General features: G+C 40.1%; 1 protein-coding gene across 2 annotated transcripts; it reads right to left on the bottom strand.

Moving 5' to 3' along the window:
- Nucleotides 1–22598: 22598 nt before the first annotated feature.
- arid3a (AT-rich interactive domain 3A) lies at nucleotides 22599–115802 on the bottom strand. Of its 2 annotated transcripts, none has more exons than XM_060846097.1 (7): nucleotides 114971–115802; nucleotides 57044–57116; nucleotides 44961–45144; nucleotides 43330–43574; nucleotides 41298–41579; nucleotides 28139–28228; nucleotides 22599–22949 (listed from the first exon to the last, which is right to left on the bottom strand). In XM_060846097.1, exons 1-7 carry the CDS (start codon nucleotides 115670–115672, stop codon nucleotides 22798–22800), a joined length of 1728 nt encoding a protein of 575 aa, XP_060702080.1. In that variant the 5' UTR covers nucleotides 115673–115802; the 3' UTR covers nucleotides 22599–22797. The 2 variants fall into 2 exon arrangements, with proteins under 2 accessions (XP_060702080.1, XP_060702081.1); XM_060846098.1 differs by having other exon boundaries at nucleotides 28139–28225.
- Nucleotides 115803–144179: the final 28377 nt, after the last annotated feature.

The following is a 144179-nucleotide window of genomic DNA, read 5'->3' as shown; positions in this document are numbered from 1 at the left end:
TAAAGAAGTTTTGAAAAAAAAGGCTAAACACCCCACCCATCCTTTAGTATAACTTAACTTAGAAATTGAAAGTACACATCTCAACCAATGCCGAACATTGGTTTAAACCAGATGATTACCAATAAAAAAAAAGGTAAAGAAAGCCCCAACCGGACTTCCTCTGTTTTTTAAACAAAAAAGAAAAAGGCATACCTAAACTACACTACTACTTATACATACTAAATTGTCCAGATTAAGTTAATTTGTCCACAAAGTCTCTTGCCTTTTCCAACATGTCAAAGAGATGTACGGATCTAAGGTGAACTAAAGTACTGCCGGATACTCAAAGAGTACTGGTTCCCAAGCTCCCTCAGTCTTCTTTTGACACAGTCATAGAATCTTCTTTTCTGGATCACTGCCACTGAGAAGTCCTGGAAGAACACGATCTTAGAGCCCTCATAAATCAGGGCCTTCGGATCCTTCCTCTGGATTCTGGAAGATTCCACGATTCTTTCCTTATCTCCGCACCAAGAGAAAACAAGGGCGTTGACTCAGACCTGAACTCCGCACTGTGACCCGGTGAGCCCTCTCGATCTTCAAAGCTCTCACTTCAGCCTCCAAGTTAAGGAATTTCAGCAACCAGTCATCAATAAATTCTGTTGGCCGTTCACCTTCCTTAACCTCTGGCAAACCGACGACCCGAATATTTTTTCTCCTGCCCCAGTTCTCGAGGTTATCAACTTGGTCACACAAATTACAGATCTGCGTCTCCAGGACTTGGATTCTATCCTTGGAAGAACTGGTATCAGCTTCCACCACTGCGACTCTGTGTTCAACCTCATCCATCCTTTTTTTTCCCAGGTCTCCCAGCTGCTGTTCATGCTTCTGCAGCATGATAGAGATCAGGGCCAGCTTCTCCTCTATCTGCTTACCCAACATCTCGCGAGATTTTATGAGCTCCTTCACCCACTTCTGGTAGGTAATCGAGTCAGAGACTCCTGCGGGCTGGGCCGCGGGCCCGGCCTTGAACGCTCCTCCTCCTTTCTTCAGCATCCCTGGATGGCGAAAACCCAGGTAAGTTGATTTTCTACACTTTCCTGGGACTCCACCACCATTCCAGAGTCCCAGGATAACGCGATGGTCCGGGTTGGGCAGGTTAACAGTTTGTCCCGCTTATGCTGCGGTGCGGAGCTCTGCAACGCAATCCTCCTAGATCGCTGCTATCTTGAATCCCCCACAACATCCTTATTGGTTGAGCCCAGGAAAACAAACTCAAAGGGAAACAGAGATTCAATGTATGTTGGAAAATCACTGAATTGAACCCAATTACGTAGCTGCAGTTCACCAATCATGTTTGTTTCTAAGCTGAATCAATCAACTGCATTCTTTGTTATGCATAGATGCAGTAAAGTATGGAAAATGGATTTCTAACTAATTCCTCAGTTTGAAGATTGTATCAAAAGTTCTGGTAACATCTCATTACTTTCTAAAATTTGTCTGTTGAAGAGGTACTGACTTGCACCAATAATATCAAAAGCTACAGAAATATCCATAGTTATATCAATATTCAGTGATGCAACCTACATTTCCAAAAACTTATGCATCAAATTATGTAGCTAAAGTCTATAGTTGTATAGTATATTTAGATTATATCCTAACAAACGGGAAGCACACATTAGGCAATTAGAGGATGTGTGAAAACAATTGCAGTTAGGTGACTTAGCAATAAATCTAGCCAAAAGTGAATTTACTAAAGAAAGGGTAACGTATTATGATCATGGCATAGGACAATGGCAAATAGCACCAAGAATGGTAAGAGTCAAGTCTTTTATTAAATTCCCCTTACAAGAACTAGATATGAAATCATGAAATTTTTAACAATGTATAGATTTTATCAGAAATTTGTGGCTAATTTCAGCACAACATCTGTACCTTTCACAAGTTTGTTACAGAAAAAGGCAAATGCTCTTTCATCAGAATAACACCAAGGAGCCTTTGAGAAGCTGAACACAATTCTAATAAATGAACTGGCATTGGCCTCCTCTGACTTTGACAAATATTTTGAAATGTTAGGGAACTGGGGGTAGGTGAAGTATTATTGCAAGATAGTGAATTGGGAACAAGTAAGCCAGTGAGGTACTTTTCTAAGAAACTAAACAAATATCAGAGCAAATACTCCAGGAAAAGAAACTTTGGGATTATTTTGACTCCTTGAGAACTTGAAGTCAATGCCTGACCAGGTGATAATAAAATATTAATATATTCTGACCATAATGCAGAATAATGCACTTGATTTCTAGCATACTCTCCCAAGAGTCATTACACTCGTTCCAAATCAACACTGACAATTTACAATTGGCTCTGCAGGAGTTGCAAATTCTGAGTATTCTCCATTTACTAATCTATCAACTGGATAAGTACATGTGAAAGGGGTTGAACATTTTGGCTTTCTAAATCCCACAATCCTAACTCTCTGCACTCTGCCTTCTGCTAACAATGGAAACAGACTCACCTTCAGGAGAGGAGACAGTTTTCTATTCACATGCTCAATCAATCAATCCTCCAGTAACGTGGTAATCCTGAAATTACTGCACAGGGTCCTTAAATTTCCTTCCTAATTCCTTGAAATCTACTTTCAGGACCTCATCCCCCTTCACACCTGTTATCGATTCCATTTGTAGCATGACTTCTGACTGATTCTCATCCCAGAAGGGAAATCCTGCAGCGACTCCATGATGCATTTGACCCCTGCACCGGAAGGAAACACGGATTCTTGAGTTTCATTTATTGCTGCAGAAACACCTGTCTGATTCTTTGACTGTGAAATCCCTTATCACTAGTACTCTTCCATTCTTCTTCCTACACTCTGTACAACTGAGACAGCCTTGGTGCCACTTACTGCACTCTAGCTGCACAACGTGTTCACCAGTTTCTAAAATAGAATGGCAATTAGCAAGCAGGATAAGCTCAGGTATCTCCTGCACCAGCTGGCTGGGTCTCAAAATGCCTTGCAGTCATCCATTTCCACTGTACCTGCATGCTTCTGTATGTACTCCCTATGTATGCTATCTACATAATCCTCTACCTCACAGTGCACAACAGGCACTCCAGCAAATGCTCAAGTTCCAAACCTGGACCTCAAGCTTGTTCCACTCATGACATTTTCTGCAGGTGTGGTTAAATAGAACACATAGTACTGTTTTTAATTCACTCGTAGGCTGGGCCTTCTTGAATTGTTGCAGTCCATTTACTGTATGTACACAAACAATGTCATGAGGAAGGGACTTCCAGAATTTTAACTCAGTCATGCTGAAGGGACAGAGATCTAATTCCAAGTTAGGAGTGGAATGGGGGGCGCGGGGGGGGGGGGGTGGCTCTTGCAGGTGCTGGTGTTTGCACATATTTCCTGTCTTTGTCATTTAAGATATGATTGGTTAATCAGCATTGTCTGAACAGCTTTGGTGGCTTACTGCAGTGCATCTTATTATTGAATGTTGGAGGTGGAGAGAGTGAATGTTTGTAGATGTAGTACCAATTAAGTACGATGCTATGTCCTGGATGGTGTCAAGCTTCAGGAGTGTTGTTGGAGCTGCACTTGCCCAGACTAGTGTGAAGTAGTCCTACATTATGCCTTGTTGATGGAGAAGAGGCTTCGTGGAGTCAGGAGGTGAGTTACTTGCCACAGTGTTACTCACCTCTGACCTGCTCTTGTAGTGACACATTTATGTGCCAAGTCCAGTTGAGTTTCTGGTCAACACACCACCTTGTTCCCTGGCCAGCATCTCTGTCTCAGCCTTGCTGCAGTGCTCTAATAAAGTTCAGCACAAGTTGGAAGAACTGTACCACATTTTCCATTTGAGAATTCTACAGCTTTCTGGATTTTACATCAAGTTCAACAATATTAGAGCTTGAGGCATCTTCTCCCATGTCCTTACACCAAAACCTACACACCAGGTCTTGTTATCCATTGTCAGCCACTAATTGTCCCCATTAGTAGGTATTCATTTTCCCAAGCTGATCATTATCCACTCCTTTGTCCTTTTTTGTGTCACTTGAGCTCTATTTCTACCTATCATTTACTCCTTACACACCACGCCACTTGCACATTAAAAAATAACTTTTTCCTAGCTATCAATTATAAGGGTCACTAGACCTGAAATGTTAACTCTGATTTCTCTCAACAGATGCTGCCAGACCTGCTGAGCTTTTCCAAGAATTTATCTCAGCCTTAAATATACATAAGGATTTTGTCCCCACAGTCATTGGCAGAGTTTCAAACTGTCAACCTTCCGAGAGACAGAATTCCTCATCTCAGTCATAAATTTATTTTGAGACTATGCCCTCTGGTCCAAGACTCCCCCATGGCACTCCCCCGAGGAAACTTCCTTTCAACATTTATCCTGTCAAGTTCCTTAGGAATCCTGTGGTTCCATCAGATCATCTCTCATTCTTATTAGCTCCAGTGAGTAGAGGCCCAAGCTTTTGCTCATAAGTCATTCCCACCATACCAAGCATTGCTCCAGTAAACTTGTTCCGAATTGCCTTCAACGAAATGACATTTTGTCTTAAATAAGGGACTACAACTGCTCACCAGCACCTTATACAAAGGTAGTAAGACTTTCCTACTCCTATAATCCAATTCCCTTGAAATAAGAGCCAACATTCCATTAGCTTTTTTGAATATCTGCTGCACCTGTGTGCTAAATTTCTATTTTGTGCACAAGAATCTTCAAGATCCTTTACATTACAGCTTTCAGCAGTTTCGACATTTAACTAATATCCTGTTCTTTTGCTCTCTCTTCCAAAATGAACAAATTCACATATTCAGTTATTTTGTACAAGTTTCATCTAAGGCTGGAGAAAGGTCAGGAACTGAGTGCCAGTGAGCAAACAGCTAAGCAAGTATTTCTGCATACCACTGTTAATTATCAAGAAGTGATCCAAGGTGTTGAAAATAGGCTGATGGGACAGCTAGTGGCCATGTTGAATTTATCTTTTTTTTTGTATAATCGCGTATACTTGAGCAAGTTTCCATATAGTTGGGTAGACTAGGGGCTTGGCAAGGTAACAGAACCTTCAGGAGTACTATTAGAATATGTCAGGGACAATAGTCTTTGCAGTATCCAGTACCTCCAGCCATTTCTTTATATCACACAGATTGAATTCAATTGACAGAAGACTGGCATCTGTGATGAAGGGAACTTCTGGCGGTGGTTGAGATGGATTATCCACTTGGCATTTCTGGCCGAAGATTTTTGAGAATGCTTTTTCACTTACATGCTGGTTACCCTCACTATTGAGGATGTGGAACCTCCCACTCCAGTGAGTTAATTGTCCACCACCACCATTCATGACTGGATGTGGTAGCACTGCTAAGTTTAAATTTCATCCATTGTTTGTGGAATTGCTTAGCTCTAGCACCTGCTGTGGTATTTGACATGCATTTAAGCCTGGTTTGTAGCTTCATCAGGTTGACCTCATTTTTATGTATATCTGGTGCTGCTCCAAGCATGCCCTTCTGCAGCCTTCACTGGATCATGAATTCTCACATACTGCAGGATGGACACTTCACTTGACCCACCTGACCTGCCATTCAGTAACACTGAAAATAGGTTAGCCCTGGAATAAATAAAAACTTACTAGTTGCTTTACTTCACTTGGAATAATGAAATCTATAGTGTGGAATCAGGCCAATCAGCCCATCTAGTCACAGATGCTCCATAAAAGCATCCAACATCTCTCCTCTTCCCCCAAACCCCCCCCCCCCCCACTACTACCTCATCCCCGTAACCCTCCACCTCCCCCTCCCATAGCCAACCCATCTAGCCTGCATATCCCTAGACACTACAGGCAATTTAAGCATGGTCAATCCATCTAACTGGCACATATTTGGACTATGGGAGGAAACCAGAGCACCCGGAGGAAATCCACAGCCACAAGGAAAGTGTGCAAACTCCACACAGATAGTGGCCTGAGGCTGGGGTTGAACCTGGGTCCCTGACACTGTGCTAACACTGAGCCAAACTATTTTAATTCAGTTTATTTCATTTGACTTTTACTTGATTTAACTTTCACTACTTCTTTATAAATGGTATATTTTTCTAGGTTTAAGCTATTTAAACTTCTTTCTAACAGCAGCTTCTCACCAACCAAAGCACTTGGTTTTCCAATGTCACTCTTGGAATTTTGATCTCTCTCAACCTGGCTACCAAGTAGCTGAGTACAGGGGTCTCCTGTAGCTGTTTCTGTTCCCAAAGCCCTCAGCCTTGTCCTCTCTTTATCAACTGCTTGTATAAAAGTGCCTCCCCAAAAGGCATGGTTGTTTGCAGGAGAAGTTCCTGCACGAGTCTGCCAGTGTCCGAAGTAAGAATAAAAAAACTGGGAGAAGGCCACAGTCAATAGGTTAGGAATATATTTGGCCTAGATAAGTTGTAACATTCGCTCGCAAATCTCTAACAAAACAACAAGTTGTGGTTGTAGGATGATGAGACATTAAGATGAAGCAAAAAAAAGTGTGCTTTTTGGCAAATAAGTTGTAGATCATGCAATTGTAAATAAGGTTGAACTTGGGTTCATGTCACACTACAGGTGACCACCATTGCACTATATGTACACACACACACAGACATGCACAGACACACATGCACACACACACCCACATGCATCCTCTCACAGACTTGGACCACTCTACACTCACACACACACATATACACTCACTTTCACACACTCACAACCCACCACCCCAGACACACACACACGCATCCTCTCACAGACTTAGACCACTCTACACTCACGCACATATACACTCTCTCTCACAGACACTCAGACACACACCTACAGACATTCTCACACATGCACCCCCTCACAGACTTAAGACACTTTACACCAGGGGTGGGGAACCTCCGGCCTTCTAGGCCATTGTGTGTGGCCTTTTGAATGAATCCAAATTTTGCAGAACAAAATCTTTTATTAATGTTTTTTTCATCCTTTATTATTTTTATTTTGATCTTAAAATGAATGTATTTAAAATACCAGAGAGTAAAAGAAAATTCAACAAAATAATCCTCACAGACTGACCGCCACAATTAAAAAAATGTGAATTTTGAAGAATAGATTATTTAAGTTTTTGGATGTGGCCTTATTAGATTACAACTAACATAATATGGCCTTCCAACATGAAAAGGTTCCCCACCTCTGTCTACACTCACATACACACATGTATACACTCTGTCACACTTTCCCCAACCCAGACAGAGACACACACACACACAAAGACCCACATACACACATATACATACACATTTGTGGGGCGAATTTGTACTTGCAGAGTTACATTGTACTTTGCTCAAAAACTGCATGAATTCATGCAAGACTCTGTTCTCTCACTTTTTAGATTAGAATCAGTCTAAACATTATGGCACAGACAGAGAACTAACACCTTCAACATGTTGTCTAGCTAACAACAATTGTTACAGTTAACCTGAATATGCAACTTTTTAAAAAAAGTTTTGTGATTTACACATGAAAGAAGTGAAACTATCATGATATTTGAACAGATGAAAGACTCCACAAACCAAGGTATTTTTCAAATGTATAATGTCAGTTACATCACACTGTAAACTTTTGCTATAAATTCTGTTACTTATAATTGTCCTCCTGATGAAGGAACGGCGCTCCAAAAGCTAGTGCTTCCAATTATACCTGTTGGACTATAAACTGATTTTGTGTGATTTTTAACTTTTTTTTTTGAAGAGTGCAGTTTCCAAACTTCACTAGAAAATGAAGAAACTAATTACAAGATTTTATTTTTGAGGTAAAAGGTTTAAGCTATTTACTGAGAAAAACATAAGAACGCGCCAACCATGCACACAAACACCAACGATCAGTTTAAAAAAGGAACTTCTTTTGTGTACAGACAGGGAAAATAAAGATTAAGCTGCTAAATGGTCTTCACAGTCCTTGAGGCATTAAATTCTTAACCAGAGACCACAATTTTTTAATGGTTGACTTATATCTTCAACAGTAGTGAATCTATAGATATCTTTCACAACCGTGACATTGGCCATAATATGTAATCTTCCTTAAGTCTTCAGTGTCAGTTACAAACATTATATCCCTGTACCAAATGATTATAAAGCCCCGTTTAAAATCAGCTTAAGCTTCCCCACCACTGAGATTTAGAAATGGTAATTTGAAACAAAATTAACCACTTAAGCAAATGGAGTTTAATTAAGAAATCCATGCTGACTTTTCTTAAGGGCAAATTATGTTCACTAGCTTGCTACAAACAAGGTCGATATGGGCAATGGTATTGATATGTACATCATTTCAAACAAAAAAAATGCACTGCAAATTTATGAACAAAATTAGAGGTCAGGAATAAATGGCACTGGAACAGGGATAGGAAATTTGGTGAGTGGCAGCAAACTGTCTAGAGGAAGGTTGACAGTGAAATTTCCCAGGAATTGGTATTAAGACTATTGCTCTTTTTGATTTTCATTAACAACCTGTACCTGGCCCAATTTCAAAATTTGCCGATGATTTTAAGCTTGGAAGCATTGTGAACCATGACGTGGTTATTGCACAAGTCCAAAAGGACAGACAGGTTGGTAGGATGGGCAGATAAATGGCAAATGAAATTTGTTGCAGAGAAGTTTGAAGTTATTCATTTTAGTAGAAAAAGTACTGAATGACATAGAAACTAAAAAGAGTTGTCATGGAGAAATCAGAGAGATGTATTGAATTACTTCCTGGTCCTTCTATGAGTAAATACAATTTTTTTTACTAAACCTTGTTTTTCTGTTTTGAAATTGGAATTGATGTTTCCTGAAACCTAGTTTGTGAAATCCAAAGTAAAAGTAATTCATGGAAAACAGTTTAGGGTTAAAACAAAGCAGGGGAGAAAAATATTTTTCAACACATACACAATCATAAAAGGAAGAACAAGAAAAAAATGGAATACTATAATCATAAATAACTTTAAAAAGGCATTAAGTCATCTGAGTTAAATGATTTGGATATACATAAGAGGTATATTATAGTTAGTAAGTTTGCAGATGACGCCGAAATTGGAGATGTAGTGGACAGCAAAGAAGGTTACCTCAGAGTACAGCAGGATCTTTGATCAGAAGGGCGAATGGACCAAGGAGTGGAAGATGAATTTTAATTTAGATAAATGTGAGGTGCTGCATTTTGCAAAGGCAAATCAGGTCAGGACCTGTACACTTAATGGTAACGTCCTAGGGAGTGTTGCTGAACAAAGACACATTGGAGTGCAGATTCATAGTTCCTTGAACGTGGTGTCAAAAGTAGATAGGATAGTGAGGGAGGTGTTTGGTATGCTTGCCTCTATTCGTCAGAGTATTGATTAAAGAGGTTGGGAGGTCATGTTGCAGCTGTACAGGGCATTGGTTTGGCAAAATTTTGGAATATTGTGTGTAATTCTGGTCTCCCTCCTATTGAAGGGATGTTGTGAAACTTGAAAGGTTTCAGAAAAGATTTACAAGTATGTTGCCAGGGTGGGAGGGTTTGAACTATTGGGAGAGCATGAATAGGCTGGGTCTGTTTCCCTGGAGCATTGGAGGCTGAGGGGTGACCTTACAGGGGTTTATAAAATCATGAGGGTCATAGATCAGGTAAATAGACAAGATCTTTTCTTTGGGATTGGAGAATCCAGAATTGGAGGGCATTGGTTTAAAGTGAGAGGGGAAAAGATTTAAAATGGACCAAAGGAGCAATTTTTTCACACAGAGGGTGGTATGTGTATGGAATTAGCTGCCAGAGAAAATGGTGGCGGCTGGTACAATTACAATATTTAAATGGCATCTGGATAGGTATGTGAATAGGAAGGGTTTGGAGGAATATGGGCCAAGTACTGGCAAGTGGGACTAGATTAGGTTAGGATATCTGGTCAGCATGGACAAGTTGGACCAAAGGGTCTGTGTCCATGCTGTACATCTTTACGACTCTAATTAAGAGTCCAGTAAGTTAATGTCCAGTGCCTGATTGAGGAATTGCTTTCTGTAGGAATGTGGATACACAGTACTGTAGATAGATCATTGACAGCATTGTAATATGATCCATGTAGACTGGATTAGTTCACTTTTCAGGAAAATAATGTCCTTCATGGAGGTCAAGCTTGAAGAGGTTAAGACACAAAGGCAGTTTTAACTTGAGCCAGAAGCTGCTTGTTGACCTGTTTTGATGTTAAAAGCAGAGTAAGATAAGAACTTAGAATTGTATAATTAAAAAAGTTATTCAAAGAGAAGTAAACCTCCAGTCATGTGACAGGGTTTGTGGATGAGAGTTTCATAACCTGAAGAGGCAGCTTGGTTGTCTCTGGTTGAAGCCATCGTTTGTATGGGAGATAACGGCGAGGCCATTAGTACCTGAGGCCATCAGGCCTAACAGGGACAAATGATTCTCCTTTTGTTATCAATTCAAGTTTGGAAAGGGAATAACTGTGCTCTCATCATCCCACCATGTTTGTGGTGCTCCAGCAATTATAGATGTGAAACTCCACAAGAGAGTGTTAGATAAACTCTGTCCACTGGGAATTTCTAAACCTTATCCAACTTGCATATTATGAGACTGAGTCATTTTGAATTCATGCAAGAGTTCATTTGAAAATAAACAAGGAGAGAGTGAGAACTGCAGATGCTGGAGATAAGAGTGTGCTGGATAAGCACAGCCAGTCAGGCAGCATCAGAGGAGCAGGAGAGTTGATGTTTCAAGCTTCCTGATTAAGAGCTGCTTGAAACATCGACTCTCCTGCTCCTCGGATATTGCCTGACTAACTGTGCTTTGCCAACACCACAATCTTTGATTTAAAAGTAAACAAGCAAAATTTTTATTTCATGAGGACATCACTGGCTGGGCCAGCATTTATTGCCCATCCCTAGCTGCCCTTGAGAAAGTGGCAGTAAGCTTCCTTCTTGAACCAGTGCAGTCCGTTTAGTGTAGGTACACCAATGCTGTTAGGGAGAAAAGTTAAAGGATTTCTTTTAGCTTTGCGGGCATAACAGAGTCATATCGCACGTAAACAGATTCTTTGGTCTAACACATGTTTAAATCTAAATGTGGTGCAGGGACCTAAACATGTATGTGCATAGATAACTGAACAGATTAAGAGAGGCCTAGAGTGGTTAATAAAGGATATGTCATCCTATACTTTATCAAAAGGAGTATAAAGGAGAAAAGCAATGAAGTTATCTGCATATAACACTGATCCAATCACATATTGCAGAAAGGCACAAAAGGAATTTAAAATGGTGCAGAAAGGCTTCATGCAAACTGCTTCAGAAATTAGAAAAATTGGCACTTATCAAGATTGGATAAGTTAAGGCCATTTTCCTTGGAGGAAAGTTGAGAAGAAGTCTGATCGAGATACTCAAAATCACGAACGATCTAAACAGTTGGATACGTGGAAACTGTTCACATTGATGGAAAGATATGAACTAGAAGACACAAATGTCAAGCTACTTGGCAAAAGAAGTTGGCTGAATGAAGAAATATGTGTTCACTTGAGTGGCTGGTATCTGTATTGGAAAGTGCTCAATAATGGGAGAGAGGCAGGATCAACTGAGACTTTTAAAGGGAATTCAATCAATATCTGAAAAAGGAAAGAATGTAGAGCTCCTGGAAACAGACAGGGAAATGATATAGGTGAACTGCACGTTTAATAATCCAGCCTTGTTCTGTAAACATTCTATGATTTTACTGCCAATCATTGAGAAGAAAAACAAATAAAATACATCACGTAAAATGGAGTTTCACATGTTGGTGTGTAACTGTTACAAAAGTGTATTGCCGTGTTTTTAACTGGAAAAGAGAAAAGCCACAGGAAGATATCTAATTGCATGGGAGATGTCAACGAACAGCCTCATGAAAAAAGTTATAATAATATTACTATATTCTATGCCCATTTCACCTCCATTAAAGAGTAACGGTTTTTAAAAAGCTGTGGTAAAATATACATGGGGTGCATGGTTTAGAACACATTAAAAGTTTAACATTGAGATCATCTACTTCAGATTGTCAACATCTACAATGTTTTGTTATGGTACACCACCACAATACATATATACAAATAGGCAAAAGGTGAAATTGGGGAAAGAGTCAGAACTTTTAGTTTATTATCAATATTGTCAAATCTTATGTTTTAATTTTTATTCCTTTAAATGTACAGATGGTTAAATACAAGTTGTTGTTATAAAAATGTAAACCATTAGTGACCAGTCACATGACACTAGTACAATTGAGAAAAGTGAACACAAAGAGAGATGGAGATAAGGGATAAGTCACATTTTTATAGTTGAAGCTTTGCATAAATTGAAGTGGTTTTCCTGAGTTGAGAAATATATTTTCCTGTTCTAACCCGTTATAATAAATGACATTTTAAAACATGTACACAAAATTCTATATTTGTCAACATATAAAATAAAAGCCAAATAAACTATCCTAGAACAAAGAAAACCTGGAAGCATTATTTGTGGGAGCTTATTTTCAACTCCTTTGTTCATGTCTTCATCACAGGGAATCAAAGATTGATATGAATATGTTTCCAATTTTTGTCAATTTTCATTTTACATTTTTAAGATAGAACTGACTTATCTTTTATTAAAGAAATCAGAAAATACTGGAATTATTCAGCAAATCTGGTATCATCTGTGGAGAAAAAAAAGTACTAAAGTTTTAGGTCAATGACTTTTTATCTGAACTCAACTAGAAATGTATTTACTCCAATTCTTCTTTTAAACCAATTGCAAAGCTGAGTGAATTTTATCTTGGCTACTGGCATTTCTCATTTTCCTAGTCAATTGGTCAAATAGGTTCCCACAAATAAGGTAAAATATGAAACAAGGGCACAAAGTACACAAAGATTTTCACAATAGTTAAGAGTAAATATTTGATTTCTACAATCACTGGAAGATACACAGTAGTTAATGTTTTCAAAACCCCTGAGAATCACAATCTAGCCTCGAATAGTACTAGATTGTAAACAGCATATTGAGACAAAAAGTACATATTTATTAGTCATTATTAATTCTAATTCTAACAGCACAGCATAATTATTAGCTTGTACATAGCAAAGACAAGTTGACAATATCAAAGCAGTAGGTTCCATAGTGCTTTTGCTTTCTTTAAAGTGTGTTTATTAAATCTTTGGTATACAGCAAACCTTTTTCTTAAAAGAACTTTATAGCAGATGATAGAATTTTTTTAACTGAATGCTTCAAATGTAGAAATTATTAAAATCAAAAACAATATTTCTAATATTTGATCCTAATGATTACAGTAATAAACTTCTAAGAAACCATTCAAATTCGATTAATGGCATTCCTTCACAGAGTGCAAGAAACCATGCAAGTTTTGGATTTATATTTTGATAGCAATTAAAACATTTCACACATGATTTGATTATACTTAAGATGTAAAATTGCTTAACAGTTTAGATAAATATTTCAAACATAGTTTGATGGAAGTCACATCAATAGACCTTGTTTAGATGTAGTCAGATCTCCAAAAAGCCTTTGGATATCCAAAGATGGGGATTAGCTAAAGATAATTTTTATGGACAACTGGGTATTTATGAATTTGTTGTTTAAAGTGGAATATACAATTATATGTGGACTTTTGTCAACTTATTATGCACAACCTTGATAGTATATCTAAAGTTTATACATATCCTACCTAAAGAAATGGATTTAAAAAACAAAATCTGAGAAAATACTGCCAATACAGAATCTGGAGGGAGAGAGAAAAACATACACATACACAGGTAGTTTGACTGAATCCAATACGTTGGCTGAAGAAGTGATACCCTTTCTCAAGTGTAAGGTCACCTTCTCTTCTGCTCGTCAGGCAGTTAAGAGTACAATGGTGTGTCTTTACTCAGAGTAAGGCCCTCAGGGGACAGAAGTCTTTGCTGACAGGAATTGCTGGCAACCCAATCACTCTGCACACCAACCAGAGAGCCATGGCTGCTGTTCAGAATGCAGCCCAAAGATCAGCAACTCAAAGAAAGGTCAAAGAAAGGGGATTTGTATGGGGTATCATGGGGAGAGGGTCATAGGAATTCCCTTCCCTCAATCCTGTGAGTTTTTAACTTTTTTTTAAACCATACAACCTCTCAACAGTGGCAGTAACAAGCAGCTTGCACTTTACACTCTGGGAAGGACACTTATAGGGAAAGCTATGTGCTGTTGTTTTAATCCCAGCAGTGGTAGGCAGAGGCTGTTAAGTGGTCCTCAATTGTCCACAAGGGTCTCAATTAATATCAAGACGGGAAGGTCAGCCATGGGGTTTCCCACCCAGCACTTAATGCAGTTGGAGGTGGAAAAATATTGGGAATTTTATGCATCTTTCTATTGCTTAATAAAACATGCTTTCCACTTCCTACCTCACCTCCTCTGGGACTGAAGAATTCCATCTTATGTTTCCACTTTAAACCCTTTCTTTGATTCCACCCTGACAGAAAGCACATAGTGAAAGTATCAGCTGGTCTTTGATCCACTTTTGCATTTCCAGCATTTTACGGTTTATTTCGGAATTATAGTACTTACAGTTTTAAAAAATCTTTATAGTTCTCATTAGTGGGTATTAGTCAAAGCTCATGAGTTTAAAATTTTAAAAAAGAATTCTTAGAATAGTTAAAACTTGGCTTTTACAAATATACTCAAGTCCACTTATAAGATTGGACACTAATCATTCCAAATCAGTTAACTAATTTTGCATCTAAGTAATTTGAAGCCAAAAGTCTAATGCAATTATTGTTACTCAAGTGTTGCATTTGTTATTAAATCTTCCACATCTAGTTCTTCTCTTTAGGTACCTGCTAATGTCAACTGAAACCGAAGTGATGCTTCTCTACTATCCCTTAAATACAATTAACTGCCAATATTTTAAGTGTTTAATAATCATCATTATAAGCACAACAAGTGCAGTAAAGTTGTAACAGAAAATAACTGCAACTTTTTGGCAAAATCTTACTTATTTTAATTGGTGAGGTATATTAAACAGCACTTGTAACTCAATATTAAAAATAGATTTCATACAGAAATAAATTAGGATTCATGTATATTCAGAGTCTTGTAACAACATTCAATATAGTATTATAAAGAAGCAAGAAAAAAACAAATTAGGCTGCCTATCACAGTGAGTCAAACTTTAAGAGGACATTTTCCATTTGCAATGTAACTCATATTGCCAATGTAATTCAGGTTACAATTTGTCTAAATGACGATGATGTTATTTGCTTCATGTCATTAAATTAGTATTGCATTTCAGGCAGTAGGTACCAAATTTACTGACAAAAACAAATTGACTACTGATTTCAAACTGAATTTTTGACCCATAGCAGATTGGTATTTTGCAGGTTAGAAATTTTAGGGAGACAAATGTTACATAGGTTTACTACCAAAAATTCATAAAAAGCTGGAAGTGCAAATTAATATTTAAGTTGTCCCAATAAAATATTCCTTTAAACAGATACCCTGACCAGAATAATCCCCTTTAATATTGTATGTGATTTGCAAGTAAATAGTATTTAATTCACCCATTACTGCACAATATCAATTGTAAACTTAATTCTGTAAGACTGATATTCATGATTCCATTCAAAAAATATGGATTATAAAATTGCCGTATCATTTTCTTTGTAAAAATTATGCCCATTTTAAAACAGCTTAAGTGCATGGGATATAATGTACCAACCGTAAAAGGAACTTTGATGCTTTAACCTCTATCAGTCTCTGTTCAACAATTTCCATTGATGCGCAAATCAACAATGTGCAAGATTCAGGATCCCAATGCACTGGGCATTAAGGTCACTTAAATAAAAAGACATAAATAAATAAGCTGTTCCTGTGCTGACTTTGGGGAGTAGAGATTCCTAATTACTGGTGCAAATTACTGTTTTGTTAAAAAAAACCATATACAAGACAATTATGCACCTAAACTCTGAGCAGATTTTTGAAACTGTAGATTACTTGCAATACAATTGATAATTTGCAGAGATTGTTGGCTTTGCTCAAATTTATCAAATGTAAAGGGAACTAATTTATAAATCAATTAAAATATTAAGTGGTTCATATTTTGAAAGCAGGAAAGGACTTTTAATAAAAGCAAAATACCTCCAATAAAAGTATATTTATTTCAAATGTGTTATGAAAACTATATTTAATCAATTATAATTCTTTGGTGCTGTTTGCGATACTCTTAAAAAAAAAGCTAAAAAAGAATACTTGGAGAACCCTAAAATCAATCATTCGACAATATAATTTTAAACTTGGAGCAATTATTCTGAAGGATTCTGTCCAAATGTGAAATGTGAAAAGGAGTCAATGTATATAGTTTACCAAAATGGCCAACGCTCATTCCATCTGACCATTCTGTATTCCAATAAACAATGGCGTATGATTGGTACATATAGTTCTCATAAATCACAGGGTTTAGAGCTGCAAACCAGTTAATTATCCTCAACCCTAAAGCAAGCAACTACACATTTTAAAATGCAAAGAAAAATAAATGCACCAGCTAACAAACTAATATTTCTTTCCTCCCAAACTTGATGGGATGTGATTCCACAAGCACTGGCAACTCTTCAGCAGCCACCCTCCCCCAATCATATCTTTAACTAACAAAAATACATCCAATAAGCATAAACTTTTGCTGTTTTATCTCCCTACCTCATGCTCATGAAATTGTTGTTTGCCCTCCCTGTGCCAATTGAGACCAGGCAACTTAATACAAACATGGATCTTTGGGTCTTCTTGGTCTAGTGCAATAACTGGGTGGTTTAAAAACTGGACTAATCCTTCAAATGGCATTTCTAACAATAGTTTTAAAAAAGTAAGATACTAGTAACTGAAAAAGTTCTGGTTTGAATTGCCGTGCAATGCCATTTACATTAGTCACCTAAATTGACCAAGTTTCTTGATGCACAGATTTGCATAATGTAGATTTTTAATGAGGTAGCTCAAAAAGACGACTAAGTCTTTATGTACAAGCAATACTCGCATTTCTTAAATCACAAGATTTAGTTTGATTACTGGGTCCATACTGCAAAGTAATTTATATGATGCAGCAATTTGCAATTTCCTTTAGTTCACCTGAAACTATGTATACTAATAATTCAAAAAACAATTTTCATTCCTCCTATTTTGGTGGTATTATCTTATGAATCTTTCTGATCCCAAGCCTAGGGTCAGCAAAAGCAAATTGTGCCCCAAATGCCACCCTGGCAAAATTAAGCTTCTGGTGTCAATGACATGGTACCACCTGATGCATACTTTTTCTTAAAGAAGTTGCAGTAGAACATCAGAACATAGCTCTATTCTCATACTGAATTCTTGAATGCTTAAACAAAATATAAATTTTGACCCATGAACATACAGAGCAGGACACATTTGAACATAGCAAAATATCAAAACCAAAGAAGAGTATAAATGAAAGTGCTTATAACACATTGTTATTAAAATAGTTGTAACCAATTGGAGTAACGACAATTTCACTACAAGGGACAACTTGAAATCTAACTTCATTTTGGGAAGGTCTATTATTCAGATGTCAAAACCTCATTTATAAGATTTAAGTGAACTTCCATTGCTATCAAGCTCAACTTAGCCAACTCACATCTTTAAGATTTCTTTTCCATTACTTGAATAGTAAATAATGTTAGCACAATACAGTGAATTAAACTGTGGGCTGTAATGTTTAAAGCTCTTAAAGTAGCAGCAATTACTTTTGGGTTTAAAATTAACAGCTGTTGGCTTTTAAAATAAACTTGAGGCTAAGGCTGACCCTATAATTTGTAAAAGCATCAAATCAAAAATCTGAAGCTTATGTTTCTCAACATTTAATTGGCAGTATACCTGTAGAAAAGGAAGAGATATCTTTTGTGTAAAGCATGGAGTCTGTTATGTCTCCTTCACTTTTTTCAGTCAAACAGTCCACAAGCAGCTAGTTACCAACAGCCAAAATTTCCTCTAATCACTGTTAATATTATGAATGAGTAATGTTCCCTCTAAATAAGTATTTCTCACGAAATTAAAAGAAAGAAATTTCATTAGATATAGCGATCAGAAAATTTTCTACTGTATTTACCATATCATTAACATACAGGAACCACAACAAACCTTCAAGATATGCAGATCAAATCTTTTTTTTTTAAAAACTTTCTGGGGAAGTTAAAATGGTAGAAGTAAATATAATCCAAAGAGATCAGAAAGATTACATCATTAAATAAAAGGTTGAGAGAAACATTAAAAATTGGCCACTAAACTAGAAATTGGATAGTTACTAAATTAAGCTCTGTTCTGGAATAATTGAACTAAACCAATATAACCCTGTTAAACCCAATAGCAGAATCATTTCTAAACATGTTACAGCTACAGTTCTCTAAACATACCAATAGGTGAAGACAGAGGTACGATTTATGCTGATATGTTCTATGTAATTTATTATACCTAATAGCAGAATTAGGTCAAAAATGTCAAAGTTTGTGAGAATGTCAAAATTAGGTCAAAAATGTCAAAAGTGCAGCTAACTGCAAATACAACTAGGCAAAGACTGAGATACAATTTAGTCTACTAATTTATCACTATTTCTGATATGCTGTACAACAAGAAGAAATCAATCTGGCACAGCTTGTCGCCATACAAAAGCAAGAACTACATTTGCCAGCAACAATTGAGTATCCATCATATCCCCAAAAGGCTTAGGTCACTGGGTCAACTACTACAACATATCGATTTTTAAAAAAGCCAATATAACCTCCTTGTGCTATTATCTCTGAACATAAATTATCATTTTATCCCAGTAATGAAAGCTAAGAGTAGCAAAGCTTTATTATGAGGGACAGGAAATTGCATATTTAATAGATTATTTCCGACTGTCATTTGTTATAATGTAAAAAGGTCAAGATCCCAAGGACAGGCAGGTCCTGGCCTCAATGCATTCAGTAAATTCTTTTTACTCACAAATAGAATCTGATCATCTTAGAAACATAATGAGGTAGTTTTCTGCAACTAATTTTAGTGCCAGTGTTAAAAGACAAAATTTATGAAGAAACATACCTTTATATCTCAGAATCATCAGCAATAGATTTGACTTCATTATTATTTTAATTAAGTAAATCTGGAGAAAATATTACAGAAAATGAACTATTCTAACATTTTATGTCCTGTTTTGTGTGATCATGGAGAATGCTGGAAACATTTATGATGAAAGAAAACTAGAGAACTACCCTAAAGAACACACCTATTTAAGCAATGCCATTGTACCCCAGTGTTCAGTGTCTCCTATTTTCGTAACACCTGACATTATCTAGTTACAGATTTGTTACCTGGAAGCAAACAAAATGTTGACTGAAATGCTGAATAGTTAAATAATGAGAGGAATCAGGTTTAAATCCCATTTTAGAAATTAAGCAAATAATTTAACTAACATTTCTGTGCCGTACTGAAGAGGTGCTGCAATGTTGGAAGTGCTGTATATTGGTGTGTTATTAAATGAAGGCTCTGGCCACTTAGCCAAATTGAAAATTCCATAACACTATTTCAACAGCAAGGAGTTCTACCAGTGTAGCAGCCAACATTCTTCCTTCAAGAATCACAACTAAGCAATCATAATTTAGAGCATATTGGAAAACATTAAATTAACAAAATTCCAGCAGTCAGAAGTAATAATCTGATGACATATGAAATTTACATTAAGTAATAAAACAAACTGGGGGATTAAAAAAACTACTGTTTTGTTATAAAAATTCATCTGGTTCAGTATGTCTTTTAGTGAAGTATATCTGCTCTCCTACTGTATGGTCTACCTGCAACTCCAGACCCATGACAATACAGTTGACTTTTAACTGTCCTCTGAAATTGTCCACCAAGTCATTTCATTTTAGTCAAAGAAAGTGGACTACCACCATTAATTTTTAAGGGTAATTAGACCTAGGAAATAAATGCTTGTTTTGTCAATAATGTCCACATCCATTTTATCTTCTCTGTTTGGAAGATCTTGTGTAAATTAGCTGTTGCATTTGACTGTACAATATAAATATGTTTCAAAAGAAGTTATTGACAATAAAGTGCTCTGGGATTACCTGAGGATGTCAAACTGCTATATCAATGCAAGTCCTTTCTTTACAAAACAGGTCTAGGTCTTGTAAACAGATGACTCTAGACATATCAGCTTTCTTAATAAAAGCCCAAGATAGTACAGTCACAATTCCTCAATTACAATGGCCTTTGGTGCTCTAAGTTAGGGTTGACCAGCACTTGCATTACTAATCACTAATCAGCAACTCCTGGAAAGTAGAAGTCCATGTGTACAGATTGTATTGAATCAAGTTTCACTATGATGCTTAGTACTATACAATAGCCTGCCAATACTGCATACATATTGGTGCCTCAGGCAATGGTCACCTATCAAATCATACTTAACCAGAGAGAAGGCCTTCGGAAAAGGAGAAAAAATGGGGAGAAAATCGACAAAGAAAAATTAAAATACATGCTCCATGTGGTTTTACTTGTACCTTAAATGCCACAGATGATATGATGGTTAAGTATTTTGACATTATGCAGCATCCTTAAAACAGCCAGCCTTATTATAAAGCCTTCATACTTCTTCTAATGCTTAAATTGATTTAAACCAAATTATGTGAAGTGTTGGCACAAAATAACCATCACCATAAGGACTTTCTTGCAGTGCATTTTAGAAAAATGAATTATATTTTGAATTCTAAAAATCAGAGGTAGGACAAGGTAATGGAATTCTACCTCCATACACTTTGGGAACTAAGTAATAAAGCACATTTTAATAGAGAATGCTGTCAATGCAATATGTTGCAACAAATTACTTAATTTTCTATTTGTTTCAATGGTAAATGCTTCTCAAGGAGTTGATGCCATTTTTCAATAATTCTACATTCTGACTTTACCCAAATCACCCCACTCACCAAACACGCCAACAAAACACAATAACATTTGCCAAATGTAAACATATTGTCTCTAGCAATATTTGCTTTTCATTCATTTCAATGCAATGTTACAAAATTAATTTTAACATGCTGTTACCTCTAGCACACTAAAGACATGATGATGGCAGTACATCATCACATTTGGTTACTGATAAACAATAGTGTAATTGTAAATGGAGGAAAAAAGGAAACCTTGCTGTTCATTGAACAATTTCTTTGAGGCAGTGGAGTAACAGCACTTAACTGAAAATCTACAAATTCAAAACCGAACCTGTTAATTACATCCTCTCAAAGATATATTTCCATTAGATAGGTTTTCACTCTCATAATAACAGCAACCTTAGAATCCTGTGATTGATAGATAGATAGATAGGTATGAGACGTAGACCTATATAACTTCAAGCAGAATAGTTTTTCCATAATACCTGTTTCAATGGTGATGCATCAGTTTACACTCTAAAATTGTGTATTTTCACAGTATGAACACAAAGTTGATTCTGTATAAAAATTTTACTTCAAATGTCACATTAAATACTATAATAAATGCAGTGGAGCTCAATGAAGATCAATGCCTAGCAAATCAAATACTATTCATGAACACTTAAGATCCAACTTATTAATCAATGTCTGCAAAAAGCTTGTGATGACAGATTTTATATATTTTTAATGTTATAATGTTTATTGACATCTAATGCTTTAATTGAGGTATGTTTCACAATTAAAGTTATACCCAGACTTTATTTAAGATGTCCTTAATACATTTTGAAAACAGTCATCACATTTATCTTTTTAAAAAACCACCTGTATTTAGTGGCAGACAGTAAATTATTTTGCTTTCACTTCCGTGGCAAAATGTAGGGAGATCAGCAAGCAGAATTCTATCCTGCCTTATCAAAATGCAATTTTAAAAATGAACACACTAATATTACAGCATGTCAAGCCAAAAATGAGAGCTAAAAATGTCAGATCAGTTATTTTGTCATTTTAAGGAAATTTAATGAATAATATATGAAGAACTTGTCATCTCAGCGCTGCTGAAGTAGTAGTCAAAATGATGCATTTGAGAGAGAAATGTGAGCACTTTGAATTTTTGTGCAAACATATGACATTAGAACTAAAGGAAACTGTAGAACAGCAGCATTTAAAATTCACTATTTCCTAAACCCTATGTACAATGGTCCAGATCTTCATTAGAATGGAATGCTCCTCAAGATCCAATTACATTTGCCAGAAAAAATGATCTCAGGATAGCTCCACTGTATTAGAGTCCTGTGTTGTGAAATTAAAATATATTAAAAAGTACTGTATATAATAAATATCTGAACTGTAAAAGTTTGTGTATTGCTACATGTATAAGAATGATCGATATAAATGGATAAACACTGAAATAGCTTATCCCTTTCTTGTTCTGCAGTAACTGAACATACCAAAATCTAAGAAGCAATATCATAGATGTAGTCAAATTTTCTTTTCCTTCAAAAAATATCAATATTCACTTATAAATCTCAATTAAAATAGCACATCATGGAAATACACATATATTCTTTAAATGCTGAATTTGGCTGAAAAGAAAAATGTAACCAATGATAAATCTTGATTAAAGATTAAGTAGATTTATGAGGTATTAGTAGTTTTTAGCTGCTTCTGGATCTCATTCAGTGACCCAAGAAAGTTTATAAGCAGAGTATGTATTATGTTTAACTGTTGGCCATTTTAGCCATTCAATTGAAACCTCTGGTCATCAAAAGTTACTTTCCTTGAGAGTTAAAAGCCTGAGAACTCCTTTTAAAGTGTTGGTGGTGATGCACTATGCTGAAGTTGGCATTATTACAGCTGCAGCCTCATGGTGAAGAGTTGTTTGAAGTATGTGATGAGGAGGAGGTAGGTGTGCGAGGTACAGGCAGGCTAGGTGTACCCTGAGAATTGTTATTCTTGTTATTTCCTTTGATGCTCGAAGCACCAGATATACCAGGTCCTTGACCAAACAGAACACCTATTTGAAACAAAATATCGTTTAATATATTTAATTTAGAATGCCATTTCAAAACACTGGAAATTGTCATTAAATTTGCAACTCAATTACAGCTAATACTTATTTGAGTAAACTAAATATAACAATCATTACCAAACCAACTACACATACAAACTCAAGCACAGAAGAGGCATCGTAATCAGATTAGTTTTCATCTAACAAGATCAGGAAAGGGGAAGAGTTCTCATATCATGAGAAACAAAGCATGAACTGCTGACAGCCTTTAGAGGATACTTAAAACAAAATGTTTGAAAAATTAAAAACCTTCAAATGACAAGTATTTAATGTATATGGGAATTATAGAACTTTTTTTTAAAAGGAGGATGTGATATAAATTAACATTCAAAAGGCTTTCAGAAGGTATTCTTCATAACCACAGTCAGCAACTATGTGGAGTCAGGGACAATTAACAAACTGACTACAAAACAGAAAAAAAACAGTGAGGGTAAAAGTGGTTTCACAGAATGGTAAAAATTGTGACAATGTTTGATGGGGATTGTTGCTGTGACCACTATTATTAACCATTAAGATAAATGATTTGGACTCTGGAATCAGGAGTACAATTTCAAAATTTATGGATGCCATTAAATTGGGGAAAGGAGTTAATAAGGAGATTATGACAAAATTGATATATTAACAGCAAAATAATCTCAATATAGACAGTATCAGGTGTGGATTTTCTTACTAGGAATAAGGAGGCCACCTGGGACTTGGATAATTAGACTTCAAGAGTGGAGGTACAAAGGGGTCTATGAGGTACAGATATACTAAGAGTAGCAATGCAAATTTTAAAAAAAAATGATGTGAAAAGCAAACAGACTTAAAATTATAAAGTGTACATTAAACTTATATACAGCCACAGTTAGACTATGCTTAAACAGACAATTCTGGGAAAAAATGGGTTTGGAACTATCTGAGAATGTACAATTGATACCAAAATTGAAGAGGTCCAAAATGTTTGGTGCATTTTAAGAAGTGATCTGGAAGAGGTGGTCTTCAATATTACAAAAAAGATTTGATGCAGAAAACGTAGAAATGTTTTGTGAGGGTGTCTAAATCCAAGTTCCATAAATACAGGATAGCAACATAAATCCAATGGGAAAATCCCCAAGAAATTTTACTCGTGTTCAGAATGTGACACTTGCTACCAAATGAAGTGGTTGACATGAAAGGCATGAATGAATTTAGGAAAAGGTGGATAAGTGGAAGAGAATAAATAGGAATAGAATAAAATGGCTAGGAGGTATGATGAAGTTAAGAGTGAAACATGTTTAATGCAGAGTCTAAAGACCATGCTATGCTACGAATGCGATGTACAGCCTTCACGAAACAAAAAACAAAATCATACTCTTAGGTGGACGAAGTAATAAGAATTTTATGATTCAGTTAATATGAATTCATGTGCTAACCTAAAATGAATGTTGCTGAAGTCAAGATAGAAAAATTCTTCCAAGTACAAGAACACATAGCAGCAAAGACTTGGGAATTCTTTCAATAGTTGAAATTGTGAAAATTACATCTGCTACAAATGACAGAGGACAACAGTACATCTGAAGGAAAGTCATCTCCAGCACTTCTAACTAAGGCTCCAAAACAGTCAGGATATGGCAAGAACATTGCTGCCTTGATTTTTACCTTTCATCATTTGAAAAGATACTTTGTTTCAAAGTAATCAAAATCTAAAGATCTTGGGAATGGAATTTTTTAACAATTGAATAATAAGGAAATTCAGCTACCTGTGCATCAACACTAACTAGATGAAAAACGGTAAGGGTGGTTAGAGAATGGTTTGTTACAATGCATAGAATTACTTTCTAACCAATCCATTAAAAAAAATCCAACAAGGGAAGACTTGTTTTTTTGATCTAGAAGTGAGATGAACCAGAACAGAAAAGGGTAGTAAAAGCAAAACGACATTTAAACAGTCCATGTGAAAAGGCATGGTTGATTAAAGATATAAGGCAACAAGTGAAAGAGGCATATAAATAGTAGAAGAATGGCAGGTAACAGGAGTAGAAGTAAAAAAAGTATATACATTTTTAAAGGAGAAACTATAATATCAACTTATTAAGGTACATAAACGAAATAGTGAAATGTTTTACATGCACATCAATAAAGAAGCTTAAATGAAAATAGGACCATTAAAGGTATAGACAAGGCAATACCACAGGAAATAATGAGAAAGTCTGCAGAATATTAAAAATTGTCTTTTGTAAATATCAGGAAAACTAGAACAGGTAGACATGAAATTGAAAGATAAGTGGACAGCAATGACATAAATGCACTTAAAATAATAGAAGGAAGATCTATTGGACAAATTAAACAGGCCAGGGCCCCACATTTCGATAGACTGCATTCATATATTTTAGAAGAATCCAGGGAAGAGATAGCAAAGGTATTATGACTCATATTTAATTATTTGCTAGAAAAGACTAGGTGTTAAAAGGACCAACAGATAGCTAGCATAAGTCCAATTTGTTTTTTTTTCGGTGGGCTGCAGAGAGGCAGACCTCATTCAGGAAGTTGTATGCCAGCCATCTTAACATCAGTTGTGGGAAGAATAATGGAATTCATACTAAAGGTGACAATAGAAGTACATCTACAAATGAGCATTAAGAGCAATAATCAGAATGGATTTCAAATGGGGAAAATCTTGTTTGGCCAACCTTCTTGAGTTTTTCGAGGATGTAACAGAGAGAACAGACAGTAGTTATACCTTAGTTATAACAGAGATTCTCAGAAGGTCCTCAGAACAGAGTAATAAGATTAGTCAATACCAAGTCAGACTACATATGGCAAAACTATTTGTTAGTTGACTTTGAATTAGAAAGCAGAGTGTAGGAATACAGAGTCGGTATTTCAAGTGCAGGGTGGAATGTAGTATTCCACTTCCACCTGTGCTTGGCCTATTGTTGTTCAAGATTTACATTAATAATTTGATCTATGAAATCAATCTATGACACCAAATTCAGATAGGGGTGGGCCAATGGGAGGTGGAAGATGCTGAATGTCTAGGACCTGAACAATTTACAGGGACACTTTATTAAACTTGTGAACAAGTGAATAATTGGCTTTTGAAATCTACCACAGATAAATGCGAGATTGTATATTTTGGTGGGAAGAACAGGGAATAGCTTATTACTGGAGAAGAACATAGAACATTACAGTGCAGTGCAGGCCTTTCGGCTCTCCATGCTGCGCCGACCTGTGAAACTAATCTGAAGTCCATCTAACCTACACTATTCCATTCTCGTTCATAGGTCTATGCAATGACCATTTAAATTACCTTAAAGTTGGCAAGTCTACTACTGTTGCAGGCAATGCATTCCATACCCCCACTACTCCCTGAATAAAGAAATTACCTCTGACATCTGTTCTATATCTATCACCCCTCAATTTGAAGCTATGTCCCCTCGTGCTAGCCATCGCCATCCGAGTAAAAAGGCTCTCACTGTCCACCCTAACTAACCCTCTGATTATCTTATATGTCTCAATTAAGTCACCTCTCAACCTTCTTCTCTCGAACAAAAACAGCCTCAAGTCCCTCAGCCTTTCCTCGTAAGGCCTTCCCTCCATAACCAAGCAACATCCTGGTAAATCTCCTCTGAACCTTTTTCAAAGCTTCCACATCCTTCCTATAATGTGGCCGCACCAGAGTTTTGTACGTCTGTAGCATGACTTCATGGTTCTGAAACTCAATCGCTCTGTCAATAAAACCCAACACACCGTATGCCAGCTTAACAACCCTATCAACCTGGGTGGCAACTTTCAAAGATCTATGTACATGGACACAGAGATCTCCCTGCTCAGCTACACTAACAAGAATCTTATCATTAGCCCAGTACTCTTTATTCCTGTTACGCTATCCAAGGTGAATCACCTCACACTTTCTGCATTAATCTCCATTTGCCAAATCTCAGCCCAACTCTGCAGCTTATCTATGTCCTTCTGTAACCTACAACATTCTTTGTCATTATCCACAATTCTACCGACCTTAGTGTCATCCGCAAATTTACTAACTTATCCTTCTATGCCCTCATCCAGGTCATTTATAAAAAGGACAAACAGCAACGGCCCCAAAACAGTACACCACTAGTAACTGAACTCCAAGACGAACATTTCCCATCAGCCACCACTCTCTGTCTTCTTTCAGCTAGCCAATTTCTGATCCAGACCACTAAATCACCCTCAATAGCATGCCTTCATATTTTGTGCAACAGCCTACCATAGGAAGCCTTATCAAACACCTTACTGAAATCCATATACACATCAACCACTTTACCCACATCCATCTGTTTGGTCACCTTCTCAAAGAAAAGGTGTAGATCTAGTAGACAGTAGAAAAACACCGATCTTGGAATTAAAATACACTGATCACTAAAAGACCTGCCATAGGTTAGCAAGATCACTAAAAAAAACTATAAGCTTCATGCTTATAAGCACAGAATTCAGAAGTAATAAAGTGATACCAAATCTAAAATGTACCTTGGTTAAAGAACATAATGCAGTTTTTGTCACGATATTATAAAAAAGATATATAGTAGCACTGAAGAAAACAAGGAGAAGATTTAAAAAGATGCATGTCAGAAAAGAATTGACAGGCTGGGTCTCTTTTCTCTTGAAAAACAGCTAATAAAGGTGTTTAAAATTATGAAGGGTAGTATAGAAAGAGAGAATATTTCCTTTTGTGGGGAACAGCATAACTAGAGACCATACATATAAGATGGTGACAAAAGTTCCAACAGAGAATTCAGAAGAAACATCTTCAGCCACAGTGATCAGAATTGGAACTTGTTGCCAAAGGGAGTGGTTGGTGCAAGTAATATAAATGCATTTAAGGGAGTAGACAGACAAGCATTTCAGAGAAGAAGCAAATCAATGGTTGCAGTAATAGATTTGGATAGGAGGTGGCTCAATTGAACCATGAAAACCCCAGCATGGAATGATTGTTTTGTACATTCCAGGTATTCTTAATTTGGAGCTCTTATTGGAATACCCTGAAATGTAATAAATTTTAGGATTTTGCATGAAGTAGAAAGGAAATCCAACTTTTCATTAAAGAATGCAGATCAAAAAGGTATTTTCTGTAGTCTATTTGACAAATTATATTTGAAATATCCCATTTGTTCAACATGAAACTTCAGATTTACCTGTGTAAACAACCCCATTGATCTCCACTGACATACTGATACTGCTCATGCCATTTGTTGTCAGGTTCAATGCTGATTCTTGGCGGTCTGCTGGGAAACAAACAAATCATGTTAACAATTCACCATGGAAAATGGTTGTAAGAAATGAAGTGTTAGAAGTCGGACCTGGGTCAAAATATATTAATGTCCCACTTCAGAACTTCAGTACAAAATCTAAGTGAATACTTTCACTGCAGTACAAAGTATTATTTAGATATCAATTGAGTGTTTTAATTGTATTCAGGTATTAACTGGACCAGCACCATTGCTCTTAAATATTTAAAGGCATTGTTGAATAGAGGTGTACACATGTCCCTGCAAATAACATCTTTTGCAAATAAATAAAGACCAGTTTTGTCTCCAGTTCTGTTCTGCACTGCCTGTTTATCATTGGTAGAAGTATCTAAGATTTAACTAATCAGAAGCATCACCAGCTTTGAGGTTTACATAAAGGATGTGAGGAGAAATTGAATATCTCTCACGGGTGACCTTACCGAAATTTATAAAATAATGAAGGGTATAGATAAGGTTAATGGTAATTGTCTTTTCCCCAGGATGGGGGATTTCAAGACTAGGGAGCACACTTTTAAAGGTGAGGAGAGAAATTTCAAAAAGACATAAGGGGCAAAGTTTTTACACCAAGGGTACTTCACATATGGAATGAGCTTCCTGAGGAAGTGATGGATGTCAGTACAAAGTTTAAAATACATTTGGATAAGTACACAACTAGGAAACATTTGGAGGGATATGGGCCAAGAGCAGGCAGGTGGGAGTTTAATTTGGGATTATATTTGGCATGGACTGGTCAGACCAAAAGGTCTTGTTTCCATGCTATATGACTCTTTGACAAATCACCCCTATCAAAATACAATGCCTACCATTTTCAGGACTATCCAATACAAGCTCAGAGATGCAAAACACTTGGCTGAATCAGAAAGCTGACCAATCTTCAGTTATATGCAGACCAAAAGACTAGAAGAAATTCTATGATACTCTGACAACTGCCTATTGACACTAGTCTACTGGCTCATCATCAATCTTTAGTGCTGAGGAGTAGAAAGTTCTGACAGAAAAAGTCCAATTAATAAAATGATGAGCAGAACACTTAATTACATCCTCAAATTATGAAGACACAATCAACAGGGTTAACATCAACTGCCCCTTTGAGGAATCTCCCATTGTTATGTGAAGAATGCAACCACACTTCTGCCTAATGATAAATTTACAAAAGCACATGCTGTCCCAGTGGAGGTCTAAAAATTAGAAATCAATGCAATAGTCACTGAACTCTCAGTTTACGAGGACTGTAAGAATACTTCTCCATACTCGAACTTATGAAGATGTGGGTGTACTGTACCTTTGAGAGTTAAAAGCTAGCAGAACTACCTGGCAGCACCAAGTGTTCTGAATAAGGTAACAATGTAACATTTGGTTGAAAGCTAGATTAACTGAGTTGCCTGGAAATGACAAATCAGATTTGATTTAGGCCAATCAGTTTAAATTATACTCCAAAAAATACCAAACTACAACCAAGTTTGAATTTGGTATACGGACAATCTTAAAAGCCAATGACACAATCTGATGTTCGTTGGTGGGGGGGCATAAGACCAGGGAAAATCGGACAATTGAGAGGAGAACTGCCAAGCCAATGACATCTGCAGACTGCCCAGAGAATAGCTCTCTTAAAAAGGTCCCTTTATCGATCAGTAACCTGTGATGCAGAAATCCCTAAGAAAAAGGAAAGAAGATCCGACGTTTGGCTGGTTTTTGAAAAGTTGAACTTTAGTAAATCTTAATCGGGGAGGGTTTTATACTACTGTAGAAGGGGAAAGTAAACAATAAGTTAGAGGAAGAGTTGTAAATAGTTGTTTGTTAATTATTCTCTGTTACACTTTAAGAAATACAGTTGTTACTTTCATTTTATCCAGTTCTTGGCCTTTTAAATTTTCATAGATTACTACATGGGATAAATCTTTTCTGTGTTGCTGGTTTAAATTAAGCAGGAGGGTTTACCCCTTATCGTAACAAATAGCATAGGCAGAAATAACACCAATTTTATGACAGTCATTAGAGGAATTCCACTCCTCCCCATTGCTGCCAGAATCTTCACAGGAATCCCTCTGATCTACTTAACACAACATCAATACTAGCATCTCCTTGAGACGATCAGTGCAATTTCAAAAAAGGTCAAGATTTAAAAAGGACTGATATAATGTTTGCAGTTCAACAGATCCAGGAAAAATGTGAAAAACAGAACACAGACCTCTAGACCATGTTAGTTGCCTTGACCAAGACATTTGACAGAATTAGCCATGAAGGCTTTTGGAAGGTAATGCAAAAGTTTGGCTACTCTTGGAAATTCATCATAATTGCCCAGCAGTTTAATGACAGCATATCAATGTATACCCTAAATGACCGTGAATCTTCTGATCGATTTCCAATTGCTAAAGAAGTTAAATATAACTGCATGCTAGCATACACCCTCTTCGATTTTCTTCTCTAATGCCTTCTAAGTTAGCAATACTAACATCAAAACCAGATATCATAAGAACCAGGATTTGCTTAATCTGACAAACTCTAGACAAAGACCAAAGGTTCCAAGGACATTGTGCACTGGGTTGCTGTTTCAGAGGTGTAAATGCAATGCAGCATGGATTTATTGCATGCATTGGAGAGAACAACAAGAGCCTTACAGTCAACAAAAAGTAAACCAAATGAATGTACCAAACTGTGCCAGAAAAGGCCTTCTTAGATCCAAGGTTTCCATCCACCACCAAACATGTTAGTAGTGGATGAGTTCATTGCTCTCACCAGCATATACTCAACTGCCCATATTGCCAATGAGACCATGCAGGAATCCAAGAAGCTCAACTACGTTCACTTGAGCTACAATCAAAACCTTTGAAGATGAGATGGCAGGGAAAAAAAGTACCAGTGAAATGTTCACCGAGCTGACATGTCAAGCATGCACAACATATAGTCAGTCACAACCGAGGTGAGCTGTTTATACGGCCGAAACACCCATCAGTTATTTACCAAAGCAAGTTTTCTTTGCAGAGTTTGACACTGGTGTACGTTCTCATGTTGACCAAAGAAAGCTCTAGAAGGTCTCTGAAAATTTCACAGAGTTTGATATAAACTTAAATCCTCAGAGAAGCTTGCCAGGATCGCTGTTACTAGTACAAACAAATTTTAAAAAATGAAACAGCTCTCTTTGGAAGCAAATGCATACAGAGAGAGAGACAAAAGAGAAGGAAAGGAAATCCAAGCCAGCAATTCATTCAAAAGTCAACTGTCCACAGTATCCACCATCATAGTGGATTCAGGTTTCTCAGACACTGAAGCACTCAAGTACCTAAATACAGCAAGACCTGGACAACATTCAGGCCTAGCCTGATAACTAGCAAGCAACTTTCACACACGTGCCAGGCAATAACCATGTCTAAGAATACAGAATCCAACCAGCGCCATTAAATCTCAATGGGCAATATCATCATTGAATCTCCCACTAACATCATCTTGGGGGATAGCACTGACCAGAAACTGAAGTGAACTAACCCATAGAAATACTGTGGCTGCCAGGGCACATGAAAGGCTGGGAATTCTGTGGTGGCTACACCACCTGTGACTCTTGAAAGCTTGTCCATGAGGTCCAAAAGCACAAATCAACAATGCACTAGAATACTCAGTAATTGTTTAGATGAATGCAGCTAAAACAACATCCAAGATGCTCAACACGATTCATGGTGAAACAGCCTGCTTGACTGGCAACTCACTATCATCTTCAACTTGCACTCACTTTACCAAAAATACGGGTATGATATGTAGGTAATGCATTCCAACAGCTCAGCAAAGCCCCTTCCAAACCTGCAATCTCTGCGATCCAAAAGGACAAGGTAGCAAAAGTACAAGAACATCACCACCTCCAAGTTCCCATCCAAGCCACATCCTATCCTAGCTTGGAACTACATGATTGTTTCTCCACTGGTGCTGGGTCAAATTCCTAGAACTTCCTCCCTACCAGCAGTGTTGGGTGTACTTGCTCCACATAGACTAACTGTTTAAGGAGATGGCTCAATTCCACCTTCTCATAGACAATTAAGGATGGGCAATTAATGGCCTTGAACAAGTTTAAAAAAAAGCAACTCCACAAATAAGAAACTGTGAGGCAGACCAATCCTGTTTTACAAAACTCTAGTAGGTAAATAACTGAGACTTTAATGAATTTAATCTGACAACATGTGAGCTATGGGCTTAAAATGCAGAGCACAATAGACCTTTAGTTTTTATTCTGCAAAGTAAGGAGACCTGTGCATTCTGCACCATAACACAATTATGGAACATTCAGAATTACGCAAACTTTCCATTATTTTGTAATTATTGGCTTTTGTAGTCACCCACATGCTCAAAACTTTATCAACCCCACAAATGATGGTTAAATTTGTCATGAAAAGTCGGAAAGAGAGAAAAGGCTGCCATTGTACTTTTCAAAGAGGGGTGGAGCTCTCCCAGTGTCCTAATATACATTTAAGCCTCAATCAACAGAGCCATAAATAGTTAATCCATAATTTGTTGTTTGGGGACTACACTTAAAAAGTAACACAGTTGTTGAAGCACTTTATAGAATGCCCTGACAACATGAAAGCTCCTATATAAATGTTCCTCCTTTCTTTTCATCGCTATCCTTCCATCTTCCTGGACAGCTCTTGTACGATCAACACAGTCAACAAGTCCAACCTTCTTTATGGTCTTCTGTATCAGGCATGGCTCAGTTATTCACACTCTTACCTCTGAGTTAAAAGTGTTGTGGGTTCAAGCCACCACCTAGGATTTGAAAACAAAAATTGGTGCTGGCACTCCAATGCCACCAACTTTTAAATAAGACATTGAAACAAGACCTCATCTACTATCTGAAGCTGATATGAAAACTTGAGCCCGTCTTTATACACTGTTATAAACTTTCATTTACAAAGATATACAAGACATACATGTTCGAACTGAACCATCTCCATTTCAATTGGTTCCCATCATGACAGCACAAGTGAATCTCTCGTTAAAGCCTACCCAACTGCATATAATTAAAAATTGAAACACAATTAACACTTATCCCACTGCACTGGCCAATAGTTATCACAATCATCACCACAAAAACAGCTACCATCTTTTAATCCATTCTTGTATACTTTTGAAAGGGGAAACACAAACATTTCTGCAGTTTGGTACGGTCTGTTGTGAGGGTGCAATACAGTGTTGTCAACCCCTTTTTCCTCTCTGTAGCCACAGGATATCACTGTCCAGTGGGTTGTTGGTTTGTTGTTTGAAGTTTTTCTGACATCTTCAGTTGTGACAGCGTGCTGCTCCAGAAAGAAACTAAAAATTTATATCCACAGTCATCGTTTGAACCTAAGCTCAACTTTCAAAAAAAAAGTTGGAATTAAAAGTTCAATTATCTATAAATATTTTAGGTTTCTGATCAGTTATCATGACATCTTACCTACAAGACTAGCTTCATTACAAAAGGAAGAAAAGTAATTTAAAAATGATCAACACACTCAGACATTCATTCTTTTAACTTCAACATTATCTTTTCAGTTCTAACCATAAGTCTACATCCTCGAGGGGACATAGCAATAACGCTGGATTTTCCAGCAACATGGCAGATTTTCAGGTGGTACAGGTGAAGGAACAAAATCTAATGAAATAAACTGGTACTCTGGGTCTTAAACATTTCCACAAAGGTTCACGTACTGTGGTCACAAATAGGGGAAAGTGAGGATTGCAGATGCTGGAGATCAGAGTCAAGATTAGAGTGATTTGGAGATGCCGGTGTTAGACTGGGGTGTACAAAGTTAAAAATCACACAACACCTTCTGATGAAGGGCTCCTGCCCAAAACGTCAATTTTCCTGCTCCTCGGATGCTGCCTGACCTGCTGTGCTTTTCCAGCACCACTCTGTGGTCACAATTAACCGTGATCTCAGAGTACCCATTTCAGAGAAATCTCAACATGCTTGAAGCCGATAATAAGTTTCCTTCCTCATGGAATACCATTCCAGATGCTGCTTTAGCTTTTTGGAGAGATAGCCAATTGGTCTCTATTCTGAATTTGTCTTTCTGTAGGAGGTCACTCTCTTCCCCCAATGGTTGCTTTAAATGCTTGGTTAAAGTTTGTACTTGCAAAGAAAAGCTTACATGTTGAAAGGCCTTCAGTCTTTTAGAAGCTGTTTGGCATTTCTCAGTTCATACTACCTTTGTTTTTCTCAAATATAGATCTGCTCGTGGCATAGCTACTGTGCTGAAATTTGGGACAAAGTTTTGATAAACCTCAAACATCTCCAAGAACCTATTAACTTCCCATTTCATTGTCGGAATGGAGAATATAATGCTACTTGTATTTTCACAGCCCTGGAGATCACTCATCTTTGCCCCACTATGCGACTACAGGTCACTTCTTGCTTCTTGTGAAATTGGCCATCAGATCAACTGACTATTTTTGGTTGAACTAATTGAACTTGGAATTTTTTCCATGTGTCACTGTCCACTAGAAAGTTGTCTAAGCATGCTGCACAATTAAATAAGCCTGACACTGTTTAGTCTTTGAAAAGGTCTCCTCTACATTGGGGAGACTGGGCACCTCCTAGCAGAGCGCTTTAGGGAACATCTCCGGAACACCCGCAACAATCAACCACACCACCCCGTGGCCCAACATTTCAACTCTCCCTCCCAATCTGCCGAGGACATGGAGGTCCTGGGCCTTCTTCACCGCCACTCCCTCACCACCAGATGCCTGGAGAACAACACTTCATCTTCCGCCTTGGAACACTTCAACCCCAGGGCATCAATGTGGACTTCAACAGTTTCCTCATTTCCCCTTCCCCCACCTCACCCTAGTTCCAAACTTCCAGCTCATCACTGTCCCCGTGACTTGTCCTACCTGCCTAGCTCCTTTTCCACCTATCCACTCAACCCTCTCCTCCCTGACCTTCATCCCCTCCCCCACTCACCCATTGTACTCTATGCTATTTTCTCCCCACCCCCACCCTCCTCTAGCTTATCTCTCCACGTTTCAGGCTCACTGCCTTTATTTCTGATGAAGGGCTTTTGCCCGAAACGTCGATTTCACTGCACTTTGAATGCTGCCTGAACTGCTGTGCTCATCCAGCACCACTGATCCAGAGTCTTTGAAAGATGGCTGGGGCATTTCAGAGATCAAGTGCGGGTTCAAATGGCATGACTTATACTAGTATAACCTAGTATTACAAAGACAGATTTCTTTGCAAGGGCAGTCAAAAGAACCTGCCGGTACTTGAGTAAATCTATCTTGGTAATGTCGGCTCAATTACCTACATTACTTATGCAATCCCCTACCCAAGGTATGGGGTAAGAGTCGCTATAGTCACTGCATTGACTTATCAGGCTGGTCCAAAATTTAGTTCTTATAAAACTATTTGTGACAAAAATTAGATCACAATCTAAATGGGGAACTACTTAATGGCAAACTCTGTTTCATCACGAACAATTCATCTACATTTTCAGCACTGCAGGCAATTTCACTTAAAAGAAACTTCAGCACTTAACGTGCAAAAAGGAGCACATGCAGATTTCAGAACATGTACTTTGTTACAATTGCTGTGGATGGAATCAAAGTGAACTGAACAACTATACTAATTGGCCCCCAAACAAACTTACCAAAAAAATTTCACTTTTCATCATCATAGAGTCCCTACAATGTGGCAACAGGCCATTTGGCCCAACAAGTTCACACAGATCCATCAAAGAGTAAGCCACCCAGAGCCATTCCCCTACCCCATTACTCCATATTTACCCCTGATTAATACACCTAACCCACATACCCCTGAACACTATGGGCAATTTAGCATGGCCAATTCATCTAACCTGTACAGCTTTGGATTGTGGGAGGAATTTAACACCACTAATTAAATATGAATTAACAGGCAAATGATATTTCAAAGAGAAAAAAAATTGACAAAGATACAGCATATTAACACTTTAAGCATCCCCATCAATTCCCACAATATTAAATCATGTGCAGTTCCAAAGTTCTCTAACTCAAGTCTCTGGTTTTTGGGAAATCACACATTCCCACTCAATAATTTTGCCCTCATTGAACTGAAGTGGCTGGAAACAGTTCTCACCTAAATGGCACACTACTTCAGAACCTTCTCTCATACAATCTTGATGGCACAGATCCCACACTGGCTCTTTTACCTAACCTCTTCAATAAATCCTGCTAAACAGTCTGGTTGGCCCTGGCAAAACTGAAATAGCAGCAGTAAAGTTGTCCAATTCACATTCCTGGCTGAAGCCCTACCTTTGACTTCCAGTCCTGTTTAAACTATATACATACAGACACGCGCATACATAACTCCTTGCAAATGTGCCTTCTCTGTTCCCTCTACAGCTGCAGCTATCCTTACTGTCTGACAGCTGACAGCTTCAGACCGCTGTTTATTACCCAATGAAATTGCAATTAGCAATTCATGCAAAATCTTAAAAGTACTTTACAAAATTTTTTAATAACATGAAAGACATTTTAAAGAATTTACAAACTTTCCTTGCTGTACTACTCCAAATCAAAGTCACAAAGTCATCACAATATTGACGAAAACACAAGATGAATTTACTTAACACTATAATGTAAACATTGTATACTAAAGGGCGGCACGGTGGCACAGTGGTTAGCACTGCTGCCTCACAGCGCCTGAGACCCGGGTTCAATTCCCGACTCAGGCGACTGACTGTGTGGAGTTTGCACGTTCTCCCCGTGTCTGCGTGGGTTTCCTCCGGGTGCTCCGGTTTCCTCCCACAGTCCAAAGATGTGCGGGTCAGGTGAATTGGCCATGCTAAATTGCCCGTAGTGTTAGGTAAGGGGTAAATGTAGGGGTATGGGTGGGTTGCGCTTTGGCGGGTCGGTGTGGACTTGTTGGGCCAAAGGGCCTGTTTCCACACTGTAAGTAATCTAATCTAATCTAAAATATTTTCTAATTATTTGAAACAACTCAAAGACTGTTAACTTGTACTGCGTCTTTCACCATGAACGAGGGGCCAATGTACTACTTTCATCCTGTCAAGTCGTGGGCTGTTATCTGTAAGCAAGAATGACAGCAGTTGTGTGTATAGCAAAGTCCACAAACAGAAAATAATATTTAGCATTTAAACACTTTTCAGTATTAAGAGGTGAACGTTGACCAAGAGATAGGAAATATCTCTGTCTTTCTTTCCTCCACCAAATTCTACAAATGTCTGATTCTGTTCTTTGTCTTGGAATTCTAACTTGTCTGTAAACCTGACACTAACTCACATGCAATGCAAGTATCAAACTTCACAGTATCATTGTTAATCGATTTTAATGTCTGAAAAGGATCAGCACACTTTAACACTTCCCCAGGAATGTGCTTTGCAAGAAGACAGCCCAACTTTCTTACAACATTCTAACTTTGTAGCAATTTTCTCAAATGACAAAATATATTTTAACTTCGCAAGGTTTGTAGCTCAGGTTGAGGTTAAGGATGTAGGTTTGATATCCAGACATTTCATTACCTGGCTAGGTAACATCATCAGTGGTGATCTCCAAGTGAAGCAAAGCTGTTGTCTCCTGCTTTCTATTTATATTTTTCGCCTGGATGGGGCTCCTGGGGTTTGTGATGATGTCATTTCCTGTTCATTTTCTGAGGGGTTGATAGATGGCATCTAGATCTATGTGCTTGTATATGGCATTGTGGTTGGAGTGCCAGGCCTCTAGGAATTCTCTGGCATGTCTTTGCTTAGCCTGTTCCAGGATAGATGCGTTGTCCCAATAGAAATGGTGTTTTTTTTTCATCCGTGTGTAGGGCCATAAACAAGCACATAGATCTAGATGCCATCTATCAAACCCTCAGAAAACTAACAGGAAATGACATAATCACAAACCCCAGGAACCTCATCCAGGAGAAAGATATAAATAGAAAGCAGGAGACAGCAGCTTCGCTTCACTTGGAGGTCGCCACTGATGATGTTACCTAGCCAGGTAATGAAACATCTGGATATCAAACCTACAGCTCAGCGAGCAAACCTACACCCTATATTTTAACTTGTTGAATGTTGGCACTATGTAATGTTCCTTTCCAAACCAAAACAAGTTAAATCTGATCTCATTCTTCATGTTAACACCTCTTTGTGTAATCTAAGCTTTCCTTCATATCGAGTTCAAGTTCACTAATTTCCTTTCTTTCCCTGGAGTCAAGATTTTCCCTTTCTCATGTCTTTCAAATTCAGATTTGTACTATTCAATTCCTTCTAGAAATGCGTAAGCAACAGATAGAGATAATCATTCTGCTCATTCAATGAATACAGCAAAAATAACTGCAATCTTTTGCACTCAATTCTGGCAAATTCCACTGTATTTGCTCCCAACTGTGGATTCATAGCCTTCAAGAGACCCCTATTTATAACAAACCCTGTAGAGACTTACAACTATTTGTAAAACAAAATCTGAATTTCTAAACTTCAAGGAAGCATTTGACAAGTCTAGAAGTTTTATGATTTTTATTGTCACCAAAAAAGCTTAAAAAACCAACTAAAAAGCAGAAAAGATAACGCTCATTGATGTCTTATTGCAACAAATAACCATGTACTGCTTATGTACTTGCTTTTTTGCATGTTTATGTGCATGCTCTCCACAACATGGGTTTCTCAGGAAATAGTCTACAGTCATGCGCAGCTTTCAACATGGTTCATGCCTCTCCAATCTGCCAAATCAATGTCCAGTGACAGAAGATCCCCTCCCTTATTTGTCCAAGAATTTCAAATCAACTTTTAACTGCAAGATTGACTCCAATGATTTGTTTCCAGGCCTCACCAGTGCAAATCTTCCAATATCCTTAAATTGCGATACATTCCTTCTCTTCAACCAATAGACAAGCTTTCCTCAGCATTTTGTCTGCCAACTAATTAATGTCTTCCTCTTTGCATACTGTAGCAACTACTGGTCTGGTCTCTCTTGCTCTCACTGTATTGAATTTTTCTAGACTGCCCAAGGGTTACAAATCAGTACAAGGCATGCCTCTCTTTGTGCATGAGTATGGAACATAGAATGCAGGGTCAGTAAGTCTTAACATGGGCCTCCTGTCCCTATTGAAATCATCAGCCTGTTGCCAGGTACACAACATATTTTCTTTTCAATTAATTCTACTTTCTCTTAAAAGAGACAAATTAAACTTAATCTTATGACCTTGCATTCATAACACACCAAACTGCAGGGTTGTAGTTTAATGATGTATAGCTGACAATCAGACCAATCAAGTCTCCCACCCAAAAGTCTTCTCAGAAAAATACCAACAAAATATTAATTTGTGCATTCTAGAATATTTCCACTTGTAACATAGAAACAGAGAAAATAGGACATAAAACCTGCTCCACCATCCAATATCATGATGGCCAATCATCCAATCAATATCCTGTTCCTGCTTTCTCCCCATACCATTTCATCTTTTTGGCCCTTAAACTATATCTAACTCCTTCTTGAAAACATTCAATGTTTTAGTCTCAACCACTTTCTGTGGTAGAAATGATTATTAAATAAAAAGGACTTTTTTTTTGTTAATCCAAGCCCTGACCCAGGGAGAGCTCAATCCAGAAATCAATGCTACCAGCTTGAGATGCACAGAATTCAGTGTTCAGCAGATCAACAGAGACAAATTGAAATAGTAACACCACTATTTCCAGCACAGTTTCTCTAAAATATCATTGGCATCAATGTCAAGATATAGGCTTACTAGAAAGGAGAGTAAAATGTGAGGTCTGCAGATGCTGGAGATCACAGCTGAAAATGTGTTGCTGTGATCTCCAGCATCCAAGGAACAGGAAATTCGACGTTTCGGGCCAGAGCCCTTCATCAGGAATGAGGAGAGTGTACCAGGCAGGCTAAGATAAAAGGTAGGGAGGAGGGACTTGGGGGAGGGGCGATGGAGATGTGATAGGTGGAAGGAGGTCAAGGTGAGGGTGATAGGCCGGAGTGGGGTGGGGGCGGAGAGGTCAGGAAGAAGATTGCAGGTTAGGAGGGCGGTGCTGAGTTGAGGGAACCGACTGAGACAAGGTGGGGGGAGGGGAAATGAGGAAACTGGAGAAATCTGAGTTCATTCCTTATGGTTGGAGGGTTCCCAGGCGGAAGATGAGGCGGTCCTCCTCCAGCCGTCGTGTTGTTATGTTCTGCCGATGGAGGGGTCCAAGGACTTGCATGTCCTTGGTGGAGTGGGAGGGAGTGTTAAAGTGTTGAGCCACGGGGTGGTTGGGTTGGTTGGTCCGGGCGTCCCAGAGGTATTCTCTGAAGCGTTCCACAAGTAAGCGGCCCGTCTCCCCAATATAGAGGAGGCCACATCGGGTGCAGCGGATGCAATAGATGATGTGTGGGGATCCTTCCATATCCGCCCCCTCCAAGGCCCCAAGGGATCCTTCCATATCCGCCCCCTCCAAGGCCCCAAGGGATCCTTCCATATCCGCCACAAGTTCACCTGCACCTCCACACACATCTATTGCATCCGCTGCACCCGATGTGGCCTCCTCTATATTGGGGAGACGGGCCGCTTACTTGCGGAACGCTTCAGAGAATACCTCTGTGACGCCCGGACTAACCAACCCAACCACCCCGTGGCTCAACACTTTAACTCTCCCTCCCACTCCACCAAGGACATGCAAGTCCTTGGACTCCTCCATCGGCAGAACATAACACGATGGCTGGAGGAGGACCGCCTCATCTTCCGCCTGGGAACCCTCCAACCATAAGGAATGAACTCAGATTTCTCCAGTTTCCTCATTTCCCCTCCCCCCACCTTGTCTCAGTCGGTTCCCTCAACTCAGCACCGCCCTCCTAACCTGCAATCTTCTTCCTGACCTCTCCGCCCCCACCCCACTCCGGCCTATCACCCTCACCTTGACCTCCTTCCACCTATCACAGCTCCATCGCCCCTCCCCCAAGTCCCTCCTCCCTACCTTTTATCTTAGCCTGCCTGGCACACTCTCCTCATTCCTGATGAAGGGCTCTGGCCCGAAACGTCGAATTTTCTGTTCCTTGGATACTAGAAAGGAGAGCCATTCTGATCTAGCAGTCCGGGACATTATTATACCTTGACTGTTGATTCTGATGTTCATTGGTATCTGAGCTGTCATGGCAAGTAGATTCTGTTGGATAGCACGTTGCATCAACCGTTGCTGCTCATCCACCCCAACTACCATCTTCTTCTCTGGAGGCTCTCCAGACTCCAATTTCTCTCTCAATTGATCTAATGCTGTAGCTTGTGCAGCAACTACAGCCTGTGCTGCAGCAGCCTGCGCTGCTGCTACCTGGTGACCAGTCAGTGACACAGGTAGACGACCTCCCAAAGACAGTGGAATAATTGAATCCTCCTCTGCAAAACAAAGTGAGACCAGAATATTCATAAATGTCAGTAAGTAGTATACTAGAAGGAATTACAAGGCCTATAACAAGAAAAAGCAATTCCAAATTTTTTTGCTGTGCCTGTTACTTTTTCTTAGCATAGTACCAATAGTCCACCATTTTTGTTACGGTACAAGTTCTGCACCATTTAAGAAGAATCGAAAGATGAAATTTCCATCATTTGTTAATCACTTACAATTTCGCCAAAATATTATTGTTCCTGGTGTCTAATAAATTCTGTGCAAACAGAAAAGTGCCAAATCGTAAAGCCATGGTTCCAAAACCTTTTATGATCAAATACTTCTCCTTAGGTGTTACCAAATTTTCATGTATCCTTACAGGCAGCTTTTGCCCCACTTTTTACTACATGTTTTGCAAATCAATATAATTACACATTACAGGTAACCATCTGTGCCCATGATAATTAATCTATTTTTACTATTCCTCTAATAAGCACTTTTGTAAATCCCACCAAAAAGACTCAATCATTAGCCCATCTTCACAAACTCACTTACTCAGCTACCCCATGCCAACTCCATCTTCTCCATCGAGACACCCCATCAGCAGCCTGTCTTTGCAACCTCCACTTCCCACTCACCCAGAGCCCTTCTTCACAACTCCTCCTCCTCATCAAACTCACTCCTTTGTACCTTTGATAGATGGATCAACTAAAGTTCCAGTCAGTTTAGTCTACTCCACAGTTTTCTTACCTATGATAAAGTAAGCACCTATCTCACTCAGAATTTAGGGCAGAAGTTCTCTTCTTGTTGCCCCAGTGCTCACTTTCTGCAGCTAGCTGCTCCTTCAGTCACAAGTTTCCTCTCTCCTATTCTTGCTGCTAGTATATCTAACTGCATACCATTAGTGTGCCTATTAGCAGTAAGTGTGGGAGGGAAATCACACCTGATTGGAGGAACAGTGAGTATTGGGAAAATGCATGATGATCCATAACCCAGAGCAGAGACACTTGTTTAGCAAATCTTTGACTACTCAAGAGGAGGTAGAGATTGGAAAGAAATTTCTAAATTCTGAAAATCCTCCATGACAAGAGCAATGTAATTCTTAGGCCCAGGAGCAAGTTACTCAGCTTCGGGAATAACCAACATTAAGAATTAGTTATTGGCAGTAGTGGGTATGACCATCAACTTCAATGCACTTGCGCTGAAGAAGGGAAAAATCTGCTCTCACACCAAACCTTTGTCACCGAAACTCTGATGGAAATTTGCGTTGGTCATGAGTGAAGTTATAATTTGTTCAAGAATAAATTTCCTCTAGGATTTTCCATTTACAAGGCAAATTTAACTTATTAAAATCTGATGAGTTGCCATGAATAAGATTAATAAAAAGAGAGGGTTGCAGAAAGACAAGTGAGACAATTTTTTAAAAAAGAGCCAGATTTTAAGACAGGAAAAATGTGAGAGATAAAAGAAGCTGAGATGTCAAGGACAAGGCAGAAGTGGAGCATTTAAAATCCAAGGTGTGCGAGAAGTCAGAATGAGCACAGCAGAAACCTTAAGACTTGCAGGGCTTTGGCAAACATTGGTCTAAGCCTGCTGAAGTCAGTAACCTACACACTCCATGAAATTCTATGTATGTAATAATTAGGAAGCTGAAATGCTTCAATATAAATAGTACTTTCCAAAAGAAAAGACAAGATTGCAATAGGTTCAACTTTAGCAGTTCTAATTCTTATAAATCGTACAACAAATTGAATGAAATACCTTTCTTTATTTTTACCAGCTGATTTATAGAGCTGCCATTAGTTGTTGTCAAATTTAGTGTAGGCACTTGCAATTTTGGGGAGGATAACACTGATGACGTTCCACTAGGAGAATAGCTATAAAGTGGTGATCCAAAGCCATGTCTTCGACCCTCTCGTCGATTGCTATCAATAGCAACCTGCAGTTCATTTGGAGAGCTCAGTCCTCTCTTCTCACATTCATATGGATAAAGGTATTTCATATATCTGCAAAAATGTAGGCACAAATTATGTTATATATGAACATGAGATTTAAAATTATGGGGAAATTAACAGTACAGGTACAATGGTCAATATCAGGAAAATCTTCAGAGCAGGACAACTATAATCAGCAACAGCTATACCAATTACAAACATATTTAAGTATGAAGCTCTGTTTCTTGCATAAGTGGTGGACAACAGATTACAGTAAAATGAAATTCTCAGATGGGCAAGTTATGGAAAGATGTAAATATTTTAAAATTTTCACCTGCATGCTGGAACGATAATATTATTACATTGACTTGTTTTTTGAAACTGTAGAGTAAAGCCAAGTGAACAACTTTGTAGTATATTTAATTCTAAAATATGATCTTCACTCAGAATAAGGTGATATTTGGTATGCCAGGCTGAAAGACGGAAAGAGCTCTCAATAAATAAATATTATAGTCAAATTGCACACAAGCGTACACAAAACTATATTATCCTGATTGTACTGCACGATCAGATTAATTTTTACAAACATAACGGGTGACTATAATCACAACACCTGTGCATGTCATTTTGAATGACAAAATTCAGAGCTGTAATGTCCATAAATACAGTAGAAACGTGACCTCTGGGGTTAATCAGAAACCACACTCACTCGATAGGTTTTCAGAGTCCAAACATTCCAAATCAGCTCTTGAACTAATTTATACAAGATGAATTGTGTTTTGACTGTATAGAACTTAATTAACAACAGCTTATATTTGTACAGCACAAAGACAAAATTAGGAACCACAAAAAATATTTTTCCTATTCTAGTTCATCATAATAGCATGTATCAACAAGAATGTAAAACAGAGCATAAATAAGTGGAAATATTAAAGCCCAATATTTTACAATGTTGCTTCAAATTCAGAAGATATAAATTTGTTAAGAATGAACAACGGTGCATTTATATAATGCTGTTGACAACTTTTGGTCAACCCAAAATAAACTGAATTACGTTTGATCATTCTATAATGTAAAGAAAGGCAATGGTATTGGACAAGAGTAATCTGTGTTAATAGTAACTGCTAAGAGATATTGACCAGGTCACGGGACATCTTCTGTTCTTGAAATTACATCGTGGAATTTTTATTTCCAATAGATGGAGAAAAAAAACAGGATCTCTGTTTAATATCTTATCTAGAAAATCATGGAGGACTTGGGTCAAGTCATCTGCAAGTTGTCACAATTGACAACTGACCATTATAGTAAAGATTACTGACGATTCAAGATTTGTGATGAAATATCAGACAGACATTTTCATTTATAAATAGACATAATCCAGTTGCTTGCTAAGTTTTAAAATAGCACTGAGCTGTTCCAGCAAACACAGACAGTTTAAAGTTTAATTTTTAAACTCACTGAGTTCTGAGTGTAAAGGCAGCACTTGTGATAGAGGTGGGTAGGTTGAGACCTTTGGTAATCTCCCTCCAAAGCTTCTTATTAATGACTTCCACTAGGCCTCCTTTCTCAGTGACCAGTGCGTAGAGCATATAGAGGTCCAAAACCTGCTTAGCCATAATGGGAATCCGATTAACTGGAGTTCCTAAAAACAAGATGCATATATAAAAATCAAATGATTCACATCACATGACTTCCAAACTCATCAAAATTTTTTTTTACATTAATTAACCTGCACCATTCTAAATCATGTACATTATTAAGCTACATGTAGTTTGGCAGATGCAGCTTGGAAAACTAGTTATAGAGTCAGAGAGATGTACAGCATGGAAACAGACCCTTCAGTCTAACTCGTCCATGCCGACCAGATATTCCAACCCAATCTAGTCTCACCTGCCAGTACCCGGCCCATATCCCTCCAAACCCTTCCTATTCATATACCCATCCAAATAGCTTCTAAATGTTGCAATTGAACCAGCCTCCACCACTTTCTCTGGCAGCTCAATCCATACACATATCACCCTGTGTTTGAAAACATTGCCTCTTAGGTCTCTTTTATATTTTTCCCCTCTCACCCTAAACCTATGCCCTCTAGTTCTGCACTCCCTGACCCCAGAGAAAAGACTTTGCCTATTTACCCTATCCATGCCCCTCATAATTTTATAGTGAGAGTTATTCAAGACATTTTCCAACTGTGCTATGTTCCAGAGCTAAAAAGGAGCAAACTATCCTAGAGGTCAATGTATAATGTGGAAGATTAATCAATAACCTCATGTGAAGGAGCATCTAGATGATAGCAATCAAACTGATTTTACATTTAGTTTGAAGAGAGAAGTGTAGGTCCAAGGTTAATTTTTTAAACATATCTAAATAAAGAGAACTTCAAGTCTATTAAGGTAGGAGTGGCTAACAGGAGCTGGGAAATTAGGCAGAAGAATTAGGTAAAAAGTTTTTAGGAAAATATTTAATAATCTCAGCAAACATTGAGAAAGAGGCAACATCCATTGCTAATAAGGAAGTTAAGGTAAAATATTAAGTTAATTTTGTATATAAATGAAGGAAATGTTAGACAAATCTACAAATATTAGTGATGAGTCAGAAAATTGAACAGTTGTGAATCAGCAAAATATGATTACAATAAAAGGGAGAAAATAAAGTAGGTGAGAAAGCTAGATCACAATATATACACTGACAGTAACAAGCTTCCTTTGCAAGGAAAGGGACTATCTAAAACTGAAACTTGTGTTGATCCTTTAGAATGAGGATCTTAAGAATTGATAATGGAAAATAAAAAATGGCAGAGGTACTGAACATGTATTTTGTATTCATCTTCACAATGAAAGACTTCAGAAACTTCCCAAAAATTCTTGAAAATCAATAAGTGCAAGAAAGAGAAAATTACTTAAAACAATTACCATCAACAGGGAAAAGGTGTTAAAAGCAGTGGCTAGCACTGCTGCCTCACAGCGCCAGAGACCTGGGTTCAATTCCCGTCTCAGGCGACTGACTGTGTGGAGTTTGCACGTTCTCCCCGTGTCTGCGTGGGTTTCCTCCGGGTGCTCCGGTTTCCTCCCACAGTCACAAAGATGTGCGGGTCAGGTGAATTGGCCATGCTAAATTGCCCGTAGTGTTAGGTAAGGGGTAAATGTAGGGGTATGGGTGGGTTGCGCTTCGGCGGGTCGGTGTGGACTTGTTGGGCCGAAAGGCCTGTTTCCACACTGTAAGTAATCTAGTTTTCTTAACCTTTAGATTAGATTAAAGATTGATAAGTCGCCAGGACCAGACAGCCTATATCTCAGGGTCCTTAAAGAAATGGTCAGAAAGACAGTAGTGGCACTGTTGATAATCTTCCAAAATTCCTTATATTCTGGAAGAGTCCAGCAGATTAGAAAGTAGCAAATATCACACTGTTATCCAAAAAAGCCAGGAGATAGATCAAAGGAAACTATTGACTAATTAGCCCAACATCTGTCATAGGGATACTGCTGGAATTACAATTAAAAAGGTTATAGCAGAATACTTAGAAAATTATTACAGGATCAGACAGAGTCAACATAATTTTGTTAAAGGGAAACCGTGCTTAACTAATTTGTTAGAAATTTTTGAGGAAGTAACAAGCAAGGTGAATAAAAGAGAACCAGTGGCGAATGGTGGACTTGGATTTCCAAAGGACATCAGGTTATATAAATTTCAAAGAATGAAAGATCAGCCAATTGAAACAGGAGATTCTGAGGAAATTCACAGGATGTTTCCCCTTATGATAGAGGCTAGAACCAAGGGACACTATTTAAGAACATATTATCTCCCTTGTAAGGCACAGAAATCGGACTACTTTTCTCGTATTAGTATACAGAACAACCTCGATTATCTGAACGAGATGGGCAAGGAGTATTTTGTTCGGATAACAGATTGTTCGGATATTGGATAGTGTTTTTATGGGACCTTGAGATCTTGTTCTGATAATCCAAAATTCAGATAATGGATTTTCAGATAATTAAGGTTGTTCTGTATTCAAATCTCTACACCAGGAAGCAGGAGTGGTCTGGCAATTGAAACTATTCATGGCTAAGCAAAACACACTTTTGATAGGCAAGGAGTCAAGGGTAATGAAAGGCAGACCAGAAAGTGAAGTTGAGACCAAAACGCGATAAGCCATGGTCTTATGAAATGACAGAACTGATTTGAAATGCAGAATAGTCAAGTCCTGCATCCAGTTCTATGTTCCCATCAGATACTTTAACCTAAACCTTTAACCTATTATAAAATCTGTAAACTTGTAAAGCAAGGGCTCAATTCCATTCACATTGCACTTAAGATTCACTATTATTTGAAGTTGTATAATATGCATTTTGCCCTTATTTCACATGTTAATCATGAAGTGAATGCATTTTCAGAATAGCTTTCACTTTTATTTAATCCAATTTATTGCCCAAATTTCTACACCAGGAACACGAATGCCACGGGCAGGCCAGCATTTGTTGCCAATTCTGAATTGTCCTCAAGAAGGAAATGGCGAGCTATCTTTTGAACTGTTGTTTGTTTGATGTAGATACATCCACAGTGCTGATATGGATTACAGTCCCAGATTTTTGAACTAGCAAAATTGAAGGAATGATGAAAAGTTTTTAAACTAGAGATATTGAGCAACTTGGAGAACTTCTAGGTGGTGGCATTACCATGTGCCTACTATCACATTGTTGTGGGGAAAATCACCAGCCTCGGAGTCAGAGTCAGGGTTCAACGACAGAGTTTATTGTACAAGGAAATACCGGAGCTCCAGAGAGAGAAAGACACCAACTGCACAGTGGTCGCTGCGATTCTTCTCTCTATCTGGGACACTCTCTCGGCAGAGCAGGTAACGGCTGTCTGGTGGTGTTTTTTTTTAAGTTGCGGTATAGTCCAGTTATGGTTTTTTTAACGGCTAAAATTTAAAGTTTTCTTTAAGCGCCTAGCGGACCCGGAAGCTGGTGTCGCGCTAGCTTACCTGGGAAGGTGTTTTTTGCTTATAAAAGCGCGCAGGCGAGGAACCCGAGGCACTACAGGGGTAGAGCCTCCCACCCACCCTCCTCCTCTAACCTAATAATAAGACCCGTTGTGGTAAGCAGGTAAGTGCTGCATTTTGCTTGTTTGTTTCTTTAGATCTAGTTTTTAAAGTTTACCTTTTAGAGGGATGGCAGCGAAGGTAGTGCAATGTTCCTCTTACAACATGTATGAGGTGAGGGAAGCCATTAGCGTCCCTGCTGGTTACTCTTGCAAGAAGTGCACCCATCTCCAGCTCCTCCAAGACCGTGTTAGGGAACTGGAGCTGGAGTTGGATGAACTGTGGATCATTCGGGAGGCAGAGGTGGTCATAGATCAGAGCTTTAGGGAAGTAGTTACTCCGAAAGTTATAGAGAGATGGGTGACAGTGAGGGGGAGTGGGAGGAAGCAGCCAGTGCAGGGACCCCTTGCAGTCATTCCCCTCAAGAACAAGTATACCGTTTTGGATACTTATAGGGGGGATGACTTACCAAGGCTAAGCAACGAGGTTCAGGCCTCTGGCACGGGGCGGCACGGTGGCACAGTGGTTAGCACTGCTGCCTCACAGCGCCAGGGACCTGGGTTCAATTCCCACCTCAGGCGACTGACTGTGTGGAGTTTGCACGTTCTCCCAGTGTCTGCGTGGGTTTCCTCCGGGTGCTCCGGTTTCCTCCCACAGTCCAAAGATGTGCGGGTCAGGTGAATTGGCCATGCTAAATTGCCCATAGTGTTAGGTAAGGGGTATATGTATGGGTGGGTTGCGGGTCGGTGTGGACTTGTTGGGCCAAAGGGCCTGTTTCCACACTGTAAGTAATCTAATCTAATCTGTCCCCATTGCTCAGAAGGGAAGGGTGGAGAAAGGTAGAGCGATAGTTATTGGGGACTCAATAGTGAGGGGCACAGATAGGTGGTTTTGCGGGGGCGACAGAGACTCACGATTGGTATGTTGCCTCCCAGGTGCAAGGGTACGTGATGTCTCTGATCGTGTTTTCCGGGTCCTTAAGGGGAAAGGGGAGCAGCCCCAGGTCGTGGTCCACGTTGGCACCAACAACATAGGTAGGAAGAGGTGTAAGGATGTTAGGCAGGCTTTCAGGGAGCTAGGTTGAAAGCTCAGAGCTAGAACGAACAGAGTTGTTGTCTCTGGTTTGTTACCCGTGCCACGTGAAAGAGAGTCGAGGAATAGGGAGAGAGAACAGTTAAATGCGTGGCTACAGGGATGGTGCAGGAGGGAGGGATTCCGGTTTCTGGACAACTGGAGTTCTTTCTGGGGAAGGTGGGACCTCTATAAACAGGATGGTCTACACCTGAACCTGAGGGGCACCAGGATCCTTGGGGGAAGGTTTGCTAGTGTTCTTTCGGGGGGTTTAAACTAACTCTGCAGGGGCATGGGAACCTGGATTGTAGCTTTAGGGTACAGGACCTGGAGTGTAGGGAGGTTAGGAACATGGCATCGATCTCAAAGGAGGATGCCTGTAAACAGGAAGGTGGCTTGAAGTGTGTATACTTCAATGCCAGAAGTATAAGAAATAAGGTAGGTGAACTTGCAGCGTGGGTTGGTACCTGGGACTTCGATGTTGTGGCCATTACAGAGACGTGGGTAGAACAGGGACAGGAATGGCTGTTGCAGGTTCCAGGGTTTAAATGTTTTAGTAGGGTCAGAGATGGGGGTAAAAGAGGGGAAGGTGTGGTATTGCTTGTCAAGGATAGTATTACAGTGGTGGAAAGGACAATGGAGGAAGACTTGCCATCTGAGGTAGCTTGGGCTGAGGTTAGAAATAGGAAAGGTGAGGTCACCCTGTTAGGAGTTTTCTACCGGCCTCCTAATAGTCCGAGAGAAGTAGAGGAAAGTATTGCAAGGATGATTCAGGAGAAGAGTGAAAGTAGTAGGATGGTTGTTATGGGGGACTTTAACTTCCCAGATATTGACTGGGAAAGCCAAAGCTCGAGTTCGTTAGATGGGTCGGTGTTTGTCCAATGTGTGCAGGAGGGTTTCCTGACACAATATGTAGACAGGCCAACAAGAGGTGAGGCTATACTAGATTTGGTTCTAGGTAATGAACCAGGCCAGGCGTTAGACTTGGAGGTAGGTGAGCACTTCGGGGACAGCGACCACAACTCGGTGACTTTTACTGCAGTGATGGAGAGGGATAAGGTGGCACTGCAGGGCAAGAGTTATAGCTGGGGGCAGGGAAATTATGATGCGGTGAGATATGACTTAGGATGCGTGGATTGGAAAAATAGACTTCAAGGGAAGAACACAAACGATAAGTGGAGATTGTTCAAGGAATAGTTATTGGGTGTCCTTGATAAGTATGTACCAGTCAGGCAGGGAGTAAAGGGTCTTGTGAGGGAGCCGTGGTTTAATAAGGAATTGGAATCCCTTGTGAAAGGGAAGAGGGCGGCCTATGTAAAGATGAGGCGTGAAGGTTCAGTTGGGGCGATTGAGAGTTATAAGGTAGCCAGGAAGGATCTAAAGAAAGAGCTAAGAGCAGCGAGAAGGGGACATGAAAAGTCCTTAGTTCGTAGGATTAGGGAAAACCCAAAGGCTTTCTATAGGTATGTCAGGAATAAAAGGATGACTAGGGTAGGTATCGGTCCAGTCAAGGATAGTAGTGGGAAGTTGTGTGTGGAGGCGGAGGAGATTGGAGAGACACTAAATCAATACTTTTCGTCAGTATTCACTCAGGAACAGGACACTGTTGCTGATGTGAATATTGAGTCACAAGTGATTAGAATGGATGGCCTTGAGGTATGTAGGGAAGAGGTCTGGGGAATACTGGAAAGGATGAAAATAGATAAGTCCCCTGGGCCTGATGGCATTTATCCTAGGATCCTCTGGGAAGCTAGGGAGGAGATAGCGAAGCCATTGGCCTTGATTTTTATGTCGTCGTTGTCTACGGGAATAGTGCCAGAAGACTGGAGGATAGCGAATGTGGTCCCCTTGTTCAAGAAGGGGAGTAGGGATAGCCCTAGTAACTATAGGCCAGTGAGTCTCACTTCTGTTGTGGGCAAAGTCTTAGAGAGAATTGTAAGGGATAGGATTTATGAACATCTGGATAGGAATAATGTGATCAAGGATAGTCAGCATAGTTTTGTGAAGGGCAGGTCGTGCCTCACAAACCTTATTGAGTTCTTTGAGAAGGTGACCAAGGAAGTGGACGAGGGTAAAGCAGTAGATGTGGTGTATATGGATTTTAGCAAGGCGTTTGATAAGGTACCCCATGGCAGGCTAATGCAAAAACTGCGGAGGTATGGCATTGAGGGTGCATTAGAAGTTTGGATTAGGAATTGGCTGGCTGGAAGGAGACAGAGGGTAGTAGTTGATGGTATAGGTTCATCTTGGAGTGCAGTTACTAGCAGTGTTCCACAAGGATCTGTTTTGGGACCATTGCTGTTTGTCATTTTTATAAATGACCTAGAGGAGGGGCTTGAAGGCTGGGTGAGCAAGTTTGTGGATGACACGAAAGTCGGTGGAGTTGTGGACAGCGAAGGAGGATGTGGCAGGTTACAGTGGGATATAGATAAGTTGCAGAGCCGGGCAGAAATGTGGCAAATGGAGTTCAATGTAGCTAAGTGTGAAGTCATTCACTTTGGTAGGACTAACAAGAAGATGGATTACTGTGCTAATGGTAGGCTACTTGGTAGTGTGGATGAGCAGAGGGATCTTGGTGTCCATGTACACAGATCTCTGAAAGTTGCCACCCAGGTTAATAGTGCTGTGAAGAAGGCATATGGTGTACTGGGCTTTATTGGTAGAGGAATTGAGTTCCGGAGTCCTGAGGTCATGTTGCAGTTGTATAAGACTCTGGTGCGGCCTCATCTGGAGTATTGTGTGTAGTTTTGGTCGCCATACTAGAGGAAGGATGTGGAGGCATTGGAACGAGTGCAGAGGTGGTTTACCAGGATGTTGCCTGGAATGGTAGGAAGATCGTATGAGGAAAGGCTGAGGCACTTGGGGCCGTTCTCATTGGAGAAAAGAAGGTTTAGGGGAGATTTGAAAGAGGTGTACAAGATGATTAGGGGTTTAGATAGGGTTGACAGTGAGAACCTTTTTCCGCTAATGGAGTCAGCTGTTACTAGGGGACACAGCTTTAAATTAAAGGGTGGTAGGTATAGGACAGATATTAGGGGTAGGATTCTTTACTCAGCGGGTTGAGAGTTCATGGAATGCCCTGCCAGTAGCAGTGGTGGACTCTCCCTCTTTATGGTCATTTAAGCGGGCATTGAATAAGCATATGGAGGTTATTGGGCTAGTGTAGGTTAGGTAGGCTTCGGTCGGCGCAACATCGAGGGCCGAAGGGCCTGTACTGCGCTGTATTTTTCTATGTTTCTACGTCATGATACATTTATACATTTTGTAATAATAGGTGATGAGGTCATTATCTGTAACATGGCTTGTTTATGGAAAGCATTGCAGAATCTTTAATAGCTTTGGTGCAGTCATTATCAGTTCCAGCGCAGCCTTTGTTAATTTCAGCATGGTCACTGTCAGTTTCAATGTCGACACGGAAGTCCATTGCTGTAGTAATGGGCGTTAATCACTCTTCCTGAGAAGGGCGATTACATCAACCCTGGCTATTATCACTCTGTATTGAGTCCATATCAAACTGTTAGCATTTCTATTAAAGGTGTCGGTGGGCAGTGTACACTGCTCATGTATATTCTCTCCCCCACCCTCCTTAAACGAATCAATTAGGTTGTGAGTTCATTGTGCTGACATTTTAGTGGCCCCAGGCAGTATTTGCTCTGCTGTCTCTCTCTCTCCATATTGTGACCAGGCGGCCATGTGTGTGTCTGTGTGCTTAGTGTCACCCTGCACTGTGCCATCTCCCTCTTCTATATTGACAATGAAGACTGAAATTATGGGTTTAGAATGTTTGTTAGAAAAATAACCTGGCAAATTGCTGCAGTGGATCTTGTTGTCAATGCATCTTTAAGTGGTGTCAATCAAGTAGATTGCTCTGTCCTGTGATAATATTCAGCTTCATGGGTGTGCAGCAAATGGAGAGTATTTCATCATGTTCCTGACTAACACTTAGTAGATTATGGAAAAAACCCTTGGTCAAGGTGCAGAATATAATCAAGAGGATTCCCTTGTTGCAGAATTCCCAGCCCTGCATCTGCTCTTGTAATCACAGTATGTGTGTGACTGGTCTAGCTGTGTTTCTGGTGACATTCCAACCAGCCCACCCCACAACCACCACAATGCTGAATATTACTTGTCACTTATTAGCTCAAGTCTGAAGTAGGAAAGGACTACTTCAATATCTTAAAGAGTGGTGAATGGTCAGAATACAGAAAATTGTACTTCAGTTTGCCTAGATCACTAACCAGAGAAACACCTGCATCTACCTCCTGGGGCTAACAATGATTGGTTTCTAAAAATCGTAACCATATTCCTTTGGGCTAGGTACAACTCCAACCTCCAATGCTACTTTATGCAACAACACATCAGAATAAATGTCTAGCAAAAAAAAAATCTAAAATATCAATAACAGAGCAAAATAAAAATACCATTTCTTATTCTATAAATGTTAATAAAGCAGTACAGATCACAGGCCTTGCACATTTCCTCCTCTCTTATTCTGAACACATTAAATATTATTGGCGTGTAGCCATGTCTACTCCCACAACCAAGAGGTTATTTTCATGGATAAGTCTAGGCATTTACTGTTGTCAGGCTACTTGAACAAATAAAATTAATCCTACTGGGCAAATTCTTGCTCATTCAAAACTCCCAAAGGAATATTATGGACTGATCAAGAACAATAACTCTTTGTAAAATGTTTAATAATCACAAATTATGAATGATAATGTCCATATTATCAGAAAAAAATACACACTATGAAAGGAAAATTCTCCACTTATTTTCAGTCTTCAATGAAGAGCGATCTTCAATTTATCATTTTATCCAATATTAATCCTCAAATGAACAGTTGCGTTTTTCTCCATACTTGCTGTTGCATTTCAAATATTTTTCCTCAAACTGGTGCATGGATTTCTAGTCTATGGTTTAAAAACTTTACAGTTGTTGTGGCAAAACAGTTAAAACCCAAAATTTACCAGAGACACCAGCAATCACACACTTAAAGTCACAATATCCAAGATTTTCATATCTGACAATAACTTTTCCAAGGAAATAATCATAGTTTGATTCCAATTATAAGGAGAATTCAAATTATAAGATAACTATTGACCACTATTATTTAATTTGGAGATAGAATACAAATTCTTCAGCTTTAGAGATGTTGATTTCCACTGACTCTTGAAAGTATATCCCACTATTCATTTTGGAATTAACAATTGAAGACTGCTAACAACATTTATTATTCGTTGAAGGTCGATCTAGAATATATGCTTGGTAATTTCAAACAGGAAAAGAATCGTAAGATACTAACTGTTAAAAACAAATTCTGGCAGAAGTGTGATTATAGTAGGTTGTTTCATGCGTCATGAAATTAGTACTGCTACAAAATTTTAACATCAAAAAGATTTTGAATTTTCCCATTGAAGACACTTGCGCCAAAAAAATGGTTATGAAAATATTTCTAATTGAGGGTAAAGGATAGTAACTGTTAATGTTGCATTATGTAGTACCAAAAGAACAAATTCAACTTCACCAGGATTTTACAATGGAACTGTAAAATTCTAGAGTTTTAACTTAACAGACTACTCAATGTAGTTTAATATTTTGCCAGACTTGGTTTGAGTTTGTTTTTAAATAGCAGCTTGTATATAACAGCTCTAATTTGAATTTTGGAAATTTGAGGTCCATGTATTTTCTTGGTGTTCATGTGGTTATATGCATGTGCAGCGGCACACTAGCATACTTGTAGTTATGAAGTAAAACTGAGTTTAATCCATCTGTCACCAGACAAAAACATTATTTGTGTGAATACCAGGAATTAGCTCACATTTGAAGGGATTTCTCGAATTTAAATTAAAACTTTAAAGCAACTTTTGTCCTGGATGTTCAGTCTTGAAAGGGAAGGGTCACATAACTGGAACAAGGTTACTTTATAAATGTTTGATTGCCCTTTTATTTTCATCAGATTGGTTATAAAACACACTTAACTATGGGTTTGTTTTCAAAACCAAAAACAATAGATAAGCTGCAGAGCTGGGCTGAGAGGTGGCAAATGGAGTTCAATGCGGACAAGTGTGAGGTGATTCAATTTGGTAGGAGTAACCGGAATGCAAAATATTGGGCTAATGGTAAGATTCTTGGTAGTGTAGATGAGCAAAGAGATCTCGGTGTACAGGTACACGGATCCTTGAAAGTTGCCACCCAGGTTGACAGGGTCGTTAAGAAGGCATACAGTGTTTTAGCTTTTATTAATAGAGGGATCGAGTTCCGGAACCATGAGGTTATGCTACAGCTGTACAAAACTCTGGTGTGGCCGCACTTGGAGTATTGTGTACAGGTCTGGTCACCACATTATAAAAAGGATGTGGAAGCTTTGGAAAGGGTGCAGAGGAGATTTACTAGGATGTTGCCTGGTATGGAGGGAAGGTCTTACGAGGAAAGGCTCAGGGACTTGAGGCTGTTTTCGGTGGAGAGAAGAAGGTTGAGAGGTGACCTAATAGAGACATATAAGATAATCAGAGGGTTAGATAGGGTGGACAGGGTGAGCCTTTTTCCAAGTATGGTGATGGCGAGCATGAGGGGGCATAGCTTTAAATTGAGGGGCGATAGATATAGGACAGATGTCAGAGGTAGTTTCTTTACTCAGAGTAGTAAGGGTATGGAATGCTTTGCCAGCAACGGTAGTGGATTTGCCAACTTTAAGTGCATTTAAGTCGTCATTGGACAAGCATATGGACATACATGGAATAGTGTAGGTTAGATGGGCTTCAGATTGGTATGATAGGTCGATGCAACATCAGGGGCCAAAGGGCCTGTACTGCGCTGGAATGTTCTATGTTCTATACTACTGCAACTAAATGACATAAATTATTTGCATTAGCCAGTTATTCTTAGGATAACTCCTCGTTACAAAATGGAACAAAACAATAATACTTGGGAATATTTATCACTCAATTAAACATACAAAAAGAAGCACTGTATGCAGCACATCATATAAGCTTTAAGATAAATGTTTCAAATGTCAATGGTTTTCAAAACATTATCTAATTACAAAGAAAACTGCTTAAAACTGACATCTTGGTTCAATCCATAACTTGGGTGTGATTCAATTTCATCCATAACTGTGGTTTGGTGCTACAATTGGCCTTAACTTCACAGAACTTAAGTGAGGATAGCAAAAGGCAGCAAGAGTTATCATTTGTCTCAAGATGCAGAGAAAAATGCAGAAAGTTCATTCATGTACTTTGCATAAGGATACAATCAATCAATCAGTTTTTTTCCTCTCTCATCACCAGCCCATCCAATCACAATTAATTAGCCATTGCTTACTAGGTGGGCTCCCACAGAGAAAGAACAGAAGTTATTAGCAGATTTGAAACAATCAGGAATCAGTGCTTTTAGGAAAGTGAGAGAGAAAACAGAAAAATGACAGCTTTACCTCGCTTCTGCATGAAACTGAAAAGGTCATCCAAAAATTCTTTCCTTCTTGGATCATTGTCTAGCTCATAGAGCTGGAAGAAAAAAACAATACAGTTCTTGATAATGGCACACAAACAGGAAACCACAAATATGTCATCCATGTCCCAGTAAAAAATCACACACCACTCCACAACCACCTGATGAAGGAGCAACACTTCGAAAGCTAGTGCTTCCAAATAAGCCTGTTGAACATTAACCTGGTGTTGTGTGATTTTTAACTTTGTACACCCCAGGTCAACAGCAGCACCTCCAAATCATGTCCTAGTTGGTTGAGTAAAGATAGCCTTGAGCGTGCATCTGGACATTTCAAAAAAACACATTCATTGTTCTTGGCTTGCCACTTCAAAAAAGCACTCATCATCAAGCAACAGCAAGTAACTTGCAAATACACTGAACAAATAAAGAACACAATTTTTATCCACATCCCATGAATACTGATTTTTAATAGCAATTATATTCCCTTGCTCTGGACAATAAACCAGAAACAAATAATTAACAAGCCAGGAGCTATTCCACCATTGTGCTCTGCATTGGCACCAGCTCAACAACAATTATTTAAACAAATTGCTTTCTTTGCCCTTTTCCCAAATTATACAATCTACATTTTAAAAATAGAATCAGACAAGTCTTTGCAATTTGTGACAGCACCTTCATCCATTGTGGCAGGATATAGCTTCGGTCATGGCTGCTGGAGGTCAATCATCTCCATTCCAGGGCATCACTACAAGAATTCCTCAGGATTGTATCCTGTGCTCAGGTGTTTTCAGACATATAATCAATGGCTATCCTCCAATCATTTAAGGTCAGAAGTGGGGATCTTCGCAAATACTTGCATAATGTTTAGCACCTTTTGCAACTCCTCAAATTCTGAGACAGTCCCTGTCTAATGGGACAATATCTAGGCAAGGATTGATAAAAGGTAAATAACATTCACACTAAGTGCCTGGCAATGCTCATCTCCAACTAGAGAGCAATTCTAACCATCACCTTTTCATGTTCAATGGCAATATCAACATCACAGGGCTACCAGAAACAGAACTGGACAAGTCGTATAAATGTTGTCATTACCAGGGCCAGAGATAGAGCGGTATTCACAGAGATAGAGTAACATCAGTGACACAGATAACAGACATCAACATCCCTTAAAAAATTATGTAAAACATCAACACATCTCCCAAACGTAGGGCAGCACGGTGGTTAGCACTGTTGCCTCACAGCACCAGGGTCCCAGGTTTGATTCCAGCCTCGGGCAACTGTCTGTGTGGAGTTTGCACATTCTACCTGTGTCTGCGTGGGTCTCCTCCGGGTGCTCTGGTTTCCTCCCACAATCCAAAAGATGTGCAGGGGTCAGGTGAATTGGCCATGCTAAATTGCCCATAGTGTTAGGTGCATTAGTCAGAGGGAAATGGGCCTGGGTGGGTTGCTCTTCAGAGGGTCAGTGTGAACTTGTTGGGCCTAAGGGCCTGTTTCCACACTATAGGGAATCTAATCAAACTTGATATAAAAATACACAGTGCAAGGGATATACACATAACTGATATACTTTATTTACAGCATAAATACTCAGACATCACATAACCTGAGGCATTTGAGACATAAAATTCTTGCCAATTTAGCAAGAGCACTGATTGGTAAGGTGCTGGTTTAAAAAACGGTTGCTGGAAAAATACAGTAGCTTTAGCAGAACGAAGTTACACCACAAGGTAATCTAATTAATGTCTAGGATTTAAGCCCAATCTTCTTTGATTCTCAACCCCAATTTCAAAGACAGACAAACAAACACAGTTGAGATAAATCAAAAGGAAGAAAGGATACATGAATGACTGGCTAGTTTACTGAAGCAAACTCCACGATCCGTAACATTACAGGCATGGGGATTGTATCTTATTTGGTTCATGAAGACACCAATGTATGCAGGTAGCCTCCAGTAGGTTTTAAGGATTATTCATTTAATTCTTATAACTGAGGTTTTATTATCTGAACTTCCAATAATTTGACAATGGTACAACAACGCATGGAGCAATCAAATCTTCGGGCACAGGCACAATCTTTCTTCCTGAAATGGAGTTCGAAAACCAGCTCAAACTTTGATTTCCCCTAGTTCGGCTGGTTGGCTCTCTCTCTCTCTCTCTCTCTCTCTCGATCTGAGGTCCCTGTTACCATTCAAACATCTACCATTTCTTTGGTCATAATACCTCATACAAGTCGAAGGATCAAAAGAACACTTTTAACAAGAATCAATGTCCAATTAACTTTCAGGTCTGGCCTCAAGCAAATGTCAGCTTGTTTGTTCTTAAAAAAAAACAAGTTGCTGCCCATAGCTCAAAGGTTTACTCAGCTCAATACCAAAAATTATAAATATAAAAATAATTTTAAAATAACTGAGTGTTCTAATAATAAAAATAAAAATTAGTTAAGACAAATGTAGGCCTCTTACAGTCTTAAAACAGGAGCAATTATAATGGAGAAAAACTAATTGCATATTTTGGTTCTGTCTTCACAAAGGGGGAACAGAAGAATCACGCCAAGAATGTTGGGGATCACAGGATTTAAGAGAAAGTGAGGACTGCAGATGCTGGAGATCAGAGCTGAAAAATGTGTTGCTGGAAAAGTGCAGCAGGTCGGGCAGCATCCAAGGAGCAGGAGAATCGACGTTTCGGGCATAAGCCCTTCTTCACCTCAGTTCACCTTCTCATCTAGCTTTGTGACATCTGCAAACTTGGAGATAATACATTTCATTTTCATCCAAATCATTAACATATATTGTGAATAGGTGGGATTCAAGCACTGGTCCCGACAGTATCCCACTACTTACTGGCTGTGCTCGGAAAAAGACCAATTTATTCTTAGTATTTGTTTTCTGTCTAACATCCTGCCCGTCTCTGTCCCAATCCCATATGCTTTGATTTTACAAACTAATCTCTTCTGTGGGCCCTTAGCGAAAGCCTTTTGAAAGTCCCAGTAAACACATCCAGTTATGTTCTAGTCATTATATATTAGTTATGAAGAAGGCCTTATGCCTGAAACGTCGATTCTCCTGCTCCTTGGATGCTGCCTGACCTGCTGTGCTTTTCCCGCAACACATTTTTCAGATCACAGGGTTTACCAAGAGAGGGGAACTGAAGGAAATCAATATTAGTAAGCAAGCGTCATTGGGGAAATTGATGGGGTTAAAGGCCTATAAATCCCCAGGGTATATTATTATTAAATAATATATTATTAATATATTATATATATTAAATCTACTTCCTAGAGTTCTTAATGTGGCTCTTGAAATAGAGGAATTGTTGTCACCTTTCAAGATTCTATAAACCTTCAAACAATTCTTACGGATTGGAGGTAATGTAACTCCACTATTCACAAAAGAAGGCAGAGAGAAAGCAAGGTATTATAGACTGGTTAGCCTGACTTTGGCAGTTGTGAAAGAGTCCATTACTGTACAAAGATTCATTAATAGAGCTCTTGGAAGATAGTAACAGGATCAGATGCAGTCAGTATGGATTTTCAATGGGAACTCATGTCTTCTGGAATGTTGAGAGAACATAACTAATATATAATGACTAGAACATAACTGGATGTGTTTACTGGGACTTTCAAAAGGCTTTTGCTAAGGGCCCACAGAAGAGATTAGTTTGTAAAATCAAAGCATATGGGATTGGGACAGAGACGGGCAGGATGTTAGACAGAAAACAAATACTAGGAATAAACTGGTCTTTTTCCGAGCACAGCCAGTGAGTAGTGGGATACTGTCGGGACCAGTGCTTGAATCCGATTCACAATATATGTTAATGATTTGGATGAAAATGAAATGTATTATCTCCAAGTTTGCAGATGTCACAAAGCTAGATGAGAAGGTGAACTGATGTGAATGCAGAGATGTTTCAGTGTGATTTAGACAAGTTGGCAGACCGAAAACTAGTAGGAATAAACAGTGTTCAAATGCATGGCAGATGAATTATAATGAGGATACAAAGATACCCAATTTGGTAGCAAAAACAGAAAGACAACCTGTCTGAGTGGCAACAGGTCAGGAAAGGGGAAGGTGCAACAAGATCTGGGTGTCCTTGTCCACCAGTCACTGAAAGAAAGTGTGCAGGTGAAGCAAGCGGTGAAAGCAGCAAATGGCATGTTGACCTTCGTAACTAGAGGACTCGGATGCAGGAGCATGTGTGTCTTGATGCAAATGCACTGGAACTTGTTGAGACCAGAATACAATGTATAGTTTTAATCTGTTTATCTATGGATGGATCTTCAGGCTATGGAGAGTGTGCAACAAAAAGTTACCAGACCAGTTCTGTTTTGAGAACTGGATTGGTTATGACTGGAGCTTAGAAAAATGATGGTGTCTCTCGTGGACAGCTATAAAATTTAAACAGGACTAGACACAGTAAATTCAGGAATGACGTTCTTAAAATCTGGGGAATCCAAAACGAGGAGTCACAGTCTAAAGATATGGGATTTATAAAATAAGCCATTTTAAGATTGAGATGAGAAATTTCTTCACCCTGGGATTAGTGAGCCTATAGCAATGAATAATGGTGGATCTCTCAGCCTTTGAGGCTACTCCATCATTAAATAATATCGTGGCTGATCTGATTTTAACCTCGATTCGACATTCCTGAATACCCCCAATAATTTTACATCCCTTTGGTAATCAAGGACCTGCTTCTGTCTTTAAAAGATGAAGGGTTCTGCATCCACTCCTTTTTGATCTAAGGAATTCCAGCAATCTCAACCCTCAGAAAAGAAAATTCCCTCATCTCAGTTTTAAATTTTTAAACTATGATCCCTAGTTACATTTTTCCCATAAGAGAGAAAAGTCCTTTCAGCATCTACCCACTCAAGTCACTGCAGAATCTTGAATGTTTCAATTAAGTCACCTGATTCTTCTAAACTTCAGAGGTTACAGGCTTAGTATGTCTAGCCTTTCCTCATAAGGCAATGCATACATTCCAGGAACCTGTAGAATTTGCTGCCACAGAAAGCAATTGAGGCCAAAACATTAAGTGTTTTCAACAACAAGGGGATTATATGCATCAAAGAGTATAGGGAGAAAGAAGGAACAGGGTATGGAGTTGGATGATCAGCCATAATAATAATGAACAATGGAGCAGGTTTGAAGGGCTGAATGGCTTATTCCTGCTCCTATTTTCCATGTTTCTAGTTAATAAAATCCAATATTTCCTCAAACAGCTCTATTAAATATGTCATGCATAACTTGCCTTTTAAAAATCTATGCTGGCTATTTTTAATTATTTAATGTCTTCTGAAAACAGAGCATTGAAGCATTCTCCATATTGCCAACTAACCAACAACTTATTTCTTTTAAGGAGTGCAGGGGAGGAGAAGAAGGATAACAATAATGGACCAGAGATTACACTCACATGTGTGGCCCTCACTGGTTAGGTCAGCATTTGATACTCACCCCCAACTGCCTTCTCAAGCTTCCACTCAATGAGGTGAAGGTCTGCTACCAAGAAGGGAGTCCAGGACATTGGCTCAACAACAGAAAAGGAATACTGATGATGTTCCCATGTTTCTTATTTCAGAGATCATGGATTTGACAGATGTGCAGAAGACAACTTGGTGGGTTGCTGCAGTATATGGTGCATATAATACACATTGCTTACACACACATATGCAGCAATGTAAGGAATGAACGTTAAAACAAATTAAACAAATTTGAGTGGGACAGGTGGACAGGCAATAGCCTTGTGGTATAATGGCTAAGGTTTTATTTCAGAAATTCAGGTAATGTACTGGGGACCCGCGTGCGAGTCCAGCTACGGCAATGATGGAATGTGAATTCCATAAACGTCAGGAATTAAGACCATTAAACCATTGCAGATTGTCAGGAAAACCCATGTTGTTCTCTAATGCCACTTAGAGAAGGAAATCCTTACACGTCTGGCCTACACATGATTACAGACTCAATATGTCTCACTTGCCCTCTGAAATGGCCTAGGAAGCCACACAGTCTACTTCAAAAGACCATAAGATGCAAGAGCAGAAGCAGGCCTTTCAGTCCACCAGGTCTGCTCCACAAAGAAATACACCCTTTTTTTATTTTGAGTGTGTATTACTGGAAAAGCACAGCAGGTCAGGCAACATCCAAGGAGCAGGAGATTCGACGTTTCAGGCCGGAGCCCATCATCAAGAATGAAGCTGGGAATCTCGGGCGTGGAGAGATAACAGCCAATCCCTGTGATGGAACTGAAATCCGGCCTCCCAGATGACAAGCAGGGATATTAGCCATTGAAACTAATTTGGAGCTTCACACATTTTGTTTGTACTCAGTTACTCAAACATGTATCCAGACATATTGCATCTGCAAAGAGAAACTCCTGTTGAACATATTTTTTTCAAGAACATTTTATTACTGATTTTTTTAAAGTAAGTGCATACATATGGTGTAATACATCTAATCCGTAGCATACTAGTTGGCTTGCTGTTGTTATGTGGCTTCTACTTCGACTATAAGTGCCTATGTGTACAAGTGCCATCCATTATCCACACGTCACTTGGAATATGGCGTCAGGAATTATGGAAATGTAAACTTGTTTCAGAGATGTAGGAGAGCAAGTTATAGAAAAAGAGAGCAAATTGTAAAAAAAAAGTTTACAACTTCAGATTATTGGACAAGTTAAAAAGGCTGTGTATTTCCATTTCTGGCTGCTGCAAAAAGAGCAGATTTGGAACTTCCACCATTGTCAATGGCAAGATGATGAAATATAGCTACAAATTTTTTTTTTAAAAATCAGTGTGTAAGAGTTGCAACTTAAATCTCTCAGAGGAGCAGAAAAACCAGAATGCAGAAATGATTAAAGTTTTGAACTCTGTATTGACATTATATATGAACAATATCGGTTTGCAATCAGAGCATGGGGGATAGAAAGATTATTTATCGAACAATAAATGACTGCATTGATCAACTCAAAACAGGGTAGGGGAGTTCAACTAGGAGAGCATAGGTTTAAAGCGAGAAGGAAAAGATTTAAAAAGGACCTACTGTGTGTAACTTTTTTTTTTAACACACAGAGGGTGGTGCATGTCAGAAGTGATGGAAGCTGGTAAAATGCCAACATTTAAAAAAGCCATCTGGATCAATACACGAATAAAAATGGTTGAGGGGGATATGGGCCAAATGGGATGGGATTAATTTAAGATATTTGGTCAGCATGGATGAGTTGAACTGAAGGATGTGTTTCCGTGCTGTACTCTTTAGAACTCTAATGACTTGTACTTCTGCTCTAAGTGCCTATGTGTACAAGTGCTGTCCATTAAACACATGATGTGGAGGGGGGATCCAAGATGGCGGCGACCCAGCAAGACTGAGTCCACAGTGCTCTACCCAAAACTTGGGAAAAGTGGGCTATCCACCCCCACCACACTCACTAAACCATTTATAATAGTTGTTAACCTTAAATAGTTACCTATTAGTACATTTAAATAGTCTAATACTAGCTGGAAAATGAGTAAAGGGAAGGGAACAGGCGGCTCTAAGAAAGCAGGGACCCCTCCCCCACCCTCTCCCTCTTCATCTGCAACAAAGGTGTCTTCAGCTACTTCAGGAGATTTACCAATGAAGATGAGCTTTGAGGAGATGTTTGCCAGGTGGGAGGCAAAGATTGATGCTTTTATCGATGAGTCTCGGCAGAGCAGAGAAGCACTATCAGCCGAGCTGCAGAAGCAGGGCAGAGACATTCAGGAATTGGAGTGCCGAGTCAGAGAGGTGGAGTCGAAGGCCGCAGCCTCAGAGACTGGGATAAAAATCAACAGCCGACCACATCCGTTTTCTCGAGAATCGAGTCCAGAACCTAGAAAACCACATTGATGACTTCGAAAATCGATGTCGTAGAAAAAATATTCGGTTGTTGGGCCTGCCCGAGCAGGAAGAGGGAGGTCAGCTGACAGCATTCTTAGAGCATTGGCTGCCGCAACTTTTAAATCTGCATAATGGATCAGGCCAGGTAAGGGTAGAATGGGCCTACCGGGTCACAGTACGTGGGCCCGGCTCAACCCAGCGCCCACGCCCGGTCCTGTTCCAGCTGCAGAGCTATAGGGAGAGGCAGATGCTCCTGGAAGCCTCAAGAAATCTGGGAAAAGATCCCCAAGCTATGACCCACAAAGGATCCAGGATCATGCTGTTCCAGGACTTCTCCCCAGCTTTGGTCCGAAAGAGGAAGGCATTCGATGAGGCGAAGAAGCGTTTAAGGGACTTAAATATCCAGTACTCCTTACGATATCCAGCGACGCTACGCCTTAGCCACGAAGGATCCATATATAACTTCGGATCACCGGAGAAGGCTAAGGAATTCTTGGACTCTCTTAAATAAACTGTAAGAGATTGTGGACGCTGGCCTGCCTTTCCCATTATTTTGGTTTACATCCCTTCATCTTTTCTTATCTTTCCCCCTATGTGTGTATGTATATATATATATGTTGGGGCGTTTGGTTAATGTTGATGGGGAGAGGTGGTTACCTTATTCTATTTTACTTCTGTTTTTAGGAGCGGGGTTGTTTTTCTTTCCCCTGTTATTTTGTGGTATTATATTTAAGTATTACATGTTGAGATTGTAATCTTATAGTTATATATGGTATTAATATTCCCAAATATATTTAGATGTGGGTGGGGGTGAGGTGTTCACTGTTAACTCTAGCTTTATATTATATTTGAATTCTCCTCATTTTATTGAGAAACACCTGGGTCAAGGGTGGGGCACTGGTTGGAAGAGGGTAAGATGGACTGTGGGAGAGGAAGTGACGCTCCCTGGGAACAAGGGAGAAAATCTCCAATTTGGAATGTTTTATATTTTTTATACTTAGAAAGAGTTTTTTGTTATATTGTTTTGAGTGTATCAGAGAATCTTTACTTTTGTAAATCTTGTATGCTCCATGCTCGGGATGTTCTAGATAGGGTTTCCCGTCCCGAGGGGTCTCGGATCTGTCCAGATGATTATGGCTGAACAGTCGGTTAAGTGGTGCACCTGGAATGTCAGGGGGAGTAATTCGCCAGTTAAAAGGAAGAAAATATTATCAAATCTTAAGAAGGAGAGAGTTGATATAGCTCTCCTACAGGAGACACACCTGTCGGATAAAGAACACTTAAAATTACGACAGGGCGGATTTGATCAGGCCTTTTTTTCCTCTTTTAATTCAAAAAGCAGGGGAGTCGTTATCCTTGTCCGGAAGAACTTCCCTTTGAAAATTCTAAATCAGATAAAAGACGAATCTGGACGATATATTTTGATTAAAGCCCTCATAAATGGAGAGGAATATGGGATCTTAAATGTATACTGCCCCCCTGCACACCCCTTTAAATTCATAACGGAAGCTTTTTCAAAACTGATGGCCTTTGGTGCCCGTCATACAATTATAGGGGGAGACTTTAATTGTATTATGGATCCGGAAATAGACAGGATTCCCAAGAGTGCCGCTGGAGTATCTCCCAGATCTAGACAACTGGCGGACCTGAATAAAGAATTAGGATTGGTAGATGTATGGAGATGTCTCCATCCACAGGGTAGAGATTTTTCTTTCTACTCTAATCCACATAAATGTCACACAAGAATTGATATGTTTTTTGCCCCATCGATTTTTCTAAACTCTATAGCAACCTGTAAAATAGGTACTATAGCAATCTCTGACCATGCCGCTGTATACATGGAAACTAAGGTAAAGAACAATGGGACATCTGCTCGGCATTGGCGTATGGACCCCTTCCTGATAAAAGATAGCAAATTTTTAAAGTACTTCTCCCAAGAACTTAAAACTTTTTTAGAAATTAATACTGGTACGGCTAGCAATCCGTCAATGATGTGGGAGACCATCAAAGCTTATTCAGCGACCCAGAGGAAAATGAAGGGAGAGCAACAGCGTCTGCTCGAAGCTCGCCTAAAAGCAGCCGAAACAGCATACGCTGATAGACCTTCTATCACAAAATTGCAGAGGATTACAGCTCTTAGGACAGCTTTAAACACCGCGCTTACTCAAACGGCTAAAAGGGAAATATTATTTGCGAAACAAAGATTATATGAATATGGCGACAAACCGGGTAGATACTTAGCATTTCTTGCAAAGAAAAAGAAAGCCCCTCAAACTATTCCGACCATCAAGGAAAGTACAGGTACCCTGACTCATGATCATAAAAAGATCAATGCGACCTTTAAAGAATTTTATTCTGAACTATATAGATCGCAGGATTGTGAAGATAGGATTAGGAGGATGCAGTCATTTTTTTAAAAATTTGACCTTCCCGGGCCTGACTCCGGAACAGGTGTCGGCCCTAAATACCCCTTTAACAGTCCAAGAAATACTTGAGGCAATTAGGCAACTTCAGAGCGGAAAAGCACCGGGCCCGGATGGTTTTCAAGCTGAATTCTATAAAGAATTTACAGGAATATTGGTTGACCCATTTATGGATATGTATAATTTTGCGCATAGTCAGGTCTGTCTCTCGCCCACGCTGAAAGAAGCAAATATTTCTCTTATCCTCAAAAAAGGAAAAGACCCAGAAGATTGTGCATCTTACAGACCAATATCCTTACTAAATGTAGACTTTAAAATTCTCTCAAAAATGTTAGCACTAAGACTAGAAAGGGTACTGCCATATATTATAAAGGAGGACCAGACGGGATTTATTAAGGGCCGCAGATCATCCAATAATATCAGAAGGGTCTTGAATATGATCCAAGCCTGTCATCAGGGAAAGATACCAGGAGTAGTAATTTCATTGGATGCGGAAAAGGCATTTGATAGGGTTGAATGGTCATATTTATTTTACACATTGGAAAGGTTTGGCGTTGGACAGGTGTTTACCAAATGGGTTTCAACATTGTATAATGACCCCAAAGCAGCTGTTATTACTAATGGGTTAAGATCGGATGGCTTCAGTGTGGGTAGGGGCTACCGTCAAGGATGTCCTCTCTCACCATTGTTGTTTACACTGATAATCGAACCATTAGCAGAAGCCATCCGGACTGATCCTAATATAACGGCCCCGAGGATTGGTACAGGTAAACACAAAATTACCCTCTATGCAGATGACGTTCTCTTATTCCTCAGTAATCCTTTAATGTCAGTGCCTCGTCTAATTCAAGTTATTAATACATTTAGTGCATTCTCAGGCTATAAAATTAATTTTTCAAAATCGGAAGCCATGCCAATGGGTGGTCTGGCTATGATACCCCACTTAATGGACGGATCCCCTTTTCCCTTCCGTTGGTCCCTGGAGGGCTTCTTATATTTAGGTATTTTTATCACGCCAGTATTTGATCAGCTGTATAGGGCTAATTTTGTACAATTAATGGAAAGGATAAGGCAGGACCTCCAGCGATGGAAAGACCTTCCGATTTCCTGGCTAGGGAGAATAGCATTAATTAAAATGAATGTTCTGCCCCGTCTCTTATATCCTATGAGAATGCTCCCGCTGATGCTGCCAAGGCTAGCCCTACGTAAATTATATGGCTGGTTGGGCTCCTTTATTTGGAACCATAGACGGCCCCTTATTAAGCTGAAGAAGCTACAGCTTCCACAGTCAAGGGGAGGACTGGACTTCCCAGACTTTAGGAAATATCAGTTAAGCTCCCTACTAAGTTACATAGCTGATTGGGTTTCATCTGATCCACAATCAATTTGGCTGGATATCGAAGCCTCCCAAGTAAAATACCCACTTATTAACCTTTTATTTTCAGATAAGAGGAAAATCATTACAGACCACTGTAAAAATCCCATAATATTAAACACAATTAAGGCCTGGAATATAATGCGGCAAAATGAGGGTAACTCACATAAAACATCCCCCCATGCACCAATAGTAGGCGCATGGGGATTCCAACCGGGGATTACAGATGCCACCTTTGGAGATCCAGGGGCATCTCATGCTTAGGGGACCTATTTAAAGATGGGATCCTGATGTCCTTTGAGCAGCTGCGTCTGAAATTCGGAATACCTAATGGGGATCTCTTTCGATACTTCCAAGTTCGAGATTATATACAGAGGAAGACTACATTAATAGATAGTCTTTATAAATCAGACAGAGAACGTAATGTCTTACGACCAGCGGGGGCATCCTCCGTTAGTACTATATACCATTTGCTACATGATGGAGTCTCAGGAGACATGGATGACCTGCCTAAAACATGGGAGCAGGACTTGGGGCTAGAAATCTCTGAGGATATGTGGAATGACATTTGGGAAAATGCTAGAAGAATTGCTATCTGTAACAGAACTCAGGCTATCCAACTAAAGATACTTCATAGGGCCCATATAGCTCCGGCTCGACTGGCAAAATTTAAGGCAGGAGCATCTCCAATGTGTCCTAAATGCAAAATAGAGGTGGGTACTCTTGTACATTGTCTGTGGACTTGTCAGAAAATCCGCAGATACTGGACTAAAGTGGCAAATACCCTGACAGAAATTTTAGGAACGGAAATTAGGGTGGACCCTGTATCTCTCCTTTTGGGCTTTTCGAACCTCTCATCTCTGGATATGCATGGGAAGAGACTATTTTCTATTCTCTCTTTCTGTGCAAGGAAAAATATTTTGGTGAACTGGGTGGCTGAGGGCCCCCCTGGACTTTCAAATTGGCACAGATTAATTATGGAATATATCCCCCTTGACTTCCTCACAAATATGGTGCACCGAAAGACTGAATTATTTTATAAAATATGGCAGCCCTTTTTGAATTATATAAATGCAGATATTTCGGCTATCCTAACAAGGGCTTTTATTTAGTGAAGATTTCAGACCGGGCTGCTCCGGGGCCCCTTGGGAGAGGAATCCTGCGCGAATACGGGTTTTATTATATTTGATGTTTATACATTCCGAGCATGTAAGAGACTTAGGTATACACTCTGGTTAGTTATAGGTTAGATTAGTAGAAAGTTGAGTTTTTTTTTTCTTTCTTTTCTCGTTTTTTTTTTCTTTTTTTGTTTTCTTTCTTTCTCTTTTCTTTGTTAAATTATGACTATTGTATATATGATTTAATTGTACATCAATGTTTGTATTTGAGAGTTTTGTTTATTTTTGTAAATTTGCAAAAATGTTAAATTTCAATAAAAATATCTACAAAAAAAACACATGATGTGGAGGTGATGGTGTTGGACTGGGGTGGATAAAGTTAAAAATTACACTAAACAGGCTTATTTGGAAGCACAAGCTTTTGGATTGATGCTCCTTCGTCAGGTAGCTATTGGAGTACGATCACAGAACACTGAATTTATAGCAAACCACACAGTGTCATACACTATTGTGATATATTGAACAAACCTAGATTGCTGTTAAGTCCTTAATCTTTTTAGAATGGGTTGCAGGTTTCGATTGTAAACTCCAGTACTACTTTAAAGTCACATTCCCAAGATACCTTCAGGTTTTATTTCAAAAAGGTGACATCCCAGATCTGACAATGCATTAAAGTTAGGAGGTTAAAATCTGTATATATTCCAATCTTGAGTCAGACTGGTTCTATTTCCAAAGTAGGAATTAATAAAAAATATTGACTGCGTGTGCACACGCGCATGTATGTTGAGGAGCGGGGGGAGAAGAGGAGAGGGGTGGGAAGAGGTGGGGAGAAAGGGCGGGGAAGAGAGTACGGCATTCGACAAGGTTCCTCATGGTTGACTGTTTAGTAAGGATTGGTCTCATGAAACACAAGGAGAACTATCTATTTGAATACAGAACTGGCTTGAATGTAGAAGACAGAGGGTGGTAATGGAGTGTTGCTTTTCACACTGGAGGCCTGTGACCAGTGGAGTGCCAGAAGGATTGATGCTGGGTCCACTGCTTTTCGTCATTTACACAAATGATCTGGATGTGAATATAGGGAGGTACAATTAGTAAATTCGCAGTTGACACCAAAACTTAGAGGTGGAATGCACAGCAAAGGAGGCTACATTAGAGTACAAACGGGATCTTGACCAGATGAGCCAAACAGGCTGAGAAGCAGCAGATGAAGTTTAATTCAGATAAATGTGAGGTGCTGCATTTTGGAAAGGCAAATCTTAGCAGGACTTATACACTTAATGCTAAAGGTTCTAGGGGGTGTTGCTGAACAAAGAGACCTTGGAGTGCAGGTTCATAGTTCCTTCAAAGGAGAGTTGCAGGTAGATAGGATAGTGAAGGCAATGTTAGATATGCATTCCTTTATTGGTCACTGCATTGGAGTATTGGAGTTGGGCGGTCATGTTGCGGCTGTACAGGACATTTGTTAGGCCACTGTTGGAATTTCGCATGCAATTCTGGTCTCACTCCTATCGAAAGGATGCTGTGAAACTTGAAAGGTTTCAGAAAGATTTACAAGGATGTTGCCAGAGCTGGAGGATTTGCACTATAGAGGGAGGCCGAACAGGTTGGGGTTGTTTTCCTGGAATGTAGGAGGCTGAGAGGTGACAGCTGAAAATGTGTTGCTGGTTAAAGCACAGCAGGTCAGGCAGCATCCAAGGAATAGGAAATTCGATGTTTCGGGCATAAGCCCTTCATCAGGAATGAGGAGAGGGTGCCAGGCAGGAGAGGTGAACTGATCGAGGTTATAAAATCATGAGGGGCATGGATAGGACAAATAGTCAAGGTCTTTTCCCTAGGGTGGGGGAATGCAGAATTAGAGGGCATTGGTTTAGGGAGAGAGGGAAAAAATTTAAACAGACCCAAGGGGCAACTTTGTCATGCAGAGGGTGGTGTATATATGGAATGAGCTGCCAGAGCAAGTGGTGGAGGCTGGTACAATTACAACATTTACAAGGCATCTGGATGGGTATATAAATAGGAAGTATTTAGAAGGATTTGGGCCAAGTGCTGGCAAATGGGACTAGATTAGGTTAGGATAGCTGGTTGGCATGGACGAGTTGGACCGAAGGATCTGTTTCCGTGCTGTACATCTCTATGAGTTTGAGTATATGCCGGTGAGAGGGTGTGCGCATGGGTTTGAATGTTGGGTGTGTGAGTGTGTGCCTAAGAGAGAGCGTTGTATGGTACATGGTCTATGCAAGTATGAGAGTATGTAAGAGGGTGTGTGTACATGTGCGAGAGCGTATAGTGTATTGGGGTCACCTGTAGTGTGACATGAACCCAAGGTCCCGTTTGATGCCATCCTCATGGGTACCTAACTTAGCCAGCAGCTTTGCTCAAATGGGAACCAAATCTGCACCGCAATATGCTAACATTCTCATGCACGAGTTCAAACAAGCCTACTTCTGCGCAGGACATCCAACCAACATTATACACCAGATATATTGATGACATTTTCTTCCTCTAGACTAGTCATTGAAACAACTACACAGTGATATCAGCAAGTTTCTTCCCACCATCATACTCACCATGGACTACTTCTTTGTATCTATCTCATTCTAGAACACATGTATCTCCATCAAGTACCTCAACTCTACCACAAACCCACAGATAGTCTCAATGCTGCACTTCTCTAGCTTTCACCCTAAACATATTAGAACAGCCATCCCCTACAGACAAGCCCTACACATACAGAGAATCTGTTCAGATGATTAGATTAGATTAGATTAGATTAGATTCGATTCCCTACAGTGGGGAAAACAGGCCCTTTGGCCCAACAAGTCCACACCAACTCTCCGAAGAGCAACCCACCCAGATCCATTCCCCTACACCTAACACTACGGGCAATCTAGGTTGGCCAATTCACTTACCCTGCACATCTTTAGACTGTGGGAGGAAACCGGAACACCCGGAGGAAACCCACGCAGATATGGGGAGAATGTGCAAACACTAAACAGACAGTTGCCCGAGGCGGGAATTGAACCGGGTCCCTGGCGCTGTGAGGCAGCAGTGCTAACCACTGAGCCACCATGCCGTGGAAAATAGAGGAAACACGACGGACACTTGAAGGTGCTGATGGATGCTCAACTCATCGATCGCCAGTTCCGAAATGCCACAGTGAGAAGTTATAATGACCTCTTCAGGAGACAGACACAGGATGTGGCCAATAGGTACCCTTTGCAGTCCAGTACTTCCCAGGAGCACAGAAACTATGCCACATTCTTCAGAGTCTGTAACACATTATCGAGGACAACCACCTTACCAAGACCTTCCCTACGCCTCCACTTCTTGCCTTTAAACAACTGCCAAACCTTAAACACACCATTGTTCACAATAAACTGCCCAGCCTTCAGGATAACATCGACCACAATACCACATTATCGTGTCATGGCAACCACTGCAAGATGTATCAGAGTGTTGACATGGATACTACCATTACACATGGCAGGTACTCATTTGACTGGGCCAACATTGCCTCTCTCATGCACTGTAGACATGGATGCCCTGAGGCAAAGTTCATTGGCAAGACCAAACAGACGCATTGACAGCAGATGAATGGACACCGCAACAATCGCCAGACAGCGATGTTGTCTCCCAGTTGGGGAATATTTCAGCTGTCAGGGATATTCGGCCTTGGATCTTCAGGTGACCATCCTCCAAGGCGAACTTTGGGATATGCAATAACAGAGTGGTGAAGCAGAGGCTGATAGCCAAGTGTGGTACCCATGTGGAAGGCCTCAACCAGGACCTTGGGTTAATTTCACACTACAGGTCACCCCACTACATTATACACACTCACACATAAGCAAACACAGACATTTCCATACTCATGCAGACACCCCCCCCCCAACTCTCTCTCTCTCCCTCTCTCTCATACGCATATACTCCATCACACATGCACAAACTCTATCAAGCACACACACACAAGTCTATGGGATGAATTTGCAGAACTGTTAATGCAGATACATTCCATTTCAGTGAGTTTTGAGATGGTTTGTAACGAAGGCTAAGGTTCTGGATGTAAGTTTGCTCGCTGAACTGCAAGGATCATTTTCAGACATTTTGTTCATAAGGCACAATCTGTAGGCAGTCAATATTTTTAATAATCCATGTAACATTTTATAAATTCCTACTTTGGAAAGAAAACAAGTCTGACTCAAGATTGGAATACATACAGACTCTAACTTCATATCTTTAATGCAATGTCTGAACTGAGATGTCACTTTTTTTAATAAAACCTTAAAATATCTCAGGAATGGGACTTGAAAGTAGTTCTGAGATTTATATATAAATGAATCAAAACCTGCAACCCATTCTGAAGATGAAAGACTTAACAGCAATCTAGGTTTCTTCAATATATTGCATCAGCGTATGACACTGTGATGGCTTGCTATAAATTCTGTGTCCTATGATCCTACTCCATTAGCTACCTGACGAAGGAGCAGCGCTCCTAAAGCTGTACTTTCAAATAAACCTGTTGGACCAGAACCTGGTGTCATGTGATTTTTAACATTAAACAACAGAGTTGAATCCTTGAGCTTGTGGACAAGTGAAAGCTGATCTTGTCAAAGATAGGATCATCTTAGATCCTACAGTGAGAGTACTTTCGTATCAAGACTTCAAAAGGACTTCACCTAGATCATGACAAATGATGTAGCAGGGCTATAACATCAGATATGAACGGAGCACTATGATTTGTTGGATCTGTGAATTATTTAGCAAAATTCTTGCCTAATTTATCACAAGAGAATGCAACTCCATACAAGCTCATTGCTGTGTGTTCTGTGCCTCATGTTGTTAGCAGCTTTCAGCAGAATCTAATAAGCAGTAACTCGGACATGATGAAGTCATATTGCAGTGTAATGCCAAAGACAGGACTTATGAGTAACTCTTAAACACCAAGGGCATCCAGTTCCATTAGCATCCAGGGCACTCATGTTACTGAGCAATGCAATATCCAAATGGAGAAAAAGTACCAAGCTATTCTCTTTGCTTGTGAACATTGCACTCAATATTTTTTTGGGAGGCACAAACTGACAGAAGAGCCCGACAAAAAAAAAATTTCAAAAACATCTTTCTCAAACCCACTTCTATCTGCTCAAAATCATGTGTATAGACTGTTACTTCACTTGTAAAGGCATCATTTGAATATACTTGAGTGAAAATCCAAGATGGCAGCTTTCATAAAAAGGAAATATAGTCATCATCCCGAAGGGGGTGAAAGAAAATGCTGAAGTGCATGCATGGAAGTCATCAAGAAATTAAGTCTGGTCGAAGGAAGGCAAGAATAGTGCTCCACATGACCATATCAATTAGTAACAGGAGTACGCCATTCAGCCCCTTGAGCCTGCTCTGCTGTTGAATAGGATCACAGTTTTTCCAACATTCTCACATACACCATCCTTTCCCTTTAACCCTCCATTCCTCCACTAATCAAGAATCCATCTATCTCAGTCTTCAATATATACAAGGACACTATGATTCTATGACTCTGTCCCCATAGCCCTCTTTGACAAGGAATTCCAAAACACCCTCAAAAGAAATTAATTCTCATTTCACTTTCTTAAATTGGTACTCTTTACCCTGAGGAGAAAGTGAAGACTGCAGATACTGGAGATCAGAGTCGAGAGTGGGATCCTGGAAAAGCACAGCAGGTCAGGCAGCATCCGAGGAGCAGGAGAATCAACTTAACAGAACTCTTTATTCTGAGACAATGCCACCTAGTTGTGGACCTGCCCATCAGGGTGGATATCCTCTCAGCATTTACACTGTCAAGTCCTTTACGAATCCTAGATCAATGAAATCACTTCTCATTCTAAAATCTTTTAGCTTTTGCTCATAAAATAATCCCTGTATACCAGAGATCAACCTCGTGAACCTTCCCTGAACTGTCTCCAATGAAATTATATCTTTCCTTAATAAGAGGACTAAAATAGCTGACAGTACTCCATATATGGTCTACTCACGACCTTATGCAGTTGCAGTAAGACTCTAACTCTTATATTCCAACACCTTGAAATACGGGCCAACACTTCATTAGCTTTCCCGACTACCTGCCACACCATGTGCTAAGCTTTCTGTGTTTTATAGACAAGCACCCTTGGTGTTGCAGCTTTCCCTCTGCCAGTTTTCTCCATTTAAAAATAATGTCCTATTCTTTTGTTCTCCCTTCCAAAAACAACAATTTAGCATTTTCCTGTATGATATTTCATTTGCCAACTTTCTGCCCACTTACTTGACCTATCACTGGCCAAACAACAGTAATGATTTTAAAGATCACATTCGCTCATGCAGTACTTATAACAAAGACCAAACTGAAAACAAAAGGCTCATGGTGGGGTTCATAGTGCAGTGCTCTCTACTTCTCTGATCCAGAAGGTCTGGGTTCAAGTCCCACCTAATCCAGAGGTAACACATCTGAACAGATTGATTAAAAAATCTTAACATTAGTTACAATAAATCAGTCAGATTTAAATCAATCAAAATCAGAAATTGCTGGAGAAACTCAACAGGTCTGGCAGCATCTGTGAATTATCTTAAGTTCAATGAAGGGTCAGATCTACTGAGAATTCCCATCAACGTTTTTTGTTTGTTTTACATCTTCAGCATCTGCAGTTCTTTGTTTTATTTTGGTCAGATTTAACTTGATTTGGCAAAGATATTATAATCTTTTTTTAAAAATACAAGCAGCTCATGAATCATGACATCCCAGGTAGAGCAGGGATGAATGTTAGAGCAAACCTCTTCACTGGATTTATTAACTTGTCACCATCAACTACTATTCTGACCACTGAGAGTTAGTCTAGCTGACGTCAATAACGTGAGACTGAAGAATGCCTGAAACCTCACTTTCATATTATTCCAGACACTGACATAACAGTGGGTCTAAGTTCACAAGTGAAAAATCTAGCTACTTCATTAAGGATTTGGAATTTCAACACTGTACATCATTTCAATATTATCCCCAAAGGAAATCAAAGGGACTATAAAAATCCAGATCAGATTTGCACAAGGCCAGAGAAGAAACACACTACTGAAGGCATGGAACAGGTAGTCCATCCAAAAGAGTAATGACATAACGACATCCAAACTATTCTCTTAAGAAAAAAAAGTGAAGTTGTAACAGGTGAGAATGACAAGATGAAGTTGCAACAACCAAAAGTCAAACCAATTTGGGATTGGTGTAGAGCAGTTGTCACCTAAGTCAGGTGTGGTGAATGTGAATGACCAGATACATTTCACAACTTCAGACAAATACAAACAGTTACGAAAGAAAGAAAATCAGAAAGAAATGACCTTGACACAGACTACAGAATAACCATTAATCCTAGAGATCCACGATCCCCCAGCAACAGAAGGCTTCATCAAATTAGCATGGCAGCAGCAACACATAGGAATGACAATCCTTAGAGAAGGATCAGTGGCCTAGGAATAAACAGATACCAGAAAGGCTTTTGCCCAAAACGTCGATTCTCCTGCTCCTCAGATGCTGCTTGACCTGCTGTGCTTTTCCAGTACCACACTCTCAACTCTAGATACCAAACATCAACTTGCACACGTACCATTAGGAGTCCTGCAGACAATGTACCCAATACATGTGAAGAGAGGTTGCGGCTGTACAGGACATTGGTTAGGCCACTGTTGAAATATTGCATGCAATTCTGGTTTCCTTCCTATCGGAAAGATGTTGTGAAACTTGAAAGGGTTCAGAATAGATTTACAAGGATGTTGCCAGGGTTGGAGGATTTGAGCTATTGGGAGAGGCTGAATAGGCTGGGACTGTTTTCCCTGGAGCATCGGAGGCTGAGGGGTGACCTTATAGAGGTTTACTAAATGACAAGGGGCATGGATAGGATAAATAGGCAGTCTTTTCCCTGGAGTTGGCAAGTCCAGAACTAGAGGGCATAGGTTTAGGGTGAGAGGGGAAAGATATAAAAAAGATCTAAGGGGCAACGTTTTCACACACAGGGTGGTACGTGTACGGAATGAGCTGCCAGAGGATGTGGTGGAGGCTGGTGCAATTGCAACAATTAAAAGGCATTTGGATGGATATATGAATAGGAAGGATTTGGAGGGATATGGGCCGGGTGCTGGCAGGTGGGACTAGATTGGGTTGGGATATCTGGTTGGCATGGACAGGTTGGACCGAAGGATCTGTTTCCATGCTGTATATCTCTATGACTCTATATATTGTATAACTTGCAAACAGAAGGGATAGTGCATATTTTTAAAAAATTTTTCTCATGCAAAAGGAAATAGAGTCATACAGCATCGGTCCAACCCATCCGTATGGGCCAGGTTTTCCAAACTAAACTAGTCCCACCTACCTGTTTGGCCCACATCCCTCAGCCGTTTCAATTCATGTACCTATTCAAACATCTTTTAAATGTTGTAATTGTACCTGCATCTACCGTTTCCTCTGGCAGTTCATTCCACAGACGAACCATCCTCTCTGTTAAAACATTATTCGTGACTAGGCAACATGGCAGCGACTCTATAGAACTGCTGTGGACATCTCTGCCCAACAGCCAAGGCATTCTGGTGTTTTTTGCCATCCCTGGCCAACTTATGTGGTGAAATTATTAATTTAAAACCTTACAGAACACATATTTGTTAATATTTGGGAGTGGGAAGGATGCCAAAGGGAAAAGGAGCAAGCAAACAGCAGCAGAGAGGACATTCCTCTGCAGCACCAGGCATACCAGAGACTGCAGCAGCAGCGGCCTCTCCTGATCCCCCCGGGGACCTGACAGACTCACAGGAATTGGCTGCGATTGAGGAAATCCATGGGGATATTCATGCCCAGGTCCAACCTATCGCATCCGTGCTGCAGAAGCATGAGCAGGAGATCCAGGGCCTTGGGGTGAGGCTGGAGGAGGTGAAAGGTCGAACTAAGGCCTTGGAAGCTGTAATGGAGTTCTCATCCAGTCGGATCCGGGTACTGGAACGAGAGGTGTGGTCCCCGAGACCATATTGACAACCTCGAAAATCAAGGTCAGAGGATAAACCTCCGAATTGTCAGGCTCCCTGAAGGTGAGGAAGGTCAGCAGCCAGTCAGTTTCTTTGAAAGCTGGCTGCCAAAGTTTTTGGGCCTTCACAGAGTCCAGCAGGCTGCAGATTGAAAGGGCGTATCGGGTTACAGTGCACAGGTCAAGCCCTGTGCAGCGCCCCCACTTGGTCCGAATGCACTTCCATTCATATAAGGACAAGCAAAACGTCATAGATTCTTCCAGATCCCTGGGAAAAGATCCGCAGGCACTGCTGTACAAGGGGTAAAAAAAATCACGTTTTCCGGGATTTCTCAGCAGCTGTAATTCGAAAGAGGAAGTCCTTCAATGAAGTTTAAAAAAAGAAGTTGAGGAACCTGGGCATCCAGTACTTCATGAGATACCCCGCAGTATTCAGCCACGAGGACTCAATTTATACATTTGACTCAGCGGATAAAGCTAAAAGCTTTGTGAGCACTTTAAAATAGACGGATTGGCCTGAAGAATACGGTTAGTGTTTGTTCTCTTTTCTATCTTCCCCCATGTTTTCTCTTCCTTTTTTTATTCCTTTCTTTCTCCCTAATAATTTCCTTTTTGGAAAGAAAAGACTTTGGAATAAGTTGTTCCTTTTTTTTGATAACTGGATTTTCTGATAGGAAATTTTGTGGATGTTATTTGTCGTCTCTCCTTCTTTTTTGGTTTGTTCTACTTCTCTTTTAGTCACAAGTAGGGTGACATGAAGCCAGGGATGGGTGGAGAGACTTTGTCTTTTTTCTGTTGATTTAAGGATCATCTCCTTGTTTTTTTTCTGGCCTAAGGCTGGGGCATAATCCGGGTTTGAAGGAGCTGTGAAGGAGGGAATGGGTAGGGTGAGTGCCCCGCATGGACAGGGGGAAAAAAAAGCCTTCCATTCAAGGTTTTATAGCTGGTTTTCTTTGTAGTTTTTTGGTAGTAATAATTGTTTATAGTTATGATAGAGTAGTTTTTGTATATATAGTTTTTCGATTCTATAAAGTCTTTATTTACTTATGCGCGGCGCTCTGTAGGCAGGATTCTCCCTCCGAGGGGTTCAAGGGTGTCTGAAAGGGGATATGGCTAAGTGTCTTATTAAATGGTTCATCTGGAACATTAAGGGAAGTAATTCGCCTGTTAAAAGGAAAAAAGTACTTTCTAGCCTTAAGAGGGAAAGAGTTGATACGGCTTTGTCGCAGGAAACCCATCTTGATGATGGGGAACACCTGAAATTACAACAGGGGGGTTATGACCGGGTATTCTTTTCATCTTTTACTACTAAAAGTAGGGGAGTGGCGGTACTTATCCAGAAAAATCTTCCATTCACAGCACGGTGGCACAGTGGTTAGCACTGCTGCCTCACAGCGCCATGGACCCGGGTTCAATTCCCACCTCAGTGCTTTTGGAACATGGCACATTATTGTGGTGGTGGGGGGGGGATTTTAATTGTCTTTTGGTTCAGACAGTGGACAAGATGCCTTGTGGGCCCCCAACTATTTCTTCGCAGGCCAAGCAGGTGGTTGACTTATGCGAGGAGTTGGGGCTGGTGGATATTTGGAGATGTCTTCACCCTACCGGCAAACTCACATAAATGTCACACAAGGATTGACCTCTTTCTGGCTCCCTTAGCCCTTCTGGATTCGATTATGGATTGTAAAATTGGGAATATAGCTATCTCTGATCACGCAGCAGTATATTTGGAGGTTAAGGCCAAGAGTGAAGGGGCACTGGTTTGTGGCACTGATGTTTGAACCCTTTTCTCCTCAAGGATTCCAATTTTGTGGAATACGTTTTGAAGGAGTTTCACAAATTCTTGACTATCAACTCAGGCACGGTTAGTAGTCCGTCTATACTATGGGAGACTGCTAAAGCCTTTGCGCTAGGAGATTAGCTATTTCCTATTCGGCTAGCCAGAAATGACAGAAGGAGGAACAGCAGAGTCTACTTGAGACGCGGTTAAAAACCGCAGAAGCGGCACATTTTGCGCGGCCTTCAGTGACTAAGCTACAGCGGATCACGGCCCTTCGGGTTGCCTTGAATTCAATACTGACACAAAACTCAAAGAACGAACTTGCTTTTGCTAGACAAAGGCTGTTCGAATATGGGGATAGGCCAGGGAAGTATTTAGCGTACGTGACTGGGAAAAAGCATGCTCCCCACTCTATTACTGCAATCAGAGACAGCACCGGGGTCCTTACATACGATGCTAAAAAGATTAATGAGGCTTTTTGGAGCTTTTACTCTGAATTGTATCAGTCTGAAGGTTGTGAAGGCACAAGGGCTAAAATGGAGATCTTTCTTAAGAACCCTGGACCTCCTGGGGTAACCTTGGAACAGGCCTCTCTCTTTAATGCCCCCTTGACAGTTCAGGAAATACAGGAGGCAGCTAGGCAACTTCAAAGTGGGAAAGCGCCTGGTCCTCTCGGTTTTCCAAGTGAGTTTTATAAGGAGTTTATAGGGATTCCATCAGGGTTGATGTTGGAGATGTCCAATCACTCCTATATACATGAATGCCTACCACCATCTTTGAGAGAAGCTAATATTTCCTTAATTCTTAAGAAGGGGAAGGTTCCTGAGGATTTTGCCTCATACAGGCCCATCCCTCTATTAATTCAGATTTCAAGATTCTGTCACTGAGATTGGAAAGGGTGTTGCCCCATATTATTAAAGATGACCAGACAGGCTTTATAAGGGGCTGTAGGTCCTCTAATAATATTAGAAGGTTGCTGAATGTGGTCTACATTTGTCAGCAACAATCAATTCAGGGGTTGGTGATTTCCTTAGATGCAGACCTGGTGGAATGGCCGTATCTTTTTTTCTGTCTTAGAATAGTTTGGGTTCAGTGGAGTCTTTGCTAGGTGGGTGGAGGTTTTATATCGCCACCCTCTAGCCGCAGTCATCACCAACAGGATGAAGTCTGGGAATTGGTATGATTGGTAGAGGCAGTCGGCAAGGCTGCCCCCCTCACCATTGTTGTTTACGTTGGTGATAGAGCCCTGGCAGAGGCCATTCGTCAGAACGTCCACACAACCGCGCCGGAAATGGGATCGAGGGCATACAAGATTACATTGCATGAGAATGATGTCCTTTTGTTTTTATCAAACCCGATGACCTCCGTACCCCATTTGATACAATGTATTAATTCATTTGGGGCTATTTCAGGATATAAGATTAACTTTGCAAAATCGGGGGGATATGCTTTTGGGGAAACGTAAGATAGGGTCACCTTCAACTTCTGGCACAAAGTTCCCTTTTAAGTGATCACGGGCAGGGTTCCAATACCTAGGCATTTTTATTACCCCCAAGTTTTATCTGTTATTTCGGACTAACTTTGCTCACTTGCTCGACAATATTAGGCGAGATCTCCAGAGATGGGAGGCTCTTCCAATTTCATGGCTGGGCCGAATATCTCTCATTAAGATAAACGTTCTTCCTCATTTTCTTTATCCCATGCATATGCTCCCTATAATGTTTCCCAGGTCAATGCTGCGGAAGCTTATGGGGTGGTTTGGTTCCTTTGTCTGGCATCGTGGGTGGCCCCTCATCAAACTTACTAAATTGCAGTTGCCTCAAGGAGGGGGAAGGAGTTGATTTCCCAGACATCAGAAGGTATCAATCGAGTTCCCTGCTGTCCTTTGTCTGCAATTGGGTCGGTAGCAATCCAAACTCAAACTCAATATGGCTGAATATTGAGGCCTCCCAAGCAAAGTCCTCTCTTATTAACCTGTTGTTCATGAATAAGATGAGGACAGTTTTGGACCACTGCCAGAACCCCATTGTCATTAGTACAGTCAAGGCATGAAGGGCGATGCGTCAGAGTGAGGGTTGTTTATCCAAGACTTCACCAGTTACACCTACAGTTGGCATACCAGGATTCCAACCAGGGATGATAGACTCAGGGTTCAAACTATGGGCAGCGAGAGGAGTTTCTAATTTGGGAGACTTGTTTGAGGGGGAGGTCTTTTGAGCAACTGAGCTGCAAATACGGGTTACCCAGCAGAGATCTTTTCTGTTTTTCTCAGGTTAGGGATTTCATCCAGAAGACGACTACGCTTCTCACTAAGCCCTATAAGCCCAATACAGAGAGGTTGTTGCTACGTTCCACAAGCACCCTTTCTGTTAATGTCCTCGATCACCTGCTGGGTGGCAGGGCTTGGCAGGATATTAACCGGTAATGTGTGGTCTGGGAGCAAGAGCTAGGAGTGGAGATCTCTTCAAACATGGGAGAACATATGGGAGAATACTTGAAAGATCTCAATCTGTAATAGGACATGCTAGCAGTTAAAAGTTCTGCACAGGGCTCATCTGGCACCAGACCATCTGGCGAAGTTTAAAAAAGGGGCATCTTCAGTATGTCTCAAATGTAAAATAAGTGTAGGTACTATTACCCATTGCTTCTGGACATGCCAGAGGCTCAGTGTTTACTGGAGTGCTGTGGCAGGAGAGATAGGGAGGGTATTGAGGACTGAAGTCAAAGTCGACCCGATATCTCTCCTCTTAGGTTTAGCAAATTTACCATCTTTAGACGGGCATGGGAAGAAACTATTTAATATTCTTGCATACTGTGCACGGAAGAATATTCTGATGAATTGAATGTCTGAAAACCCGCTGGGCTTGCTGGAATGGCAGAAATTAATTATGGAGCACATTCCCTTGGACTTTTTTTTAAACAAACATGGTGCACCACACAACAGACAATTTTTATAAGACATGGCAGCCCTACTTGAGTTTATTTGGAAATAGATTTGTCAGTTGTCTTAACTAGGGCATTTGTTTAACCAGGATGGTTAGATTTGTCAAGCCTTGGGCCCTGGAGGAGGTCTCCTGAGTTAATACGGGTATATATACAATGCTCCCATTCCTTTGTTTGAGAGCATAGCTGTTCTGTAATGTGTGGGGTTTTTTTTGTTATTATCTTTCTTTTGTTTTTGGTGTTGCTTTGCACAGTGTTAGGGTTTGTTTTGTATTAGAGGGTAGGTTAATAGTTAGGAGACAGTAGTTGTTTGTAATTTGTGTTTTTTTTTCTTTTTATTATACTGCTATGTTATTGATTGTATTTTTCAATAATTTTGTGTTTTGTAAAGTTAAAAAAATGCTCATAAATATATTTACAAAAAAAATTATTCTTTTTAAATCCTTCACTTTTCACTTTGAAAATATGTCTTCCAGTTTTGAACACCCCCACCCTAGGGAAAAAACTTTGGCTATTTACCTGATCTATGCCCCTCATGATTTCATAAACTTCAATAAGGTCACCCCCCAACCATCCGACACTCCAGTGAAAAAAGATTCCCAGCCTATCCTGTCTCTGTTTATAACTCAAACCCTCCACTCTCGGCAACATCCTGGTAAATCTGTTCGGAACCATCACCAATTTAATAATGTCCTTCCTTAAGCAGGGCAACCAGAACTGTACACAATACGCCAAAATGGCCCACCTATATCCCGTACACCCTCAACATGACATGCCAACTCCTACACTCAATGATCTGAGCAATGAAAACAAACATGCTAAACGCTTTCTTCAACACTGTCCACCTGTGACACAACTTTCAAATTATGTGCCTAAACCATAGTTGTCTGCCTAGCAACACTATTCAGAGCCCAATCATTAACTGTATAAGCCCTGCTCTTCTTTATTTTACCAAAATGCAATCAACTCCATCTGCCACTCCTCATTGTTCCAATTGATCAAGATCCCTTTGTAATCTTAGATAATGCTCACCACTCTGTCGACTATACCAAAGAGTAAGTATAGGGCTGAGAATATTTCTGAAGCATTGGCATGGACAGTAGTATCAATAGGACAAAGGAATGGGCATTGGGTGAGCAACATAATAGGTGCTAGAGTCTGTGAGCTTATACATGAACTGCTATCAGAGAAATTGAAGACAGGAGAAAAGTAGCAAAAAAGGTCCATTGGATAAAAAGCATTGGTGAAAACTTGAAACAAAAGTGATGAAGTTATTCCACAGAGCTGATCAATGGGAATGGTGCGACAGTCATCACAGTACCAGCAAGGTAGCTGAATAAGATTGGAACAAAGACAAATGCAAAAAGGCAGCATAACCAGGACTCAGAGGTTCTTACACCAACATCATTTAAGTGGGCATGCCCCAGTGTCTACAACTAGCACCCACACAAACATCCCTGACAAAGAGCATCCCTGCACACAGGCTAGCAGCAGGAAGTGCAATGTTATTCATTCCCAGAGCAGAGCCATTGTTTATCAGAGGAATTCCAGCAGGAATGTGTCAATGTGCTGAAACAAATCACGACTAAAATGGGGCTCTGGGAACCACAGGAAATGGCTGAGGGAAGCTAACAGGAATAGGGACTGATGAGTCCCGTCAGGGAAGATCCCAAGCACTGATTATTTTATCCTCCCCAGTTTTACTGAGCTTTGCACCTGTTAGAGGAAGACCAGCATGGACGAAAACGTGAACGAACTTGTAGATAATGGGGCCTACACCCAAAACAAAAGAACTAATCCTCAATCTGACTGCAACCCTTTGCCAGACTTGACTAGCCTTTGAACTGACCATTTCCTGACTAGCTATGACCACCCCAGGAACCTGCATCTCCACATCCATCATATTACCAAACCTGCCACTCGTCTCACCCACATACCCACCTTTCCCTTTTCTGAAGTCATTCACAGCATGTGGGCTTTATTAACTAGACCAAGATTTATTGCCCATTCCTAACTGCCTTCAAGAAGTTTTTAGTGTTCTGAATCTCCCAGCAATAATAAACTGGGAGATTCAGATGTGGAACTATGGCTCTGGGGAACCTAGACTTTATAACACAGACACTGAGGTAAGTACTTGACATTCAGTTATAACAACTGGGTGGCTACAATTGCAGATTAATATTTGAACAACACCATTTGCATCATTGAACCTGTTATCATTAATACCACAGTGGTTACTGCAAATAAGGAGGCCAATCAGCAAATATGCCAAAAATTTCTCAAAAACACCTATGTAGTTCCATTGGTCCCCCTTCTCGGCGTCACCTTGCAAATTTTGCTTTCCAGAAAATAATTCACTGTAGTCTTGAATGCTTTATTTGAACCTACCTCGCCACACTGTCAGGCAATGCATTCCAGATCCTGACCATTTGATGCATGAAATACTTGCTACATATTGCCATTGCTTCTTTTGTTAATTACCTGAAATAAATACTTTATGCTTCTCAATTCTTTCAGCAGTGGGAACATTTTAACCCAACACACACTAAGTTAATGCATGGACTAAGTTCTGAAAATATCTTATGCGATCGACTTAATTTTAGAAATGGTTACTCTTCACCATGCCCAGGATAATCAAGAAGATTGAAATATTCCTCTGAATTAAAACCCATGAGATTTAAGGAAGATACTGACGTAAACTTTTTCCTTACATTGTTTTGGCCCTTAGTAATGATACTAAATTTTTCAATGCTGGCAATGCAGAAATGGTGCATTTTTGGCACTTATTGCATATACTCTGGTAATAGTCAAAATTCTTAGATTACTTTTTAAGGTTAAATTTATGGGGTCTACTATTACATGGATACTATTTTTGAGAGGCTGAAATTCGTGCCCATCAAAATTCATACCATATTATCAGAAGTCCAACTGATCTCTAACTGAAAAGAAAAAAAAAAATTATGATAAATACAGGATAAAGACAATGAAACAAAAATGAATTACCAATAGTAATCTTTTATTTATACACACAGAAAGCGAAGTTGAAATATCATACAGATTTAAATCATAATTACTAGTACATTACATCTTAAATTAAACACATCAAATGCAAAAGTTGATTAAAATCCCACAAAATCACACTGTTCAACATTTTAGCACCAAATAAAGCTTCATAATCATCAGAATGAATGATATCATCATATGGATCCTCTTCATCAATAGTTAGTGATAGCACATCGTCCGCTTCTTTTCCTTCATCCATGTCATCCCACAGATAATCATTCTCTGTATCATCCAAGGCATTCAAAATTCCACATTTCTTGAATTGGCGGCTGTGGCAGAGGCGGGGGGAGGGGCGATTCTGGCTCTAAAGCATGGGAGGTCAAGTGAGTCTCTTGTCTGGAAGACCTATTTGAGGGAGAGATCCTGATGTCTTATGACCAGTTAAGTCACAAGTATGAGCTACCCAGTAGGGACCTCATCCGTTATTTTCAGATCAGGGATTATGTACAGAGAAAGACCATGCTTTTAACTCAGCCCTACCAGTCTGACACAGAGAAAAGACTGCTCTGCTACACAGAAACTTTTTCGGTCAGTACTCCATATCATTTATAGAGAGGAGGCACCCTGGAAGAAATGAAAGACTTTACGGAGTCTGGAATCTGGAATCAAGAACTACGGATAGATTCATCTGAAGCATGGGAGGACATATGGGGGAACGAGAAAACAGATCTCGATATGCAATAAAGCGCAGGCTATGCAATTTAAGATTCTCTGCAGAGCCCATATGGCCCCAGAACGCTTAGCAAAATTCAAGAAAGGAGCACCTCCAGGGTGCCGTAAATGTAAAGTGAGCACTGAGACCCTGACACATTGCCTGTGGTTGTGCCATAAGATTTGGAGGTACTGCGATGCCATAGTGAATGAGGTAGAAGAGATCCTGGGAATTGAAGTTAGGGTGGATCTGGTATCCCTCCTTTTGGGATGGCCAAATCTGCCTTCACAACATTCTTATGTATTGCGCTAGGAAGAACATTTTAATGAGCTGAACCTCAGAAAAGCCCCCAGGTCTAATTGGGTTGCGTAGATTAGTGATGGTGCATGTTCCCCTGATTTTCTTACAGATGTGGTGCACCAGAAAACAGAACTAATCTGTAAGACTTGGCGGCCTTTTTTAAATTACATAGACACGGACTTGTCAGCCATATTAACCAGGGCCTTTACATAACTATGAGGGCCAGGTTTGGTGGTCTGGGGGCCTGGGGGGTGGAGGAGGCTTGGATAAATATGGGTATAATAGTAGATCCTCCTGTGGAAGGGAACTTTCCTGGAGGTGCGCAGGGTGGTGTAATTTAAGGTAAGTGAACTCAAAACAAATTTAAATTGATTTTGTCTAGTTCGACTTAATCGAGGCTAAGTTAGGTTAATTTAGTATAAGTTAAGCTAATTTAAACTAATTTGCTAAGTTCAATTAGTTATCAAATTATAACATAGAAAGACTGTTCCATATCTTTGAGATAGTTTTGATTTGTTTTGTATAGTAGTTAGTAGTTTATCATTAATGTTTTTGTAATATATAAAATTGATATACTACCTTTTGTATTTTTATGATTTTGTTAAAACTAAAAACCTTTTTCAATAAAAACAAAACATATAAGATCATGAGAGGCATGGATAGGGTGAATGCACTCAGTCTTTTTCCAAGGGTTGGGGAATCGAAAGCTAGAAGGCATTAGTTTAAGGTTAGAGGGGAAAGAATAAAAGGGAACCCAAGGGCAATTTTTTTTTTTACAGAGGGTGGTATGCATATGGAATAAGCTGCCAGCAGATGTGGTTGAGGCGTGTACATTAACAACATTTAAAAGGCATTTGGACAAATACATGGGTAGGAAAGATTTAGAAGAATATGGGCCAAGTGCCGCAAAATGGGGTGGGCGTGGATGGGCATTTTGTTCGGCATGGACCAGTTTGCACAAAAGTGCCTGTCTCCATGCTGTAGGACATCAAACTGAAGCAATACTTTCATTACCATCTACTTGCTGAAATTTAGATTCTTTTAAAAGATTGAGGGTGTAGTTACTAATGTAAATAGGACTTGTTGTGTCTCTATAAATTACAGCTTTTCACATCTTTGGCCCAATTTTAAGTTTACAATGTTTGTAACCCCATCATCTTTGTCTACTCCCCATTCAGTCAGCATGCAGATAATCAATTCTTCTGCTAGTTTTATCTTGAATCTTAACAATAGGGAAAAAAAACTGAACCCACACTTCCACGGTGCTTGTTTTCATGTCACACCTCAGCAGTTCACAACCATATTTTTTGTTGGAAACATTTCATGATGTGAATATTTAGCAGGCATGGCAGCATGTGGAAACAGAGAAAGAACTGAAGTTTTAATACACAGATCTTTCATTGAATTTCTTTGAAACTGCTTTAGAAGTACAGGTAATGTAAGGTATGCAATTACAGCAACCAACTTGCAAACAGACAGAGAAGTCCCATCAATAATAAATAAGATTAAAGCCAGCTATTTGTGGTAGTCAGACACTGGGGGTAACTGCTTGCCTTTGATAGGCTTATGCCTGAAACGTCAACTCTCCTGCTCCTCAGATGCTGCTTGACCCGCTGTGCTTTTCCAAAACCACACGTTTTGACTCCTTTGATGTAAGGAAGCAGAATTGTCATCTAAACATCTCAGCAGAAAGACAATAGCTGAATGTTACGATAATGGCAAGGATTTCAACACTCAGTCATTTGAGTGCAGTTTTAACAATCACCTTGAGTAACAACCTGCACATTACAAAGGCTAAACCAGGATGTTGCTGTCTGAGCTAGCCTGCCAAATTTAAATTAGGCAAGAGGATCAGATTAAACGTGTAAAGATTGAGAGTTGAAAACTTTGAGAAAAAAAGTAAGTAGTTTCAAGTATTTTGGTTCAGTATGGAGAAGAAAAATAAGCAACAGATCAGCTTTATTTGGAATGCAGCTTTGTGTGATAGAAAATTATTGCTGAAAATTAAAAGGAAGAATCTATACAGTAGCTTTGAAATGGTCTTATATAGTGCAGAAGTTTGGGCAGTAGGGAAGCAGAGTTGTATTATCACTGGACTATTAATCCAGCGATCCAGGTAACGTTCTGTGGATCCAGGATCGAATCCTGCCATGGCAGATGGTTGAATTTGAATTCAATTTTTTTTTAAATCTAGAAATAAGAGTCTGATGGATGATAAAGAATCCAGTGCTGATTATCAGCAAAACCCATCTGGTTCACTAATGCCCTTTAGGGGAGGAAACTGCCATTCTTACCTGGTGTGGCCTGCATGTGACTCCAGGCCCACAGCAATGTGGTTGGCTCTTAGTTACATTGAGCGATTAGGGATGGGCAATAAGTGCTGTGAACCAGTAATGCTGGCATCCCATGAATGAACTTTTAAAATAAATCAAAAAAGGAGGTACAATGACTGAACACAAATGAAATGCTGATGAAAAATAAGTCAAAAAATCAGCATCCATCAGATCAAGGAATCAATGAAGCATTTGAGAGTACTGAAGAAAGAAAAATGATCAAAACTGAATGTTCAACTGTTAAAAAGAGAAAAGGCCTACGATCCGATGAAAGGATGTGGTGGCAAAAGAATTACAGACAGCAGGATTGAATGAGGAATCCATGACTAACAGGAGGAGACAGAAAAAGATCATCTAGCAGTCTTGTGGCAACCCCAAGAAAATGGGAGAAGTTGAGTAAAGCAGCAGTGTCAGAATAGCTCTGCTTGTGCATAAATATTGTGGGTATCTTGCTGAGACTCTGAAGATTGAAAATAATTGGAATGACATGAATTTGCTGTACTTGTGTTATAATCTAAACATACGAAAAGAAAATAAATGATTGTCCCTTTTAGTACAAGGTCATTTTTAACTGCATGAGAGTGCCTTTATTAGTGCTAAGCAACATTTCTGGCACTGAATATTAATATGTGTAAAGTTTTTCTCTTAAATTTTTATTAGTGATGGAGGTTTAAAAGAAACTAAATTATTTTCAACTTCTGGCTTTTAGTTCTCATTGCTATTCCATTTAAATATTCTGACATTTTCTGGTTTAGACTTTGCACTGCAGTTAACAATTCTTCGATCTGAGCATAAAGAGAGATACCCAACTATATGGTCCATTTACCTACAGAGGATATTGTACCAATCTGGCTTTCTTATCGCATCAAACTCTCATTACAAAAATCCTGAAGACCATGGGCAAATGTAAATGCACTGAGTGGCAGACACTACTTATTCACTGATGATAGTAAAATCTTGTCTAACATCTCCAAAACTGCATCATTCCTTAAATACAACATTGAAATGCCTGTTTAAATTATGTGCTCAAATCATGAAAGGGTAGTTTAAATCTACCAGCTTCTAAATCAAGCAGAAATGCTACCAAACGAGCAAAGCTGACATTTGGCAAATAATCTGCAATGCACTAAGTTGACTAACCTTTCTTTCCTCCTCCTGTTCATTTCCACTCAAGCCTTTCTAGCAGCCCAAGAGAAAACAGGTTCTCAGGCATTTGGAAACTTTGAGTAAGCATACCCTGTCACTTAGAGCCTTGCAACTGCAAGAATGGCTGCCTGCCAATCCCAACAAAAATCACCCAGGATCTGATACAGTAGTGCCTCAACATACAAACGACCCCGTTCACGAACAAATCGGTTTACGAACAGGATTGTACATAAAATTTTGCTTCAACGTACGTACGAAATTCAAGGTACGAACAAAGGTACGAACGCAAAAAGCCTGTGTGCAACCACGTGGTTTCATTGTTCTGTTTTGCTATGCACTTGTCGAACGCAAAAGCTCTCAGGCCCCGCGTGATCTCATTCAGTTCGTCTTTGACGCTTGCGCGGTGAATAGCATTCTTACGCTATCCGAGTAATGGGAAAAATTGATTCAGTTTGCGAACTTTTTGGTTCGCGAACCGGGTCCCAGAATGGCTTAAGTTCATAAGTCATTCATAAGTCACTACTGTACATTGAAAAGCCTTTACAGATATAAAATGAAATGTATGTATGTCACATGTCCTGCATGCAATCACAGGAAATGTTTACATATGTGGGCAGTCTACCCAATCAATTTTCACTTCCTTCCACTCCACTTAAAGTGAATTTTACACAAAAAGGTGTTTAATGAGTTTCTATCAGATGCTTGGAAATTCAGAGGTAAATTTAAATATAAAAGAAAAGAAAGCATGGAACCTTGTGAATTGATAATGCTGTCTCTCAGCCCAACTTCATTTTGGAGAATACCAATAATTTTCGATGAGACCATATATTTCAGACACAGTATTTTTAAAAATCAGATAATAAACTGAGTTGATATTTATACTAAGTTAAGGTAGCAAAAGGTTAAACAAATAGGTTAAATTTAGATGTCAAGAGACATAACTAAAAAACTAAAAGAAAATCAAATTACTCAGTTGCAAAACACTAAGCACACTCCAGTGATTATCCACAGTTATTATACTCATTTTGTTAAAAACAAAATGATCTTAAAATCAGTATTCTCTGCTATTTTTGTGCGACCGAAAATCCCCCAAGCAGATAATAAGATAATAATGCAAAATGAAAATTTTAGTTCTAAAAATACCCAACAGATGTTGCCTGCCAGTAGTACTTAGAATGAAAACCAAAATGAAGTGATTCACATATAGATTATAACAAACACAAAACTTACGAACTCAAGTTGATTTTGTTTTCTTCAAGATGTGATCTTTTTCCCTTCACTCAGTCACCCCTCACCCTATCCTATGTATAAAAGAGCTGTGAACAACCTCTGTGCCTCCACTCTTACTTTGCTGCTACTTCTGCTAAAGGCATGCAAGGACAGCTGAAGTAAATTGCTACTTCAAACATGCCTTTTGTTTAATATCTTCCCTCAGTCGCAAAGCATGAGAAAAATACTGTCGCAAATTAAAGTGTAGTACTACCAGCTTTGGTACAATTGCATAAGAACTTTTGCATTCTTTTAGAAATACAGGATCTGTACTTTCCTCTCTCTACAACACATTACACAAAATTATAGAATCCCTCCACAGTGTGCAAAGAGGCCAATCGGCCCATCAAGTTCACACTGATCCTCCAAAGAGCATCCAATCCAGGCCCAGCGCACATATTAGCATGGCTATTTCACTTCCTGAGCAATTTAACATGGCCAATCCACCCAACCTGCACATCTTTGAACTGTGGGAGGAAACCTACACTGACGCAGGGGAAATGCGCAAATGCTGCACAGTCACCCAAGGCTGGAATTGAGCCCATGTCCTTGGCATTGTGAGACAGGAGTAATAACCACTGAGCCACCATGCCAGCCAAACAGCAGATTCATTTCAGCAGAAATGGTATGCTCCTGTTTACTTATTTAGAAAAGCTTCAAAAACACTTAGTTCATCAATAGGTTTAAAAAAAACTTGATGTTTAAGAGCAACATGAAAAGACATGATTGATGTTTTTATGTTTGGATAATTTTGCTACAAGCTAGTGAGCTATAAATCAAGATAATTGGTGTCAACAGTATTTCACAATTAGACATTACAACAGTATCAATATTCTCTTCAACTAACATCCATAAATGTGTGTGAATAAGAATTACAACAGAAGATCAGAATCTATCAAGCACATTCCAAAATGACACAACGTTGTTCCAAAAACAATCAATCTCTGTCTTAGTAGGTATCCAAGATGGCGGTAGAGCAGGTCTCCTGAGCTGGAGCTTTGTCTGCTTGGATTGCTTTTTTTTCTCCACTTACCTTCTGGACAGAGCTGAGTCATGGAGGCAGCAGCAGCGACAGCAATGGCTGGGGACTTAGAGCAGGGATTTGGTAGCCTGCCATGAGGCAATAGTGTGCCCAGGAAGAACTTTGCAGATTAGCAGCATCATGGAAGTGGCTGGGTGCCTGCAGTGGGACTCTGGCAGCCTATGATGAAGCAGTTGGTGAGCCCAGATAGCAGGTAATGGTGGGCCAGCAGCATGGAGATCAAGTCCAGTGAGGGTGGGAGAACAGAGCAAGCCCAAGCCAGGCAGGGTGGATAAGGGACCAAGCCAGTGTTGGGAAAGCCCAGCATGAACTACCCATGGCTAAAGAAGGATTATAATTTGGATCTTTAAACTTTATTTCTATCCTGAGAAGAGCTGAACTTGTAACTTATTTCATTATTTTTCTACTTTTTAACCTAAGATTTTGTACCCAGGTACCTTGAAACTAAGATAGCCTTGTGAATGGTGACATAGTAAACTTTTCACTGCACTTCTGTATCATTGTACTTGAGTACACGTGACAATAAAGCTGAATTTTAAAGAACTAGAAGTGGCAAAAAGATCTACGTAAAATGTCAAGATTTAGTTAGAATGCAAGAATTTGGCTTATTCCCACATCAATAACACTTTTGTTAATATTGGAATGATTTTACATACAATATTTGGTAGCTTCTTTCAGTTGCTACAGTTTACTGGAAAAATGACACTTTCTTTTATAATCAAACTTTGCTGTAGTTCTGCCTGTTGAATGTTGTGCAGACCCTTTTAAAATAGACTACTGTATGTAGACAGTTTGTTCTGGGGCACCATTAAAATAGTCTTTGTTTGATGAGCAAATAGAATGTGTTTGCTGTAAAATAGGCTGCTGTTATGAGTATTGTCATGAGTCCCACTCTCCCTCCACTGCATTGACTGATAATGCAACTCACTGGCCAACTGACAATAAACACTGCAAAAAAGGAGAAAACACAGTAGCATCTAAGAAAACCTGAAGAACTCATTCTATGACCACTAAAGGCAAATTAAGCAAGTTTCAAAGGTTGCAATTTTTCCATAGAAGGTCCTTCATAAATTATACTCTTCGGTCAATAACTTTAAAGGACTGCAGAGAATCTGCATGTTTCTTTAAACTGCTGCAGAGGATAATACTTATGTGGAACAAAAATCTTTTAGATTACATACAGTGTGGAAACAGGCCCTTCGGCCCAACAAGTCCACACCGACCCGCCGAAGCGCAACCCACCCATACCCCTACATTTACCCCTTTACCTAACACTACGGGCAATTTAGCATGGCCAATTCACCTGATCCGCACATCTTTGGACTGTGGGAGGAAACCAGAGCACCCGGAGGAAACCCACGCAGACACGGGGAGAACGTGCAAACTCCACACAGTCAGTCGCCTGAGTCGGGAATTGAACCCGGATCTCAGGCGCTGTGAGGCAGCAGTGCTAACCACCGTGCCACCGACAAAGCTAACACAAAAAGTGAGAGCGCAGTTAAGTCAAATTTTATACATAGCCACAACTGTACAGTTTTTTTGGCATTATTCTCCCTCATCGTCAAGTCTCACCAAACATTTTTGTTTGACTTACCCATGTTTCCCCATAGCACAATAAACCTGTTATGATTTCCTAAAAGAAATACTCTTTACCGTCCTATGATATTTTCAAAATCTAAGATTCAGTCCTCTTTACCAGTTTCTAAATCCTGTAGTACAGTTCTAATGAAGCAAAACATCTAAACATCCAACCATAAACACCAATCCCTCAGTCCAAAATGGATGATCCCTAGTTCATCCCAACAAATGCTCTTCAACCTAAATACCAACAATATCCTACTAATTTTTCAATCATGCTTTATTACATCCAGTTCAAAATTTATGATCCACATTTCATATTTCACTTCTTAGATCACAAGGTCTAAACTTTTGTGAAGTTCGTTGTGATGTCCCTTATCAATGTATTTTTTAGAATTCCAAACAGATATGGTCTCCTGAATTTCCCTGACCCACTGATTCAGTGACTTGGTCAAAATGAACTTGATCAGATTTCTCAAACCTAATAAAGCTTTCAAAAGCAGAAGTTGAGTACCACACATGTTCTGGGCTACATCCATATTTTCGGTTCATACCCCCACCGCTGATTTTAAACTCACTGATCTATTGTTTCATATACATGAAGTTCTCAAATCCCTATCCCAAATAGCCTCGCGATTTTCAAAGCTTCAATCATATTTTCTCTAAACCCATACATCTTTTATGAAATTAGCTAACTCTTCAAACCTACCTTCATATCTAAGACATAGGATAATTTTGAATTGCTTACCCTGCCACTTTGTCCAAGGCCTGTATATTGCGTAATATGAATGGGGATCAAGCACAAAATGCCAAAGCTTCATACAGAGTGGAGCACTTAATTTTAAATAAATTATTATCCCAGTCCTTCATTAAATGTCCCTCAAATTGCTTCACCAAAGGATCCAGATTCCTTTTCTGCTATGCAACCATTACTTCGTGTCTTTATATTAAACTCACTCAATGGAGATTCCCAGACTTAAAGTGCATGTCAACATTGAAGGGCGTTTGCCATAAAAGGAACTATTACCCTTACTTACCTAAAACCAAGCTACAAATTGCTTGATCTAAACTCCCATGTTATGCACAATTTTGTATTTTGCAAACTTATGAAAAGTTCTACTACTCTACTCAAACAATTTTTCATTCATAGAGCATTGGCATTGGAATGAAGCCTTACAAATCTACTTAAATCTTACTCCTATTAATAACAACATTCTCTGCTTGCCTGATGATAAACAACTTGCAATCTAAGATATCAAAATTTCAGACTTAACGCACTCTCAAATAACATGCTCCTAGACTATCATGAAATGAAAGGTCAAAATTACATCATTACCATGTACAGGTATAAAATACAATTAGACTGTTGCAACGTTCTGGTCAAAGTATAATTGACATATAATTGACAAAAACCAAAGAGCAAACCTGATTAAGCTTCTGCATTAAATATAAAAAGACAACAAATGTAACTGATTAATTTTTAATTAAAGCGGTCTGCCCCTCCTTATTTTTGGCTCTCTCATCCATTATATATATTTCATAGAATTCCTGATTAAATTATTGTTTTGATGAAGCATATCCAATTATATCCATAACCAGAAAGAAATGCATTGAAGTTTTTTTTTGTTCACCCTGCAATTAAAAACAGTCATAAAAAGGTAAAATAAACACTACTGAATTGAAATATGAAAGTCCAATATGTAGAATGAGAGCCATAACCAAACAGGACCCATTTCCACTTCAGTTTGTCAACTCCCACATGTTTGATTGACCAAATGTATCCTGTGGCTGCATAAGCCTGGATTATTTATACCAACTGTTAACATGGCAGAGAAAGCACAGAGGCCTTCAAACTTAAGTGATCCGAGTTTCAGAAAACTGTTCTAACAGTGTAGCATAGGATTCAATGGTAAGGCTTTGACAGAACTCAAAGGGCAAGTTAAAGGCCAAGCACACTAAAGTCTCTGGATTTGGAAGAAGGGATCAACATCCAAAGCTAAAACAACAACTTTTGGAATATATTCACTAATGTCAAGAAAGTGAACGTGCAGTCAGCCCTGTTAATATTTGTTTGAAAGTTCATTATGGGGGGGGATTCAAGATGACAGCAACCCATTAGAATTATACATCTAGTAAGTTCTTCAAATTGAACTGGCAGCACATTTCAACCATAGTCTACAAGACTTGCAAATTCCTGTTTGTTGAGCAGACTACAATATCTACAACTATAGAACATATTGTAAATTTCCTGGTTAAACAATCTTCAAGCATTTGAGCAAGCCAATCTTCAAGCCAAATAGTGCCTGATTTAATCACTATTTTCTGATTTTGTTTTTACTGGTGCTCTCTGAGAGACTTGGCCTGTATCACACTTTGTTTTGTAATTGCTCATGTGCAGTAAGCAATAGTTCTTTAAAATAAAAGACTGCAAATTGTGTAAGTAGGTGCATCTAATCAACATACCATATTTCTTAGTCCTCAAGTTAAAGCTCATGTAGCATACTGGTATCGTTCCTTCCTATGGACCAGGAAGTCCTGGTTAAAATCCTACTTGCTCCAGAGATGTGTAATAACATTTCTGAACAGGCTGATTCAAAAATATTTAGCTCTCAAGTTCTGTGGGACCTTGAAAGGATGTAGGGAAGACTCACCAGAATGGTTCCAGGGAAGTGAGATGTTTGCCATAAGGTTAATTTAATGAATCCAGGTGTTTTCCCTGAAACAAAGATGATTTGATACAGGTACAAAAAGTTACGACAGATTTAGATCAGATAGACAAAGAAAAGATGTTTTCATTAACTGGTGGTACATGGATTAGGAGACAATAATTTAAGGTTCTGGGTAAGTGATCTAGGAATGGAGGATGGGGGTGGATACGTGAAGAAATTGTTCAAAGATGATGGAAACAATGAATTATTTCAAAAGTAAATGGGATGAATACTTGAAGGAAATAAAACCTGCAGGGCTACAAGAGTATTTTATACAATTGATATCCATATGGAGAATTAGCCATCAAAAGATGAAGATTTGTAAAGGTTTTAATGTAAATCTGTAGTGTAGTACAGTGGCTCCGTGGTTAACACTTAGGGCTCACTGCACCAGGGACCCGGGTTCGATTCCAAGCTTGGGCAACTGTCTGTGTGGAGTTTTCACATTCTCTCCATGTCTGCGTGGGTTTCCTCTGGGTGCTCTGGATTCCTCCCACAGTCCAAAGATGTGCAGGTTAGGGGAATTGGCCATGCTAAATTGCCCACAGTGTTCAGAGATGTGTAGGTTAGGTGCATTAGTCAGGGGAAATGTGAAGTAATAGGGTAGAGGAATGGATTTGGGTGGGATACTCTTCAGAGACTTGGTGTGGGCTTGAAGAAGGGCTCTGGCCCGAAACGTCGAATTTCCTGTTCCTTGGATGCTGCCTGACCTGCTGTGCTTTAACCAGCAACACATTTTCAGCTCTGATCTCTAGCATCTGCAGAACTCACTTTTGACTTGTTGGACCTAATGACTTGTTTTCCCAGGGATATGGATTCTCTGAATTCATAGGGATTCTATGATTCTCCCTTATCTGGACTCTTTCCCTACCTAGAAACCGACATCCACTGGGAAACAAATATAAATGCCTAACAAGCATGACCTGCTCTCTATCGACTCTGAAGCTCTGTTTTAGCCTTACAGTAATCTACATGCCTGACATACAGCAAGTGAATGGGAATGACAAAATTGCTGCCATAGAATCTACAGGCTGAAAGACTGGTCTCTATACTTTTGGAACTTCACTGCAAAGAAAAGCAGCTCAGCTTATATTTATATTAATTACTCAATGGTGTGAGACATTTGATTTTTGTAAACTTTGATATTCAAAGAGATCATTTCTGTTGCCTCATCATTAACTTAATCTAAATTAGAATACACAGTTATATACCCATTAGTAGACACTAATGCAATTGAACAATTAAAATGCTGATTTATGTTCATTTTAGCTTTCTTCAGATTGCAAGGGAACATATCTCAAATCTTTAAACAGGCACACATGTGATCATGTAGGAACATCTGTCTGGAGTGGGTTTAATTCTTCTTATTTTCTCCATTTTGTCTGCGTAGTGACTGAAACAATGCCTGCACATATTTCAACATATAAAATTGTATTAACCTCAGCCTTCTTGTGCAAATAGAATATTGAACATTTCTGGAATTACACAACGTTAGTTTTACCAAACATTTAAAAGACTCTGGTCTTGGTACAATGCTGACAAAATGCCAGATAGAGGATTTTATGGCAACAGCCATCAGAAATTCCACAATTAAAAATGTGGAAAACTAATAGAGATATATGAAACGCTAATAGAAACTGTACACTTTTTACAAACTAATAGATCATAACTGATAACCATGATGATGTAAGTTCATTTCCTCACTTATCCAACTTCAACAGACAAAAGATATTACCCCACTTATTTGGAGGAAAACAGCTAAAAGAATACAAAATGGCTGCAAGATTCTAAAATTATATGGCTCTCCCTAACTCCATTGAAAGCCATTATATAAATGCAAGTCTTCATTTTAACAATACCACTCATAGGTAATATTCTTCAGTTCAGATTAAGATTAGTTTTATTGTTATCAATTATTACTGCGACTGTCCAACTTAAGAACTTACAGGTACCTTTGTTTAAATAACAAGGTAGAATAGGGCCCAGTTCCTAATCATTCCATGAAAGAGACCATTTAAGTTTTATCAGGGTTCAACATATGATAATATTCAAGTTAATACAAGGAATTTTTTTCCCCTTTTTTTCAACAATGAGCCAAAAGAACATTTTTGTTCAACCATGGCCCAGTCAATAGTATTCCCTGAGTAAGAAAGTAATGGATTTGTGCAGAAAAATATATATTGGCATTCTGGCATAGTATCATGGAAGGATTTCTATGGTGGAGATGCCATTTTCCATTTGTGATGTTAAACTGGGGCTTTTCCAACCTTCAATGAGAATGCAGGATGGCACAGTGACTAGCACTGCTGCCTCACAGCGCCAGAGACCCGGTTACAATTCCCGCCTCAGGCGACTGACTGTGTGGAGTTTGCACGTTCTCCCTGTGTCTGCGTGGGTTTCCTCCGGGTGCTCCAGTTTCCTCCCACAGTCCAAAGATGTGCGGGTCAGGTGAACTGGCCATGCTAAATTGCCCGTAGTGTTAGGTAAGGAGCAAATGTAGGGGTATGGGTGGGTTGCGCTTCGGCGGGTCGGTGTGAACTTGTTGGGCCAAAGGGCCTGTTTCAATACTAAGTAATCTAATCTAATCTAATCTAATCAGGACCCCAGGCTGCGAATTCAAAGGATAATTATGCCTGGCCAATTTTTAACACGCAATCATCACAAAAATAGGTTGGTCATTATCACAATGATATTTGTAGGAATTCACTGTGCCATACTGTGCAACAGTTCTTACGTTATGTACTGGAAAGATAGCTTTAAAGTTTTTGAGATGTCTAGAGACTGTAAAAGGCACCAAATAAATTCAAGTCACTTTAAATTAATAATCGACATACTGTTGTTCATAATTTATCAGTGGGCTAGTGGAACAGCCAGAACTATTACTGAAAACTGCTGAAAAGGATTTTTAACCAAATGTGATGGTTGAGTTAAAACAAGCAAATGGTTCTGTGGGATCTTTATGCAAGGAAGGCTATGCATGTAATCAATCTCTGACATTTAACAGTTAGTATTTCCATACTCTGTTCATAACTAATACGCATGGTAAATCATTACACAGGGATTTGGAGATACAAATCAGATTGGCATTGGATTCAAACAAAGAGGATATGAAACAGGAAATTATTAATTCAATTAAATGGAGGAAATTTCAGAGGAACAGTAACTAGGGGGTGGGGAGGGGGAAGGGTATTAGGGAATTTTTTTTTTAAAAAGCCATTACTTTTTTTTGTTATCAAAATGGTTTGTCGCTGATCTCCTAATCAGACATCAGAATTGGTGGCACAGTTGTCAGTGAGGAAGGTTATCTAAGATTACAAAGGGATCTTGATTAATTGGGCCAATGGGAGGAGTGGCAGATGGAGTTTAATTTAGATAAATGTACAATGTTTCATTTTGAAAAGACGAAAAAGGGCAGAACTTGTAGGACTAATGTTAGGGCCCTGGGTAGCGTTGTAGAACAGAATTCTAAGGGTTCAAGTTCATAGGTCATTGCAAGTTGCATTACAGGTAGACAGTGTGGTAAAGAAGGCATTTGAAATGTTTGCCTTCATTGCTCAGTATAGCAGTTGGGACATCATGCTGTGGCTCTACAAGACATTGTTGAGGCCACTTTTGGAGTACTGTGTACAGTTATGGTCACCCTGCTAAAAAAAGAATATTATTAAATTGGAGAGGGTGCAGAAAAGATTTAAAAGGATGTTACCGGGAGTGGAAGGTCTGTGTTATAAGGAGAGGCTGAATAGGCTGGAATTTTTCCACTGGAACGTGAGAGATCGAGGGTGACCTTATAGTGGCTTGTAAAATCATGATAGGCATAGATAAGGTGAATAGCAAAGATGTTTTCCCTAGGCTTGGAAAGTTCAAAACTAGACAGCATAACTTTAAGGTGAAAGGAGAAAGATTTAAAAAGACACCAGAGGGACAACTACTTTACACAGAGGGTGGTTCGTATGTGGAATGAACTGCGAGAGGAAGTAGTAGAGATGGGTACAGTCACAACATTTAAAAGATATTGGACAGGCACATGAATCAGACAGGTTTTGAAGGATATGACCAAATAGGACTAGTTCCCAAACAAGTTGGACTGAAGGGTCTCTTTCTGTGCTGTATCATTTTCTCTCATTCGAGTTTCTGAAGTCACACAAATAATATTGTAAAACATTAAAGGACACGGTGTGGGCTCAAACTTTGTTTGATTCCACTCCATTAGTCTAATCTCACGACTTGGTCACTTTGACACGCATCTCTCACTACTGCAAGATGGAAATAGTACAGGGACAACATTATATCTGTTTAAACTCAGATGCTCCTAAATAATTACCAGAGATTGCTGATCAAGGTTTAGGAGTTGAAAAGTTCACTACTGGAAGTTCCAACTGGTGTTAAGAATTTTGGTTATTTCTTTGGATAACCTGCAGCAATCGGAAATTTTCTTCTTTACGACTTACTTCTTAGTCTTCCTTTACATCATAATGTTGAAAGTGAAAGAAGAGATTAAAAAAGGATTTATAAAGCTAGCACATAATATAAAAGTGAAATAGTTATGCTCACCTATATAAAACATTTGCTTAGTCCCACTGATTGTCCAAGGTATGAGTAACTATTTCTTTTTTTATATTAAAAAAAAGTAGTGAGTATTTGGAATGCACTATTTGATTGGATTACGGGTATGGATTCAAAAGGATCCTCCAAGAGGGATTTGGATATATAGGGAAAGGGATTATTCAGATTGTTTATCAAAAGAACTGGTGGAAACTCAATAACCAAATGGCCCGTTTCTGCGTGGCACTAATCCAGGATACATGTTGTGGTTCTGTTCGGCATTCGTGCAGGAGCTGGAGTTGTTCGTATGTGGCGCTTAGGCGGTTGGCACAGGATTCCCATTTCCTGGCTTGTCTTAGCGCCTCTCGCCCATAGGTCTACCACAACACGAGCACCCGAGCTACAAATCTTCTCCCAAACTTTGAACAGGATACGTGTTTTAAGTGATGTGCAAAGCCCTGTTCCACAGTTTATTGAGACAACAAAAACTCAACAAAAAAAAATCTGGGAGCAAATAACACTCATAACTGACTCAAAATATTTGTAGCTTTTTAACCAATCTTCAGAGAGTCATAGGGATGTACAGCATGGAAACAGACCCTTTGGCTCAATTCATCAATGTCGATCAGATATCCGAAATTAATCTAGTCCCATTTGCCAATACGTGGCCTATATCCCGCTAAACCCTTTCTACTACTATACCTATCCTGATGCCTTTTAAAATAATGCAATTGTACCAGCCTCTACCACTTCCTCCAGCAGCTTATTCTATATACACACTACCCTCTGCACGAAAAGGTTGCCCTTTGAGTCCCTGTAAAGTTTTTTCTCTCACCTTAAACCTAGGATTGGACTCCCACCTCCCACCCCCCCCCCAATCTATAATACAACTCTTAGCAAACTCATTCCCCTAGATCTGCAATCTCTGCCACCTGGAAGTACAAGGGCAACAAATGCATGACAACACAATCACCTGTGAGTTCCCCTCCAAATGAGAGATTACAGTGACCTTTTAAAAAAATTTGTTCATGGGATGTGGACATTACTGGCTAAGCTATCATTTTATTGCGAATCCATAATTGTTAGGAGAGAATTTAAAATTCAACCACATTGCTGTGGGTCTGGAGACACAGCTATGCCAGAACAGGTAATGATGACCTGTTTGTATCTCTAATTTACATTGTTGTGAAAGCCTATCTAGCTCTGGTTCTGAGAATTTGTATCGGATATAAGGAGGCAAGGAAAGAGTAAAATTGAGTTTTGTGAAATGAAGTTCAGTTGAGCGCAGGCAGGGAAAGAGTTAAGTTCTGAGTTTTGTGAAACGTGGATCAGCTGAGCATGACTCAGGTCAGATAAGAACTTACAGTTAACAATGAGGTTCTGGAGGCAAGGATAAAGGGTTAACAAGGTGGAAAAACATTCATTATGTAAAGCCATTTAAAAAGATGAGGTAGCATTCAGTACGTGAGGTCAGTTTAACAAGGCGAAAAGTATTCATTATGTGAAGCCAGTTGTTCATTGTCTGACAGCAGATGGCTTAATCTTTACTATTGACACTCGCTGATTGTAACGGTCACCCAATCAAAATGCATTTTGCCTTATGTGGATGCTCATCCTTGTAACATGACTATATAGTTCATTGAAAAATTGCTCTTCCAGAGAAGACAATGAACTCATGTCCCGGTGAACATGGGAGATCGTTCTCTCTCCCTCCAAGGCCTGGAATAAAGATGAAAGAGGTACAACTATAGTGTGTCTGAGCGTTTTGCTTCAACTGAGGTGGGAAATGGGACAACAGCCTTGGTACAACCATGAACAAAAGAAATGAATTACAAAGACTAAAATGAGAGTCAAAAATTGAACAACACCAGAATTATAATTGCAAGCTTTTGGAGCTTCACTCCTTCATCAGGATATGGTAAGACTGTCATTTGACATCAAGACAGAACCTGAATGAATGTGACATCAAAGAACCATAGCAAAACTGGAATTAATAGAAATCAGGGAAAATCTCTCCATTGGTTAGAGGCATAAGTGCACTAATGAGTGTTCATTACCATTCATGTCCTCAAATATTGAAGCAGCCTTTGCCTGCACAAATAAAGAACCAGAAAATTCTGACTTGGGTTGACAGCTGGCAAATAATATTTGTGCCCCATGTGTCAGGTATTTGTGTCAGGTAACGAAAATCTCCGACAAGACAGAATTTAACAGTCTACCCTTAACAATAAAAGAATAGCACTAAGCTCCCCCATCAACAACATCCTGGGATCTTACAAAAATTTAAATAAATGAACAATACAGGATACTGTGGTTACAAAAGTATTCTGCAGTGAGTAACTCACCTACTGGCTGCATAGACTAACCACCACAAAGGTTAGGCATGTGCTTACGCATTGCCTTAACAGCACTTTGTTATGCACTGCATGGACAGCATCAGTTTAAGGAAGTGCATCTCCTTCTCAAGAGGATTTACTAATAGAACAATAAATAAGTACGAACATTATAATGTACACTGTGGCTAAAAAATGTAAAGTTGCATGGGCACTCAAGACAATTAGGTGATGCTGGATATACTATAAAAAGGCATGTTATAAATATGTAAAAAACACACATAATAATAAACCTACTGTATCAAAAAATTGTCAACCCACTAAAGTTTTAATAAGACACCACTGGCCTCACCAGTGATGCTCACATCCGAAGACCAAAAAAGATTAAACGTAGAATCAAAGCTAAGAAATGGTAGCTCTGCCAGATTTACAAAAGACATTAAAAAAAAGATTTTCAAAGCCTCATTAAAAGTAATGAAGAACTTCAAAAGGCAAAATGTTTCAGCTTCTTGACCTTAAAAGACTGGAAAAAGTTTGGCAAGGAGGAACAACCTGAAGGACACTGACAGATTAGGAAAAAACCAATACCAGAACTGAGTAGGACTGGATGATAAATGGCGGAAGTCACTGATTTGAAAATGAAGTGTGAGAGAAAATAGTTTCCAAATGAATGGCAAGTGTTAAAGGCTTTGTTTGCAAAACAAAACAGCAATTTGAGAGGAAATTAGATAACATTGACTATAGCTTAAGTTTGATGACAAGTGAAGAGGAGTAAATTGAAGAATTCTAACTCCAGGTAGAATTAGACAGCAGATAAATGTACTCAAGATACTGAAAGGCAACTTCTACCTTATTTTTTGAATTTTGAAATTATCTGTATATGGTCCTGCATGTTTCTAACCTTGTTAAAGTACAAGAAAAGAATAATCTGGAGACCCCAGAAAAGGAAGAAAAAAACTCACACTCTAAGATGAAAAATTTAATGAATAAAAGGTTTGTGTCCTCATCACCCATTTGAATAGGAACAACATGAACATCATGGCTAAAAAATGTAAGGTTTATGCCTAGTGCGCATACATCAATTCTTGCTAGATATACCATAAAAGGACATTTTCATAGGCACCGCCCCCCCCCCCCCCCCCCCCCCCCCACCCTGCACAACAGTAAGTAAAGTGTAAAAGGAATTTAAGGGGGAAAAAAAGTTCTGTTTTTCGCAAAGTTTTTTTTAACCAATGCTTGAGTAAAAATTACGAGTGAAACATATTTATGAGAAAATAACATTGACCAGGAGGATGAAAAGATTATTGATAGTAAGAATTTCAAAATATAGGAGCAGAAATAGACCATTTGGCACAATAAGTCTGATCCACTATTCAATGAGACTAAGCCTGATCCATTAATCCTCAGCTTTACTTTCCTGCCTTTGTCCCCAAAGCTTCATTCTCTTACTGATTAAAAATCTCTCAGCCTTGAATACACTTAATGTCCCAGCCTTAACAGTCTTCTGCAGTACAAAATTCCATGGATTCCATATGCCCAGAGAAAAATATGCCTCCACGTATGGCTTAAATGGGCCACTGTATACACTGGACACCATATCCTCTGGTTGTTTCCCCATTTGTGAGAACGTAATACAACGTTTCCCCATACAATCAAGCCCCCTAAAAAATCTTATATGGTCACCTCCTAATCTAAACTCCAATGTAAAAGCCTAACCTACTCAACCTCTTTATATAAGAAATCCTTCCATAGCCAGAATTAACCAATGGACATTTCTGGACTGCCTCCAATGTCAGTATATCTTTCCTTAAACGAGGAGACTAAACATTAAGCATTATTCTGCACTCTATTCTGCTACCCTGATGCACTTTGTATGGTATGATCTGCTTGTATGGCTTGCAAAACAACACTTTTCACTGGGTCTTGGTACATGTGACAACAATAAATCACACTCAAAACTATCCACAGTATTCCAGCTTGCAATGTCTGGTTTTAGCAAGGTTTCCCTATTTTTAATACTCCATTCTCTTTGAAACAAAGGCCAACAATCCTTTTGTCTTTCCTGTTACCCACTACATTTGGATGATAGCTTTTTTGTGATTTATACACAAGGACCCTCCAAATCCCTCTGTGCTACAGCTTTCTCCATCTAAACAACATTCAGCTACTCTATTCTGCCTGCCAAACTGGATACGCTCATATTTTCCTACATTATATTGCAGCTGCCAAGATTTTGCCCACTATCACACCTTGTGAAAAGGAAAAGACTGGTGAAAACAAATGTAGGTGCCTTACAATTAGATTCAGGTGAACGTATAATGGACAAGGAGATGGAAGACCAGTTGAACAAATACTTTGACTCTGTCTTCACTAAGGAGGAAACAAATAACTTCAGGAAACGTTAGGAACACAGTGTCAAGCATGGAAGAGAAATTGTAGGAAATCCTTATTTGTCAGGAAATGGTATTGGGAAAACCCAGTAAGTCCACAGAGATTTCCTCTGCATTTCAGAGTACTTAAGGAAGTAGCTCTAGAAATAGTGGACACAATGATGATCACTTTCCATCACTCGGTGGACTCCAGAAGAGTTCTAATGGACTGTGCGGGTAGCTAATGCAACCTCATGTTTCAAAGAGTGAGCGCGTGAGAGAGAGAGAGAGAGAGAGAGAGAGAAAAAGAGAGAGAGATCGCGCACGTGAGAGAGAGAGAACACATGAGAGAGAGTGGTGGGGGGGGGGGACGTTGCGAGCAAGGGAGAAAACAGAGAACTATAAGCTGCTTAGCTACATATTGGTGGTGGGGAAAATGCTGCACTCAATTAATAAGGGTGTAATACCTAAACATTTGGAAAGCAGTAACAGGATTGGTCCAAGTCAGTGAAATCACGCTGGGCAAATCTGGAATTTTTTTTGAGGAGGAAACTAGCAGAGAGTGAATCATTGGATGTTATGTACCTGGACTTTAAAAGGCTTTAAAAAGGTCCCACAAGGTTAGTAAACAAAATGATAACAGAGGTGATGTATTGATGTGGATAGAGAACTGGTTAACTGACGAGAAGCAGAGTGTTGGCATAATCAGGCCTTTTTCAGAGTGGCAGGCAGTGACAAGTGGGGTAGGATTCAGTGCTGGGACCCTAGCAGTTCACAATATACATTGACGATTTGGATGAAGGAATTGAATACTGTCTCCAAATTTGCAGACTAAGCTGGATGGCAGTGCGCGCTATAAGGAGGCCACTAAGAAGTTGCAGCATGACTTGGACAGGCTGGCTGACTGGGCAATAACTTGGCAAATGCAATATAACGTGGATAAATGGAAGATTATCCAAAGTGGTGGCAAAAACAGGAAAGTAGATAAGCTGAATGGCACCAGTTTAGGAAAAGGTACAACAAGAACTGGGTATTATGGTGGAACAGTCGTTGAAGATTGGCATGCAGGCACAGAAGGCAGTAAGGAAAGCTAATGGCAAGCTGGCTAGGTATTCATAGCAAGGTATTTGGGTTAAGGGGTAGGGATAGCTTGTGCAGTGTTGGTTTCCTAGTCTGAGCAAGGACATTCTTGCTATTGTGGGAATCCAAAAGGTTCACTAGACTGATTTCCAGGTTGGCAGAACTGACATGTGAAGACTGGATCGATTGGTCTAGTACTCACTGGAATTTAGGAGGATTGGGGATGGGGTGGTCGCAGAAGCAGATAATATCCTGACGGGACTGGACAGGTAAATGCCAAAGAATGTTCCCAATGAAGGGCAAATAAAGAACTAGGGGTCGCACTCGAAGAATAAGGGGTAAGCCATTCAGAACTGAGATGAGGAAGAATTTCTTCACCTGTGGAATTCTCTACCACAGAAAGCTGTGGGCCAGTTTATTAAATACATTCAAGAGGGAGCTGGACTTGGCCCTTGCGGTTAAATAGATCAAGAGGTATGGAGAGAAAGCTGGAATGGGAAACTGAAAGCCATGATCATATTGTGTGGTGGTGCAGGCTCAAAGGGAATACTTCTGCATCTACTTTTCTATGTTTGTTGATATCCCACAGAAGACTCCCTGTGTCATCCTAATTTGTTTTCTCACCTATTCTTGTGTCCTCTGCAAACTTGCTGATACCATTTTCACTTCCATGATCAGAATCTATAATATGCACTGTAAATTATTTTGGCTCAGCATTAATCCCCGAGGCACTCGATTAGTTGAAAAGTATCAACCTCAAAAATATCCCATTTATTCTAACTATGTCTATGAGTAGTAAGACATCTCTCCAGGCTAATATGTTACTCTCAACATCACGGCTCTTATTAAGTGTCCCTATGCAGTAACCTATCAAACACCTTTTGGAAATTCAAATATGTCTACTCCTTTCTCTGTTCTACTTGTTACTTCTTCAAAGAACTGTAGTAAATTTGTCAGGCGTGAAGGTATGCTGACTCTGCTGGACTTTGTTTTGGTTGCAGTTTTCTGTGACTTTTTCAGAATCAAAAGGATTTTTCAAAGATGCATCCACCATCTCTGTAGCTACTTCCTTTAAAATCCTAGATGCAACCCATCAAGACCAAGGGCTTGTTTTTAAACCCACTATTTTCTTGAGTACTTTCTTCAATAGCAATAGTTTGCCCCTTGATTACTAGTATCTTGGAATGCTATTAGTGTTTTTCACCATGAAGACTGATGCAAGATACTTTTTACAAAAGACCTCTGCCATATCTTGATTACTTACTAGTATTTTGCCAACCTTGTTCTCAACATTCACTTTGACATTTTATTAAGAAGCTTTTACTGCCCATTTTTATATTACTTGCTAGCTTGCCTTGTTTATTTTCATCCTTTTTTTTGGTCAATGCAAGATCCAAATTAGCTTGATCCTTAGTCAGATCCACAATATACTGTTCCAGGAAACAGTTTCAAATATACTGTCTGAATTCATCTTTCTGGCTACCTTTGCAATTTATTTCACAGGTTACATGAAGATTAAAAGTCACTCAGAGCTAATGTACTGTTTTTTTCACATGGCTTTAGCATCGCTCAAATTATTATCTGTCATGCAGAACACTTCCTGTTGGCAGTCAAAAAGTGTGGAGCTGGAAAAGCATAGCAAGTCAGGTAGTATCCAAGAAACAGCAGGCATATAGACTAATCAGTATTTCGGGTCAGGGTTAGGAAAAAGACATTGGTGGGAGTAATCAGTTGATTAACAATGAAATGAAGGATTAAAATTTCCTTACACATTCTGCAGTGAGAATGAATTCACTGACATATAAATGATCACACAAAACATGCTACAAAGGTGATCAGAAGAACATGGAAACTTGAAAAGCATAACTAAAGAGAAACGATTTGATCATAAAAAATCTACATTAATCTTTCACATGATTTACACATTTGTAGCCTTTTCCTAATTGCCCTGTCAAAGGTAGTGGTGGTTATCTGCTTTCTCCATTACAATCCTTGGGATTGGAGGCACACTCACAACACTCTTAGAAAGGGTGCCCACAATTTTGACTGAGCGATAGAGAACGAAGTGTATAGCTCCAAAACAGAATTGTGTGTAGCTTAGAGGAAAACTTCAGATGGTGAAGTTCCTGAGCATCTGCTGCCCTTCACTTTCTAACTGATCGAAGTTGCAGATTTAGAAGGTGCTGTTTAAGAAGTCTTGGTGAATTACTCAATCGCATCTGGTAGATAGTACACACTGCTGTCACTGTAAATCAATAGTGAAGTGAGTGAATGTTAAAGACAATGGATGGCATGCCAATCAACTGGTCTGCTTTGTTCTGACTGTTGTTGAAGCTGCACACATCCAGGCCATCAGAGAAGATTGTAAAATAATAGTATTAAGCATTTAGGTCATTGAGTCTGCTCTGCCATTAGATCAGGCTATTATGTTTCTCAACTCCATTTTCCTACCTTCTCCCTGTAACCTCTGATCCCCTTAATAATCAAGAGCCTATTTCACTCTGAATTAAAGACATTCAATGACTTGGCCTCCACAGCTTTCTGTAGCAACGAGTTCCACACAGTCACCACCCTCTAGTTGAAGAGTCATCTCAGTTCTAAAGGGTTGTCCCTTCACTTGAGGTGTTTCCTCAGGTCCTGACCTCTCTACTAATTGAAACATCCTCTCCATGTCCACTCTACACAAGGCCTCTCATTATTCTGTAAGATTCAATAGATTTCCCTCACTCATTCTTCTAAATTCTACAAATCCAGAGTGCAAAACTGCTCCTCATATGACTATCCCTTGATTTTTGTAAACTCCCTGTGGGCCCTTCCAAAGACCGCGCATCCTTCCTTAGATACAGGGTCCAAAGTTGCTCACAATATCTCAAATGTGAACTGACAAGAGACTTAAGCAGCCTCAGCAATAGATCCCTGAACACTTGATCCCTGATCCCTAGCCCTCTTGAAACAAATGCTAATATTGCCTTTGTCTTCCTAACTACCAATTGAACCTGCATGCTAACCTTAAGACTATCCTGAAGCAGGACTCCGTAGTCCCTTTGTGAGTCAGATTTCTGAAGCCCTTATCCATTTAGAATAGTCTAAGCCTGTACTCTTCCAACCAAAGTGCATAACCTCACACATTCCCATATTGTTGGTTTTGCATTTCTTTGATCCACAATCAGATGTGCATTTTGGCAGCATAATTACCCTACTGAAGCCCACTAGGCATGTGCACGGGCAGAATCTCTACAAAGATGCAGAGCGAGAAAGTTTTCGAACAACCAAGTTGTGCTCCATCTCCTCATGTTGTAGGTGAAGAAGAAAACTCTGTTCACCTGACAAATGACTCCAGACTCCATAGGTTGGACCAACACTTCAGAGCTTATTTTAATCCATACCTTTTTGCCATTATCAGGGGAGACACAAAGTGAATCAGAGGCTGGACCAGCTGACATCACAAGGGCAATAATAGGATGTAGATATTCCCGAAAATTAAATACTAAAATTTATTTTAAATAAATGAATCTTCAAAGCATGCAGAAGGCAAAAAGTTCTCTCTCCAAAAATATCAAAGACAAATGCAGGTCTTCAGTGTAAATGAGATTAAAAAATCTGAAGCTGAAGAGCTTTAAAACAAATAATTCACCAGGGTTTGATAGTATTTCTTCAGTGCTGGAAGACAAGAGAGTCACTTTATTATGAAGGAATCAAAACTGAGGAGCTTGAAGCAAGCAGTAATGCCATATTCAAAAACCAAAAATTGGCAACTCTCATACTCCATTTGTTCCAAGATTAATTAAATCAGATATGTGAGAACTTCGGTCTACCCATGCAATAATACAGCAGTTAGATTTCTATATAAACAGAAGATCTTTCCTATTCAACTCCTTGATTTATTTGCTCGAGGATTTGACAATCTAAGTGGACTACCTTGGATTTCTAAAATGCCTTTAATAAAACTACCCACAAGGTTTTTTTGGTTGCATTTATGGGATTTGACAATAAAATTTTGAAGTGGGTGAGAAACTGGCTGGAAGATCATTTTGGAGTTGGCTGCTGTATTGAATAGAATGCACAAAAACTCTGCTAGGAGTTTTCCTTATCATTAATTTGGATTCAAAGCTTTGTAAACTGGTAATATTTGCAAATGATAATCAATTGAATAAGTTATGCAAAAAGAACAAGAAGAATTTCACTTAGGAAGGTGAAGTAGCAACTTATGAAGTGTTGAAATAACTATACCATCTGCAAATAGTAAGCAAATAAAATCAGAACTGCAGTTAAAAAGAATAGAGAAAATAATGTTCAAACCTTGCAGAATGCACTGGTCAGACCACACCTTGAGTATTGTGTGCAGATCTAGTCACTGAGAAACAACAGACATTTAAGCAGTAGAGAAAACATGAATCCTTATGCCAGGAGTTTCAGCTCTGATGATATTTGAGAAACCTGGGCTAACCAAGCTGAAAAATAGGCACCTAAGAAGGGATTTATTAAAGAGAGATATATAAGACAGTGAAAAGGGAATGAAATGAGAGAGAGAGAGAAACTGGAATAATAAAAATTCAACCAAGAATAGAAGATTTCAACAGGTGCAAACTAAAAATAGGTAAGTTTAGGACAAATATCAAAACATCTTTTACACAAAGCGTGATTAACATTTTGAACAGTGATGGGAAAATAAACAACAAAATGAAAGAATTGGAATCTCTTTCTTGGTGAATTAAGATGAAGTAAATGGTCATCCTCACTCTTAACATACCTTGTGAACTGTGGCCACAAAGCATCAACACGATCCAGCATTGCAACTGAGCCTTATATGCAACTTAAAAATGAAATTCAACACTTGCAGTTGCTAAACAAAATACAACCCAATTTTAAAGACTATCCTCAATATTCAAATCATTTTATATTTTCATTAGTGAATATATCATGAGACACAGTAGCCAGGTGAGGAGTGACCAAGGTTCCTTACAACTGAAGGATCACTTCCTCCCTTCTGTATTCCAAATCTTTTAAGGATTAAAAGGAAATTTTCTATTGTCCTTTTTGATAATTATTTTTAAACCTGTGCACAATGACATTCATATGGTAAATTGGTACCAAACCAATTTGCTCCTCAACAGTTTAAAGGCTTGACAATATGGAATTAATCTTAGTTCCAAAATCCAACTATTCTATGCTTACTTAGTTATATTTTTCAGTATGAAGCCTCAATTAGCTTCTGAAAGTCCATTAAATGCAAATTACAATGACTGGCCATTTTGTTAGGAAGCTCCTGAAAAGACAGAATCAACTCGTCACGACGACCTGTTACAAATCCATGCTGTCTCTCTTTGATTAGTTCATACTTGCTCAAATACTGTACTCAGCTACTCAGGGAACTTCCCTACAATTGATATTCAAACAGATTGATCTACAGTTTCTTGATTTCTTCCTCCTTCCAGTCTTAAGTAATGGAAGGACAGGAAACCAGTTCTCAGCCAATGAGAAATTAATTCAGAGAGAAAAAAGTATATCAACAGTTGACAGTTACAAATTCAGTGTAAGCTTAGTTTTCATACATGTTCCTGCACTAAATTGAAATAACAGAACAAAACTAAAAGCGAGTAATTCAAATTCCTGGCATTGCTTAAAAGTTCAGTGATCACACTAATTCAATTATTTTATGCATTTAATTACAACTGACAAATTTCATGTTTAAATCTCAATTTTTCAGTTATACAATTGCTTTTAAATCAACATTCTAATCTCCGTTCATATGTACCATGGTTAAGTGAAAATGTATACATCATGAAACACAAGACATACTTCAGTACACATCATGGTTTTGTCTACGTTAGCAGCATTTACCCAGAATTACACACATAAATGCAAGATGTTAACTTAAAATCCACAGGAAATAATTGAAAACATTAGGATTGCTGAGATCTTTTAACTGAAGATATTCCACTACAGTGGTTTTATGACTTTAGATTCAGATTAGTGCAAACTGTTTTGAATATTTGGCAAGGGTCCATCCTGTATTTACATTTTTGTTGCAGTCATTATAATAATCTCCTAGACCTTAAATTTATGCTATAACATTTGCTTAAATGCTGCCAAACACAGAAACCACTAAATGGTTTGGATGATATCCAAACAAACCAGCATACTCATTTTTGATCATTTGCCAAAAACCAACAGCTTTTGAAATTTCTCACTAAAGCATAAATTTTAGCTTCTGCATACTGTAAGTTTTCAGTTACCTAAATTGTACAATATTTCAAACTTTCAACATACTTAAAAGGCTTTCATCAGTAATTATCCAAGACAAAACTGAATACGTAACATTTCTCAGTTACACTTCAGTAAAGGTTTATTTTGGTTTAATAAAGCAGGTAGAACAACAAAAAGGTATCAAGAATCAATTGGATCACCTGCTTCAAAGCATTTAGAAATTTTGACTAAGTATTCAGTTTATAAAACTGAAGAAAAATATATTTCAAAGTGAAATGTGTGCATACCTAATTTTGCCACTTTTTCACATTACCCACATGACAAGTATTAAAAAACAAAATTATATACAAATATCAAATTTCACTGTAGTATTTATCAGTTCCTTCCTAAATATTTTAATGATAAATTTCTGCAAACCAAAAAATTTGCTCTGCTTATGTGTCATAAATATTTCATCCAAACAAGGGGAAGAAAGCAGTTGCCATTCAGCATATTACCAAATGCCATCTGGGGATTACATGCTGGACGTCGTCGTGTATGCATTTGTTGCAGAGACTTAACATTCCTGGGGTCAAACGTCAATTGCGAACTCCTCCTCCTCTCCCCAGCGTTTAACATTGAAAGATACGCAAAATGTGCAGATAGTTAAATTCAAAATTAAACCCATATATAAAATTTACGTTAAAACCTAATTGTATTTTTAATATGCGTGGACTTAGGACGCTAATCGCATGATAGAACTGAATAAAATAAGTTGGCAAATGTTAGATTTTACAAGTTTGTAAATACCTGTTTAAACTGTTCCTCATATGTCCACTCGGCCTGATCCTGGACTTGCATCTGCGGGTGTGGCTGGCAAGGGAGCCCAGTTATAGGGCGCCGCTGCCCGGGCAAACGATGCACCTCACCAGAGTGGTGCATTCCCCTCTCTTTAACTCCGCTACCTCCTTCCTCAGCCATCTCATCCTCGAATTCTTCTTCCTCCTCAGCAGCCATGTCTTCCTCGGATCCTAAAGGATCGGGATAACGCGGCTCCGCGGTCTCTTCCTCTTCTTCTCCTCGATCCATTTCATCTCCCCCAGATAAGGCCTCGCTGGTTTCGGAAAGCCTCGGGCTATCGCCTCGTTCCATACCCAGTTCCTCTTCGTCTCCTTCGTCGAGAACGCGTTGGGCTGAAACGTCAGTCCCTGTGGCGGCTGCCGCTGCTCTCATGGCGGCCAGTGCTGCTGTTTGCTGAGCAGCGATGCTCTGCTGCGCAATCACCAGGATCTTGTTGTCGTTGGAAAACTCGGCCGTTAGCCTGCGAGGCTCGCGCTGCTCCATTTGAATTTGCTGCTGCTGCTGTTGTTGTTGGGCCTGGAGCTGAAGGCGCGCACGCGAGGACTGGGGCTGTTGCTGGTGATGCTGCTCGTTCTGCTGTTGCCGGGCCTCGAGCTCGAGGCGCGCACGCTGCTGCCTCTGCAGGTTTTCCATCACCGCCTGCAACTTCATGGCTATCCCAGCCCCTCTCTCTCACTCTCACACGCGCTCTCTCTAATCGCAGTAAGTATCCCTTGCTTACGTTCTGCCGATCTGTTTGCACGGGGCTGATATTGATAAGGAGTAATAAGAAACAGACGGAGGGGAGTGATCCGCTCAGCCACTACTCAACTCCACTCTTTACAACTGGAAGGGGGAGGGTTTGGGGTCAGAAAGATTCCGCAACTTTTCGTCTAGATTGCCATTCAGGTGTTTGTCTATCCCTGAGGCGGAAAAAGCCGTTGGAATTAATGTTGTAAGACATTACACATCTGTGGTAGAGATAAACGTTAACTTTTTTTTTGCGTAGGAAAAAAAACAGTTTTTTTTAATTCAATGAGGGTGAAACATAATTATAGTTTGCTTTTTGAGATGATCGCCTATACTGCATAACATTTGAATGTAGGAAACAACACAGCATAAAATAAAGTTACAACGGCAACTGGTGAAAATGCAAAGTTAAAAATGAGAACGAAATGCATTGAATGTCAACATACAAGGTTCATTAACATTAAATAGAGATTATGATCTTATCAGAGCGGGGAAAGCAAAGGATTCTGTACTTAATCCATCTCCCCTTCGTGGATTTCATATCTGGCATTTTCCCATTTTACCCCCTATCTTGAATTTCTTTGGTCATTTTTCCTTTCCTGAATGTGATAATTCTTGTCAGAACAATGGTCTGTTCTACGTGCTCACTAGAATTACTTTGGTCATGCTTTCAACATGTACCTAGCATTGGGATTATGAATGGCCTGCAACAATGGCATGGATGTAGATATTAGTAAATTTGCAGCATTTTTTTTCAGAACACCTGATTAGTTTCTATTAACTTCATTGAAGAAAAATGATTTTGGTGTAAAATAAACTCAATTTTCATTTGTCTGTTTTCACAATTTAAGGAAAGTCCAGTTTCTGTCTTTAAAAAAGTCACTGCAATCCAAATCATAAATTATTTTCTTTTCAGAAATTTTATTTGACCTACTAAGTTTTGTTTATATTTCAGATTTCAAATATCTGTAGCAGTTTACTTTTATACCAATTTCTATCTGTTGAATATTGCTAAAGATATTTTTGACTGTGGTAGAATTACAGGCAAACATGATTTTGCCTTCAGCTTGAACACTTTATGAAAGGGCGATTGGTGAACGTCAGAAACAATGGAAGCTTGTCCAGAGAAAATAAAACCAACTTTGTCTCCAAATTTGAGTCAACTATGTTTCAGTAAATAGAACTCTCAATTTGGAGGCCAAAGATTGTGGGCACCGGATCCGTGTACCATGCACAAAAGTCTAGACTAACACGTCAGCTAGAGGTATTACCTTTCAAATAACATGAGACCTGGCTTGCTCTGTCAAACAGCGTAAAAGATCCCTTGGCAAAACTTCAAAGAGGGAAGCAAAATTATCCCCGATTTTCTTGCCAATATTAACACCCCGATCACATCATTAAATAAAACAGATTACCTATTATCATATTGCTGATGGCAGAGCTTGCTCGACACAAACTGAGTGCTGCATTTCCTACATTAGAATTGCAACTACTATTCAAGATACTTAATTTGTTGCAAATGCTGTGAGATGTCCTGAAAGACATTATTTAATTCCAATCTTTTCCTAAACTGAATTTCTATTCTGGTCAACTAAGTAAAGCCAAATGCTTTCCATCTAAATAAATGGTTGTTTTATTTCATATAAAAACAACAATCAATCTAAGCTGTCAAAAGTCTTCTGTTTCTCCTAGGAGTTAGTTGATCATATTTGGCTCCTAAAATATGAATGAATCTAATGGTTTATAAATAAGCTAATCATTAAAATAGTTTATAGAAAACCAACCACTTGAGAACACGGTGGCTCAGTGGTTAGCACTGCTACCTCACAGCGCCAGGCCTGGGTTCGATTCCTGCCTCAGGCAACTGTCTGTGTGGAGTTTGCACATTCTCCCTGTGTCTGCGTGGGTTTCCTCCGGGTGCTCCGGTTTCCTCCCACAGTCCAAAGATGTGCAGTTTAGGTGAATTGGTGTTGCTAAATTGCCCATAGTGTTAGGTGCTTTAGTCAGAGGTATAAATAGGGCAGAGAAATGAGTCTGGTTGGGTTACCGTTCGGAAGGTCAGTGTGGACTTTTTGGGCCAAAGGGCCTGTTTCCATACTGTAGGGAATCTAATCTAATATTCAACACAAGTCATAAACTACGAACCAGCATGACAGATTGTTATCATGATTTTTCTCAACATAATTATATTTAACATGTGATGTAAGTGATTTTCTTCAAATAAAAGCAACATTTTAAAGTTATTTTTGTAGTTATCTCAACAAGTGAAATTTAACACTACTTAATGCATAAGATTTTTTTTAAATGGTCAGCTGAACAAAGCACAATGCAGAAAAATATTCTGTTACAGCAAATAGAATAAACTTGCCAGCAGATGTAATGAGACTATAAATAGCATTCAATGCTTTTATTATTCTAAACTTTTCAAAGAGCTTTCAAACAAAAGCTTTTTCACAGTCACCTGAGGGGGCAGCTGGGCCCTCAGTTTAACATTTCATCCAGAAGGCCCTTCCAACAGTCCAGCACTCCACCAGCAGTTCAGTGTGTCAATTTAGCTATAGGGCTCAAATCTCTGGAGTGGACCATTGATAGTATTTGACATGTAATTCACAAATTATTTATTTTACATAAACATTACACTGCTGATTTGTAAATCTGTTTACACCTTTTAGCTGGGATTCTTTACATAATCAAATATTGTGCCAAAATGCAGTCAGGTTTCATGTGAAAAATTGCATTTTGTAAGTTTAATAAAGGTCAGAGGTTATTCAGCGCCAATAGAACAATACCACATCATCAGTCAGCACCTTCAGGAAGAATAGGCAAAGAATACTGATGAAGGAAAGATCTCTGAAGTGCTGACTCATATTTCCCAAGTTAATATTGTGGCAGATATCATGACACAATAAAAACAATAATTTAATTGTCACCTTAAAATTGTGAAAGAATTATCAGTAAGTTTTTTTTCTTGATGTCTCTCTCCATAGGCAAGTCTGACCCATAGCACCTCAACCTCCATCACAGGTAAGGCAAGCAATCCACCCTAGCTGGATCAGGAATCACATCCCATGCTGTTGGTACTAACTGATCTTTATTGGCTATCTATCCAACTGAGCCAAACCAACAGTATAGTCAGAGTTGCTAGGATAATATTTTTAGATACGTGTTGTAATCCTGGAACTGTGAATAGGGATTGTAGAATCTCCAACTTCTTTCCATGACATGGGTGGCCAGAACTCTCTCCCACTCTTACCATCTCCAAAGTGATACTCAACTTGTTTTAGCCAGATTATTAACTCACTTTTCTTGGGGTCAGGTCCTGAGTGGAACTTATACCTAAAACTTCTGGCTCAGAGGCATAGATGCTACCACTCTCGTCACAAGACTTCCACTCAATAATTACCAGATTCTTGTTTACTAGATTTTTTCAGTAACCTGTTCAGAGATGTTATTACACACCTCTGGAGCAGGTGAGACTTGAACCCACATCTTCTGGCTCAGAGCTAAGGACACTGCCACTGCATCATAAGAGTCCTTGATTCTTGTTTTCTACCCTTTCTGATGCAATATAGTTATCAATGATAAGTTAGTATTTAACTTCATAATTCAAATACTGAAAAATTATTAGATTTAGTCTTTCTACAACAATGTTTAAAGCTGGCATATTGGCACCTAGCCTCATTAATTTCTGTCTTCTGCTAATGATCAGCTGTTGTTTTGGAAAATTCTTAGTTGGATCACTAGGTGGTGCCCTGCGCAGCAGCAGAACACTGAACAAGGTGAAAGATTTTTTGTGTTGAGACAACTCTGTGACTGATCAACAGAATTATTGAGTGACTAAAATAGTCACTTTTCCCAGGTAAAGCTGTATGTCAGCAGTGAAGGAAAGAAATTAAAGAGGAAAATTAAGGCGAGTCAGAACCCAAAAATTTCATTCAATGACTTATTCATTTTTTTTTGTTAAATAGCTTTTGTACTCTTTGCACATCTCCACTTTAGGTCTCAATACAGACTGCCAAACATTTCCCAACAAATCTACAACAATTTGGTTGAAGTTACACAAAAATGACTTCCTGTAATATCTGTTGGGCAGTAAGAGGCACTCACTATTTTGAAATCACAAGAATCCATTTACCCGAACACTGGTTTATGCTGAATTGTTCCTGATAATGTAAAACCATTTTTGTTCTTAAAGAATGAATCATCCAATAATTCACTTTTAGTAATGTAAGTAACACAGTAAGTGGGAATTAAATGCAGAAAGCATTGATTTATTCTAAAGTTTACATGAAACTATTTTTATTTTGGGAAGCAGACTGCATTTCATCTCAGGAAGTCAGCAACTAAGATGCTACAAATGACCTCTTGCACCTATGATGTTTCTATAATATACGTTTGTAGGATGTGAGTATAGTTCTTTCATAATTGGCATGGAGAAGATGATGGTGGTGAGCCACTTCTTAAACTCTGACAGTCTATTTTATGAGTTCGCATGTTATGCTGTTAGGGAGTTCCAGGATTTTGATCCCACCAGTAACTGAGTACAAGGCAATATACTGTGTGACTTTGAAGGGATCTTGCAGGTGTTGCCGTGTGTGTGCTGCCCTTCCTCTGACTGGTAAACTCACAGGTTTGAGAAGACATTGTGGAAGGAGCCCATGTAAGTTGCTGCAGTGAATTTCATATTATCGTACACACTGCTGCCTCTAGTGGAAGTGATGAATATTTAAAGATGGTGAATGGGGTGCTGATCTGTAGGCTGCTTTGAAATGGATTGTGTGCTCCTTGAATGTTGTTGAAGCTATAGTCATACAGGCAAACAAAGAAGTGTACCTTATAGATATTGGACACTACAAAATTTCCTGTGTTATAGTTACATCAAGTATGTGGGTATATTTCTGGTGATTTTCTTTTCTCCAAGCATATACTTTATTCATTAAATTAAATTTTATGATTACACAATATTTGGCTCAAACATTAGTGAATGTCCAAGAAAATTCAACATCTCCCTACACAGCATGTTCCTCTCTATATAATAGTAATAGTCTTCATATTTGTATAATACATTCCAGATCCAGTATACAGCTAAAGGAGAAAATATTTCAAATTGGAAATTACAGAAAATGCAAGAGATAGAAAATTTTCCTCTCCCAATTATTTCACTCTAAGGTGCCTCAATAAATTTTCAATACTTTTACTTTACAATGTATATCCTTTCTTGGGTTGTGCGCCTAAGTACCTGGAGCACTGTCAACAGACCTCTACTTCACAACATTAGGGACAAGTAAAACCTCAGTGTTTAGTCACACCTGGTATTTGTGCACCGAGTATTTGCATGCAGCTTGAGGCAGCTTCGCACAAAGATGCTTCCTTCTCACCTTGTGTGCAAAATAATTCAACTTCATGCAGTGAGAATACTGCTTAACCACACTGGGCATACTTTCCTGTTTTTGAAATATTCTCTGTAGTATTTGCATTCTGCCATTTGTCCATCATTGTTCTGTCCTTTCGGCCTGGTACATTTATTAGTTTAATGCAAAGCCTGCCTGCTCAGCAATGAAATGTTCTAGCTGATAATTTGAAACTCAGCACTTCTGCAAATATCAATTGTTTTCCTGAAAATAAGCTTATTTTCGCTTAGTAGCTATGTTCTCATTGCAGGACCATCTATACTAATAGTCATGATTTTGATTGTTTTTTAATTGTGCAAATTATGCAAGTTGAATTAAAGAGGTCATTATATGGATCAATGGATTCTTTTTCACCTTACGTCCTGCTTTTGGACACATACTGTTTGTCTTTTACATTCATTTAGACATCAGCATGTGCCTTCAAGGCTTTCAACATTTCTGCAGTTTGCTTTTTTGGTTCTTCAGAGAGATTCAGGGAGAAATGCACTTTGAAACAGTCCCTTCCCAACAGTGATAAGAATATAACAATTTGTAGCTGCTCTGATTTGTTAAACTGAACGTTTTTATCTTAAACTTTTGCTGTTGTGTAGTTTTGGTTCATATCACTTTTCATTTTGACTAAAATTGAGGGGAAAAGCTAGAGCCATTTTCTGTTGTCCAGTGATTCAGTGTTATGCCCTGTTTCTTTGTTCCTTTTTAGCTTATTTCAGTTACTTCTGGCAGTGTTTATAGCTCTGAAATTTCCTGTGTCAGTCTGTCAGTAGTTTTGTTTGTACAGCTCTTCCACACAATCTCAGATGTTCTGTGTTCGAGCAGCAGCAGTCTGGGCAGAATAGAGCCTTTACTGAAGTGCTGTGTGCGCACTTCATGGTAGAAGTCACATGACAACAACAGTCCAAGAAGGACATTTGTATATGACTGCAACTCAATTAAAACAGGCTCATTTTTGGCTTTTCAGAGGCTATAAAAAGGGGGTGATAGCCATTTAGCCCAGAGATAAATTGCCATATAAGCTAACTGAAATGTCAAAGCACTTAAATGTGGTCTGGAATTTTACAGAAAACTGCTGACCACCTGACTGATATATAAATTTGGCTTCCTGATAGCAGACCTAGTGAGGATTCGATTAGAATAGATTAGATTCCCTACAGTGTGGAACCAGACCCTTCGGCCCAACCAGTCCACACCGACCCTCTGAAGAGTAACCCACCCAGACTCATTTCCCTCTGACTAATCACCTAACACTATGGGCAATTTAGCATGGCCAATTCACCGGACCTGCACATCTTTGGACTGTGGGAGGAAACAGGAGCACCCAGAGGAATCCCTCGCAGACACATGGAGAATGTGCAAACTCCACACTGACAGTCCCCTTTTAAGTCAACATACATAAAACATATGAATTCAGAGCAGGACTAAGTCACTCAGCCCTTCAGACCTGTTCCACCATTCAGCAAGATAATGACTAATTGTAACTACAAATCAATATACTTACTTACTTGGGATATCTTTTCACCCCATTGTTTACCAAGATTCCATCTATCTCTGCCTTAAAAATATTCAGGAAGAAAATTGGAAAGACTCAGGCCCTTCCGAATGGCCTATTCCTGCTCCCAGTCTGTATGATCAAATGTACATTTCTTCTTACATCTCCCACTTGAAAGGCTTCCTGTACGACAGTGCCATGGTCAGTTGGTTCATCCATCCTGCGGCTCTGGAATATCTGGTCAGCGTGGACGGTTGTACCAAAGGGTCTGTTTCCATGCTGTACATCTATGACTCTCATTTGCATCCATACAAACTGAAAGAAATGCAAATAAAAAACGAAGGTTCTGGAGGAAAGCAGCAAGTTTGGCAGCATCTGAGGGCAAGAAACACAATGAACATATGGAGTCCAGTATGATTCTTTATTAGAGCTAAAAGCAGCTCAGGCCCGTTGGGTAGTTGCAAAGCTGAGAGTCCTGTCCTCAGAGTACCTTTCCCTGCCCCTCAACTCTGACCAAATCAGGTAACCCAATATTTAGAAGTATAACTGCCTCCTGGTATAAATAATCTAGGTAACTTTACCCGCTCCTTGATGTATATCAGTGACTATAGTTCAGCCTTTGGCTCAAACTCTGACCTGAAACTGCTTGAACTTCAGAAACTTGTTTGCTCTAGACCAAACTGGCATCTGTGCTTCAACTGTGACCCATCACTGGGGTCATGTCATACTTAATGTGTTATAAGGAACTGTTTACTTATTTTATTTGATTGTACATTTAATTAGGTTTTCAAATACTTTGTCGAACATTTGGAATAGAATAAATTTGAGTCACTTACCAGATACTCTCCAATGCCCCTCCCCCAAGTCCCTCCTCCCAAGTCCCTTTTTCTTTAGATTTCCAAAGCCTTCCCCCATTTAGAAAATAGTCTTTGTCTCTATTCTACCAACTAAAGTGCATCACCTCTCACATTCCCACATTGTTGGTTTTGTGTTTCTTTGCTGAAAATGTGTTGCTGGTTAAAGCACAACAGGTTAGGCAGCATCCAAGGAACAGGAAATTCGACGTTTCGGGCCAGAGCCCTTCATCAGGAATGAGGAGAGTGTGCCAGGCAGGCTAAGATAAAAGGTAGGGAGGAGGGACTTGGGGGAGGAGCGATGGAGATGTGATAGGTGGAAGGAGGTCAAGGTGAGGGTGATAGGCCGGAGTGGGGTGGGGGCGGAGAGGTCAGGAAGAGGATTGCAGGTTAGGAGGGCAGTGCTGAGTTCAAGGGAATCGACTGAGACAAGGTGGGGGAGGGAACGAGGAAACTGGAGAAATCTGAGTTCATCCCTTGTGGTTGGAGGGTTCCCAGGCGGAAGATGAGGTGCTCTTCCTCCAACCGTCGTGTTATGTTCTGGCGATGGAGGAGTCCAAGGACCTGCATGTCCTCGGTGGAGTGGGAGGGAGAGTTAAAGTGTTGAGCCACGGGGTGGTTGGGTTGGTTGGTCCAGGCGTCCCAGAGGTGTTCCCTGAAGCGTTCCGCAAGTAGGCGGCCCGTCTCCCCAATATAGAGGAGGCCACATCGGGTGCAGCGGATGCAATAGATGATGTGTGTGGAGGTGCAGGTGAATTTGTGGCGGATATGGAAGGATCCCTTGGGGCCTTGGAGAGAAGTAAGGGAGGAGGTGTGGGTGCAAGTTTTGCATTTCCTGCGGTTGCAGGGGAAGGTGCTGGGAGTGGAGGTTGGATTGGTGGGGGGTGTGGACCTGACGAGGGAGTCGCGAAGGGAGTGGTCTTTGCGGAACGCTGATAGGGGAGGGGAGGGAAATATATCCCTGGTGGTGGGATCCGTTTGGAGGTGGCGGAAATGACGGCGGATGATACGCTGTTGGTGGGGTGGTAGGTGAGAACCAGCGGGGTTCTGTCTTGGTGGCGGTTGGAGGGGCGGGGCTCAAGGGCGGAGGAGATGCGGTGGAGGGCATCGTCAATCATGTCTGGGGGGAATCTGCGGTCCTTTAAGAAGGAGGCCATCTGGGCTGTATGGTATTGGAACTGGTTCTCTTGGGAGCAGATGCGGCGGAGACAAAGGAATTGGGAATATGGGATGGCGTTTTTACAGGGGGCAGGGTGGGAGGAGGTGTAGTCCAGGTAGCTGTGGGAGTCAGTCGGTTTATAGCAGAGCGGGAGGGGGAGTTGAAATGTTGGGCCACAGGGTGGTGTGGTTGATTGGTGTAGGTGTCCCGGAGACATTCCCTAAAGCGCTCTGCAAGGAGGCGTCCAGTCTCCCCAATGTAGAGGAGACCGCATCAGGAGCAACGGATGCAATAAATGGTACTAGTGGGTGTGCAAGTAAAACGTTGATGAATGTGGAAGGCTCCTTTGAGGCTTTGGAGGGAGGTGTGGGCGCCGGGTTTGCATTTCCTGCGGTGGCAGGGGAAGGTGCCAGGATGGGAGTGTGAGTTGTGTGTGTGGGGGGGTGGGGGGGCATGGACCTGACCAGGTAGTCACGGAGGGAACGGTCTTTGCAGAATGTGGAAAGGGGTGGGGAGGGAAATATATCCCTGGTGATGGGGTCTTTTTGGAGGTGGCGGAAATGTCAGCGGATGATTTGGTTTATGCCAAGGTTGTGCAAACATTTCAACTCCCCCTCCCACTCAGCCGAGGACATGGAGGTCCTGGGCCTCCTTCACCGCCGCTCCCTCACCAGACACCTAGAGGAAGAACGCCTCATCTTCCGCCTCGGAACACTTCAACCCCAGGGCATCAATGTGGACTTCTACAGTTTCCTCATTTCCCCTTCCCCCACCTCACCCTAGTTCCAAACTTCCAGCTCAGCACTGTCCCCATGATTGTCCGGACTTGTCCTACCTGCCTATCTTCTTTTCCACCTATCCACTCCACCCTCCTCCCTGACCTATCACCTTCATCCCCTCTCCCACTCACCTATTGTACTCCATGCTACTTTCTCCCCACCCTCACCCTCCTCTAGCTTATCTCTCCACACTTCAGGCTCTCTGCCTTTATTCCTGATGAAGAGCTTTTGCCCAAAATGTTGATTTTGCTGCTCCTCGGATGCTGCCTGAACTGCTGTGCTTTTCTAGCACCAATAATCCAAAATCTGGTTTCCAGCATCTGCAGTCATCGTTTTTTACCTAAAAGGAGGATGTTATTAAACTTGAAAAAGTGCAGAAATGATTTATAAGGATGGTACCAAGACTGGAAGATTTGAGTTATTAGCAGAGGCTGGATAGGTTCTGATTTTGAAGAAATATTGAGGCAGTGATGAAATAAGTAGGGGACCTTGGCAATCAACTTGAGCTCGATATTGATGTTGATGATATTCAGGCGTCACAAGAGCTAAATAATGAGGACCCAATAGAACTAGAGCAGATAAATTTAGATGAAGAGGAGAAAGCAGAAGTAGAGATTCTGGACCCCAAGCAATTCACAACCAAACAACTGGCACAGACTTTCCGGCTTAGTGAAAAGGAATGATGTGTTTAGATTCCATAGTTTCCTTTTCTTATCACTTCCATCTTTATACAGTTTCAAAGGAACTTGCCTCTGACATCTTTCACCCTGTAGAAATGAAAATTGCTCTATGTTTGCATAAAATTGTGACTAAAAACATTTAAAAGACATTTGCAATTCCATTTCCCACTATGGCGTTTTCTATCCTAACATCTGAATCTCCCATTTCTTTTCCAAACCCTGAGCAACCAATCTTCCTTTAGTCTCTCAAGCCCCATCTGCAAGCTTATCTATGTGACAAGTTTTAACTGTCTCCTATCTGCTAATTCAGGATTAATTTTGAATTCCTACCAACCATATCATTCATTTGCTTTGCTTCTCCTACTAGTTTACCCTTCAGTTTATTTGCAACCACTAAACTTTACAGTCATAATGACACTTGCTTCTAGTTGTAGCTTAAGACTCTTCTGTAGTCTTCCTCTCCCTGTGCAGCCTCTACTTGCATTCAATATTTTTCAGGAACATCAACCAGCCACAAAAAGACATGACCCACTCTCACTAGTATCCTTACTTACAGATGAGGAAGGACACTTCAACTGGGACAACACATCCATCCTAGGACAAACCAAACAGAGACAAGCACGAGATTTCCTAGAAGCACGGCATTCCAACTGGAATTCTACCAACAACCACATTGCCTTGAATCCCACTTACCACCCCGAGAAAAAGGACCAGGAAATGACTGCCACAGGAAATGACATCACCAAAATGACATCACCAGCCCAAGGAAACCCAAACATACAAATAGAAAGCGGGCTATACCATCACTGAAGATGTTACCTGGTATAGTGACGAAACATCTGAAAACGAACCTACCAGCTCAGCGAGCAAACCTAATTCCAGTATATATAGCCTTTAGATTTTGGTACTTCTCAGTAAGGTCTGCTTTACTGAAGTTGGAATGTCTTCAGTTAAAAGCTGACCTTGCCCTGCTTTACTGGAACCATGAGGAACACCTTTCAGGCATAGTTATGCATGTAGATTTTTTTTGAGAGGTGAGAGCAGCAAATTTGAAAATATTCTCAGATGGGCTTAAGGTAGAATTCAAAATTAGAATCATGTTTCTGGGGATTTTAAGTCAATTGGAAATCAGGCAGATTGGATCATGTGTCACTTTGCATCAGGCAGGAACATGCAATTTGAGCTGCTTATGTAAATCTCTGATGGATTCTCAAATGCCTGCTGGTTTATCATTTTTCTTATGGACATACTAACAAAGAACATGAGTCGGCCACTTGGCCTTTCAAGCCTATCCTGGCTAATCTAATTTTAACTTCAACTCAACATTCTGGCATATTCTCAAATGACCCACTCTCATGTTACATACGGATGAGGAAGGATACCACTTCAACTGGGACAACATATTCATCCCAGGACCAGCCAAACAGAGACACACATGGGATTTCCTAGAAGGATGGCATTCCAACCGGAACTCTATCAACAAATACATTGACTTGGATCCCATTTACCATCCCCTGAGAAAAAGAACAGGACATGACATCACCACAGGAAATTCTGTCACCACCAGAAATGACTTCACCAACCCAAGGAAACCCAAACATATAAATAGAAAGTGGGCTACAGAACCACTGCTTCATCCAGAGGCTCACTGAAGATGTTACTAGTATGTTGACAGAACGTTTGAAAATGAACCTTCCAGCTCAGCGAGCAAACCTACATCTAGATCTAGATGGATATGTGAATAGGACGGGTTTAGAGGAATATGGGCCATGTGCTGGCAAATGGGACTAGATTAGGTTGGAATATCTGGTTGGCCTGGACAAGTTGGACCAAAGGGTCTGTTTCCATGCTGTACATCTCTATGACTCTGAGCTAATTGGAATGTTATTTCCTGCTTTCTGCCTCCCACACGTTTTAAATAAAATAATAACATTAGTTTTTTTTTAAACCCACTAACTGAACCTTCCCTAAATCTAATAGGATTTGGAAAATTAGAAACAGGACATCAACTATGGGAGGCGCAATTTATTGTTCCCCTACATTGGACGGCTACAAGTGAGTCACCCACTGCATAATTAATTTCATCTCCAACACAAATGATACACAAAAGAATAGAATCTAAAATAACTTGAACCCACCAGATTATACCAACTCAAGGATGCTGTTCCTAATACTTATAACAATCCCCATAGACACCCCTTGGCACAAAAGGTAAATCAAACACAGGGTCTTACAAGAGACAGAGGGAGATGGCAGCATGGAACACCCTCTTCCATGTAGCTGTTTCTGGGATCAGCAGCTTCAAAACACTCTGCCAAAAATGAAATCAAACCAGAGAAAAGCTGAGCTGGGAGAATGGCTACTCCCCTTTCATTGTACCTGTTTTTTGTTTAAAACTTGAAAACCTTTTGCCCGAAGCAGCATCTGTTAGTTATAATCAAATTACCCTAAAACACACGTAAACCCAGACTTTTCGGAACCTATGCTTTTACGACCTCCTGACAAAAAGCAAGGATAGCATAACCTTGTTAAAGGAGTAGCATCATCACACCTCCCCCTTAAAAAAACTAACCAATATCCAAAGTTGGCTTCATTTTAAAACCCCTTAATCATAAACTGTTAGTACTCTACAACACATATATACATTATATTGACAATAATCATGCAAACATGCACTATTACATTTTGTTTGTCTGTTTTACTCCTGCCACCGAACACCTCCGTTTCTCATCAGTCTCAACAATGTGTCAGCAATCACGTTTTCTCATCCTACCACATTCACAATTTTCAAATTAAATGGCTATAACAACAAGCTCCATATAAGCAGTCTGACATTTTTCTCCTTAAATTCCTCCACAAACTTCAATGGATTATAATTAGTGTATATGATTGTCTCAGATACATTACTGATAACAAACATTGAAATGTTGTAACCCCAACTCTAAGCTCAAAGTCTCCTTTTCAACTGTCGAATATTTCTGCTGATAAATGTTCAATTTCCTGGAGAAATACCCAACAGGTCTTTCTATCTTCCCGTTGTCTTCTTGTAAGAGCACAGCACCAACACCCACATCACTTACATCGATAGCCACCATGAATGTCTTTGCATAATTAGGTATGGCTAATACCAGGGCAATGGTTAACACAGCTTTCAGGCTGTCAAATGCCTTCTGACAGTCCACTGTCCACAAACTTCTTACCTTTCTTTAGCAATTCAATGAGTGGAGCAGCCACACTGCTAAAATTTGGTACAAATTTTCGATAAAATCCACTCAGTCCCAGGAACCATAGTACTGCTATTGTCGATGGTGTGGGAAACTCCCCAATTACTTTTGTAATTGCATTCCATTGGGTCATTTGTCCACATCCAATAACATGGCCCAAGAAGGTGACTTGGCAAATTCACTTTTAGCTAGGTTTATCACCAAGTCCGCCTTCCAAAGTCAATCGAACAAGTCTGATAAATGTTGCAAATGTTCCTTCCATATGTGACTGAAAATCACCAGGTCATCTATATATATATATATGACACAATTGGCTAATCTGGCAATGACCTTATTGGTTAGTTTCTGAAATGTGGCTGGCACATTTTTCATACCAAATGATATGACTTTAAACTGACACATTCCATTCGGTGTTACAAAAGCCGAAATTGTCTTTGCTCTTTCTGACAAAGGTACCTGCTGGTGTCGTCTGGGCAAATCCAACTTAGAGATACAAGTTTCTTGTCCCACCTTCTCAACAGTCTTCCAAATGCAAAATTGGATATGCATTAGTCTTTGTGACTGCATTGACTTTGTGATAGTCCACACATAACAGTTGGGTACCATTACTTTGGGTGAGTTCCAGTCACTAACTCACTTTGATTATGTTGTCTTGGAGCGTGCATTCAATCGCCTGTTCAACCTGTGCCAACTTTAGAGAGTTATGCCTATAAGGATGTTATTTAATAGAACAGCATCTGCTATATCTACATCATGCATAATTAGGTTAGTATTTCCCAGCCTCTTTCCACATATCTCTCCTGTGATAGCAATAACTCTTTCAGGTCATTTCAGTTTTCCTCAAAGGTAACTCAATAATTTATCCCAATTTTTGACAACTTCCTCATTGTCCAACTTAATTTGAGGACTGTCCAATCCAGAATCCTCTGAACATGATCTTTCCCTCTGTGTTGCAAACAAAAACAGTCTCCTGTGGCTTTCCTTCCCTGTCAAAATACCTTTTGAGCATATTCACATTACACACTCAGATTTTTTTCTGTCTGGAGTCCTTACCAAGTAGTTCACCTCACTCAATTTTTTTTGACTTGATAAACTTGATTTTAAAGGGTTAATCATCACCAGAAGGAAACTAACACCTTATCTCCAATAGCAAAATTGCAAGTTTTTAATTTCTTGTCTGTTTGCTGTTTCATTGTCTGCTATGATACTTAAATGCTGTCTGGCCAACTCCTCCGCTCTATTTAATCATTCCTGAAAATTTGACAAAGTCCAAATATGTGGTCTCTGAATTTTGATGTACCAATGTTTCTTTAATCCGTTTTAGCGGTCCTCTCACTTCATGCCCAAAAACTAATTCAAATGGACTAAGTTTGGTTAATTCATTTGTTGCATCTCTGATCGCAAAAAGTACAAATGGAATTCCCTTATCCCAGTCATCTGGATAGTCTTGACTATAAGCCTTCGACGTGGTCCTTAATGTCAGATGCTACCTTTCTAGCGCTCCCTGTGACTATGGACACTGCGCAGTAGATTTGAATTGTTTTATTCCTAAACAGTCCATAACTTCCTTAAATAATTTTGATGTGAAATTTGACCCTTGATCTGATTGTATCTCCGTGGGTAGTCCGTATCTAGTGAAACATTTGAATGACTTCTCTACAATTCTTTAAGCTGTGATATTGCATAACAGAACAGTCTCCAGAAATCTAGTGGAGACCTCCATTATTTTTAACAAATACTGATTCACACTTTTTATTTTAGGTAGGGGTCTTATGCAATCAATTGAGACTTGTAAAAGGTTCCTCAAATGCAGGAATAGATATTATTACTGGCTATGATTTTCCAGTTATTTGACATGTATGACATGTCTGACAAAATTCAACTACATCTTTGTGCAGTCCAAGCCAGTAAAAATATTTTTGTATTTTAGCTTGAGTTTTTCTCACTCCTAAATGACCCCCTAGTGGTAACTCATGCGCCACTCGCACACCTCCTTTCCATAACTCACTGGCAATACAACTTGATGAATTTCTGCCCATTTCTCATCTGCCTGAATGTGTGATGGTCTCCATTTCTTCATTAAGACATCATTTTTAAGATAATAACAGTCGGGGATACATTTGGATTCTTCTTGTGTATGCCTTTTGATACAGTTGCTTCAAATGTTCATTTTTCTGCTGTAACTCAACTAATTATCTGAACTAGAGGTGTTTGCTTTGTCATCTCTCTGCTCATGGTTTGTGTCAAACAAAGTCTCTGCTAATTCCACTTCAACTTTGTCATCTGTATTCTTTGATCTTTCCTATTTCAACTGATGACTTTGTGACCTTGATACCACTCAGTCCAGAAAAATCCCAGGATATGTGTCCTCCAATAGTTCAGTTGCATGAGTTTCCACTGCCTTTTCAACCACAGTAGGCAGCACTCCTACCTGTAAACCAGACATATCATTAGCAAGGACAAGTTGTGTTCCTGGAGCTGAGAGTTTGTCCAGTACTCCTACCATGACTTCACCACTCTTCACTGGACATTCTAACCTCACTTTACATAACTGAGCACTTCTTGTCTCACCGTGAATTCCTATTAGCAGCACCTTTTCTGGCAATAGTCGTTCAGAAATGCATATCTCCTCGTTTTTCAACAGGAGATTGAGAGAATCCTGTATCTCAATATTTTGTAACCTTTTTGCCTGCTGTGCCTGTCCTATGAGAATAAACTTTACCTTCACAGGTATATGGTTTAAGAACTGGCACTTCCTCCTTAACCAACCTCTGATCAGCTGATACATTCTGATGCAGTTTTCTAGCCTCCACTGTACTTTCCATTACCACTCCAATAAAATTCACTGTTTTCCTACATTTGGGTTCCCAGTGCCTTTCTTAACCCACCACTGATTTCATGTGGCCTGCTTCATTGCAGTGAAAACACCAGAGCTTAACTTCCCTTTCCCCTTCAAGGGTTTTCTTTTTACCTTGTGGTAAGTTATCCTTCTGATCTTCATTAAGATCTACCTTTCTCTTTCTGCACAAGGATTTCTCTTTTCCCCAACTTCTATCCCTCACAGGTTAAAATTGATTTTGGAAGCCAAACTTTGATTTATGGACCAACTCTTCAGCCATTTTAGCTGCTAACCTTGCAATTTTAACTCTCTGCTCTTCCACACAAGTTCTCACTACTTCAGGAAGTGAACTTTTGAACTCCTCCAAAATAATTGTCTAAGAGCGTCATAGGTTTGCTCTATTTTTAATGCCTTATCCACCTATCAATATTACTTTGTTTGATCCTTTCAAACTCAATGTGGGTTTGACCAGTGTCCCTCCATAGCTTCCTGAAACATTGTCTGAAGGATTCTGACACAAGCTTATATGCACTTAAGATAGCTTTCTTCACTTCTTCATACACCCCAGATACCACCTCTGATAGAGATGCAAATACCTCACTAGCTCTACTTACAAGTTTTGTTTGGATCACAAAACCCATATTTTCACTGGCCACTGCATTTGTTTAGCCACCTTTTTCAAATGAGATGAAAAAGGCTTCCACATCCTTCTCATCAAATTTAGACAATGCTTGAATGTATTTAAACAGTTTCTCACCAGGCCTTAGGCTACCATGGGTTTGCTCATCCTCACTCTCTTCCTCATTAAGCTTACCTTCAGTCTTCATCTCCATCCTTTTACTGTCTAAGTGCCAATTTCAGAAGTTCAAACACCCTGTCTTTCTTCCTTTCTTCTCTCCCTTTTTCTCTCTTCTGCTTTTAACCGTAATTCAAACTGTTACATTTTTGTTGCCTCTTCCTTGTCTTTTGCCTCGAACTCAAACAGCTTCAGTTTCAATTAAATTTTAGCTATCTCTAAAGATTCTGATGGCATTTCCAGCAAAGTTATATGCTAAGCTATTGCTGTAATTATCTCTCCTTTCCTCATGGAAGGAGGCAGCTCCAGCTTGTCTGCTAATTCCAGCAGTTTGGCTTTAATCACCTCTTGCAACACCCCCAAAGTCCACCCCCAGAAAACTGACTGAAAGAGCCATCCCTATTCCAAGCATTATTTAAACCAACCAAATTCAACACCCGGAACAAAAGACTTACCACTCGCTGCCCTTGAGCCCAGCAAGCCTAATCCCAATTTGGAACTATAGAACAAATCCCGCAAAGAGCCTCCAATTTGCTATGGACCAGACCAGACCCCCCTCAAAACATTTCAAGGAAGTAACCCAGACCCTACCTTTGGTTTAAGCAGGTGTAAAACATATTTCAGGAAGGATGTAGCTGGTCAAACCACTTAATTTTAAACAAAACAGAATTTATTTCCAAGATTACCGAATGAAACAACCGAATGAGAACAGAATACAAAATAACAGGATAGTAGGTTTGTTTAAAATCCTTATTCAAGAACAGGCATAGGGCAGTCCTAGAAACACCAAGCTTCAAAAGAGTAGAAACAAGTGGCCAGTTAGTCAGCATTAGTACTTTTGAATCCATAATTAAGGATACAAATCAATAGACATTTGGAGAAGTTTCAGTTAATTGAGGAGAGCTTGCACTGATTTGTAAAGAGCAGATTGTACTTGGCTAACATAATTGAATGTTTTGATGAAATCATGGTAAAAACTGATGAAAGGGATGAATTGGATGTTGTCCATGTAGAGTTTAAGAAAGTATCTGTCAACGTACAACAAAAATTTGGTTCACAAATATGAGGCTTATACGAAAGTAGGGTCAGAATCCAATTTGAAAAAACAAATGATTTCAGGACACAGAGCACTAAGTACTGATGGATTCTGGACTGGAGGGTGGTAAACAAAAGTATTCATTAAGGGCCAGTAGAGGATTCATTGCTTTATTTGCTATATACCTGTATAAGTAAAACTTCAAAACTTTCCAATGATATCTAACTTGGAGGAGTGGCAATTAATGAAGATTGTACACATTGCTTGCAAAGAACACAAAGGTAGGCTTGCAGAATGGAAGGCAAGTGGCTGGTGGAATCTAATACAGAAAAGTGTGAAATAGTGCATTTGGTAGAAGGGATATGGAGATGCAATAAGGAAGAACAGAGGAACATGGTGCTGTTTGTTTATAACCAGTTATTAAAGGAGGAGACCAGATATCGTTCTTCACTCAACTTTAGATTTAGCTACAAAATAAAACATAAAATGTACAGCTTTTATTTTTGTGTTTGACACTAGATTAAACATGGTTTTTTCTTTATGCTCAAATAATTATCCAAGTGTCTTCACCTGTAGATACTTACTCTTAATGTATATAATAGGAGTTATACATACATTAATCTTCAAATATGACAGACCATATTGAAAGAGTGGTTTTCAAAGCATATGGGCTTCTGGAGCTTTGTAAATAGAGTTCTCTGGTCAGATTCACAGAGGCATGAGAATTCCAGTCTTTGTAAATCTAGCAGTTAAAAATAGTTGCCCCACTCCCAATTTTCATTCCCAAGGATTTAGTAATATCGGAAGTCTGGCCAAATCACCCATGAAGAACTGAGAACCTGTTGAGCTCTGAGTTAGGTTGGGCAGAAAGGCTGCCTCTAAATTCCTCCAATGTGAGCAAGAATTAATGTAATTCCTCACACTTCTCTATTCTTCCTCACATCCAAGCTAACCCATGCTATCTAATGGCCTCTCCATGTCCCCACAGTCCTACCTTCATGCCATCCTATGCCTCTGTACACATGCCAGTAGAGTCTTATTCTCTATACATCAGCCTGCTCTCCTCTGCTCCTACTCCATGACCCTTTCTATGTAAAATTAATGCCTACGTCCACTCAAACTAATCCCATTCACTTAGCACATGGATACTAGTTACCTTCACAAGTACTCATGCACAGGAGATAAAGAAAATATTTTACCTAAAAAGTGTGGTATACTAAACTCAATTGAGAAAAACAATCTCTTGCATAAGGTCACATTTTAAAGAACTTGACAGTCTTGACACCTTTTGACAGGTTTGGCCCTTATGGATAGATTTTTTTTTTACAGGTTTGTCAGTTCCAAGAGCTTTATTCACCTTTTACACATGAAATTCTCTACAATTAAGTATCCCAAAGAATACCTGACTGCACCCACAAAGGGTACTTCATCCTCCAAAGAATAAGAAATTTCTGCCAACCAGGTGGCTTGAGATCATATGCAGAGGGGTACCTCAGCTCTTCAAGAGAGTACCCAGGTTAAACAAAAGAATGCACTGAGAACAGACATGCTCTACTCTCCGTTTCCACCTCCAGAGATGGGCTGTCCAACATGGCAAAAATTCTGGCCATTCAGAACAAAAGCAGGGAAATTGTTCACATTTATAAAATTCTGGTTAGGGCCTAACTAGAATAATCTGTTCAGGTTTAGTCACCACACCTTAGGAAAGATGAAAACATCCCTGATAGAAGATTCATCAGAATTGTTTGAGAGATGGAGGATTTTAGGTTGGTAAAACTGAAGTTTCTCTCTTTGGTGTGAAGGAGATCTGGGACAATAAGATAGAGGGGTCTAAGATTATGACAGATTTAGATAAGGTAGTCCAGGGAAAATCTCTTCCTAATAGCTGATGGTACAAAGATGAAACAAACACCAATTTTAGAAGGTTAGATCACATGCAATACAGGGAGAACTAGCTTATTGGATACAGAATTAGTTTGAAGGTAGAAGACAGAGGGTGGTAGTGGAGGGTTGTTTTTCAGACTGGAGACCTTTGACCAGCAGTGTGCCACAAGGATTAGTGCTGGGTTCACTGCTTTTTGTCATTTATATAAGCGATTTGAATGTGAATGTAGAAGCTATGGTTAGTAGATTTACAGATGACACCAAAATTGGGGGTGTAGTGGACAGCGAAGAAGGTTATCTCAGAGTACAACGGGATCTTTGTCAGATGGGCCAATGGGCTGAGGAGTGGCAGATGGAGGATAATTTAGATAAATGTAAGGTGCTGCATTTTGGAAAGGCATATCAGAGCATGACTTATACAATTACTGGTAACGTTCTAGGGAGTGATGCTAAACAAAGATCTTGGAATGCAGGCTCATAGTTCCTTGAACGTGGAATTTCAGGTAGATAGGATAGTGAAGGAGGGGTTTGGTATGCTTGCTTTTATTGGTCAGTGTTGAGTATAGAAGTTGGGAGGTCATATTGTGCCTGTACAGGACATTGGTTAGGCCACTTTTGGAATACTGCCTGCAGTTCTGATCTCCCTGCTATAGCAAGGATGCTGTAAAATGTGAAAGGGTTAAGAAAAGATTTCTAAGGATGTTGCCAGAGTTTAAAGTTTTGAGCTTGGGAGAAGCTGAATAGACTGGGACTTTTTTCCCGAGTGTCGGAGGCTAAGGGGTGACCTTATATCAGTTTATAAATCATGAGGGGCATAAAGTGTGAATAGCCAAGGTCCTTTTCCTAGAGCATAAGTTTAAGGTGAGAGGGGAAGAACTTAAAAAGAACTTGAGGGGCAACGTTTTCATGCAGCAGTGGAAGTGGAGGCAGGCCAAAATAATATTTAAAAGGCTTCTGGATGTCCATATGAAAAGGAAGGGAGCTGAGGAACAACTTTTTCACACAGAGTGGTTTGTGTGCGTAATGAATTGCCAGAGGATGGTTGGTACAGTTATAGTACATGCAGTTACTGTTACAACATTTAAAAGACATTTGGAAAGGTACATGAATAGGAAGGATTCAGAGGGATATGGGCCAAACACAGGCAACAGAGATTAGTTTAGTTTGGAAGACTTGGTCTGCATGGAGGAGTTGGTCCCAAAGGTCTGTTTCTGTGCTGTATAAGTCTATGACAATAGGATTTGATCCCCATAACTATACAAGATTACTTCCTTCAATGTTCCATCCAATTTTTGAAATCTGTCCTTGTTTCTGCTTTAACCACCCTCACGCACAGCGAGTTCCAGGTCCTGACCACTTATATAGTCATTGAGTCATACAGAACGGAAACAAACCCTTCGGTTCAACTCGTCTACACCAACCGTACGTCCCAATCTGGCCTAGTCCCATTTGCAAGCATTTGACGCATAGGAATCCTTCCTATTCACGTACCTTTCCAAATGTCTTTAAATGTTGTAACAGTACCTACACGTACTATAACTGTACCAATCATCCACTGGCAATTCATTCCACACACAAACCACCCTCTGTGAAAAAGTCACCCCTCAGATCCCTTATAAATTTTCCTTCTCTCATCTTAAAAATACGCTCCCTGATTTTGAACTCCCCCACCCTAGGGAAAACAGCTTTGCTATTCATCTTATCTTTGCCCCTCATGATTTTATAAGTCTATGTAACATCAGCTCTCAATGTCCTATGTTCCAGCTTATCCAGCCTCTCCTTATAACTCTAATCCTCCAGCCCTGGCAACATCCTGATGAAATGGGATTGAGTAGATTGAGTCTACAATACCTTTCCATTGTGCAATGGGCCAAATGGCCTCCCTCTGAGCCATAAATGGCTCTATGACTATTTCCTTATTTATGTACACAAACAAATTACTGAGTAATTTCTTGTGAGTTTAATTTACTAAGATACGTGACTTGAATGTAGAAATGGGATTCATTGATGTGTTTAATAAAATATTACAAAATATTGTCTGATTATTGAAATCACAAAGTTGTAGTTAACAGCAGGTTATGTGGCAAATATATAAAACAATACATGAGATAATAGGTTTTTGACAAATACAATAAATTTGATACCAGAACTAATTGATACAAACATTAACCTTAGGATTTCAGTTTATTATTGATAAAAAAACATCTTGGCTCTGGTAAACATTATAAAACTAAGAGTTCTGATATGGTTCTGGGTATTTGGATCAAAAGATATCACTGGTATTTCACAAATATTATCATTCAATGTGCAAACTGTGTGATGGTTAGATGACAAATAAATTCTGAAAGATTTGGATGCAGTTGTTAGTTGGTAATAATGTTACAATAAAATGTAGATATATTATTGCATAGCTACCAAGTAATATATGTTAATCATAACATTGCAGAACTTCCATCAAAATATTCAGTTCTTTATCTTTGTAGAGAATAACTAATTAACACAAGTTTATATCATTTCTAGATTACCAATGATTTTATCACAGTTCACAATATTATTGAAAGGAAAAATCTTTTGATAACAATCTCCTGATGCTTTATTATTTATTTTTGAATGACAATTATCTGCTGCACTTTAATTATAGCTTTTTTAATTCCAGATTTTTTTTTTGAATTCAAATTTCACCACTTCCCATGGTGGGATTCAAACCAATGTCCACACAACATTGATCCAAATTTCTGGTTTAACAGTCCAATAGCATTATCATTGTGCCACTACCTCCCATAGATATTTTCAAATCAACCTGTTCAGATATGTTATTATACATCATCTGAGTAGGTGGTACTTGAACATATAAAACATAGGCTTTTATATCAAATAAAATCCATGCTGGGATCATGAAGTATTCCAACCAGTAAAATTCTAATCCCTTGATACAAAACTGTCATTAGCCTCACAAAAAACATCCTGGCATCTGCCTCAGCTTATTTCAAATGACAAAGTTCTGTATACCTATGGCAAATACAAATTGATCTCCTGACTGAAAGTGAAGTCTAGCTACTTGAAGTTTCAACACACTACAATAATGTGAAGTAATTGATTGCTGCCAATCAACCTCCCTGACATTGCAAGTTAACTATGCCTCAGATCAGTTTTCATTCTTGGTTCTGAATTGTTGGCTGAAGTTTCATTCCAGGACTTGAGCACAAAAATCAAAACCCTGGTAATCCAGTATAATATTGAGAGACTGCTGTTCAAGTGAGTTGCTTACTGTTACATGTCACATTAAATCAAAGCTCCATTTCAAGAGGAACAGAAGGGTTTCCTCCAGTATCCAGGTCAACATTTATCCCAACCAAAATCACAAAAATTATCTGGTCATTATTGCATTTTCTTTGTGGGAACATTTGGTAAAAAAAAATTGGGTCAGGTTTTCTACATTGCAACAATGACTACACTTCAAAATGACTTGATTAGTTATAATGAATGCTTAAACATTCTGCAAGGTTGTGCATAAACGCAAGTTAGGGATTGGAATGAGGTCAGCCAGGTGGATCTAATGAATATGAATTCCCTGATTGATGCTTTTAATTTGTTCCAATCAGGAAGTCCTGGCTGACAAAAATAAACAGATTCCTTCCCTTCACTGTTTGATCACACAGCATTGCCCTTTAATGTGAAGGGCACTGCTTGTCACTGGCCACCCGGGTGTTTTCCTATCTTCCTGGTGGTAGAAATTGAATAAAGCTTTGTGCACTTTGTCTCACACCTGCACACACACCATGGGTGCTGGGGGTAAAATAAACACTACCGCAGTTAGGCAGTAGCGTGGGGGTTAATAAATAGAAAAAAGAAAAAATATATAAAGAGAATTGCCCTTTTATGTGTAAAAAAAAACAGGAGTATAGGGCACTGCTTGTCACTGGACCACTCGGGTGTTTCCCCTACTTGAGCTGGATCACTGCAAGTGTGTGCAAGGACTCTTCCCCTTGAAGGTGTCAGAAGGGAAGGGAAACAAAAATAAAAAGAATAAACAGAGATTCCTTCCCTTCACTGTTTGATCACACAGCATTGCCCTTTGTGAAGGGCACTGCTTGTCACTGGCCACTCGGGTGTTTCCTTTCTTCCTGGTGGTGGAAATTGAATAAAGGTTCATACACCTTGTGCCTCACACCTGCACACACACAACATAGGTGCTGGGGACAAAATAAGCACTACCGCAGTTAGGCGGTAGTGTGGGGATTAATTTTTTAAAAAGATAAACAGGAGTGTCGGAGGTTCTGTTCACTCTGAGAACTGGCTCGAGGGAGTTGGACTAATGTGTGTGTGCAAGGAATCTCCTCCTTGACTGTGTCTGAGAGGAAGGGGACGGTCCCTAGACCAGCTGCCCCATATCCAGAGAGCTCTAGGAAGGAAGAGGAAGGAGGAGGAGGAGGCAGAGGCAGAAAGAGTTGTGTTGAGTCCTGGGCCTCACCCAGGTCACGGGAGTGTTGCTGCTGACCTGGGGCCACTCCCACTGCTGGTCTTTAGGACCCCACCTGGACCTGCCTCAGCTGTTACTGCTTAGGGCCTGCCTCACTGCTGCTGCCTGAGACTCTCCTTGGGCCCCTCCCAGGATCTCCACCACTGCCGCTGTTGTTAGAGGCCCACCTCCACTGCTGCCTGGGACTAAATTTTGGGGCTGCCTGGGACTTGCCTAGGGGACCGTCCCCAACAGGTCTGCCCCCACTGCTGCAACCAAGGGCCTACCTGGGACTCGCCCGATGCCTGCCTCCACCGCTGCTGTTGCCTGAGGCCGCTCTCCACCATTGCTGCCTGGGACTTGCCTTGGACACGGCCCCAAGACTGCCACCACTGCTGCTGCCAGAGGCCCACCTCCACCGCTGCTGCCTGGGGCCTACCAACATCCAGCAGCAGAGCATGGTGAGCCTGAAGGTTGCAGGGCCCAGCCGCACCTTCGCCTGGGTAGCCGCTGCCTTAGGCTCGGCTGTCCCAACCCCGCTGCAACTGCAACTGCAACCCCCTTCAGGCACCTGACAATGCCTGGGGGGTCAAGGCCTATCCGCACCCCAATACGACCTGCAGCAAGGCCATGACTAGTGTGGTCGGCCCACTGGCCATCGTTGCTGCGGCCCGGATTTACGGGAAGGCCATCTTCTTCCTGAAGACCGAGAAAGCGGTCCACCTGGCCATGGAGAGGGGGCTCAGAGGGCAGGACACATCTGTCCATCGACCCTTGGAGGTTACGGCCCAGAGGGTCGTGATCTCCAACGTCCCACCCTTCATTGTCAGTGAGCTCCTTCTTCCCCACCTCAACACCTTGGGGGAGATCCGGTCGGGTGTCCAATCGCTTCTGCTCAGTCTTAAGGACCCTGCCCTCCAGCACGTATACTTCTTCCAACGCCAGGTGTTCATTTGCCTGGCCCGGAAGGAGATCACCGAGTGCTCCTTTACCTTCTTCCACAAGGGCATGGCCTACCACATCTTCTGGATGGCAGACAGTGTGCAGTGCCACCTGTGCTGCTAGGAGGGGCACATTAGAAAAAACTGCATCACCCAGAAGGCTGCCCAGGCCTTACCAACAGCTGAGGGTGGCACCACCACACCCATACCCACTTCCCCTCTCCCGAAGTCAACACCACAAGCCCCAGCAGCGGGGGATAAGTTAGAGGCTTCCAATGGCTCAGCCTCTGGTGGGGAGGGGGGGGGGGGGGGGGGGGGTTAGCGTCTGACCAATCAGAAGACAGTCAGGAAAATGCAATGCGTCAGGCCCGCCCACGGGGAGACCACGCTGTCACCTTCCCCTACACCTAGTCCACAACTTGCACCACCCCAGCATGACAATGCCCCTGCAGCCGTGCCAGCGTCGCCCCAGCATGGGAACCCCAAACCCGTACCTGACCCTAGCCCTGCTGGCCCTGCTGAACCTGCTGACCCCACACCCAACCCCCCTGTTACAGAAACCCCTGGGGCTTCAAAGCACCACAACACCTGGCCCCAGGGGCCCCTGAGCCTGAGCCCCACTCCACCCAGCCACACTCTGGCACTAACCTGGGGGAGAAACCACCACTGCCTCACCTCCTACAGCAAACATGTCTCTAGGTCCCGGAGGGAAAACTGGGCCCCTGTCCTGCCCACCATCACCTGATAAATCAGGGGTGGGCAGGAAGTGACATGGCTGACCCTGGCCTCGCCCCCCCCACCCCAGGCCGCCTTTCCCCAGCCAATCGTATTCTGGGAAAGGCTGGGGGGCGGGTCCACAGGCCCCATGACCACCAAGGCGGGCAGGGAGGGGAAGGCCCATAAATTCCCCCCCCATCTCACTGGGGAAAAGGTGTTGCTCTTGGAGGAGAGAGATGTCCTAGTAGTGTTGTCCTGCTCCATGGGTTGAGCCTATGGTACCTCTTGCCTGTCCCACACTATGGCATAACCTGCCTGAACCCCCTGGAGCTACAGCAAGACCTTCTGCTGCCACAACTCCTCTGGCCCCTGGGGAAGACTTTAATAACCATATGGGCTGTGGTGTGGGTGACAATGGAGAACCCTCTGCTGGGTTGTTGAGCAGTTGAGGGGAGGAAGATATTATCCTTACTCCTCCCTCCCAGACTTTTTTTTTTCTAGGGGCCTTGTCCTTGGGAGAGGACCTTTTCCCTGTGGAACCTGGAGTCCAGGTCTTGGGAGAGGAGTGAGGCCCTGAGCCTCTGCTGCCTGATGACCTGAACTTGGGGCATTCTGGGAAGGGGTGTGCTGAGGAAGGTATTGCTAGTGACCCTGGGGGTTTGAGGCCAGTTGGTGGTGCCAGACCAGCCCCACTCTCTCAGTGGGGGGGAGGGTTGGTGACCGATGGTGACCTCTCAGAGGGGGGTTCGGGATTGGTGGCGGACACCAGGGATGACGGAGTCTGTCTGCAGTGATATGAGTCCCAGGTGCCACCCACCGATCTCCCCTCATCCCCCTTGAGGAACTCTCCGAGTTTGTCAAGGAAACTCGGAGTTGCCGGTATAGAGCCCAATGGAGCTTGACTGCTGGGGCTCCTTCGAGAGTCTACTGGTCAGTCCATGCTGCTCGCCAAGCACCTGGGCTTGATGTGAACGAGCGAAAGCGAGTCAGGAACTTCCTGGGGGCACTCCTGGTGAGGAACTTCTGTGCTCCTCCCTCATTCTCCCAGTAAATGTGTATATATAGTTTTTAACTGTACTGGTGGTTGCACAACGCTTCTGACATGAAGGCAACTATAGCCAGCCTCCACATCAACGGCAGCAGGGAGTCACAGCGCAGATTACAGACCCTCTCGGTCCTTCGGGACGGGAAGTATGCGGTGTGCTTCCTGCAAGAAACCCACACTACCCTGGGAGATGAAGCCACCCAGCTCCTGAAGTGGCGAGAGGGAGTCTACATGAGTCACCTTACCTGCAGATCTGGCGGGGTGGCATCTTGTTGGCCCCATGTTTTCAGCTGGAGATCTTGGGGGTCAGGGAGCCTGTGCCAGGCCGTTTGCTTCACCTGACAGTTCGGCTGGGGGGGGTGGTGGCGTGGTGCTTCACTTGGTGAACGTCTATGCTTCCCCGGGCCGAGGCAAGTGAGCTGCTTCGGAGAAGTGTCTGCTCATCTCGCCTCCATCGAGAGCCAGTGCGTCGTCCTTGGGGGAGATTTTAACTGCATCCTTGAGGACAGGGACCACGGTGGTACCCACAGAGGTTGGGGGACTTGATCAAGTCCTTCGACCTGGTGGAATCTCCATCCCGACTCCATCGCCTTCACCTTCATGAGGCCTGGGGTCGGATCGTCCAGAATTGACCGCCTGTACGTTTCACGGGCGTATGCCTCCTGTTTTCCGACAGACTCCATGCAGCAGGTGTCGTGCACGGACCATCACCTGGTGTGGGCGGAACTCCTTCTGTTCAACGCCAGGCTTGGCTCCACGTACTGACACTTTAACAACCTGCTGCTGGAGGACGAGCGGTTCCGGGACTCGTTCCGTCGTTTCTGGGCAGGCTGGAGAAGGAAGCGGAAAAGCTTCCCCTCTCTGAGGCTATGGTGGGACATGGGCAAGGCTCACATCCGCGTTTTCTGTCAGAGTACGCGAGTGGGTTGACAAAGAGGTGGGAATCCAGGATTAGGAAGTTGAAGAGGGAGATGCTCAACCTGCAGTCACACCTCGGTCAGCTTGACAGACCCAGCCCTGCGCTGGGTGTACAAAGAGAAGAAGGCCGCGCTCTGGGACCTACAGCTTGTCGGGGCTCGGGGCGCATACGTGAGGTCGCGGATCCAGCTCCTCCAGGAC

This window comes from Hemiscyllium ocellatum, chromosome 28, assembly GCF_020745735.1.
Source record: "Hemiscyllium ocellatum isolate sHemOce1 chromosome 28, sHemOce1.pat.X.cur, whole genome shotgun sequence".
NCBI lineage: Eukaryota > Metazoa > Chordata > Chondrichthyes > Orectolobiformes > Hemiscylliidae > Hemiscyllium > Hemiscyllium ocellatum.
The sequence above is the reverse complement of the archived record's forward strand: the minus strand, read 5'-3'. Positions and strand labels throughout refer to the sequence as shown.

Coding starts and splice junctions, on each gene's coding strand:
- arid3a (XM_060846097.1), bottom strand. CDS start 115,672: ATGAAGTTGCAGGCGGTGATGGAAAACCTGCAGAGGCAGCAGCGTGCG. Junction 43,575..44,960: donor GCCTTTACACTCAGAACTCA/GTGAGTTTAAAA, acceptor ACATTTTTGCAG/ATATATGAAATACCTTTATC. Junction 41,580..43,329: donor GCTGGTAAAAATAAAGAAAG/GTATTTCATTCA, acceptor TTTGTTTTGCAG/AGGAGGATTCAATTATTCCA.